Genomic DNA, 144,179 nt, shown 5'->3' on the forward strand with positions numbered 1-144,179 from the left:
GAGGATGCTTAGCTCTGTAATGAACTTAACTGACTGAAGTGAATGTAAACAAACTGCATGGAAATACAAGTGAATGATTTATGTTTAATCTCATTTCTTTAACCCTTATGCCTCACTAAGGACATTTTTGGCTTGTCAGTTGTTAATTTTCTTTATTATTTTGACTGTGTTCATACATATAGAAATATAATAAGGTCAATAGAATATAAAGTATGGCAAATGTGCTGTACATTAACGCCACAAGTAAATGTAACACTTGTGTTTCCAACACTCACACATGCACATTTATTTCTCAATACACATCCCACTCTAATCTAAGGGGAAAAAGAGGCACAAGGGTTAAGTACCATGATGAATATTTGTTTGAGTATTGATGACTCTCCACACGTTTATTTACCTATACATTTTTCTCTTTACAGGTAATCTTGCGACTGATGGCAAGGCAGAGATCACATGTTGTCTGGGCACACCCAAGATCTCGCTACTGGTGGGACACAATTGTTCCTGATTTCACCTCTCACCAGTTCATGCAGAATCTCTGTGTGTCCCGAGAGTCGTTTGAGTATATCTGCAGTCGGGTGAGGCATGTCTTGGGGAGAAGGAACACAAATTACCGTTTGTGTGTCCCAAACCAAAAGCGGGTGGCTATTGCCATCTGGAAGCTGGCCACTGGTGGTGAATACAGGACCATCAGCCATCTTTTTGGAGTAGGCGTGAGCACCGTCTTTAATTGCATTCAGAATTTCTGTAACACAGTCATCAAGGTGCTGCTCCCTGCCCACATTACATGCCCTGATGCTGAGAGGTTAGCGGAAATGGCTGCTCTCTTTCAGAGTCATTGGAGAGTGCCACAGTGTGTTGGTGCAATAGATGGAAGCCACATTCCCATTATAGCACCAGAAGAGTATCCCCGAGACTACTACAACCGGAAGGGATGGCATTCGGTTGTTCTGCAAGCAGTTGTAGATGGCAGAGGTCTTTGCTGGGGTGTGTGTGTTGGCTTTCCAGGGAGTGTGCATGATGCAAGAGTCCTAAAACAGTCACATTTGTGGGAAGTCCTAAGTGACGGGGAATTTCTAGGTCAAAGCAAAGTGACCATCTCTGGCTGTGAGATTGGACATTACCTGATAGGAGATCCAGCCTACCCCATGCAGAATTGGCTGATGAAACCCTTTTCTGACACTGGCAGATTGACCCCTGAACAACACACCTACAATTACAGACTCAGCAGTGCACGATCGGTTGTGGAAATGGCATTTGGGAGATTGAACGGATGGTGGAGGTGCCTACTAAAAAGAAATGACTGCAAGCTGGAACTGTGCAAGAAAATGGCGCTGACCTGCTGTGTCCTTCATAACATCTGTGAGGAACATGGCAACAATTTCACTGAGGAGCACCAAGACAGACATGCCAACATCCAGCCTCCTCTTCAGGCATTACCTGAACATGGCAGTCAAGAAGGGGCTGACATTAGACCCGCTTTAATGGCCTACTTTTTAACAGAGAGAACGAGTAATTTGTTTGGTTATTTTGCTATTTACTTCATGTCAATGTTGTTTAATTGTTCAGTTTGATAAGTTCATAGAAATGAGTCATTTATTTGTAAATAAAGTGACTGACAACATCTGTGTTATAAAAGGTAGCTTGTTGAGTTCTTTCATTACTTTTCACAAGCTCTAACCAGCTTTACTTGTACTTATGTAGTGCCCGTCCCAGGTAGCTATTTATCTAATATGCTTTAAAGCGGTGTTATAGTGCCACGGGCGGGGCCCTGGGTTACTAAACCTGTATTAATTACCAAATGAAATTCTCTTTTTACTTTTAAATAAACTATTTATGATGGTTGGTGCCTCCACTTAGTAGAAATATAGGATAAATTAATAATTTAATCTACTAAGAATTAGTTTTTATGTACTTGTTTTAACCCACGCTTTTAAAACCTTGTTTAAACCCCAAAATATGAATTAACTCAAAACAATATATACACGACCAGACACAACTTTATATAAAAATAGAGGTTTATTATTAAATGAAATGGAGTTTTAAATGGCTTCTCAATAAACATAAATAAAAATTAATTAGGTACAAAGCAAATTCGATATTTAACACAAATGACTTTTTGAATTGCTGTATCTTAAAATAAAATTACTCAATATGTACCCTTAACTTTCTCAAATGATGCTGTATTTATACGCAAGATTAACTGAGGGTGCACTCTTCTCACACACACACACCCTCCAATAAAACAATTTGTCCCTGAAAAGAACTAAAACGTTGCAGGCCTGAGTCGATGCTTGTGAGCACTGAGGTCTGAAACTTAGTGACCCTTTCACTTGCAAAACAAGCAAAAAAAAAAAAAAAAAAAATTATATATATATATATATATATATATACACGTGCAACAGTTTAGTTACTCACAACCTCCTCAGTGACTGGGTTTGCTGAGTGATGAGCTGATGAAGAAAAGGGATCTGGTGCTGGAACACGAGGACACGAACCGCCAACTTCTTGCGGCAACACACACGTGTGAAAAAGAGAGGAATAGCTGCTGACCGGAATCTTCTCTACTTCTCAAAAAGTCCAAGGAATGCCTCCTGGTCTTATCCTTAAGCAAACATAAACAAGTTTCCTAGTCTCTTGTCTCATTTCAAAGCTTCAATAAACTCAGTCCAAGTCCATTATGACTTTAACTTAACTTACAACATCAACACATGGGAACAGTGCAAAGCAATACACACTAATGCATCTATACAACATGTGCTAACATTGCTAGTGGCTAATACGCTAATCATGAATAGCATTTACAATTTTCACACTGTAACATACAGAAACAGCATAACATAAGCACACAGAAGTATTTACCTTCCGCAAGCCTCCTAATGACTTTTACCCGTCGGTAAACTCTGCATCCACCATGGTATTTTCATAATTCTCCGGCTCAGATATTCTGTCTGTATGTCTGCTTATCGTCTCTCTACTTCTCTAAACTCACACACTGCGGGGTCTCTGTGACATCCCGCCACAACAATGATCTGATTAGGCTCCTAGTTTATCACATACAATTAAAGAATTAGCAAGATAGACAGTTTAACATGGAGGTTAGGTAGTAACTGAGCACGTTTTTACCTGTGTACGACAAGCAAGCTATTAGAATTTCAATGAACTTTATTTAACACATGACAAACATTTCATTATTAACTGTTTTTAGAATTATTTTACTTTGAAAATGTATTATAACTTTTTAAATAAACACTGTATATGAACTTAAAATGTTTTAATTGCTTTTAACAGCATTTAACAAACTATTTATTACTTTTAAAATTTATTTATTTTCTATCTATGCCTTTAGTAGGCTGGGCTACACTTATCACAGTTAAAATAATTTTACATCACTAATGAAAACATATACAAGCAGACATGTCTCTTTAGAAAAAAACATTTATTTACATAGTGCATAGAAACACAACATAAAGTGACGTGAACAGTGCAAAGGTGCAAAACAAGAAAAGTGGTGCGATTATTTTCTGCCTTGCACCTCCATTACAGACACCATGCGCCCAATTATTACTGAGGAACGCACTGTTGTCTGCCTCCAGCTTGTGCAGCAAGGCATCGTTCATTTCCTTGATGTGCTGCAGGAACCTCGCTTCCTCTTAGCTGTGTACAAGGACAGAATAATGAGTTTAAAAGTTTTTATTAAGTCATAAGTAGACTAACACAGGTTCAGCAATACAATATAAGAAACATGTCAGCTCAGCAATAAGAGCATTAGTTAACTGTTTACGGTTGGTAGGGGATTTTATATGAATGACTGATCACTTATTACAGCATGTATTTATATTATAAAGTCACACTATTAGGTATATATCCATGTTTGCATAGTATCCGGTGAGACAGACTACTGGATACTCAGCACAACAACTTACCAGGTCTGGTCTGCTGCGATTGTCCTGAGCTGCTGGATGATGCAGGAGAGCTGCAGTGGCGTGGAGACATCAGGTCCTCGTCCCCAATGGTGGACAACTCTATAAACCACATAAAAACAGCCAGTGTTGGGTAAGTTCACTTTCTACATGAACTATTTCAAAGTTCAGTTCACAAATTTTAAAATGAGCTAGTTCAGTTCATAGTTCATAATGAAAAATTTTGAACTAAGTTCACAGTTACAAAAATTAACTAGTGAATGAAACTATGCATCAGATTTCATTATAACATTATACAAACAAACATTAACTGAAGTAACTAGTAACGGTCACCCACTAAAAAACTTTATGCAAGGCGAAAATGTTTGAAAAGAAACTTACCAGGCTTTGATTGCGGCAGTGTGTCTTCCACCATCGCCGTCGCTGAATTTAAGGCTCCGGTGGCGTTATTTGCCGGTCTATTTCCGAGGACCGAGTCCAGAATATTGAAGTGGGGGTTCTTCCTCGGCCACCCGTTGCCGCTTCGACCGAGGTCCTTTTTTTGGTCCCTGTAGTCTTTCTTCAGCTTCTTTAATTTGTTGCTGATCTGCTCGAGAGTACGTTCGTACCCCACCGCAGCCATCTCTTTTTGTATTTGGTGTAATACGGGCTTGGTCCGCGTAGCACCCTCCAGTTTCGCCTGGACTTCATCTGTGGACCATATCGCTTGGAGACAGGTTATCTCCTCCACAGACCACTGCTGCTTTACTGCATCCATGATATCTCATCACTTAAAAATGGCAACCTTTCGCGGTCTTGCTATTGTTGTTGGTCTTAACAACTCTGCCCCCCTGCTGACATAAGCGGTTCTTTCCTCTAGCCCAGCAAAGAGCTGGTGCTACCCTGGAACCAGTTTTTCTGGCCCCAGAGCCAGTTCTTTGTCAGTGGAAACAGAAAACCCGGTTCCAAACTAAGCACTGGCCCCGAACCAGCCCTGGAACTGATTTGGTGGAAAAGGGCCAACAGATGGTGATCTGAGCTCAGGATTGAACTGGGAACATGGAGTCAACTCATTTGGAAACTACACATCACTTTAAGATAGAGATCCCCCAGAGACATGAATATCGAACATTAACTTTTACTTTTTTGTTTTATTTTATTTTTTTTAGGATAAATAGGCAGGAATCTTTAACTTCTACCATTTTGGTAGAAAAACAGGCAAGGAGCCATCTAAGTGCTGGAAGAGTCAGTTCTTATTAGTGAGCTGAGCCAATTGTCTTGTTTAAGTCTTAAGCAGCTCTCAGACATTAAAGGAGTTTGGATAGGCTCCAGCTTGCCTGCAACCCTGTAGAACAGGATAAAGCAGCTAGAGGTAATGAGATGAGATGAGATGAGATAGAAGTTACATTTTCTTGTCTGAATTTACACCTGAGCGTCTTTAAAGCCAAAACCTTGAACCTGTTTGTTTCTTCCACTCCTGTCACAGATGTATTCTTCATACATAATGCCATCTACTCACCTGTTTCACCCTTCACTCCCCTACTACATCTACCCCAGACCTGCAGGGATGGTGATGAACCCACACACTTCTTTCATCCCATCTACCATGGTGAAACTCTGTTTTTATTTTAATCACAAGCAAGTCGAGATATTGGGGTCTATCTCTTTTACCACCCACAAGATATTGGGGTCTATTACTGTGCTGATAAAAGTCAAATTGACTCCATACAGATCCTTAATACAAATAAAATTAATTGAACTCTGCACTTTTTACATGTATCCAAATGAAAGTGCATTAATTTAATGCCTCTTAAAACTACATGCAGTAATTTAACCATGGTTTCAGGAAGAGCAGCTGGTTTAAATACAGAGCAACAAAACAACAGATACGTATTTTCTGCTCTAAATATTATCTTGACAAGTCATCATCTTGGCACATCGTCCCCTGGAAAAAGGCCATTTTTTGAGGATGATTAGTCACAGTCAGCATATAATGTTCATGAGTTGTGGCTAACATTTGCTCCAGTGTTAGCACACTTAGTGTCTCAGCTGACAGAAAAATCTAACAATTTAACACACAGTAACTGAAATATTTGCTGATAATTTTAATGTTTATTTATATAGCACATTTCATACATTTAAATGCAGCTCAAAACGCAATACTAAAAATGAAAACAAAATACATATAAAACACAAAAAACACAATTAGAATTTAAGAAAACATAAGAGGATAAGGATACATGTATATTAAAAGATAAGAATGAACTATAAGCTAAAATGTAAAAAAAGCTTTACAAAAATGCAAGTAAAATACACATAAAACGTACACAAAAATAAGCAATCAGAAATTAAGAGAAGATAAACATATAAGGGGTAAGAATACATATAATATAGGAACTAACTAAAAGCTAAAGTAAAATAGTATGCTTTAGCTGCTAAGCGCAGTAGCCTGACAAATGTCAGTAGCCTGATGAATGTTGAAACACTGGTGAAACGCTGGCAAATAAGGTGCCTCAAGTAATGGACAAATAACTTTTTAAACAAAATAAATTTATAAGCACAGACAGCCTCACTGGGCGGCACGGCGGTGTAGTGGTTAGCGCTGTCGCCTCACAGGAAGAAGGTCCGGGTTCGAGCCCCGTGGCCAGCGAGGGCCTTTCTGTGTGGAGTTTGCATGTTCTCCCCGTGTCCATGTGGGTTTCCCCCAGGTGCTTCGGTTTCCCCCACAGTCCAAAGACATGCAGGTTAGGTTAACCGGTGACTCTAAATTGACTGTAGGTGTGAATGGTTGTCTGTGTCTATGTGTCAGCCCTGTGATGACCTGGCGACTTGTCCAGGGTGTACCCCGCCTTTCGCCCATAGTCAGCTGGGATAGGCTCCAGCTTGCCTGCGACCCTGTAGAACAGGATAAAGCAGCTAGAGATAATGAGATGAGACAGCCTCACTGTTGAATCTGGAAGTGGATGGTGAGTGGGATACATGTGTGTATGTGTGTGTGTGGGGGGGGGGGGTTATGGGCCAACGGTGGGTTTGAGGGCCTCAAATGTGGCCTGGGGCCTCCCAGAGTCCAGGATTACCACTGTTCATCATACATCTGTTGGTGACATTCTGTTTACTGCACTGCTGCTAACTCCTATATAATTGCCCTGATGCAGCTTATTTTGGACGCTCTGCTGATCATATCTACTTTGCTGCATATCACCAAATTTAGACCAATTTCCAACCTTCCTTTTATGAAAGGGCTGTTGCTGATCAATTGACTGCCTACCCACCTGACAACAATATTTTGATCAATTTTAATCTGGCTATTGATCCCACCATTCCACAGAAACTGACTTGACCAGACGAATTAATGTTCTATTAATTACTTTGATTCTGATTTGATTTCATTGTTGCTCCTTCTTGACTTGAGTGGAGCTTCTGACACTGTAGACCATAGCACATAGAACAGGAAGGACTCAACTGCATTCAAATTACTTGCTTGGACTTGCCAAGGACATGACTTTTACCCTGTCCACACTAGGGATTTTGTACCGATATGAAACTACTTTCGTACCGCAACACCTGTCCACACTAGCAACTATACCGATACTGTAGCGGTATAACTGTATCGGTATGAAACCCACAAATGTATGGGTTTCGTACCGGTACAGTATCGGTACTGTAGCGCTTCGCTGTAGTGTGGACAGATGAAGCGGCTCTGTATCGATACAAATGTAATGCACATGCGCAACGAACCATTTCTACTTCTTCCGGGTTATTCATACAATACAATATGCACGTGCTTTCCAGCTGTGGAAAATGGCTCAAAACGACCGCGGAGCTACATGGAGCAAAGATGAAGTTATGTGTTTGTTGGAGCTTTGGGGAGATGAGCGATGCCAGGAACAGTTGAGGGGTACACGTCGAAATATCAACGTGTACAAACAACTGTCGCGTGATCTCTGCCGCTTCATGGGCGAAGATGCGGCCAGTCGCACTCCGGAGCAGTGCCGATCGAAAATAAAAAAAAGTGTTGATACGCGATTATCACAAAGCAAAGAATCACAACAATAGGTCTGGGGCTGGACGTAGTAAGTTTCCATATTATGATATAATGGATCGGGTTTTACAAGATAGGCCCTCGACATTACCGGTATTCTCTCTAGATACAAGCGGTACGGCCGATTCCACTGCCAGTTCGCAGAACGAGGGAAGTGCTCCCGCTGTGAGTCAGCCGACTGAGGAGGGCGATGAGGACGATGGCGTCGATGCTGCATCAAATGATACATGTAAGCGGATACATAACATTACACATTACATTATACATTTATAGTTTTAACTATACACTCTCTCATATATATATATATATATATATATATATATAAAATAATGCACATATTCAATATTGTATCCCGTTTAACTAATTTTTGTTCAACAGTATCTGTGGATGGAAGAATTACCTCGACTATGTTTTAATTATTTCATTTAAGATGATAAGAACTCCAGCCAACCTGATGTAAATGTGCCAAGACCCGTAGAGGTTGAAAATAATACAGCAGGTAAATTGTATAGAGTAAGCCAAAATATATAGAAATTTAAACCACACACCTTCTTTCAATTACATTAAATGCAATATGGTTCAATTTTTGTATTACAGAAGCCGCGACAAGTGTCGGCCTATCAGAAAAACAAAAAAAAGCATCAGGTAAGCACAATATAAATCAAATGATCATCAATATTCAGTTCAAATATGATTTGGATTCTAATAATAATAATAATAATAATAATAATATGATAAACCCAAGAAGTCTAATGGTTATGAATGTGTATATACACACAGGTAAAAAGTCATTCTCGGTGAGAGGGGAGCGCAAGAAGAATGATATGAGTATTATACTGAACCGGCTTTCAGAAATGGAGGAGAGGAGCACAAAAGCTCTCATCGATTTGCATGAGAAACAAACGAAGATGGAGCTCGAGGCCGAGGAAAGACGTAGGGCAAGTGAACAGGTATTTCTCATGCAAATGATGCAAATGTTTACCAACTTATGTAACCCCTACCAAGATAGAAGTAACCAGCAGGGACCTTCCTCCTTGAATTGTATGCAGCCTCCAGCTCCATCCACATCATGGCAACCATCAACTCCATCCACGACATGGCAACAACCTACCACTCCATCCACGTCATGGCAACAACCTACCACTCCATCCACGACATGGCAACAACCTACCACTCCATCCATGTCATGGCAACCATCAACTCCGTCCACATCATGGCAACAGCAAACGCCATCCACATCCAGTTTTTCATACCATGAAACAAGTATCATTCTGAATGATGATGAATCAGGCAATTTTGATTCTCAGTGATATCTTACCTGTTCAATTTTGAGAAATTAAGTCAAAAAGACAGAAAATTTTGTTTGTGCCAAATTTTTTCATTCTGATTTTTTTTGTATTTTTACAAATTAAAAAGTAATGTTAATTATATACACACAATACTTTGGTAAATTATTACATTTTAAATTTTACTACTTTGTATATTTACAGAACATACATAACCTTATGTGCCAAACTATTCATTGAAATTAAATATGATATTGATTACCATTTTCTTTTTATCATTGATGTTCTTCAACCCATGAAACAAGGGCATTTCTTTGTTGAGCATTTATTGAACCAGGGGCCGTATCAGTGTTTCTTTGTGGCTGTTCTACATGTATCTGGTTTGCTGCCTGTTCAATCCAGTCTTCAACAAAGTGTTCCCCATGGCTTTCGCATATGTTGTGGAGTGTACAACATGCACCAATTGTATCGGGTAGTTTAGATATGTGGCAATCATATCTCTTGAGCAAACATCTCCACTGTCCCTTTAAACGTACGAATGCGTTTTCGATGACCATTCTTGCCCTTGAATGTCTATAGTTATAAAGATGCTGGGAGCGTGTCAGGTTACCATGCCGAGGGAAAGGTTTCATCAACCAGGGTAATAATGGGTAGGCAGGGTCACCCAAAAGAAAAATAGGCACCTGGACACCATCAATTAACTTGTGCCATTTCGGGAATAGTTGACCATTTTCCCCTTGTTTGAATAAACCAGAGTTGCTAAAAACTCTGGCATCATGGACACTACCTGGCCAGCCGACTTGAACGTCCATAAACATGTATCTGTGATCGACAACACCCTGCATAATCACCGAATGCCAACCCTTTCTGTTAAAATAATCAGTATGTTGTTCTGCCGGCGCCACTATGGGTATGTGTGAGCCATCTATGGTCCCACCTACCTGCGGAAATCCCCGCCGGTTTTTAAAGCCGTCTACAACTTCACGAAATTCTTCTTCGCAAGGGAATTTAACATGTAATGGCATCAGATGTTTCACAACCATTTTACAAAAATTATTTGTTATTTTACATGCTGTTGAACGTCCAGTTCCAAATAACTGTCTGAGCGTCCGATATTCAATATTCGTGGCCAATCTCCATAAAGCTATCAATACGTGTTTACGTGTTGGTATTGGTTCACGAAGCCGTGTTCACTGTTTCTTTATATATGGCTCCAAAACATCACAGATATAATCGAATGTTTGCTTTGACATTCGTATATTTTCTAACCAGTCTTTACTTCCCCATGAATGTACCACGTTGTACCAGAGATCCGCATGTCGTCGTTTCACCCATATCTGTCAATTACTCATCCGAGTCCGGAGCACGTGCGATGTCAAAGTCACACACCTCAATCGACGTCTTCGCTGAATAAAATGGTGAAGAATGGAGATTCGTTTTCTTTGTTTCTTTCTCAACTGCCTCGCGCGTTTTATACGATTCGACTGAATAAATGACCACCAGAAATACAGACTGTACATTGACAACAAAAAGCGCACACACGTTGTTTCATCCACCATATTCTCGGAAGGAAGTTACTCGGTAACCACGGAAACATTTCACGCACGCGCATTTCAACTTCCGTGAAAGAAAACTGCAAACATTTCTCGTTAGTGTGGACAGATGCACTAAACTGTACCGGTATACTTTGTACCGATACAGTTATACCACTTTCGTACCAGTACAAGTGTGAACACAGCATAACAGCTGCTCTTTCTGCTTTCCACTTGCTTTGTAATGTGGCAGCGGGGGCGTGGTCAAGCGTCGGTCTGTGACCGGAGGGCAGAGTCAGGGAAGGTAAGTGGCAGAATCACGGCACCTGATGTCTGTTAACCTGTGTTTGTGTGTCTTCCCCAGTGACCGCGCCCTATATAAGGAGAGAGAGAGCAGAGGAAGGGAGCTCTCTCCCCAACCAGACAACTGATGTGTGTGTGACTGGGAGAGTGAAAAAAACTGAAAAGCTGAAAAAGAGTTTTTTGGAAACTCAGTTCTGGCCTGCCATACTTCTGTGCTCCACCCACCCGCTCAAAGTCCTACATGTAAGTAGTTGGTTGCAGGTTTAAAGGAACAGTCCACCGTACTTCCATAATGAAATATGCTCTTATCTGAATTGAGACGAGCTGCTCCGTACCTCTCCGAGCTTTGCGCGACCTCCCAGTCAGTCAGACGCGCTGTCACTCCTGTTTACTCCTGTTAGCAATGTAGCTAGGCTCAGCATGGCCAATGGTATTTTTTGGGGGCTGTAGTTAGATGCGACCAAACTCTTCCGCGTTTTTCCTGTTTACATAGGTTTATATGACCAGTGAAATGAAGCAAGTTCAGTTACACAAATTGAAACGTAGCGATTTTCTATGCTATGGAAAGTCCGCACTATAATGACAGGCGTACTAACACCTTCTGCGCGCTTCGACAGCGCATTGATACGGAGCTCCGTATCAATGCGCTGTCGAAGCGCGCAGAAAGTGTTAGTTCCGTATCAATGCGCTGTCGAAGCGCGCAGAAGGTGTTAGTACGCCTGTCATTATAGTGCGGACTTTCCATAGCATAGAAAATCGCTACGTTTCAATTTGTGTAACTGAACTTGTTTCATATCACTGGTCATATAAACCTATGTAAACAGGAAAAACGCGGAAGAGTTTGGTCGCATCTAACTACAGCCCCCAAAAATACCATTGGCCCTGCTGAGCCTAGCTACATTGCTAACAGGAGTAAACAGGAGTGACAGCGCGTCTGACTGACTGGGAGGTCGCGCAAAGCTCGGAGAGGTACGGAGCAGCTCGTCTCAATTCAGATAAGAGCATATTTCATTATGGAAGTACGGTGGACTGTTCCTTTAAATGACATCTTCTAGTTCACCTGGAGAAGCATATTGACATCCAGGGAATGGTACTTTAATATTTTCACCCATTCATCCATCCATCCATCCATCCATCCATCTTCTACCACTTATCCGGATCCGGGTCGCAGGGGTAGCAGCCTAAGCAGAGCAGCCCAGACTTCCCTCTCCCCGGCCACCTCCACCAGCTCTTCCGGGAGAATACTGAGACATTCCCAGGCCAGCCGAGAGATGTAATCTCTCCAGCATGTCCTGGGTCTGCCCCAGGGTCTCCTCCCAGTGGGGCATGCCCAGAAAACCTCCCTTGCGAGGCATCCAGGGGGCATCCTTACAAGGTGCCCGAACCACCTCAACTGACTCCTTTTAATGTGGAGGAGCAGCTTTTCTACTCTCAGTCTCTCCCAAATGACCAAACTTCTCACCCTGTCTCTAAGGGAGAGCCCAGCCACCCTGCGAAGAAAACTAATTTCTACCGCTTGTATCTGCAATCTCATTCTTTTGGTCACTACCGACCATAGGTGAGAGTGGGAACATAGATGGACCAGCAAATTGAGAACTTTGCCTTATTTATCAAATGAAACTTGATGTGTAAGTTATAATAATTCAATCTCTGAGTTCTCTTCAGTAAAGTTTGGGGTACCCCAGGGATCAGGGATTGCCTCTGTACTTTCTTCCATATACTTCTCCTTGGTGACATCATGTGCAAATACGCTGACAACACACCGCTAAATGTACCTGTGAAACCAAATGGCCTTTCCCAACTCCTAAATTTAGAGGCATGCCTCTTAGAATTAAAAAAAAAATGGATGGGTATGAGCTTTCAGCTGTTAAATGCTGATAAAACAGAGCTACTGATTGTTAGAACAGTCAAATATGGATAATCATGTGAGAATTTGAGTGAAAACACTGATGACTACAGTATTTCTGAAAGTTTGCTCCTCAAAGATCTTGGAGTGATGCTGGATTCTCATCTGACTTTCCAGACTCATCTCAAGGCTACTACCAAGCTATCATTTTTTCATGTTCGTAATATTATCAAAATCAGATCAATTCTATATTTGTTTGATGTTGAAATGCTAATACATGCATTTGTATCCTCCAGACTTGATTACTGGAAATTTATTTTTGTCTTTTTAGTGCTCCTGGAAGTCATCAGCTTGTCCAGAATGTTGCAGTAAGAATCCTGACAAAAAGTAAAAAAATCTGATCATATAACACCATCCTAGCCTCTCTTCACTGGTTACCAGTACAAACTAGAGCTGATTTTATTGGATGTTCCAATAACTAGAGCTGATTTTATTGGATGTTCCAATAAGTGCATAAACAAGCTCCAGTTAGTTCAAAATGCCGCAGCAAGAGTCCTTACTAGAACTAGAAAATATGACCACATCACGCCTGTCTTATCCACACTGCATTGGCTCCCAATCAAATTTCGTATTGATTATAAAATACTACTATTGACCTTTAAAGCACTAAATGGTCTCGCACCACAGTACCTGAGTGAACTTCTGCTCCTCTATGACCCGCCACGCCTACTTAGATCAAAAGGTGCAGGCTATCTGCTGGTACCTCGTATAGTGAAGGCTACATCAGGGGGCAGAGCCTTTTCTTACAAAGCCCCACTGTTATGGAACAGCCTTCCAAGTAATGTTCGGGAATCAGACACAGTCTCAGCATTTAAGTCTAGGCTGAAAACATATCTGTTTAGTCAAGCCTTTTGTTAATGGTGTTTATGAGGTAAAGGAGTAGATCTGGAGGGTCCTCAGACATAGAGTGTTTTGGTAAACTGGGATGTATGGATGCTGTCAGTCCCCACTCGCTTGCTCACTCGAGTTTGTTGACGGTGCAGTGGCTGGCTGCTTTATGTCCCGGGGCTCCCTCATGCCTGTGTTACCTTCTGGCTCTCTCCTTTTAGTTATGCTGTCATAGTTAGTTGCCGGAGTCCCTGCTTGTACTCGGTGCAATATGTATACTGTTCCTACTTATTCAGGTGACATTGGGCATACCTAACCACCTGTGTTTTCTTTCTCTCCCCCCCCCCCCCACCCCAAATCTGTCCCTCTGAGTTACATGGAGTCAACAGGAAATCTTTTGGTGCAGACGGTGGGGACCTCGACTGGCTATCGTAGCCTGCAGGGAATCGGCCGTCAGACATTCTGTCGCATGTCCCAGACCCGGTGAAATGTAACTGAATTGTCTTGGCCAGGCCTAAGGGTCCCATCTGCATCTCATCATTGCTGAGGAGTGTGCTCCCATCACCCAATCAAGCATCCAGCCAGAGCAGGTCATGATATATTTTTTACCATATTAACATGCCATTGTGCGTCATGCCTGATGTAAAGACTCTCGTCTCTGCGAGCCTACCACACAGATTTAATACTTGTCATTTTTAGGGCATACCTAACAACGTGTTTTCTTTCTCTCTCTCTCTCTCTCTCCCCCCCCCCCCCCCATCTGTCCCTCTGAGTTACATGTTGATCCTGGGATTGAGATGCTGGCCTCTTCTGCCCCTCGGACCTGCTTGATCCATCCTGGTGCCCTGTGTCTGGTCGGAGTTTTATCGCCCCACTCCTATGAAGGACGGCCCCATGAGGACAGTTGAGGGTTATACCTGTTAAAACTGTTAATATTATAGTCAGGCTGTCTGTTGTTGCCCAAATGAGGATGGGTTCCCTTTTGAGTCTGGTTCCTCTCGAGGTTTCTTCCTCATGTCGTCTGAGGGAGTTTTTCCTTGCCACCGTCGCCACAGGCTTGCTCATTGGGGATAGATTAGGGATAAAATTAGCTCATGTTTTAAGTCGTTCAAATTCTGTAAAGCTGCTTTGCGACAATGTTTATTGTTAAAAGCGCTGTACAAATAAACTTGATTTGATTTGATTTGATTTTAAGGTTCTTCTTTTAACTTATAAGGCTTTGCATGAACTCACACCACCTAACTTAGCTAAGCCAATTACACCATACACACTGGTACATCTCTTCATTCTCTTCATGATGGTCTCTTGGTCATTCAACTAGTTAAGAAAAATCAGCTGGTCACAGATCACCTACCGTTCACCCTATCCCTGTCATGGCCTTCTGTTATTTCTAAGAGAAGCATGCTCAGTGGATAATTTTTAAATCAAGACTTAAAACCCTTCTTTACTCCCTTCACTCCAGCCTACCTGAGAACTCAAGCAGGTTTAATCCCCTTAATGTGGTTGTTTGATTTCAGTGTCCATCCATTAATTTATTTTACTTGATTTTATTTATCGTTTACAACTTACATTCAAAGGTTTACTTACATGATGTTTTAAGGTCCTTGTATTTAGATTGATATTAATTCTACATTAATGTGTTTGCCTTATTTAATTTTTATTTTTACTTGCTGTCCAGGGTGTACCCTGCCTTTCGCCCGTAGTCAGCTGGGATAGGCTCCAGCTTGCCTGCAACCCTGTAGAACAGGATAAAGCGGCTAGAGATAATGAGATGAGATTTTTACTTGCTGGCTGTATGTTTTATTCCACGTATTATTTTATTTTAAAAGTGTATTAGGAGCACGCTGCATGTTGCTCATGCAGTTTAAATCAATAAAATTGAAGCTATTGTTACTGGTTCTGTCACTTACCGTACATTTACTCAGAGGACTGTATTTGTATCTAGCGAGCTACAGTCAGGCCCATAAGTATTTGGACAGTGACAAGTTCCATAATTTTGCTGAGCGTTTTAGAAACAAACAAATCGTGGTTTTCCAGCTGTCTGTTTGATAAATGTAGCTTCATCAGTGTACATGGACACATGGCTCACTGCAGAGAGAAAGAAAGAGATTACAATAAGCACATTAATTAATACATTTCTCCTGATATTGCTGTCACTGATGTTACAAACTAGTTAACATTTTGAATCAGTGACTGCAGCATGAAATCAGGAAGTTATTTGGCGTGTCAGTATTTTGCATGTTCATCGACAACTACGTTAGAACTGTCCAAGTAGAATGACATGATGGAAAGTGAGCTTGACAGCAACCAAACTAACATGGATGAGCTCTTTCAGATTCTGTGAGGTGGGGTTTTGTGTGCTTGAAAGTTTGTGAACTTTTCTAGCCTGATGAGCATCAAGAACGCTTTTTCTGAGGTCCTCAGAAATCTCCTTTGTTCATGCCATGATACACTTCTACAAGCGTGTTGTGAAGATCAGACTTTGATAGATCCCTGTTCTTTAAATAAAACGGTGCCCACTCACACTTGATTGTCGTCCCATTGATTGAAAACACCTGACTCTAATTTCACCTTCAAATTAACTGCTAATCCTAGAGGTAAAATAAAGTACAAGTAAAATTAAAGCCACAAGCGGCCTTGACGGGCCCTCGCGCCAGCGGCCAAGGGGGGCGGGGGCATGCGTCCCCGCGAAATACCTTCCACAGCTTCTTCGGCAAGAGACATTACTCCCACAATGGCGACAAAGCACAGAATTGGACACATGGCAACAATAGGGTCTCGCACTGTACGGTGCTCGGGGCCTAATAATAATAATAATAATAATAATAATAATAATCCTTCAAAAACAATAGGGTCTCGCACTGTACGGTGCTCGGGCCCTAATAATAATAATAATAATAATAACTAGAAACTATATGCCAAGCAGGCACCTTAATGCAAGAGGCAAAAATCACAACACGTTAGGGGGCGCTATAGAGGCCCTGAGGCCCACCTGCGGTGGCAGTCTAAGAAAAAGGAGGCAAATTTCGTGCGTTGTCGACCATGGCAAGCGCCCCAATAAGGGTCTTGTAAAGAGTTTGCTTGCCAAGTTTGACAAATCAGAAGCTGCAATATCATTTTTGCCATAACCAGCACCCCCAGGGGCGAAAGTGCACAAAATTTGGCGTATATGTCAGGTGAGCTATGAAGAGTTTGCGTATGAAGTTTGATGACAATTGAGTAAATAGAAGATGAGATATAGATTTGTGAAGAATAAATTTTTTGGTTTTTCCCATGTCAGTAGGTGGCGCTATGCTGTACATGAGCGATTATGAGTTGGAAAAATAAGTGTCTACAACAGCAACGTACTATCACAAGGTAGTGGTGTGAAGGAAAAGCATTATGGAATTATTTACCAAAAACCCGTGTTGGAGCAATTGCGTCGGCCAAAAACAGCGCCCCCCATGGACGAAAATTCCCAAAATGTGGTATACATGACATGGGAGGTAGTAAGAGGGTGGCCGTGAAGTTTGACCAAATTTGAGGAAAGATTGGATTTTTTGCCCAAAAATAGTAATTTTTGGTGGCGAAAAATCACAGAAATTGGATAACATGTCAGAAGCCCAATGAGTGATATGCGTGTGAAGTATGAGCAGTGTTGAGCAATTAGAAGATTTGTTATTAATTTTTAAGCATGTAAAATTGAGCATTGAAAATTGATTGACGTATAACTTCTGAACGGTTTATCCTACGTGAAACGTATTTAGTAACTTTTGTCAGCCATGTCTGTAGATGATGTGTATCAATTTTGGTGACATTCCTATGAACGGTCTAGGAGGAGTTGCGCCCTCTTCGTGGCCATGCATTTCGCACAAAAGTGAAATTACCTCACTTCCTGTTGGTCGTGGCTAATGCATTGGCATTACATTTTTGTCCGGCTTAGTGAGATACATATGCGTACCAAATGGCATGCCACTACTACAAACTACATGGCAACCAGGCACCTTAATGCGGGAGGCCAAAATCACAACGACTTAGGGGGCGCTATAGAGGCCCTGAGCCCCGGCCAAGTTTGGGCCTCTGGTTCTGAGAAGCGGTGGCAATTCTCGGAACTGGTGCCAAATTTCGTGCGTTTTCGCCCATGGCAAGCGCCCCGAAAATGGCCCAACAGCGGAGAAAAATAAAGAAGAAGAAGAAGAAGAAGAAGAAGAATAGTGAACTCTTACAAGAGCAATAGGGCCTTCGCCCACTCGGGCTCGGGCCCTAATAAAGTGGCCACGAAGTTGAAGTTGATTTGCAATGGCTACCTGCTAGCATGCTATTGGCTAATATGATTGATGTTTATGTGTACGTTTAGAGTAGACTATAAATAGTATAATCTTGCATTAATATTAGCAATAAATTATATTAGTAATATAAACGAATCCACATTCTATTATAGGGATTATGTGTGTGCCCCTGTGCGCATCAGTGGGTAACCCCATTAAATGTCCTGGTATGTTATTATTGAATTGCTGAAAATTAGCCCTGTATGTTTCTCTCCAGCAAAAAAAAAAAAGGATATTTGGAAAGTGGTTAAATAAATGAACCTCCTAAACGTGTGTTCAGTTCGCAAGTAAACACAGAGCTGCTCCCAGTCTCATCTCATCTCATTATCTCTCGCCGCTTTATCCTGTTCTACAGGGTCACAGGCAAGCTGGAGCCTATCCCAGCTGACTACGGGCGAAAGGCGGGGTACACCCTGGACAAGTCACCAGGTCATCATAGGGCTGACACACAGACAACCATTCACACTCACATTCACACCTATGATCAATTTAGAGTCACCAGTTAACCTAACCTGCATGTCTTTGGACTGTGGGGGAAACCGGAGCACCCGGAGGAAACCCACGCGGACACGGGAAGAACATGCAAACTCCGCACAGAAAGGCCCTTGCCAGCCACAGGGCTCGAACCCGGACCTTCTTGCTGTGAGGCGACAGCGCTAACCACTACACCACCGTGCCGCCCCCTGCTCCCAGTCTGTTTGGCTTAAATGACGTCACGACGACCCCCTGGTGGTGAAAGTGCGCATAAGTGACATGTAAATAAATCTTCGGAAATCAGGCAAAACAGTATATTTTAAGCATTTTATTTAATTTTAGGGTGCAAATTAGACACCAGGAAGATTGAATTCACTTTTTGGGTCGTTCTTCTAGACAAAGTTGATATTCTACATTTCACCTCTGACCCTTATGTGGTGATAATCAAAGGCTCTGAATTTTTACCTCCATCATTTAGACAGGGACTGAGGTATGGATAAGGTTTCTCAGTGAAATTCTGACCAGTGAAAGAGTAGATATGAGATTTTGCATCAACATCATAGAAGGAGATCAGACCCTCCTCATAATCCACAAACACCCCCACCTTCTGAGGAGCCTGTTTCAAGGAGAGGGGGACAGAGGGAGAATCACAAGCCTCATATTCAGACTCATTCCTCAGAAATACACACCAGTATCCATTTTCAGGACTGGCTGTAATCTCCCCTTTCCTGTTAATGGACTCTCTGACCACTCCTAAATCCCACTCAGTCTTCCCTCTGACCTGCACCTCATAGTAAAATCTCCCTGAGGAGAATCCCTCCTTTCCCAGCACATCGACACAATGATCAAACCTCTCTGGGTTATCAGGGAGATTCTATGTCTTGCCTCCATCTTTCACTTGTTTCCCATCATCAGACAGGATGAGAGAAGGATGAGCTGTATCAGGATCCAGAGTCACATCCACTGAGAGACAGAAACACAGTGAACATTAGATTTATCATTGCACAGTGTGGAACAGTGAAGAAATATATATATTTAGTCATGTGACCAATAAGAGCTCACAAACCTGCATATTGTTGAATTATCTTCAGGTCTGTTGGGAAAATAATTTTGGACAACGTTATTTGCTGTTACAGTTTTATTTGTTGAGATTAAATGCTTGATTATAAACTACAGAAAAATACTGCAACCATAACACAACAAAGTAGTGATAAAAACGTGTATTTCTGTGATCAGGATCTTTATACGTTTCAGCAAAATTTATTTATTTTTTAGAGTTAATCATCTCAGATCACACAAATGTCTTTCAGATCAGTAAATACTGACCAGTTGCATCAACCTTCTGCATTTCCTCACTGAGAGTTTCCTGAAGCTGAGATAGAGCTCTCCTCAGAGTCTCCATATTCAGATGAGAGTCAATTGTGATGCCAGTCCAGTCCTGGGTGTGTGGAGGGCTGCACAGTGACGGGTAAATCTGCAGTACAGCAGGAGAGAGGAGAAATCCCTCAGCATGGGGACTGCTGTCCTGTCATGTGCTGCATTGCTATTGAGAAACAGAGGGACTCTGACCTGTAGGAGGTGGAGGTGATCCTCAGTGTGTGAGAGTTGCTCCAGCTCAGTGTTTCTCCTCTTCAGCTCAGTGATTTCCTGCTCCAGCTCTTTAATGAACTCTTCAGCCTGCATCTCTGCTGCTTTCTGCTTCTCCTCCATCAGCCTGACCTCTCTCAATGAAGTGCATCAGAGCACTGTAGACCTTCATAGTGTCTGCTTTCTCCTTCTCTGTGTTTTTCTAACAGGATAAAAATGAATTTTCTATCAACTTTTTATACATATGCATTAGATTCAAGGCTGAACAGTCATGAATTATTGTCATGAGGGAGAATTACATTATTGAGTTCGACAGATTGTTTGAGTTCATGAATCTTCCTCAGTCGGTCTTGAATCATCATCTGAAAATCTGCCTGTTTCTTCCCCAAGTGATTCTAACAAAAAAAAAAGAAAGAAAGATCAATGTGAGGTTACAAATTAGAGTAAATTATTTGATTAATTGTTAGCAGCAAAACATAAGTGTTATTAATGTATCTAAATGTCCCTCACTTTCTTGTCTCCACTCTCCTCCTCTATGGACCTCTTGCAGTCACGTGACCGGAATGTAAACAGCCGCCATCTTGTCGGTCAACAACGCAGCTGAATACTGCTGCACTCTGATCCATTTTGTATACATTTCAACCGACGGACTACATGGCTCATTTTTTTTTAATGAACAGATAATTAGATATATGTCTAAAATAAACGACCTACAGATTAGTGCAGGGGTGATAGCGTTCCGGCGCCGCGCCGGATTTCCGGCGTACCGTGGCTGGGGAAAAAAAAAAATCTAGTTCGCCCATTGTCCTGTGTCATTCTGAGATGCGCAGATAGACAGTAAAGGGAATTCGCATGATATGGAACTAGTGGGGAAAAAAGTGCCGTGACGGCACGAATTAGACCCTCTAATTCGTGCCGTGACGGCACGAATTAGAGGGTCTAATTCGTGCCGTCACGGCACTTTTTTCCCCACTAGTTCCATATCATGCGAATTCCCTTTACTGTCTATCTGCGCATCTCAGAATGACACAGGACAATGGGCGAACTAGATTTTTTTTTTTTCCCCAGCCACGGTACGCCGGAAATCCGGCGTGGCGCCGGAACGCTATCACCCGTTAGTGACCCTTATCGCTTACCGGACATAGTTTTCACGACCGTGTCAGTGGATATTGAACTGCCAGAGGTGGAATACCCAGACGTGTATAATTACCTCATTAACTTTCCCTCGCTGTTCAGCGGTGAAGCACTGCGTGCTTATAAATCTCTGGACAGTTATCTTTACAGAAATTCAGGATTTGTCAGCGACTCAGCCCCCCTCAGATGTGGCATCTTGTAAACAAGAAAATAACAATCCTCATTGGATGGGTAAGTCACTTAAGTATTGAGTACTAGTACTGATACTAGATATATCAGTAGTATCTAGTATAGCACTGACCAGCCGATTATAGAATAGAATAGAATAGAATAAGGTAATTCCAGCTGTAATTCCAAATCGTCCGTCTTGTTTACCATGGATCTGGTGTTGGAGAGGTAGAGGCTTGGCAATGGAGGTTTGAGTGACTCTTTTCTGAGCTTAGTCAACAGGCTGGCTCTGCAGCCTCACTTTTGCTTCCTCTCCCGACGCCGCCTCCTTCGCCTGCCAGACCCGATAACAATCCACGGAGACCCCGCTGGTCTCGCTATCTCGTCCGGAATGTTGTGCATGCGATGGAAATCGCTACAAACCGTCATTTTCTGCTGGAAACCAATGTCCAGTAAGTCCATACGGTTGTAGTGGATATTGAAGTCCAGTACAGACGAACAACACGCAAAAATACACACAAAAAACATAAAAAAAACGTGCACAGGTAGGGAATGCTTGTAGCCGCAGCCGTTGTAGTAGAATTGTATATAGTAGGGTTTTCCAGAAGAAAAGGTAGAAGTAGAAGCAGAAGTAGAACCAGAAGTAGAAGTAGAAGGCGGAAATATGGCGTTTGACCGACAAGATGGCGTCTGTTTACAATCTGGATTGGCTGTGACGTCACATGCAAAATCTCTATAGGAACAGTGTTGTGAGTTTTGTGCTCTCCCTCAATACAAAACTGACAGACACACATCTGGTCATCTCTACAGAACAGCTCCAGGGGTCTCTCATGTTTCTGGCAGATGTATTCCTCCAGGTTCTCCACAGGATCCATCAGTTTGTGCTTCATGAGTTTGGGTGTAGTTTTATGAGGAATCAGATGAGTGTTACAGAAAGAAACTCCACAGTGCAGACAGGACTTCAGAGCCTCCAGCTTTTCCTCAGTGCAGGAGTCACACAGAACCACCTTTGTCTTCGAGGGAACCTGATCTGCAGCACTGCTGGATTTCACTTGAACCGACTTCTTAAACTGAGCAGCCAGTCCAGAGATGAACATATTCACACGAAGCTCAGGTCTTTTGGGGAAATCCTCCTTACACACTGGACACTGGCAGTGTGAACTGTTGTCCCAACACTTTGTGAGACACATCTTACAGAAGTTGTGTCCACATGAAGTCGTCACTAAATCAGTGAACACATCCAGACAGATGGAGCACTGGAGCTGGTCTTCAGAAAGGAAACTGCTGGAGGAAGCCATGACTGATACAAGTGACAGAGATGTCATGAGAATAATCTGACACAATAAAACCCCAAAAAACCTATCAGTAAATGTAACACTTTAAAGCTCCATGTAAACATATTTGGTAGAATTTATTTATTTATAACATCACTGAGATCTTCTCCATACGTTCGCTGTATACATGCCAATGTATCTGTCATCATGAGTTACATATTATTTTTCTTTATAAACCATATAAACCACACTAACTAGAGTGCAAACACAAACTACATCGTGTTTTTGTCAAAGTCTGTTTTCTGTCATGAGCATTTCATGCTCATTTTATTCAGGAAAGGTTAATTTAGTTAATTCCTATCACTTGGATTCATGTTACATTTTATACAAAAAAAAAAAAGATACTTGAAAAAAAAACCCTCACTATTCATGCAAATCAGATGCAGGTCATTTGAAGATGCATATATCTGCATGGGGGGGGGGGGGGGGGGATTGTTGGGAAATAATTTCTTTAAACCCCCCCACAGGGGACTTTTAGGACTGTTAGTAAACACACATCGAAAGCTCCGCGAGTTTTTGTGCTAGAAACATTCAAGTAATACCACTAGAAACCTTGAATCTTCTAGTTTTCAAATATATCTTTAAAACAAACTTTATCTTTAGCACTTTGTAAAGAGAATAAAAACAAATCTTCCGAATTTCAGTACTTCAGCCAGCTGCAGTCTCTTAACAACACACCCATCAGCTATTCACATGTTAAAGGGATAGTTCGGGATTTTTGACATGAATCTGTATGGCATCCCCATCAATAGTGTCGTGCAAACACACTGACTTACCCCTGACAGCATCCTGTGAGTCCAGTTCTTGTCCAGTTTTGGTCCAGACGAAAGTAGTCCGGCAAGTTTGTTGGGGTCACGAAAGTAAAACGTTTTTCGTCTCAAAACAGTATGTGTTCAAAAGAGTGATATATTTGCATCACAAAACCATTGCCAAATAAAAAGTCAGACCTCGAAATCGCTTGGCACTATTTTCTCTCCCTCGATATCACTGCGCGCTGCCGCCAGGTGACAGCCACGGCTGTTTCATTCATTGTTTACTAGTGATGGGAATTTCGGCTCTTTTAGCTCTTCTTACTACAAGGAGCCGGCTCTTTCGGAAGATTTTTTATCATTATTTCTCATGACTTGTACATTCACATCGAGTACACATATCAATGCAAATTAACACGAAGGGATTTACTAGACCAATTTATATCTGGAACTATTTTCAGCCACAGCACAGGCAAAGCACTGCTGCAGGCACAAAGACACCGCGCAGCGCCTGAAAACGGGTTTTCAGGCGCTGCGCACCCGTTTTCAGGCGCTGCATGGTGTCTTTGCGCCTGCAGCGGTGCTTTGCTTGTGCTGTGGCTGAAAATAGTTCCAGATATAAATTGGTCTAGTAAATCCCTTCATGTTAATTTGCATTGATATGTGTACTCGATGTGAATGTACAAGTCATGAGAAATAATTATAAAAAAATCTTCCGAAAGAGCCGGCTCCTTATAGTAAGAAGAGCCAAAAGAGCCGAAATTCCCATCACTAGTAAACAATGAATGAAACAGCCGTAGCTGTCACCTGGTGGCAGCGCGCAGTGATACTGAGGGAGAGAAAATAGTGCCAAGCGATTTCGAGGTCTGACTTTTTATTTGGCAACGGTTTTGTGATGCAAATATATCACTCTTTTGAACACATACTGTTTTGAGACAAAAAACCTTTTACTTTCGTGACCCCAACAAACTTGCCGGACTACTTTCGTCTGGACCAAAACTGGACAAGAACTGGACTCACAGGATGCTGTCAGGGGTAAGTCAGTGTGTTTGCACGACACTATTGATGGGGATGCCATACAGATTCATGTCAAAAATCCCGAACTATCCCTTTAAGCACATGGAACATCAGTGTTGTCATTTGCTCGTTGTGTAGCAAGGGGAGGTGAGAACACCGGTATAAACAAGTGCACATGTTCACTTGTTTCCATACCAACTGAGAAACTTTGAGGCCCCAAAGGCTCCTCTGAAGAAAGTTGGCAAGGCTCACAAGCCAGTTTGTGGGATTGAGCTGAACACAAATGGGAACAGGGCCGGTGATGGTCGCAGAGCCTGTGTGTACTGCAGGTTGCAGGGAAGGAAAACAAACCCTGTGGAAGTGCAAAACGTGTGATGTTTTCCTTTGCCTTCAACCTGACAGGAACTGTTATGATGCTTGGCATCCAGATGAGGACTGACAGCAGACAGCCACAATCCAGGGATGATCATTAGCTATTGAACATTTTATTGAAGAGGGCATATTTATAAGATTTAGAAGAAGCCAGAATATAATTTTCCAAGCAGGGAGGTACAGGGGCTAGGGCCTTTGTCTTTGACAAATGGACTATTGACAGTGACAATTACAGGTGAATTACACCTACCTCATCAATATTCATTTGAAAGGCCAACTGACTTTGGAGAAAACAATAGGTAGTCTGAAGTTTCTACAATTAGTATTGAAACTACAGAACATTTCTGAATGCTGTTCTTACTTTTATGCAGCCAACACCTATGTTTACAAGGTTCAGACTTCAAAAGTCTTGTGCAGATATATTTAGTGTTTTTTTTACAAGGTTTGAAGACTCTGAAAATAGTTTTTTGTAAGGTTGTGTTTGCACTTAATTTAAATAAAGGCAAATTTCATTACATTCAGTTTACTCTCATTATTATTGCTGAGGGTGTCCAGAATATAACCATGTGTGTCACTTTTGCATGGATGTTTTTAGTGAGACGAAATACTTTAAAATGTCAAGGTTTATCAGACTGCCACAGAGTGTCCGACAGGCCCAGGACCTCAGAGTGTGAATAAAAAAAATGTGCTGTTTATTTAGAATAAGATCCAAAAATACTTGTAAGCATATCAGTAATAAACTGGCTAAGACTGATTGAGAGTTACTGTTTTAACAAAACGACCCTGTTCACTCGAGAATCTCATTCACCACTAATGGAGGAAATAAAACACTTTACCTGCTTTAATTTTCTCTCTTTTCCTGTTTTTCCAGTTTTCTGCTCCCTTATAATTTACCTGCTGCAGTTTTAGTTCCTTAAATAAACACTGGAGAAGTTTCACAGTGAATAAAAATAGCTTTAGAGAATTTGCAGTGGACTTTCTGAAACGCTTTCACTGAAATTTCGTTTCACCTGAACTACAACAAAGACCCGCTCAGCATTCATGTATGGAGGAAGTGACGTCATCCGTTTTTTTTAAGGGCAGAGTGATCTTCGCAAACGATTCAACGGTTTCATTTCATGAGGTTTAAAATAATATTTGGACAAGTTGAATTATTTTTCCTGTCTTTTGATCATGTGGTGATATATAACTTTAAATCCTGTAGCTCTTCCTGTGTTTTCCTTTTATGGACTACATTTCCGTATCGGGGAACATTTGGACCAATCAGAGAGCGCCTTCACATCCGGGTATCTGTGGTGAAGGCAGAAATCACTGCTCTGAGGTAAAAACAGCTTCTTCAGGTGAGTTAGCCACATAGCTCGGCTGCACAGGGACTTATTCAATCGTTTAGACCGCGCTCGGACTGAAAATAGAGGAATTAACTGTTTATATCACAACATAGATTGTAAAATGTGAATCTTATGTCATTACTAATTTTTAATCTTTGTTCTAGTTTCCTTCAGTTATTTGTTAAAGGTTGTAGACAAAGGTTTTAATTTTATCCCCATTTGAAACTTTATATGTTAAAAAAAAACCTCTGTAATTTTCTTCTGGTCCCAAGAAGTATTGTTAATCAGTAATAATTAAAATAAGTTAGTGCGGATAGTGGCGAATTTCTGTTCGGCTATTTTCGTGAATACTTGGCGCGTGACGTCATTCATGGCAGACAAACCGCTTGAGTTGAGTCCACTTCCGTTTACTTGCATTGCCAGTCGGCTTGAGTGCAGACATGCGTTCGGGAATTTTCAAAGAAAAACCATGCCTTATTGTTGTGCAATGAACTGTAACAACGGGACCAGTTCAGGAAGAAGTTTTTACCTTTTTCCGAGAGAGGAGAAGAGGCAGAGAGAGTGGATTGGCTTTTTCCGAAAGAGGAGAAGAGGCGGAGCGAGAGGATTGGCTTTTTCTGAAAAAGGAGAAGAGGCGGAGCGAGAGGATTGGCTTTTTCTGAAAAAGGAGAAGAGGTGGAGCGAGAGGATTGGCTTTTTCCAGAAGAGGAGAAAAGGCAGAGTGAGAGGGTTGGCTTTTTCCAGAAGAGGAGAAAAGGCAGAGTGAGAAGGTTGGCTTTTTCCAGAAGAGGAGAAAAGGTGGAGCGAGAGGGTTGACTTTTTCCGGAAGAGGCGGAGCGAGTGGGTTGGCTTTTTCCGGAAGAAGAGAAAAGGCAGAGCGAGAGGGTTGACTTTTTCCGAAAAAGGAGAAGAGGTGGAGCAAGTGGATTGGCTTTTTCCAGAAGAAGAGAAAAGGCGGAGCGAGAGGGTTGGCTTTTTCCGGAAGAGGAGAAGAGGCAGAGCGAGTGGGTTGGCTTTTTCCGGAAGAGGAGAAAAGGCGGCGCGATAGGGTTGGCTTTTTCCGAAAAAGGAGAAGAGGTGGAGCGAGAGGATTGGCTTTTTCCGAAAAAGGAGAAGAGGTGGAGCGAGTGGATTGGCTTTTTCCAGAAGAGGAGAAAAGGCGGAGCAAGAGGGTTGGCTTTTTCCAGAAGAGGAGAAGAGGCGGAGCGAGTGGGTTGGCTTTTTCCCGTAGAGGAGAAAAGGCGGATTGAGAGGGTTGGCTTTTTCCGGAAGAGAAGAGGCGGATCGAGTGGGTTGGCTTTTTCCAAAAAAAGGAGAAGAGGCAGAGAGAGAGAATTGGCTTTTTCCAGAAGAGGAGAAAAGGCGGAGCGAGAGGGTTGGCTTTTTCCGAAAAAGGAGAAGAGGCGGAGCAAAAGGATTGGCTTTTTCCGGAAGAGGAGAAAAGGCAGAGCAAGAGGATTGGCTTTTTCCGGAAGAGGCAGAGAGAGTGGATTGTGCGTGGGAAGCGAGAGGGTTGGCAGCCGGGTAAATATGCCACTCTGTGCTCCGATCACTTTTTGAAGAATCCCCATCTTTTGGAGAGTTTAGGTGTCAGTGTCAGACAAAGAAGGCTCAAACCTGACGCTGTTCCAACAAAATTCGAACACAAAATCAAGCAGTCAAAGAAGAATTAGACCAGCAATGCTCAAGCAAAAAGGAGAAGATTGGCGGTAAAAACATTTTTATCTTTGCTTGCAATTGACAAGTCAAGAATCCTGAGGGATCCTGTACAATCATTGTGAAAATGAGACAAAAGGGATATTTCCTCGCTTCGAGTAGGCTATAAATAGTATAATGCTTGTATTATTATTAGCAATATATTATATTAGCAATATAAATGAATCCACGTTGCATTATAGGGATTGTGTGTGTGCCCGTGTGGTTTAATTATTTTTATTTAGTATTACGATGAAAGTAAGAATTTATCATAACTACCAGGATAAATCGTTTGGGCGCAAGTCTTGTTGAGGTCCGGGGTCGCCACGATCAGAGTCGGCCGAGTCGCTGTCCGATTCCGAGGCTGCATGGTTAAACCAGTGAGCCACATTCACCAATTGCTTCGCAACAGCCATAGGTTCATACATATATGGTTTCTCCTCTCGATATTCAATTTGAAGAGTACCTACTTCAAAATCGCTACTTTCAGACATTTTACACAACCTCTCACGATCAAAGTCTGTACACGTGTGCTCGGTTCGCAAGTAAACACAGAACTGCTCCCAGTCTGTTTGCCTTGAATGACATTACGATGACGGTCCCCTGGTGGTAAAAGTGCGCATAAATGAGATGTTAACAAAACTTCGGAACTTGCACAAACCGGTATACAGTGGCGCTTGAAAGTTTGTGAACCCTTTAGAATTTTCTAGATTTCTGCATAAATATGACCTAAAACATCATCAGATTTTCACACAAGTCCTAAAAGTAGATAAAGAGAACCCAGTTAAACAAATGAGACAAAAATATTATACTTGGTCATTTATTTATTGAGAAAAATTATCCAATATTACATATCTGTGAGTGGCAAAAGTATGTGAACCTCTAGGATTAGCAGTTAATTTGAAGGTGAAATTAGAGTCAGGGGTTTTCAATCAATGGGATGACAATCAGGTGTGAGTGGGCATCCTTGTTTTATTTAAAGAACAGAGATCTATCAAAGTCTGATCTTCACCACACATGTTTGTGGAAGTGTATCATGGCACGAACAAAGGAGATTTCTGAGGACCTCAGAAAAAGCGTTGTTGATGCTCATCAGGCTGGAAAAGGTTACAAAACCATCTCTAAAGAGTTTGGACTCCACCAATCCACAATTAGACAGATTGTGTACAAATGGAGGAAATTCAAGACCATTGTTACCCTCCCCAGGAGTGGTTGACCAACAAAGATCACTCCAAGAGCAAGGCGTGTAATAGTTGGCAAGGTCACAAAGGACCGCACGGTAACTTCTAAGCAACTGAAGGCCTCTCTCACATTGGCTAATGTTAATGTTCATGAGTCCACCATCAGGAGGACACTGAACAACAATGGTGTGCATGGCAGGGTTGCAAGGAGAAAGCCACTGCTCTCCAAAAAGAACATTGCTGCTCATCTGGTTTGCTAAAGATCACATGGACAAGCCACAAGGCTATTGGAAAAATGTTTTGTGGATGGATGAGACCAAACTAGAACTTTTTGGTTTAAATGAGGAGTGTTATGTTTGGAGAAAGGAAAACACTGCATTCCAGCATAAGAACCTTATCCCATCTGTGAAACATGGTGGTGGGAGTATCATGGTTTGGACCTGTTTTGCTGCATCTGGGCCAGGGTGGCTTGCCATCATTGATGGAACAATGAATTCTGAATTATACCAGCAAATTCTAAAGGAAAATGTCAGGACATCTGTCCATGAACTGAATCTCAAGAAAAGGTGGGTCATGCAGCAAGACAATGACCCTAAGCACACAAGTCATTCTACCAAAAATGGTTAAAGAAGAATAAAGGTAATGTTTTGGAATGGCCAAGTCAAAGTCCTGACCTTAATCCAATGGAAATGTTGTGGAAGGACCTGAAGCGAGCAGTTCATGTGAGGAAACCCACCAACATCCCAGAGTTGAAGCTGTTCTGTACGGCGGAACGGGCTAAATTTCCTCCAAGCCGGTGTGCAGGACTGATCAACAGTTACCAGAAATGTTTAGTTGCAATTATTGCTGTACAAGGGGGTCACACCAGATATTGAAAGCAAAGGTTCACATACTTTTCCCACTCACAGATATGTAATATTGGATCATTTTCCTCAATAAATAAATGACCAAGTATAATATTTTTGTCTCATTTGTTTAACTGGGTTCTCTGTATCTACTTTTAGGCCTTGTGTGAAAATCTGATGATGTTTTAGGTCATATTTATGCAGAAATATAGAAAATTCTAAAGGGTTCACAAACTTTCAAGCACCACTGTATTTTAACCGTTTTATTCAATTTTAGGGTGCAAATTAGACACCAGGAAGATTGAATTTGCTTTTTCGGTCGTTCTTCTAGAAAATAAATTTGATATTCTACATTTCACCTCCGACCCTTGCCTATGACCTTTAACCCTCCTGTTGTCTTCGTTTTCTGTATACACCCCTTGTTAAACACAGTTTCGGGTCATTTTTGACCCGCATATCAGGTGAAAATTCAACTTCAGTCCAAATTGGTTGAAACTGGTCTCACTGAATTCAGAATTGAATGCAGAACATACTTTTTACAGAATTAAAATATGTTTAACAGTTCTTGAGAAATTACAAATCAAAGATTGAAAAAAAAACAGTTTAATCTTTAGACAGTTGTCGTAATATTATGTACTAGGATCACATGGTCCAAAATGGGCCTCATTAATGAATGAGAGCAAATGTTTTTCTTCATAACTGTATTTTTCAAGAGGGGAAGAATTCCTGATACCTTCCAGCCTTCTAAAAATTTGTTGCTGATATATTTCACAGTTACTTTTCTTTAAGTATTTTGAAACACCATCAGACTGTGAGTATATGTGTAAAATATCAAGTCATTATCATATACCATTTTTGTTCTACATGAAATTTTAATTTAAAGATATTTTATATTAGGGGCGAACTTGTGATTTCCTTGTTTTTGTGGCCTTGTATCTCAGTGAATACTATAGACAAAACAGAGAAACTAAAGAAACCCACTGACTAGCACCCAGAGACCTCCCAAAAATTAAATCAACCCTCTCACATGCACTAGCAGCTTGTATGAGGCATTCAAAAAGTAAAAAAAAAAAAAAAATCATAATTTTACAAACTCTACCAAATTTTCGCCTAAGATTCTGACAACTTTAAAGTGCTCTAAAATAGTCATTTGTGCAACTAGAGCTTTGAAAATGCAGTTATTTATTGTTTGGGTACCAAAGATCATGTGAATATTCTTCACAGTTACATGTACAAATTCATTGGGCAAATATTTGATCCTAAAAATGCCAATTTTACCTAAATTTTCACTCGTGAGTGCTATTTTTGATGCATTTATATGAAAAGTATGAGGCCTGACACCTCCAGTAATAATTTTATTCAATTCAGCATAAAATTCTGTGTTAGTACAAGTCGTATGACGCTTGTGCCTGAGACTGGATAGATATTGAGACCTCAAGTTGGACGTTCATTAAAAATTGCACAAGTTCGCGGCGCGAGAACCCCAAGAGAGTTAGGTACTAGGGGGCTGCAAATTTTTTTTGAAGCAGATCTACGTTAGATCTTTCAGATTATAAAAAATCATGAGGGTTTTTTTCCCCCATTTTATCCCTGTGAAAGTTCAAAGTGAACAGCTGCTAGAAAAAATGTTCTTACCATCAAGCCTTTTAAGAACTAGTCATCCATGGTTAGAAAGTCTTTAAAATTTAATATAGGTAGCTTAGCATTCTTTGGGTAATTAGAAAAATCTACACATACATTTGGATAGTTGTAGCTGGTATATTTGGGTGGCATTATCTCTTGTTAAACTGCTCATACTTCTGCTGAATGTCATTTCTTGATTTGGGGGTCAGTTTGTACTGTCATACTCTTCTTGTGGTAGCTGGTGGTGGTATTTGACACAAAATAAATAGTTCACTAATAAGCAATCAAACTATATATATATATAGTTATAGTTATATATATATATATATATATATATATATATATATATATATATATATATATATATTATATATATATATATATATATATATATATATATATATATATAAACAAACACACAAACAAAAGATTCATTTACCTTCAGCCACAATCTGTGCACAAACTCGTCATCAAAACGTTCCAAGATTCCTAATATTATAATATCACCAAGAATTTTTAGAAAAAATAAATTTCTGACAGTACTGGACCACATGTTTCCACTATGGCTCCCAGAGTCTGAAAATTAACTCCATAATCCTTCAGATTAAATTATTCAGGAGCCTTAATGCTAAAAAATGTTTTTTCCAGCAGGTGATAACTTTGACCTTGCACCAGGAAAAAATTAGACAAAAAAAAAACCCTCATGATTTTTTAGATTCTGAAAGATATAAGATAGATCTGCTTCAAAAAATTTTTGCAGCCCCCTAGTACCTAACCCTCTTGGGGTTCTCGTGCCGTGAACTTGTGCAATTTTTAATGAATGTCCAACTTGAGGTCTCAATATCTATCCAGTCTCAGGCACTACAAGTGTCATACAACTTGTACTAACACAGAATTTTATGCTGAACTGAATAAAATTCTTACTGTAGGTGTCAGGCCTCATACTTTTTCATATAAAAATAGCACTCGCGAGTGAAAATTTAGCTTAAATTGGCATTTTTAAGATAAAATATTTGCCCAGTGAATTTGTACATGTAACTGTGAAGAATATCCACATGATCTTTGGTACCCAAACAATAAATAACCGCATTTTCAAAGCTCTAGTTGCACTAATGACTATTTTAGAACACTCAAATTGTCAAAATCCTAGGTGAAAATTTGGTACAATATGTAAAATTATGATTTTTTTTTTAATTTTTGAATGCTTCATACAAGCTGACAGTGTAAGCTCGAGGGTTGATTTAATTTTTGGGAGGTCTCTGGGTGTTAGTGAGTGGGTTTCTTTAGTTTCTCTGTTCTGTCTATAGTATTCACCGAGATACAAGGCCACAAAAACAAGAAAAATCACAAGTTCGCCACTAAACTTGAATATTGTGAATTTTAAATTCCCTGTAGCTGGAAAACTAGAAGAGGTACAGATCCAATATTTGGCACACATATGCCCCTTTTCCACCAAATCAGTTCCAGGGCTGGTTCAGGGCCAGTACTTAGTTTGGAACCAGGTTTTCTGTTTCCACTGACAAAGAACTGGCTCTGGGGCCAGAAAAAACGGTTCCAGGCTAGCACCAACTCTCTGCTGGGCCAGAGGAAAGAACCGCTTACGTCAGCGGGGGGGCGGAGTTGTTAAGACCAATAACAATAGCAAGACCGCGAAAGGCCGCCATTTTTAAATAAGCTACGAGATATCATGGATGCAGTAAAGCAGCAGTCATCCATTGTTGTTGTTGCTGCTTCTTCTTTTCCTTCTCCGTGGTGTTTTTGCTTCGATGTTCGCACCAAGGTTTATGCAAATGCAGCGACGTAACTGACGTATACAGTGATGTAATGACGTGGCTCCCCTTAGCACCCCAAGCTATGGAAAAGCAAACTGGTTCTCAGCTGGCTCGCAAGTTGAACGAGTTGTGAACCAGTACCAGCACTGGCCCCGAACCAGCCCTGGAACTGATTTGGTGGAAAAGGGGTAATATTGAGGGTTAGACACCCTTTCAGAATTTTGAAAGAGAGAAATGTAGATAAAACATTAGCAACAGCCTCTGGATGAGATCAGGAATTCTTTCCCAAGATATTTACATGGAAATTGGCAGGCACATAGATGGTAGTATACTGAATACCAGAGGTGGACAGTAACGAAGTACATTTACTTAAGTACACTTTTTGAGTATCTGTACTTTGAGTATTAATTTTTTTGGAAACTTATGACTGTAACTCCACTACATTTGAAAGACAAATATCGTCCTTTTTACTCCACTACATTTCTGTCAAGGTCCTCATTACTATGAAGCAGCTTTGAAAGTGGATTTTTTTTGTTTTCTTTTTTAAAACATGATGTTTTTTTCACAGGCGACACTGAGACAGCTGATCAGTAATCACGAGTCACATCACATTCATAGACTGGATAAAATCAAGATCAGTTCCTTAGCAGTATTATTTAAACACGATCAGTTGATGGCAGAATGGAAGGAGGCGGTTCTTCTGGGGAAAGCATGCACTCATGGCTTTACCTCGAACCCATGCTTCAGTTTTCTGAAAGGATTAAAGATTCATTTCGTTTTAAATGCTTGCTTTGTTTGCCTAAAATGGCGCACATCACGGCCTACAAAAACTCGCCGTCCAGCCTGCGGAAGCATACTGGGGTATATAAACTTTTTTTTTTTTAAACCCCCCCCCCAAGAGAAAGCTTGCAAGAAGATTGCACTATGCAATCTGATTAGTCAAATGACTTTCTATGGATTTGCCTGCCAAGTTGCCGTAGCCTTGTCCATGGCTAACGTCAGGGGCGGGCGTCAGAAGCATTTTTAATGTGGGGGGGGGGGGGACACACTGGCGGGAGGTCCTCCGCCAGAAAATTTTTAATTAATTAGATGCCATTTCCTGCATTCTGGTGTATTTTTAACAGGTTGTTAAACACCTAATTTTACCTACAAAAGTCACTTAATTCAATGACTATTTTAGAGACTCAACAATAAATCCTCATTCAACTAGTCCATATATTCATCAGCCTGTTTTTAAACCCACCGCTACGCCTAAGATAATGAGATGAATGTGACACAATTTATCACCAACAATGACTTAATGGGTGCATTTTACTTTTTATTTTGTGTTTTCTATTTAGTTTTAGATGTAACACAACATGCCACTGGGCCAAGCAATAGTGACACTCAACTGTATGTTTAAAAATAAGAATATTCATAATCTCACACAATGAACAGGCATGACATGGCATCATGCGAACTTCATAACACAAAATCACACTGTGTCAAGCAACGGTGACATAAAAAATAACTTCACACAATGAACAGGTGCAATTTTGTTCACCACCAACAGTGACTTTAGTGGGTGCATTTTACTTTTTTCCGATTTAGTGATACTCATAACAAAAATGGCATGGCATCATGCAGTCTTCATAACACAAAATTACACTGGGTCAAGCAATGACACATAAAAGAGAACTTCACACAATGAACAAGTGCAGTTTTGTCAACCTACATGCAATGGTGGTACTACAGTAGCATTTACAGATTAGTATAACAAATAGATTTATAGATATAACTCCTTCTTATATTGGTGCCACCACAATTTCTACCACTTCATAACTTTTATCCCCCTTTCCTTCACAATCCACCTGGAATAACATCCATCTCTCTCCATTACTTTCCTTTCTACTATTCCTTCCCCATACACTGATTTCCCATCTTACTTTCCAGAAAACTGCCAAAGACCAGACAAAACAAGTTCTTCAAATCAAACAAGGAATCAATAAATATCATCAGAGCAGACTTGACCTCATTCTTGGCATTACAGTAAGGCAGGCCTACTGGGTTTGAATTAAATGATAGCTAAGGTTAAGCTAGCTGATACATCTAACATTGACTAGACATTTCCATTGGGACAAAAAAAACCCCTGTCCTTTGACTGACTTTCCGCTTCTTTGTAAAGAATGTCCTCATGTCCATTGTGTCTGGGGGGGGGGGGGGGGAGCAAATACTGCAAACAATTCATCATCAACCAAGAATACCCCATTAGGCTAAGCTTATTTCACTGTTTAGTTGAACATTAATTTAACGTGTCCTAGGATTAATTTTGAGGGCACATAAAAGAATACGGTTTTAGCAAAAGCTAGACATTGTGAGGTTGCAATGTGGCTGACGTCACCTCCTCCACTTTCCAGCAGCTGCACCAACACATCTCTGCTCGCGCTGAGATTCACTTAACTTGCGCGCGGTGAGCTGTTGTAGGGAGCGCCCGGAAAACCCGGAGTGGATTTTCAGTGCTCTGTGTTTTCTCTTATCGATCAAGTGGAATGGATTCTTTCACGAAGCAATAGAAACGGCGCTGGGTGAACTCATATTTTATGTTAAATGTGGGGGGGTCCAAACGAAGAATTATGAAATGTGAGGGGGACATGCCCCCTTCACATTCAATGGTGGCGATGCCCATGGCTAACGTTAACGCATAGCTAGTTAACTTGGACACTGTTAGTTAGCATGTAAAAACGGAGTTACGCTAACATGAATAAAATTAACTTCAGCATAATCTTGCCAAATAAACAGAATGTAGAAATCTTTCTTTCCTAGTAGCGTTAGCTGCCAAATATGATTGAGTTTGAGAAGAGTTTGCTAGCATGTCAGATGGAGCTTCAGCTCTACAGGTTCTACAAACTAGTCAGAAAATCCAGTCGGTTGCTTCAGAGGCATTCGGTAGTACAAGCATTGTAGCAATAATACAACAGTGCATTGACAGAACTTTTAATACTTAAGTATTTTTAAAAGCAAGTACTTCAGTACTTAAGTAAAAATTTGACTGGATAACTTTCGCTTGTATCGGAGTAACATTTGACCAGTGGGATCTGTACTTTGACTTAAGTAATAAACTTGGGTACTTTGTCCACCTCTGCTGAATACAAAGTTTAAACAATTAGTAAAACAAATTATGCAAATTAGTATTGAATTAGAATTAATTATGCTAATCAGGTTTTTAAGTGTTAAATTGGTACACTGAATAAAGTAATAAGATTATTTCAAATCCCCTTTTTGTTCTCTGTAGGCCTTTGTATTTCGCAGTAGGGCCTACTAGTGTTTATATAAAGAATATAAATGATATTCACAGCTTTCAAGGCAAACCTTGAAAAAACCTTGTGAGCCACATCCAATAAACTTGTGTTTTTGACTTCTTTTTTTTAAATCTCATTCTGACCATTAAGATCTAAATATTTATCAAAAACTAGTTATATTCTAAAATAGTAATTTATTTACATGAATCAGTTTGATTTGATTTGGAAAAAAAAAAGTAGGTAAAGCTATGAAAACTCACTTCACAGTCTCCCGTGAATCATATCAAAAGTAGCAGATGAAAAATTTTGCTGAATCCTTCATCAGAAACAGTGAGAGCGAGAGAACATCCCCATAAAAGTTATCTGATTGATATTCACGAGTAATCCAGTCAGAAACCGATCAGAAGAGAGGGATCCTGAGCGCTTTCCCCTGACTCAGAAAGCACCGGCAATTTCTTGACATCCTGTGAGCAGAGTTTTCACTCTGTTGTACCAACTTCAACCTGCTGTTACTCCCAAAGTACTGAACAGATCTTAACCAGATACATTTCTTTGGACAGCAGAGGTTTTTGTTTGTTTGTTTTTTAAATTGATAGAAAATATTCAAGAGTTCAACAATGACAGATTTGGAAACTTAGATGAGTGTCTGCATGCACAGTTTTCACACCACAGCCAGCAAGTGTCTGATACACCTCGTTAAACTGCTCTCTTTCAGTTTGATCATTAGGGATCCTCTAGTGGATTTATTCTCAAACTTATTTTAAGTAGTAGCTAATTTCAAAACTCAAACTTTCATTTTCGAAGACCAAATGGTGTTTGAGAAAAATGAATGTTGTGACTATCCAAAAGAAAAGTTAGTCACATAATGGTGGCCTGAGGATTGATCTTTACTCGATTCCAGGTAAAACAAAGTTCTGTGCAAGATTGTTCTCTTTTGGGTGAGGTTCCCATTTATTGCAACAAAAAAAAAGATAGTTACAAAAACAGACCGTTACCATGAAAGTTGATGTTGACTGGAACTTTATGTAAACTGTCTTTCATCTGGATGTCGGGAAGAACTGTTGTGCTCCACCACACCACCATTTAACTCGCGCTGATTTACACCTTATTTCATACACCTGCTGCTGGGAGGTTACTGGGTGGTTACCAATTAAACAGAAACAGAATTACACTACACCCTTGTGGTCAAAATAAGGTACTTGCACAAAACATAATGAAGAATGGCTCCGACACACCGGCCCCATAATTGTATTGGTGTGCACTTACAATTACATGATTACATGCATTTCAAAAGGAGCCAAAAAGGTGTATGTGCAAGTCTTCTTTCTTCATTGGTCAGAAGTCAATGTTCATATTTAGTCTTTAATACCAGTCCTTAATTACATGCCTCCAGTAACAGCCAGGGCTTTGTGACAGGTCTCTCCAGAAAGCCTGTCTTGGTTTTAAGCTGAACTGACCAGACAACACCTCTTCTGTCTGGAAAGGTTTTAATCACTTTGCCCATCAGCCATGAACTTCGTGGAGCAGAGGGGCCCATGATAATAACAATGTCATTAACAGAGAAGTTCCTTTGTAACTGTCCATTTTTGTCTCTCTTGAAGCAGTGGAAGATACTCCCTTACCCACCAGTTCCAAAATAAATCTGACAGGTACTGTACCTGTCTCCATCTCCGTTTAATGTACAAGTCATTTTCATTAAAAAGTCCAGGAGGAAGAAGTGGTTTGGCCTTCAACAGCAGAATGTGATTTGGTGTAAGTGTTTCCAGATCGTTAGGGTCATCAGACAGTTTAGTGATTGGGTGACTATTAAGAATGGCTTCAACCTCACAGAGAACAGTACAAAAACTCATCATGCACGATTTGCTATTGAGGATGGAATACAACACCTTACTTATGAGGTGAATTGATCCGCTCCCATGCTCCACTATAATGAGATCCAGTAGGGGGGTTAAATATCCATTCTATTCCTCCTTTTGCTAAATCACTTTGTATTTTGCTGTGATCCAAATTTCTGAGAGCTTTTCTTAGCTCTCTTTCTGCTCCAACAAAATTTGTACCAGTGTCTGACCTGAGGTTGGAGACTTGTCCACATTGACACAAACCACTGAATGGCATTTATACATGAATCTGTAGTAGTAAGTGAGTGGGCTACTTCAAGATGTACTGCTCGACTAGTCATGCATGTAAAGACCACTCCATATCTTTTGACCAGGTTACGACCTCTCTTATTTTCAATAGGTCCAAAATAATCCACCCCTCATCTCATCATCTCTAGCCACTTTATCCTGTTCTACAGGGTCGCAGGCAAGCTGGAGCCTATCCCAGTTGACTATGGGCGAAAGGCTGGATACAGTAAATGGTGGCAAGTCTGGCAAGATTCTTTCAACTGGAAGGTCAGACATTTTTTGTTCTCCAACCCTCCCCTGAAGACGACGGCAGATAACACAGTCAGCAATGATTTTTCTGCAGGCTGAGTTTGCATTTGTTTTGTTTTTTTATAATATATTTTATTAATTTCCAGCCATCTTCTACTGCTTATCCGGATCCGGTTCGCGGGGGTAGCAGCCTAAGCAGAGCAGCCCAGACTTCCCTCTCCCCAGCCACCTCCACCAGCTCTTCTGGGGGAATACCAAGGCGTTCCCAGGCCAGCCGAGAGATGTAATCTCTCCAGCATGTCCTGGGTCTGCCCCAGGGTCTCCTCCCAGTGGGGCATGCCCAGAAAACCTCCCTTGGGAGGCATCCAGGGGGCATCCTAACAAGGTGCCCGAACCACCTCAACTGACTCCTTTTGATGTGGAGGAGCAGCTTTTCTACTCTGAGGCTACGTTTACACTAGACCGTATCTGTCTCGTTTTCTTCGCGGATGCACTGTCCGTTTACATTAACCCCCCTGAAAAAGCGGGGAAACGGGAATCCGCCAGCGTCCACGTATTCAATCTAGATCGTATCAGCTCCGGTGCTGTGTAAACATTGAGAATACGCGAATACGCTGTGCTGAGCTCTAGCTGGCGTCTCATTGGACAACGTCACTGTGACATCCACCTTCCTGATTCGCTGGCGTTGGTCATGTGACGCGACTGCTGAAAAACGGCGCAGACTTCCGCCTTGTATCACCTTTCATTAAAGAGTATAAAAGTATGAAAATACTGCAAATACTGATGCAAATACTGCCCATTGTGTAGTTATGATTGTCTTTAGGCTTGCCATCCTTCCACTTGCAAGTAATAAGTGATATGCGCTGGGATCTCACACACAGCGGCTCAGTCCCGAATCGTGGCTTGTTCACTTCACTCGCGCGCTCTGTGAGCTGCGCAGGGCCGGAGTGCACACCCTCCAGAGGGCACTCGCTGTTCAGGGCGGAGTGATTTGGAGCGCAGGATGCCTGCGGAGCCGAGCGTATCCGCGTATTGGTGTTGCTGTGTGCACGGCTAACGGTTTTAGTGTAAACGCGAATCGTTTTAAGAACGTTAATCTGATGATCCGCTGATTCGACGTAATGTAAACGTAGCCTGAGTCTCTCCCGAATGACCAAGCTTCTCACCCTGTCTCTAAGGGAGAGCCCAGCCACCTGCAAAGAAAACTCATTTCTACCGCTTGTATTTGCGATCTCATTCTTTCGGTCACTACCCATAGCTCGTGACCATAGGTGAGAGTGGGAACGTAGATGGACCAGTAAATTGAGAACTTTGCCTTACAGTATTTATCAAATAGAACTCAATGTGTAAGTTATAATAATTCAATCTCTGAGTTCTCTTCAGTAAAGTTTGGGGTACCCCAGGGATCAGGGATTGCCTCTGTACTTTCTTCCATCTGTATACTTCTCCTTGGTGACATCATGTGCAAATACACTGACAACACACAGCTAAATGTACCTGTGAAACCAAATGGCCTTTCCCAACTCCTAAGTTTAGAGGCATGCCTCTTAGAAATTAAAAAGAAATGGATGGGTATGAGCTTTCAGCTGTTAAATGCTGATAAAATAGAGCTACTGATTGTTAGAACAGTCAAATATGGATAATCGTGTGAGAATTTGAGCAACACTGATGACTACAGTATTTCTGAAAGTTTGCTCCTCAAAGATCTTGGAGTGATGCTGGATTCTCATCTGACTTTCCAGACTCATCTCAAGGCTACTACCAAGCAATCATTTTTTCATGTTTGTAATATTATCAAAATCAGATCAATTCTATATTTGTTTGATGTTGAAATGCCAATACATGCATTTGTATCCTCCAGACTTGATTACTGGAAATTTATTTTTGTCTTTTTAGTGCTCCTGGAAGTCATCAGCTTGTCCAGAATGTTGCAGTAAGAATCCTGACAAAAAGTAAAAAATCTGATCATATAACACCATCTGGGCGGCACGGTGGTGTAGTGGTTAGCACTGTCGCCTCACAGCAAGAAGGTCCGGGTTCGAGCCCCGTGGCCGGTGAGGGCCTTTCTGTGCGGAGTTTGCATGTTCTCCCCATGTCCGCGTGGGTTTCCTCCGGGTGGTCCGGTTTCCCTCACAGTCCAAAGACATGCAGGTTAGGTTAACTGGTGACTCTAAATTGACCGTAGGTGTGAATGTGAGTGTGAATGGTTGTCTGTGTCTATGTGTCAGCCCTGTGATGACCTGGCGACTTGTCCAGGGTGTACCCCGCCTTTGGCCCATAGTCAGCTGGGATAGGCTCCAGCTTGCCTGCGACCCTGTAGAACAGGATAAAGCGGCTAGAGATAATGAGATGAGATAACACCATCCTAGCCTCTCTTCACTGGTTACCAGTACAAACTAGAGCTGATTTTTAGGTTCTTCTTTTAACTTATAAGGCTTTGCATGAACTCACACCACCTAACTTAGCTAAGCTAATTACACCATACACACTGGTACATCTCTTCACTCTCTTCATGATGGTCTCTTGGTCATTCAACTAGTTCAGAAAAATCAGCTGGTCACAGATCACCTACCGTTCACCCTATCCCTGTCATGGCCTTCTGTTATTTCTAAGAGAAGCATGCTCAGTGGATAATTTTTAAATCAAGACTTAAAACCCTTCTTTACTCCCTTCACTCCAGCCTACCTGAGAGCTCAAGCAGGTTTAATCCCCTTAATGTGGTTGTTTGCTTTCAGTGTCCATCCATTAATTTATTTTACTTGATTTTATTTATCTTTTACGATTTACATTCAAAGGTTTACTTACATGATGTTTTAAGGTCACTGTATTTAAATTGCTATTAATTCTACATTGATGTGTTTGCCTTGTTTAATTTTTATTTTTACTTGCTGGCTGTATGTTTTATTCCACGTATTATTTTATTTTAAAAGTGTATTAGGAGCACGCTGCATGTTGCTCATGCAGTTTAAATAAATAAAATTGAAGCTGTTGTTACTGGTTCTGTCACTTACATTTACTCAGAGGACTGTATTTGTATCTAGCGAGCTACAGTCAGGCCCATAAGTATTTGGACAGTGACACAAGTCCCATAATTTTGCTGAGCATTTTAGAAACAAACACAGATTGTGGTTTTCCAGCTGTCTGTTTGATAAATGTAGCTTCATCAGTGTACACAGACACATGGCTCACTGCAGAGAGACAGAAAGAGATTACAATAAGCACATTAATTAATACATTTCTCCTGATATTGCTGTCACTGATGTTACAAACTAGTTAACATTTTGAATCAGTGACTGCAGCATGAAATCAGGAAGTTATTTGGCATGTCAGTATTTTGCATGTTCATCGACAACTACGTTAGAACTGTCCAAGTAGAATGACATGATGGAAAGTGATCTAGACAGCAACCAAACTAACATGGATGAGTTCTTTCAGATTCTGTGAGGTGGGGTTTTGTGTGCTTGAAAGTTTGTGAACTTTTCTAGCCTGATGAGCATCAACAACGCTTTTTCTGAGGTCCTCAGAAATCTCCGTTGTTCGTGCCATGATACACTTCCACAAACATATGTTGTGAAGATCAGACTTTGACAGATCCCTGTTCTTTAAATAAAACAGGGTGCCCACTCACACCTGATTGTCGTCCCATTGATTGAAAACGCCTGACTCTAATTTCACCTTCAAATTAACTGCTAATCCTAGAGGTTCACATACTTTTGCCACTCACAGATATGTAATATTGGATCATTTTCCTCAATAAATAAATGACCAAGTATAATATTTTGATCTCATTTGTTTAACTGGGTTCTCTTTATCTACTTTTATGACTTCTGTGAAAATCTGATGATGTTTTAGGTCATATTTATGTAGAAATATAGAAAATTCTAAAGGGTTCACAAACTCAAGCACCATTGTACCGGTACATGGATAGCATAACTGCTAAATGACAAATTCTACCCAATGCACCTTTAAAAATATTTCTGACTTCATGGTGTTTGGTTTGTCTTTTAAGATTTATAGTGTAAATGTGGTGGCACGGTGGTGTAGTGGTTAGCACTGTCGCCTCACAGCAAGAAGGTCCTGGGTTCAAGCCCAGCAGCTGGCGAGGGCACACATCCTTTCTGTGTGGAGTTTGCATGTTCTCCCTGTGTCTGCATGGGTTTCCTCTGGGTGCTCCGGTTTCCCCCACAGTCCAAAGACATGCAGGTTAGGTTAATTGGTGGCTCTAAATTGACTGAGTGTGAATGGTTGTGTGTCTCTGTATGTCAGCCCTGTGATAACCTGGTGACTTGTCCAGGGTGTACCCTGCCTCTCACCCATAGTCAGCTGGGATAGGCTCCAGCTTGCCTGCGACCCTGTAGGACAGGATAAGCGGCTACAGATGATGGATGGCTAGTGTAAATGTCATGAGTCTTACCTCCATGTTGTGCTTCAGATCTGAGTACACAGTGTCATCACCTGCACTGGCTTTTTCTAATGGGGAGAAAGAAATCCTGAATTAATCTCCTGAAAAATTATAACTCATGTCAAGTATTTGATCGAAAATGAACAGGATATTAAATCAGACACTACTAGTTTCTGACTTGGGGAAAGACTTTATGCTTAGTAACCTGACAGATTGTGTGTGGTTTTGTTTTGTTTTTTTGTCTTATTCAGTTTAAGAGACAAGCTGTTAAATGAATGACTGTGTAAACATGCTGCAACACAAGTGATAATAGGAACTAACTTTTACAGACATCCAACAATAATAAATGGATGAAAAATATGACGTGTCATTCTTTAATTAATTAAACAGGGAAGCTGCTGTGGAGAAACCCTCGGTTGTGCTGTTACAGGAAAATAATCATCTTCAAGGTAGGAACTCTGAACCAGTAACTCTGCTTCTTCACACCATACTGTCACTGATTATTTTCCTCAAACAGTACAACAGAGTGGGTTTTTTTTTTTCATTACATGAAACAAGAGTAGGGTGCAGGTGATCTATGACACAAACTTAAATTTCTTTATTTTGATCTACCTTTCATTCTCCTTTCTTTTTTCATTGGACTAAATTCAATCTCAGCATAAGTCACATCAGCATCCGCACCTGCAGTAGCAGAGAACAAAACCATCCCAATGATCTTTATCCAGATTTTGTTTTTTAATTAATCCATGAAGTGTCCCAGCATTAAAAATACTCTACCACTGTTCCTGTTTGCCTTCTTTTCCTTCATGTCCTGTGTATAAATCACTTCACTGCTCTCAGCTGCAGCTTCACCTAAACACAGTGCAGTGTGTTAATCATGACAAGACACTTCTCTACTTTACTGTATCGAAGTAATCTATAGTTGAGTCTCCTAATGCAAGAGGAAATGTCTGATATGAAATAAATCCACTGATCCACAGTGTCATAACTGTATTCACTTCCTACAGAAAAAACAACAAAGATTAACTGAATTTGTGATACAAGCACCATTTCCAGAAAAGTATGGATATTTTTTATGCTTCCGCCACCTTAAGGTGCAGGAGGCATTATGTTTTCAGGTTGTCTGTCTGTCTGTGCGTGCGTCCGTGCGTGCGTCCGTGCGTGTGTCCATCCCGAAACTTTGTGAACACGATATCTCAAAGGCTAATGAAAGGAATTTCACCAAACTTTCACCATTTGTGCACTTTGGGACAAAGATGAACTGATTAGATTTTGAGATCAAAAGGTCTAGGGTCAAGGTCACTGTGAGGTCAAATGTCTGTCCAAAAACCTTGTGAACACAATATCTCCAAGGCTAATACAAGTAATTTCACCAAACTTTCAGCATTTGTGCATTTGGAGACAAAGATGAACTGATTAGATTTTGAGATCAAAAGGGCAAAAGTCAAGATCACTGTGAGGTCAAATGTCTGTTCAAAAACCTTGTGAACACAATATCTCAAAGGCTAATAAAAGGAATTTCACCACACTTTCAGCATTTGTGCACCTGGGGACAAAGATGAAATGATAAGAATATGAAGGCCAAAGGTCAAGGTTACTTTGAGGTCACATGTCTGCCCCAAAACCTTGTGAACGCAATATCTCAATAGCAAATGAAAGGAAAGTCACTTAATATTCAGCACTTGGACAAAGATGAACTTTAGATTTTGAAGTCAAAAGGTGAAGTTACTGTTAGGTCAAATGCTCATCCCAAAGCGTTGTTAACACAATATCTTTCAGCATCTGTGCAGTTGTAGACAAAGATGAACTGCCTAGAGAATAAGGTCACCTACGTGGTAAATGTGAGTAGCTATTTCCGCTTTCGTTAATAACACTAAATACCAAGTTGACATAAACTTAATCACAACTTAATAAGGCGTGTAGTCTACCAGGCGGAGGCATCCCCATCGACGTCGTTGGCATCGATTTCTATCTAGTTCAAAATGCAATAAAAACAAAAATCTGTGATTTGTTAATTTACATGAACTTCTGTGATAGTAGGCATATCAGTTGAAAATTCTAAATCAAATCCAAATCGCTTGAAAATGCCCTCACTGTATTCAGAATTGAATGCTAAATAACATACTCTTTACAGAATTAAAATATGTTTATCCATTCTTGAGATATTACAAATCAAAGATTTAAAAATGGCTTAATATTTAGAAAACTGAGATGAAATGTTTTTTCTTAACTTTTTTGGGTTTTTTTTTCAAGATACTTACATAGAAATTGGCAGGTACATACTGTAGATGGTTGTATACTGAATGCAAAGTTTGAAAAATTAGTAAAAACCAATGATGCAAAGTAGTATTTAAGTAGTATTAATTATGCTAATTAGGTAAAACATCATATTAGGCATAACTAGGCATAATTAGGCATTACATCAAAACTGGCAGATGGAAAATTTTGCTGAATACGTCATCAGAAACAGTGAGAGCTAGAGAACATCCCGATAAAAGTTATTTGATTGATATTCACAAGTAACCCAGTTGGAAACCAATCAGAAGAGAGAGAGCCTCACCGATTTCCTGTGACTCAAAAAGCACTGGCAATTTCCCAATGTCATGCAAGCAGACAGTGTGCTCTGTTGTACCAACTTCAACCCGCCGTTACTCCCAAAGTACTGAACAGATCTTAACAAGATAAATTTCTTTGGAAAGCAGAGATTATAAGCTTTTTAATGATAGTATTCACAACAGAAAATATTTAAGAGTTAAGCAATGATCCATTTGGAAACTCAGATGAGCATCTACATGCACAATTTTCACAGCGCAGCCAGTGAGCATCTGATATGCCTAGTGATAACTGACAAAAATACAAAGAAAAATTTTTTTAGTAGTTTTACTGACCAACTTAATTATATTTTGTAAATATGAATGAAGTTAGAATTTGATGCCTGTAACACACTCAAAAAAAAGTTGGGACAGAAGCATGATTACCATTGTGTTACACCACTGTTCTTTTAATAATGCTTTTTAATCATGGGGATCTGAGGATACTAATTGTTGGAGTTTTGCAATTAGAATGTTTGTCCATTCTTGCTTGATACAAGACTTCAGCTGCTCAGCAATCCATGGTCGCCATTGTCCGATTCTCCTCTTCATGATGTGCCATACATTCTCAATAGAAGACAGATCTGGACTGGCAGCAGGCCAGTCAAGCACACGCACCCTGTATCTATGAAGCCATGCTGTTGTAGCCCATGCAGAATTATGTCTGGCATTGTCCTGCTGAAATAAACATGGACTTCTCAGGAAGAGACGTTGCCTTGATGAATAGGTCACTCTAAAATCCTAATATATGCCCCAATATATTAGTGGTACCTTCACACACATACAAATCCCCCATGACGTGGGCACTGATGCCGCCTATACCATCACAGATGCTGACTTTTGCATCTTTCTCTGATAACAAACTGGATGGCTGTGTTCACCTTTGGCACTGAGAACCTGACATCCAGTTTTCCCAAAAACAAGCTGAAATGTGGACTCATCTAACCACAGCACACATTTCCACTGTCTTCCAGTCCATCTGAAATGAGTTCAGGCCCAGAGAAATTGGCAGCGTTTCTGCATAGAATTGATGAATGGATTCCTCCTTGTGTGATACAGATTCAGGTTGCATTTCTGGATGCAGTGGCAGATAGCATTGAGTGACATCAGTTTTCAGAAGTACTCCCAAGCCCATGTGGCTATTTGTCACATTAGAATGCCAGTTCCTCAGGCAGTGCCACCTGAGGGCTCGAAGGTCATGCACATTCAACAGTGGTTTGCGACTTTGCCCTTTACACACTGAGATGTCTCTGAATTCCCTGAATCGTTTCATAATATTATGTGCTGTAGATTTTGAAAGCCCTAAATTCTTGCATTGAGAAATGTTCTTTTTGAATTGACTAACAAGTCTCTCATGAATTTTAGCACAAAGGAATGAGCCATGACCCATCCTTGCTTGCAAAGACTGAGCCTTTGATGCTGCTCCTTTTATATCCAATCATGATACCAATTAACCTGCTTATTGTGGAGTCTTCCCAAATGGTGGTACTTGAATATCCTATTAACCTTTCAGTCTTATTTTGCCTATGTACCAACTTTTTTAAGTGTGTTGCAGGTATGAAATTCTAACTTTCTTTATATTTACAAAATACAATTAAGTTGGTCAGTAAAACTATTGAAAATCTTTTCTTTGTATTTTTGTCAGTTAAATAAAGGTTCACATGAATTAACACATCACAGATATTTTTATTGCATTTTGGGAAAAAAGTAACTATTTTTTATTATTTTCCTTTAAAGTATCTCCACCTTAACGTGGTGGAGGGATTTGAGTGTCCCGGAGATCCTGGGAGCTGGGTTGTCAAGGGCATTAGCCCCTGGTAGGGTCTCCCAAGGCAAATTGGTTCCAGGGGAGGGGCCAGATTAAGAACAATTCATGGACCCTGATGAAACAATGAAGTAAGAGCTGCAGCACCTTGCCTGAGAGTGGGAAACTGGGGCTTGCTCCTGGAGGCAGACCTGGGAGGGAAGCTTGCCAGGGTTGGATGCATTGTGAGCTGGGTAGCAGGCAAAGGTGGGAACCTGGGTGTGCTGATCCTCGGCAGTGCAGTCTAGTTCTTGAGACATGGAAGGTCACCTGTCTGGCAGGGAAGGAACTGGAGCTGGTGCAGGAGGTGGAGCGGTACCAACTAGGTATAGTTGGGCTCACCTCCACGCATAGCACCTGTTCTGGAACCAAACTCCTGGAGAGGGGTTGGACTCTTCTTTTCCAGAGTTGTCCAGGGTGAGAGGTGTCAGGCAGGTGTGGGGATACTCACGAGCCCCTGGCTAAGCACCACTGTGTTGGAGTTCTCCCCGGAGAACAAGAGGGTTGCCTCTATGCCACTGCAAGTCGCTGAGAGGAAAATTCTGACTGTTGTTTGTGCTTATGCACCAAACAGCAGTGCAGAGTATTCTGCATTCTTGCAGTTGCTGGGTGGTGTCCTGGAAGGGGTGCAACCTGAGGACTCTATAGTTCTCCTGGGGGACTTCAATGCTCACATGGGTAATAATGGAGAAACATGGAAGGAGGTGATTGGAAGGAACGGCCTGCCTGATCTAAACCCAACTGGGGTTTTGTTGTTGTTGGACTTCTGTGCTTGTCCTGGATTGACCATAATAAACACCATGTTCAAGCATAAGGTGGTTCATAAGTGTGCCTGGTATCAGAACACCTTCGGCCAAAGATCAATGATCGACTTTGTGGTCATATCATCAGATCTGCGGCCGTATGTCTTGGACACTTGGGTGAAGAGAGGAGCAGAGCTGTCAACTGAACACCACCTGGTGGTGAGTTGGATCAGATGGTGGGGAGGCTGCCAGACAGACTTGGCAAACCCAAGCATATAGTGAGGGTGAACTGGAAATGTCTGATGGAGTCGTCTTTTCGTAGGATCTTCAATTCCCACCTCTGGAAGAGCCTTTCATGCATCCCAGGGGAGGTTGGCGACATGGAATCTGAATGGACCATATTCAAAGCCTCCATTGTAGAGGCAGCTAGTAGGAGCTGTGGCAAAAAGGTCATCAGTGCCTGTTGTGGCAATAACCTAAGAAACTGCTGGTGGACACTGATGATGAAGGAAGCCGTCAAGTTGAAGAAAGAGGTCTTTCAGGCATGGTTGGCCCAGGGGTCCCTTGATGCAGCAGGCAGGTACCAGGAGGCCAGAAGGACTGCAGCTTCAGCAGTTGCTGAAGCAAAAACCCAGCTGTGGGAAGAGTTCAGGGAGGCCATGGAGAAGGACTTTTGGTTGGCCTCAAGGAAGTTCTAGCAAACCATTTGATGACTCAGGAAGGGGAAGCAGAGCTTGCCTCAGGCTGTGCTCACCCAAACTGGGGATATTGTCAGGTGGTGGAAGGAGCACTTTGAGGAGCTCCTGAACCCATCCTACACATCCTCCATGGAGTAGGCGGAGTCTGAGGACTCGGGGGAAGCTTCACCCATATCTCTGGCAGAGGTCACTGAGGTAGTTAAGAAGCTCCTTGGTGGCAAGGCGCCAGGGATGGATGAGATTCACCCTGAGATGCTGAAGGCTCTGGACATTGTTGGGCTGTCTTGGCTGACATGCCTCTTCAATGTTGCATGGAGGTCAGGTACAATGCCTGTGGAGTGGCAAACCGGGGTGGTGGTTCCTTTTTTTTTTATAAAGGGGGACCAGAGAGTGTGCTCCAATTAAAGGGGTATAACACTGCTCAGTGTCCCCTGGAAAGTTTATTCCAGGGTGCTGGAAATGAGGCTCCAATTGATTGTCAAACCTCAGACTCAGGAGAAGCAATGCGGATTCTGTCCTGGCCATGGAATGGTGGACCAGTTCTTTACCCTGGCATGGTTGTTGGGAGGTTCATGGGAGTATGACCATCCAGTGTACATATGTTTAGTAGATTTGGAAAAGGCTTATGACCATGTCCCCCGGGGGCTCTTATGGGGGGCACTGCGGGAGTATGGGGTATCAGGGTCATTGCTACGAGTCTTCCAGTCCTTGTACAACCAAAGTTTAAGCTGTGTCCATATTCTTGGTATAAATTCAAACACGTTTCTGGTGGGTGTTGGACTCCACCAAGACTGCCCCTTGTCACCGATCTTGTTTGTGATATTCATGGATGGGATCTCAAGGCTCAGCTGGGGTGTGGAGGGTGTCCGGTTTGGGAACCTAAGAACTGCATCTCTGCTCTTTGCAGATGTAGTTCTGTTGTCTTCTTCAGAGCATGACCTTCAGCATGCAGTGGGATGGTTTGCAGCTGGGATGAGAATCAGCACCTCCAAGTCTAAGGCCATGGTTCTCTGCTGGAAAACAGTGGAGTGCTTCCTCAGGGTTGGGAATGAGTTGCTGCCCCAAGTGAAGGAGTTCAAGTATCTTGGGGTCTTGATCACGACTGATGGTAAAATGGATCATGAGATGGACAGGCAGATTGGGGCAGCATCAGCAGTAATGTGGACATTGTACTGGACCATTATGGTGAAGAGAAAGCTGACCCAGAAGGCAAAGCTTTCGATTTACCAGTCAATCTGCATTCCAACCCTCACCTATGGTCATGAGCTTTGGGTAGTGACAGAAATGATGAGCTCGTGGATACAAGTGGCTGAAATGAGTTTTCTCTGTAGGTTGGCTGGGCTCACCCTTAGAGATAGGGTGAGGAGCTCAGACATCTGGAGGGATCTCGCAACAGAGCCACTGTTCCTTCATGTCAAAAGGAGTCAGCTGAGGTGGTTTGGGCATCTCATTAGGATGCCTCCTGAGTGCCTTCCTTTGAAGGTTTTCCAGGCATGTCCAACTGGAAGGAGACCTCAGAGTAGACCCAGAACATGCTGGAGAAATTATAAATCTCACCTGGCCTGGGAGCATCTTGGGATCCCCCAGGAGGAACTGGAAAGCATTGCTGGGGAGAGGGATGCCTGGAATACCCTGCTAAGCCTGCTACCACCGTGGCCCAACCTCAGATAAGTGGAAGAAAATGGATGGATAAATGGATGGATGGATTTTTAAAAATATCCCAACTTTTCTGCACATGGGGTTAATAAACGTGACTGTAGATTCTCGTTCTCATCTCATTATCTCTAGCCGCTTTATCCTGTCCTACAGGGTCGCAGGCAAGCTGGAGCCTATCCCAGCTGACTATGGGCGAAAGGCGGGGTACACCCTGGACAAGTCGCCAGGTCATCACAGGGCTGACACATATGGTGGTGCTTGAAAGTTTGTGAACCCTTTAGAATTTTTTATATTTCTGCATAAATATGACCTCAAACATCATTAGATTTTCACACAAGTCATAAAAGTAGATAAAGAGAACCCAGTTAAACAAACGAGACAAAAATATTATACTTGGTCATTTATTTATTGAGGAAAATAATCCAATATTTTATATCTGTGAGTGGCAAAAGTATGTGAACCTCTAGGATTAGCAGTTAATTTGAAGGTGAAATTAGAGTCAGGTGTTTTCAATCAATGGGATGACAATCAGGTGTGAGTGGACACCCTGTTTCATTTCAAGAACAGAGATCTATCAAAGTCTGATCTTCATAACACCTGTTTGTGGAAGTGTATCATGGCACGAACAAAGGAGATTTCTGAGGACCTCAGAAAAAGCGTTGTTGATGCTCATCAGGCTGGAAAAGGTTACAAAACCATCTCTAAAGAGTTTGGACTCCACCAATCCACAGTCAGACAGATTGTGTACAAATGGAGGAAATTCAAGACTATTATTACCCTCCCCTTGACCAACAAAGATCACTCTGAGAGCAAGGCATGTAATAGTAGGTGAGGTCACAAAAGACCCCAGGGTAACTTCTAAGCGACTGAAGGCCTCTCTCACATTAACATTAGCCAATGTCCATGAGTCCACCATCAGGAGAACACTGAACAACAATGGTGTGCATGGCAGGGTTACAAGGAGAAAGTCACTGCGCCCCAAAAAGAACATTGCTGCTCATCTGTAGTTTGCTAAAGATCATGTGGACAAGCCAGAAGGCTATTGGAAAAATGTTTTGTGGATAGATGAGAGCAAAATAGAACTTTTAGGTTTAAATGAGAAGTATTATGTTTGGAGAAAGGAAAACACTGCATTCCAGCATAAGAACCTTATCCCATCTGTGAAACATGGTGGTGGTAGTATCATGGTTTGGGCCTGTTTTGCTGCATCTGGGCCAGGACGGCTTGCCATCATTGATGGAACAATGAATTCTGAATTATATCAGTGAATTCTAAAGGAAAATGTCAGGACATCAGTCCATGAACTGAATCTCAAGAGAATGTGGGTCATGCAGCAAGACAACGACCCTAAGCACACAAGTCGTTCTACCAAAGAATGGTTAAAGAAGAATAAAGTTAATGTTTTGGAATGGCCAAGTCAAAGTCCTGACCTTAATCCAATCAAATTGTTGTGGAAGGACCTGATGCGAGCAGTTCATGTGAGGAAATCCACCAACATCCCAGAGTTGAAGCTGTTCTGTATGGAGGAATGGGCTAAAATTCCTCCAAGCTGGTGTGCAGGACTGATCAACAGTTACCACTAACATTTAGTTGCAGTTATTGCTGCACGAGGGGGTCACACCAGATACTGACAGCAAAGGTTCACATACTTTTGCCACTCACGGATATGTAATATTGGGTCATTTTCCTCAATAAATAAATGACCAATTCTAATATTTTTGTTTAATTTGTTTAAGTGGGTTCTCTTTATCTACTTTTAGGACGTGTGAAAATCTGATGTTGTTTTAGGGCCTATTTATACAGAAATATAGAAAATTCTAAAGGGTTCACAAATTTTCAAGCACCACTGTAGACACAGACAACCATTCACTCCTACGGTCAATTTAGAGTCACCAGTTAACCTTACCTGCATGTTTTGGACTGTGGGGGAAACCGGAGCACCCGGAGGAAACCCACGTGGACACGGGGAGAACATGCAAACTCCGCACAGAAAGGCCCTCGCCGGCCATGGGGCTCGAAGCCGGACCTTCTTGCTGTGAGGCAACAGCACTAACCACTACACCACCGTGCCGCCTGACTGTAGATTCCAACACATAATAGATTTCAAACAAATTAAATGGATTTCATGAATTTTACATATTAAAGAGATGATAATTTTACAATGAATTTCAAAGAAAGATGTGAGTTTCTATGAATAGATGTAGAAATAAAAAGTCATTAAGACAGTGTCTGACCAGCCTGAAGTGCTGTATATCCTGACTGAGAGTCTTCAGCTCCTGACTGTCTCTGGTTCTGCTCTGATGTCTGATTGTTTTTTTGCTGCTTTTCTATAGAGGGAGACAGATTCTACATCTGAACAAGGTGTAAATAGGAAAAGAAGCAGTTTATTTTACACAGCCCTGATTACAGTGTAAAGAACATAGTCTCTACAAAAGATCAATTACACAATATAAATAGATACAAATAATAACTATGGATATAATTCTCATCACAATATGGAGTTAGATGACTGTAACTACATGTCTGAACTGCACAACCTGCAGTAAAGTAATATTTACAACTTAAATTTACAAACTTAATGATTGAGCAAAAAGTCAGATTCTATTATTAAACTGGGTTCACTATGACTCAACAGATCAAACACCCAAAATAATTCCTGAGAATTTGAAAAAAAGAAAAGAAAAAGAAAAACAATAAAACAATTATGTGATGCATCATTTTTTTTAAATTTTTAAGTAACAACCGTTAAAAAACTGTTACTTTTAATTCTGATTATATTCAACATAAAAGAGATAAAGCAGTTATCAGACCTTTCTTTCTTTTGTAGGACCACAGCAGGATCATTAAGATCAGTAAACTGATGAACAAAAATCCCAAGCCCACAGCCACTCCTACTGTTCCACCACTGGATCTAAATCCTGGGACTGAGGAGAAAAAGAGAGCAGAATTTAACTTTAAAACACTCTACATTTAAACTGTGTTATTCAAAAGAGAATCAAATAAAAAGAAATTCTCACAAGGTTTCTCATGTCTGACTGAGACCCAGCTTTTCAGTGACTCTTCTCCCTCTGGATATTTACAGTGGTAGAAACCTTCATCTGACTTTGAGATATTATGGATTATCATCTCTCCTGTAGTCTGTGTCTGGAGGACTGATTCATCTCTATAGAAATCAGCTCGGAGGTTTGAGGGCTTTGGATTTCGATATAAACAGCGTAGAGTCAGAGGATGTCCCTCAGTCACAGGATGGACAGGACTCTCCAGGATCACAAGAGCATCTAGAACACAGAAAATCACATTTACAATATACAGTGGTGCTTGAAAGTTTGTGAACCCTTTAGAATTTTCTATATTTCTGCATAAATATGACCTAAAACATCATCAGATTTTCACACAAGTCCTAAAAGTAGATAAAGAGAACCCAGTTAAACAAATGAGACAAAAATATTATACTTGGTCATTTATTTATTGAGGAAAATGATCCGATATTACATACAGTGGGGCAAAAAAGTATTTAGTCAGCCACCAATTGTGCAAGTTCACCCACTTAAAAAGATGAGAGAGGCCTGTAATTTTCATCATAGGTACACTTCAACTATGAGAGACAGAATGGGGGGAAAGAATCCAGGAAATCACATTGTAGGATTTTTAATGAATTAATTGGTAAATTCCTCGGTAAAATAAGTATTTGGTCACCTACAAACAAGCAAGATTTCTGGCTCTCACAGACCTGTAACAACTTCTTTAAGAAGCTCCTCTGTCCTCCACTCGTTACCTGTATTAATGGCACCTGTTTGAACTCGTTATCAGTATAAAAGACACCTGTCCACAACCTCAAACAGTCACACTCCAAACTCCACTATGGCCAAGACCAAAGAGCTGTCAAAGGACACCAGAAACAAAATTGTAAAACTGCACCAGGCTGGGAAGACTGAATCTGCAATAGGTAAGCAGCTTGGTGTGAAGAAATCAACTGTGGGAGCAATTATTAGAAAATGGAAGACAGACAAGACCACTGATAATCTCCCTCAATCTCCACGCAAGATCTCACCCCGTGGGGTCAAAATGATCACAAGAACGGTGAGCAAAAATCCCAGAACCACACGGGGGGACCTAGTGAATGACCTGCAGAGAGCTGGGACCAAAGTAACAAAGGCTACCATCAGTAACACACTATGCCGCCAGGGACTCAAATCCTGCAGTGCCAGATGTGTCCCCCTGCTTAAGCCAGTACATGTCCAGGCCCATCTGAAGTTTGCTAGAGCGCATTTGGATGATCCAGAAGAGGGTTGGGAGAATGTCATATGGTCAGATGAAACCAAAATAGAACTTTTTGGTAAAAACTCAACTTGTCGTGTTTGGAGGAGAAAGAATGCTGAGTTGCATCCAAAGAACACCATACCTACTGTGGAGCATGGGGGTGGAAACATCATGCTTTGGGGCTGTTTTTCTGCAAAGGGACCAGGACGACTGATCCGTGTAAAGGAAAGAATGAATGGGGCCATGTATCGTGAGACTTTGAGTGAAAACCTCCTTCCATCAGCAAGGGCATTGAAGATGAAACGTGGCTGGGTCTTTCAGCATGACAATGATCCCAAACACACTGCCCGGGCAACGAAGGAGTGGCTTCGTAAGAAGCATTTCAAGGTCCTGGAGTGGCCTAGCCAGTCTCCAGATCTCAACCCCATAGAAAATCTTTGGAGGGAGTTGAAAGTCCGTGTTGCCCAGTGACAGCCCCAAAACATCACTGCTCTAGAGGAGATCTGCATGGAGGAATGGGCCAAAATACCAGCAACAGTGTGTGAAAACCTTGTGAAGACTTACAGAAAACGTTTGATCTCTGTCATTGCCAACAAAGGGTATATAACAAAGTATTGAGATGAACTTTTGTTATTGACCAAATACTTATTTTCCACCATAATTTGCAAATAAATTCTTTAAAAATCAGACAATGTGATTTTTTGGATTTTTTTTTCTCATTTTGTCTCTCATAGTTGAAGTATACCTATGATGAAAATTACAGGCCTCTCTCATCTTTTTAAGTGGGAGAACTTGCCCAATTGGTGACTGACTAAATACTTTTTTGCCCCACTGTATCTGTGAGTGGCAAAAGTATGTGAACCTTTGCTTTCAGTATCTGGTGTGACCCCCTTGTGCAGCAATAACTGCAACTAAACGTTTCCGGTAACTGTTGATCAGTCCTGCACACCGGCTTGGAGGAATTTTAGCCCATTCCTCTGTACAGAACAGCTTCTACTCTGGGATGTTGGTGGGTTTCCTCACATGAACTGCTCGCTTCAGGTCCTTCCACAACATTTCGATTGGATTAAGGTCAGGACTTTGACTTGGCCATTCCAAAACATTAACTTTATTCTTCTTTAACCATTCTTTGGTAGAACGACTTGTGTGCTTAGGGTCATTGTCTTGCTGCATGACCCACCTTCTCTTGAGATTCAGTTCATGAACAGATGTCCTGACATTTTCCTTTAGAATTCGCTGGCATAATTCAGAATTCATTGTTCCATCAATGATGGCAAGCCGTCCTGGCCCAGATGCAGCAAAACAGGCCCAAACCATGATACTACCACCACCATGTTTCACAGATGGGATAAGGTTCTTATGCTGGAATGCAGTGTTTTCCTTTCTCCAAACATAACGCTTCTCATTTAAACCAAAAAGTTCTATTTTGGTCTCATCCGTCCACAAAACATTTTTCCAATAGCCTTCTGGCTTGTCCACGGGATCTTTAGCAAACTGCAGATGAGCAGCAATGTTCTTTTTGGAGAGCAGTGGCTTTCTCCTTGCAACCCTGCCATGCACACCATTGTTGTTCAGTGTTCTCCTGATGGTGGACTCATGAACATTAACATTAGCCAATGTGAGAGAGGCCTTCAGTTGCTTAGAAGTTACCCTGGGGTGCTTTGTGACCTTGCAGACTATTACACGCCTTGCTCTTGGAGTGATCTTTGTTGGTCGACCACTCCTGGGGAAGGTAACAATGGTCTTGAATTTCCTCCATTTGTATACAATCTGTCTGACTGTGGATTGGTGGAGTCCAAACTCTTTAGAGATGATTTTGTAACCTTTTCCAGCCTGATGAGCATCAACAACGCTTTTTCTGAGGTCCTCAGAAATCTCCTTTGTTCGTGCCATGATACACTTCCACAAACATGTGTTGTGAAGATCAGACTTTGATAGATCCCTGTTCTTTAAATAAAACAGGGTGCCCACTCAAAACCTCATTGTTATCCCATTGATTGAAAACACCTGACTCTAATTTCATATTCAAATTAACTGCTAATCCTAGAGGTTCACATACTTTTGCCACTCACATAAGTAATATTGGATCATTTTCCTCAATAAATAAAATGACCGAGTATAATATTTTTGTCTCATTTGTTTAACTGGGTTCTCTTTATCTACTTTTAGGACTTGTGTGAAAATCTGATGATGTTTTAGGTCATATTTATGCAGAAATATAGAAAATTCTAAAGGGTTCACAAACTTTCAAGCACCACTGTAAATAAATGCTCTCTCTATTTAATCTGTATATAACTTAAACCTGTGGGCTGTGGACTTAAACTGTCTCCACAGCATGAATTACAGCTGCATCAGAATTGGCATCAGGTATCATGTTCATTCTTAGTTAATTTTAATAAAAAATACAACTCTGAGACAAACATGTGATGTGCTCCTATGTCAGATAATCCTTGTGTATGTTGTCACACGAATGAACAGATGACATAAAATGAAAGTGATCTGGAAATATTTCACGATCAATGATCAAAGGAAAGCCGACTTCAAACTGGGTTCTGTGAAAATATCAAGAGGAGAAACTACAGCATCTGTCTACAGTATGAGTAACAGTGTTGTAGCTAGTCGAGTCACTAAACCTCGAGTCTGAGTCCAGTTTCGAGTCCCTAGTGTTCAAGTCTGAGTCAAGTCCAAGTCATTCAAGAAAATTTCAAGTCAAGTCCACTACTGATCCAAGTTGAGTCAGAGTCCAAGACTCCAACCACACCATTTGATGGTGTCTGTTTCAGCGCCATTAACATTAGTTTGTTCCTGAACATGACATATGAACGGGTGAATGTGCATTCTCTTTGTCAGGGAGTGTGAAGTATTCTGTCAGAAATGGTTGGGAGATGGATGCAAGTGCAGAAAGCGTGTTTATTAATACAAGTGAAGACAGGTAAACAATCCAGAACGGCAGGCAAAATCGTAAAACAGTGAGACAGGCAATAGGTTGAATGAGGCACAAACAGGCTATCGTAGACTCTGCAGAATCAAAGATGAGAAACAGGAAATCAGGAAACCAAACAAGGAAATAAGGCTTGGTAATGTGTCAGCAATGCAACTCAATACTTCACAAAATAAGTGTGTTTTCACAGTTTTTATATAGGCGCGCTGATTGCGCTTTAATCCTGTGCAGGTGTGAGCCATTAACGGCACTCACACAAGAGTCCGTCTGGTGCGTGCGCTGTCCAGAGCACACCCAAGAGTCTATCTGATGCATTTGCCAAGGCGCACAGGTGTGACACTCTTGCACGAAATTAGTACAAAATTAATGAAGATATAAATATCTTATGCTAAATTATTATGGCATGTTACAAAAAAATAAAGAAAAAAATCCAAGTCATTGTCTCCAATTTCCGAGTCCTAATGCAGTTAATGCATAAGTCCAAGTCTGAGTCATCAGTGCTCAAGTCCAAGTCAAGTCCGAGTCCTGGACTCGAGTATTACAAGCCTGATGAATAACCTGACAAAACACATTATACTGTTTAAACATGATATTTAACAGAGAGTGTGAGGGTGACCCCCGAGTGCACAGAGCCATACATGTCAACCCCTACGGATTTCCCGTATTCCCTACGGATTTTGGCATTTTAAAAATGGTACGGGCATAGTGGTATTCAACTATGGATTTTTCTACATTTTCACCTTAAAATTATTTTGATTTATTACCATAAAAAAACTCGTCATGAAATACGAAAATGCATGGGAGCCGCCATTTTCTACATTTAGAATTACTCAACCGGTACTTCCGCTAGTACCAACAAGCCATTCCAAATGTCTGAGCATGCGCAATTGTGATTTTCCTGCACACCGAGCAGGAAATAACAGCACATGTAGCGTAACAATAGACAGGTCAAGAGGTCAAGATGTCGTCACCACCGAAGAAAAAACTCAAAACATCTAAAACTGGAGGTCGCTTTCTTCCCGAATGGACAGAAACATTCAATGGAATAATTATCGCTTCCAAAATGGGTGCCGAGCATGTCAACTGCACAATTTGTTGTAGAGACGTGAAAGTGTTTGCTTCTGGAATTTACGACGTGAGGGAACACATGAAATCTCAAATGCATGTGAAGAATGCAAACCAGAAAAAGAGACAGCTGTCAATTAATTTCTTCACGCAAAAGCCAACAAAGGTTGTATCTGACACTATCTTAAAATCAGAAGTGGCATTTTGCAATTTCATTGCTCAACACAACCTCCCGATGTCCGTCGCAGACCATTTCACAGAACTCGTCTCTACACTATTTCCAGATAGTGATCTAGCAAAGAAATTCAGCTGTAAACGGACCAAGGCGACTCAGATTATAAAACGAAGTCTAGCACCAGAGGCCACTTCTCCAGTGATAGATCATTGTAAGACTATGCCCTTTTCTGTAATGATTGATGAAAGAAATGATAAAAAGAGTGACAAGAGACTGGCAGTGCTTGTCCGAATTTTTGACGTGAATGTTGGGGCTCGATCCAGAATTTTGGACATGCCAGTGTATAACATTGGTACAGTGGAGTCAGTTTTCAAAACTTTGGATGAAGTATTACAGTAAGTATGTTATGTCCATTTTAATGAATATAGAATAAATACATTTCTATTTGTATGAATAATTTCTGAAATATAACTTTGTTTTAAAGATGCATGATGATCGTAATACTAATAAATGAGATGATCATTTAAAATCAAGAGATGAGAAAAAAATTAAATGCCTGATGTGATTATGTATTTGTAAATAGGCTTTAATATATGAATAAAAATAAATTCTTTAACTCTAATGTTACACACAATTATCTCCTTTGTATGATTGTCTGAAGTATACATGTTAAAAAGTTGCATATCATTTAAGTATGTTATTTATGAGAAATAAATATTATCCCTTTTGTGTTAATTATGTCTGAAATATTCCTTTTAATATAAGTTGCATGTAATTTGTTTTAAAAACATTTGTAATTATGTGGAATTAATATTTCCTTTCGTATTGATAATGTCTGAAATATGAATGCAGATACTCTAACTGCACTCCTGCAGACCAAGATGAACAGTGACTTATGCTGCAAATTAGAGATAACCCATGAACATGTAAAGTTGGGTAGAAGTGCAACATGTTCATACAATCAGGAACATTGCTGAACAATGTGCCAAGTGAACTCCAAATTATTGGATTATGTGAGAAGAGACACTAAATTTTGTTGAACTGATATAGGGTTAAGAAAACACTGACTGTTGTTTAATTGAGTGTTAACAGTACATATGGATGTACAGAAATAAACCACTGCATATATTAGGTAAGATCTGATACATTTTTATTATGCATGAAATATTACTATGGATTTGGTATGGAAATTATGGATTTCTTTACCAGGGAGTACAGGTGAGAGCCGTGAGGGGTTGACATGTATGTAGAGCAGTATCAGTGAATAGTGAAGAGAGTGTGTAGAGAAACTGTCACACATGACAGCACTGAGCCATACTTCCTTTCCCCTCGCTCCACACCGTCTACACTTTACTTGCGAGTGAAGGTGAAATTCACAGCACATTTCTAATCACTAAACTCACTGATATGACTCAGGTTGCCACCTTGCACTCTCTATTACAAACACTGTTTTAATACCAGAACATATTAATCAGAAACCAAACAATAAATTTGCTGCACACAGCAGCAATCAACATAAACACAGATAAATAAAATGCTTTGTGACATCCCTGATTGATTAATACTCAATAAAATACTCATTTTGTTATCATTATCAGTGTGGGTATCTGGAAGCATGTCCTCATACTCAGTCTGGAAAGTAACAGCATAAACATATCCATACTCAGAAAGAAAGTAAAATCCAGGGTCTGGTTGTTCAAAACATGGATATCTTTTAACCAATGGTTAAATTGCTATTAGCATTATGTTAAATATAATCTACTGTTAAACTGCTGTTCAAAACTCCATTAAAGTTCACCAAATGGTTAAAGTTAACACATCTCCCAGCCTCCATTATCTTTTAACCAAGTGGTTATATAAACATCAAAATGGTGTTCCTCTTACAGGCAAACGCTGCTGGCATGTTCCCGATTGTTAATGCACACCGTCCAAACCAATTCAGACGAGGACCAAACGAGTTATAATGACACAGAACTTCAACATTGGTCCCAATCTGGTAGAGAATCTCTCTGTCATATATTTGATTTGTTGCAAGAAGATTTGGAATGCCCAACATGAAGAAGCCATGCATTGTCCATTGAGGAGCAGGTGCTCATTGTCCTTAGATTTTATGCAAGTGGCAGTTTTTTCCAAGTCATCGGCGATACAATGGCATTGAGAAAGGAACTGTTAGAAGAGTGGTTAATGAAGTGACAAATGTCCTTGTGTCCAAGTCCAATCAGTACATTACATGGCTTCATGATGACATACATAAAGCTGCCCTCTTCTTATTGGTTACGTTGCTGCTGTGTTTAGAGGTGAGGATTTGATGATTCTCCTCCACCATTGTATCAAATTTTCTTCATCTGGAGGAAAGTTGTTTCTCTTCTTTCATTTCTTCATCAAAGAACAGTCAAGTGAAGCAGACGTAAAATCAGCCATGTTGTTGCAATGGTGGGCGTGGTGTTGTGGGATTGATTTTGACACAGTGTGACATCATAACCAAATGGTTAAAGCTAAACCAATTGGTTTGCTAATGGTATGGTTAAATTAGTTTCAATAAATGATTTTTTAATGGCTGGTTAACTAACGGCAGGTTAAAATTTTAACGGATTGTTACAAGTGAACTTGCCGTTAAAATAACCTGTTTTGAACAACCAAACCCAGATATTTTTGTCTTCTTGAACAGTTTTTCCCAGTTGGAAACTCAGAGTTCTGAATATTCTGTAATGAAACATTTCCCTTTTCCTTTAATAATAAACACATGACATGAAGACTCACTCTGCACTGTGATGTTAACAGGATTCCTGTTTTCTCCAGATTCAGAGTGACACCAGTAAACTCCAGTATCTAATGTAGAGAGGGGGCTGATTTCACATGTGGATCCTGTAACTGATCCCCACCATAAACAATCTAACACTCTCTCACTGTGTGCATATCGTCTCACTGTCCATCCAGTAAAGTTACTCTGGTCAGTAGAGTTACAGCTCAATAAGAGAGACTCATAAGTAAAGTGTTGAGTTCTGTTGGGATGGATGATCAAAGAAACTGGAGGAGATTCACCTTAAACAGAGAAGCGAGTCATGTAAATAAGAATAAGTGCAAAATGCAATAAGGATATACAGTAAGTGCTTATGTGTTCAGAGCCTGTTAATTGGTGTTCGTTGTTCGGGGTTAAAGATGACCATGACTTCAATTTGGTGGGTGTTGGTTGTGGGTCTGGCGGTGACTGATGAGGCCAATCTGGGCTTTGAAGGTATGCCCACATGCCAGGCATGCAAGGGTAGATGCGGTAGTGGGAGTGGCTATCTGTTTATTAATGCAATAATCAAAGCCACAGTCCATAGCATGGGTCATAACACAGAAAAGTTTAACCCAGGATAATCCATCCATCCATTATCTGTAGCCGCTTATCCTGTTCTACAGAGTTGCAGGCAAGCTGGAGCCTATCCCAGCTGACTATGGGCAAGAGGTGGGGTACACCCTGGACAAATCACCAGGTTATCTCAGGGCTGACACAGAGACAAACAACCATTCACACCGACGGTCAATTTAGAGCCACCAGTTAACCTAACCTGCATGTCTTTGGACTGTGGGGGAAACCAGAGTACCCAGAGGAAACCCACGCAGACACGGGGAGAACATGAAAACTCCACACAGAAAGGCCCTTGCCAGCCACTGAGCTCGAACCCAGGATTTTCTTGCTGTGAGGCGACAGTGCTAACCACTACACCACCGTGCCGCCTCCCTGTATAATCCATAATCATAAATGCTGCATCAAGGCAAAGGTCAAAACCAAGAAACAAAAACAAAACTGGGACTAGGAGCACAGGAAAGTCTTTCATTTGCTGCAAAGGCACAAAAACATTGGTCCAAGACACAGGACAACAGGGCAATGCCTCCTCACCACTGGAGGACACTATCATCTCAGTATTAGCCAAGCTCCAACACACCGCCTCCAGGTCACTTCCTCATTGTAGATTACATTCAACCAGCACATACATTTACACAGTGCAAAGTTCAGAGCCATGTTTAGTTTGTGATTGCCATTGCTGTGTTTAGACCCTTTGCTTTTGATTACTCTTCTGGATTTTCCCTCGTCTCTCATTTTGCACTTGACTGTGTTGGACTCTTACCTGTTTTACAATCTGCTATTTGTATTGTGTTTAATAACAGTCTAACATCATGACTTCATCTGTATCTGTAACTGTGTGGTCCTCTGAATATCCATATCTGTGTTTGTATTAGTGTTTAAACCTGAAGTAGGTATGGGCTTGTCTTTCTGAAAAGTTTTCTGAAATCAAACAAATAAAACAACCCCAGAATCTTGTGCCTCCTGTTAACATTTTTGTATCTGTTTAGAACACATGATCTGTTCCTCCTCAGTAATATATTTATATTCATTTACATCTCTCGTGTTGACCTGCTCTGGCTTTCTGGATTTTATAATATTTTATCTGCCGGGACTCTTGCAGGCCAGACCTGTTTGCCGCAGAGTTGAGTGAATGGTGCAGCCAAAAGAAGGAGCAACCAAAGCGGCACTGAGGCAAGAGAGTTGGGCTACATGCTAGGCTAAAGGCTAAGGCTAGCAGACCACCTCTCCCCAGCCTTTTGCTCACTAACATCCATTCTCTCGAAAATAAGATGGCTGATTTTCACTGAGACTTGGCTATTGGACAATATCCCAGAATCAGCTATCTGGCTACACACTTACTCCATTCATCGCAGGGGACCGCACAGCAGCATCGGGCAAACTCAAAGGTGAGGGAACATGTATTTGCATTTACAGCCGATGGTGCTCAGACATGCAGACTGTCATTAAACACTGTTTGAGTGACATTGAGTACCGAATGCTGAAATGCAGACCCTCGTACTTGCCAAGGGAGTTTACCTGTCTGTTTACACTCCTTCATATGTAAACCCCATGGCAGCACTGAGGATATTGCATGAGGCTATAAATACACAAGAAAACAAATACCCTGAGGCAGTGTTTATAGTGGCTGGTGACTTTAACCACTGTAACCTACAGACTGTGATGCCAACATATTAACAACATGTCACTCTTCCTGCATGAGAGGAAAACACACTGTATCCAGCAACATGAGGGGGGTGTACAAGGCTGTACCTCACTTTGGACAGTCAGACCATATCTCTGTGTTCCTCTAACCAGCATACAGACAGCTCCTGAAACAAGCACCCACTGCAAGAAAAACTGTTAAAGTATGGACAGAAGAGTCTAAACAGGACCTTTGGGAATGGTTTCAGTGCACTTAGTGGGATGTTTTTAAGACTGCTGCAATGAATGAGGATGGCACTGTCAGCTTGGAGGAATACAATTCAGTAGTCTCCAGCTACATAAGCACCTGCATTGACTTCATTGTGCCCCACAAACACATCTGGTCATATTCAAACACAAAATCTTGGATTAACTCAGAAGTTCGCTCCATGCTTTATGCTTGCTCCAAGGCATATGCTTCAGGCGATGCCAGTGATTACAAAAAGTCCAGATATAATCTATGTAGGGCCATTACGGAAGCCAAGAACAAGTACAGACTGAAACTGGAGGGTCACTACACTACTGCTGATACCTGGCACATGTGGCAGGAACTGGAAAACATCACAGGTGACAGAGACAGAAGTAGAGGGATGTCCACTGACAGCTACTTCTCACCAGATGAGTTCAATGAATTCTATGCCCACTTTGAGACCCACAACACTGAGCCAGTGGGCAGGGAGGGGTCTAATGAGTGTTTATCATCACTGTTCACAATATCATCTGCTGATGTGGAAAAGTCTCTGAGGAGGATAAACCCCTGGAAGGCAGCTGGCCCAGATAACATCGTGGGACAGGCACTCAAAATCTGTGCTCCAGAGCTTGTTGATGTTCTGGCTGACATATTTAATAAAGCTCCCTTACCGACACATCTATTCAAACAGATAATGCCTGGAGTAATTGAACCGCTTCTAAAAATAATAAATTCTTCTCTTATGATTGGCTATGTACCCAAATCCTTTAAACTAGCAGTTATCAAACCCCTGATTAAAAAACCTGACCTTGATCCCTGTCAGCTGTCCAATTATCGGCCAATATCAAACCTCCCCTTTATCTCCAAGATCCTTGAAAAAGCTGTGGCACAGCAGTTATGCTCATATTTACATAGGAATAACATCCATGAAATGTATCAGTCAGGATTTAGACCTCATCATAGCACAGAGACAGCACTGGTTAAAGTAGTAAACGACCTACTGTTGGCGTCTGATCAGGGCTGTGTCTCGCTACTTGTGTTGCTTGACCTTAGTGCAGCATTTGATACCATTGATCATTCCATTCTTCTGGATAGACTAGAAAATGTTGTGGGAGTTAAGGGAATGGCCCTCTCCTGGCTCAGGTCTTATCTAACTGATCGTTATCAGTATGTCGATATAAATGGTGATATTTCTAGACGTACCGAGGTAAAGTTTGGTGTTCCACAAGGTTCTGTCTTGGGTCCACTGCTTTTTTCTCTATATATGTTACCTCTGGGCGATATTATTCATAAACATTGTATTAGTTTCCACTGTTATGCTGATGACACACAGTTGTATGTCTCTGCAAAACCTGATGAGAGACACCAGCTTAATAAAATTGAGGAATGTGTTAAGGACATTAGACACTGGATGCTTATAAATTTCCTTCTGCTTAACTCTGACAAGACTGAAGTACTTGTGCTAGGACCACATACAGCTAGAAGTAAGTTTTCTGATTACACAGTAACTCTGGATGGCCTTTCTGTTTCTTCACGTGCAGCAGTAAAAGACCTCGGAGTGATTATTGACCCCAGTCTTTCATTCGAAACTCACATTGATAACATCACCCGGATAGCTTTCTTTCATCTCAGAAATATTGCAAAGATAAGAAATTTAATGTCATTGCATGATGCAGAAAAACTAGTCCATGCTTTCGTTACCTCCAGGTTGGATTATTGTAATGCCTTACTGTCTGGATGTTCCAATAAGTGCATAAACAAGCTCCAGTTAGTTCAAAATGCCGCAGCAAGAGTCCTTACTAGAACTAGAAAATATGACCACATCACGCCTGTCTTATCCACACTGCATTGGCTCCCAATCAAATTTCGTATTGATTATAAAATACTACTATTGACCTTTAAAGCACTAAATGGTCTCGCACCACAGTACCTGAGTGAACTTCTGCTCCTCTATGACCCGCCACGCCTACTTAGATCAAAAGGTGCAGGCTATCTGCTGGTACCTCGTATAGTGAAGGCTACATCAGGGGGCAGAGCCTTTTCTTACAAAGCCCCACTGTTATGGAACAGCCTTCCAAGTAATGTTCGGGAATCAGACACAGTCTCAGCATTTAAGTCTAGGCTGAAAACATATCTGTTTAGTCAAGCCTTTTGTTAATGGTGTTTATGAGGTAAAGGAGTAGATCTGGAGGGTCCTCAGACATAGAGTGTTTTGGTAAACTGGGATGTATGGATGCTGTCAGTCCCCACTCGCTTGCTCACTCGAGTTTGTTGACGGTGCAGTGGCTGGCTGCTTTATGTCCCGGGGCTCCCTCATGCCTGTGTTACCTTCTGGCTCTCTCCTTTTAGTTATGCTGTCATAGTTAGTTGCCAGAGTCCCTGCTTGTACTCGGTGCAATATGTATACTGTTCCTACTTATTCAGGTGACATTGGGCATACCTAACCACCTGTGTTTTCTTTCTCTCCCCCCCCCACCCCAAATCTGTCCCTCTGAGTTACATGGAGTCAACAGGAAATCTTTTGGTGGAGACGGTGGGGACCTCGACTGGCTATCGTAGCCTGCAGGGAATCGGCCGTCAGACATTCTGTCGCATGTCCCAGACCCGGTGAAATGTAACTGAATTGTCTTGGCCAGGCCTAAGGGTCCCATCTGCATCTCATCATTGCTGAGGAGTGTGCTCCCATCACCCAATCAAGCATCCAGCCAGAGCAGGTCATGATATATTTTTTACCATATTAACATGCCATTGTGCGTCATGCCTGATGTAAAGACTCTCGTCTCTGCGAGCCTACCACACAGATTTAATACTTGTCATTTTTAGGGCATACCTAACAACGTGTTTTCTTTCTCTCTCTCTCTCTCTCTCTCCCCCCCCCCATCTGTCCCTCTGAGTTACATGTTGATCCTGGGATTGAGATGCTGGCCTCTTCTGCCCCTCGGACCTGCTTGATCCATCCTGGTGCCCTGTGTCTGGTCGGAGTTTTATCGCCCCACTCCTGTGAAGGACGGCCCCATGAGGACAGTTGAGGGTTATACCTGTTAAAACTGTTAATATTATAGTCAGGCTGTCTGTTGTTGCCCAAATGAGGATGGGTTCCCTTTTGAGTCTGGTTCCTCTCGAGGTTTCTTCCTCATGTCGTCTGAGGGAGTTTTTCCTTGCCACCGTCGCCACAGGCTTGCTCATTGGGGATAGATTAGGGATAAAATTAGCTCATGTTTTAAGTCGTTCAAATTCTGTAAAGCTGCTTTGCGACAATGTTTATTGTTAAAAGCGCTGTACAAATAAACTTGATTTGATTTTGATTTGATTTGATTTAACTTATCCCTTTCATGAGCCACAATCCCTACCTGCTACAAAAGAACCACCATCATTCCACTGTCGAAAAAGGGCAAAGCTAACTGTCTGAATGATTACCGGCCTGTTGCATTGACTCCCATAGTGATGAAATGCTTTGAGGGATTAGCACCTCTAGGATTGGCAGTTAATTTGAAGGTGAAATTAGAGTCAGGTGTTTTTCAATCAATGGGAGGACAATCAGGTGTGAATGGGCCCTTGTTTTATTTAAAGAACAGGGCTTCATCAAAGTCTGATCTTCATGACATGTTTGTGGAAGTGTATCATGGCACGAACAAAGGAGATTTCTGAGGACCTCAGAAAAAGTGTTGTTGATGCTCATCAGGCTAGAAAAGGTTACAAAATCATCTCTAAAGAGTTTAGACTCCACCAATCCACAGTCAGACAGATTGTGTACAAATGGAGGAAATTCAAGATCATTGTTACCTTCCCCAGGAGTGGCTGATCAACAAAGATCACTCCAAGAGCAAGGCGTGTAATACATAGTTTTCACTGACATCACGGCATTCCGGGGAAAGTCCCCCAGCCGCCATCTTGTGGGGCAAACAAAATGGACCATTGCCATTACCGGCTACGTTATCTCGGACGAATTTATGAAGTTATATAGTCAGTTTTCTAAAATAAAGATCAATGTCGGCAAAATCAAGCAAACGGAAGTATGTAGATACATTGGACGACATCTCACGACAACAGTATGCAGCCAAACTGGCCTTGATTGGGGGAATTGACCCCTACGAAGTGGACAAAGATGCATTTTCAAGTGACTATGCAGGGCTGCCATCCAGATCGTACCCTGATATTGTGAACTATTTCGTGAATAGTAAAAGTGCCTACACACTTGACGACCTCAAAGCATACAAGTCGCTGGAGTCATACAATTATTTTGTCTGTGGCTGGATCCGTGAAGTCCACCATATAAAAACAAGTGACAGTCGTGTCCTAATTACAGACAAGGTATGTAAACATTGGAATTTTAGAGCTCTCAACACTGCATATAAATATATGTGTGTGTATAATATCGAGTTGATTTAAGACAAATTTTACATCCATTAGTGGTATTACAGTACCATGTCAGTGTACAATGTAAACGTACACTCAGCGGTTCCAGTTAGGCATTCTCCAGAGATTGTTTACACGATGTTTTGGTTTCCAAAAACAAACTTAAACACAATTGATTGTTTATTTAAATAACTTACCACTTATAAAATGATCGGAGCAGACTTTGCTGTGTTTGGAAGGCTGATAATCCTTGCGGTTGATTCTCGCAAACCATAGATTTCTCCTTTGTATGCTGAGTTTCTTTGTTTGCTCGCCTTCGTGCTCCCGTACAGTGGGAATTCCATAAAAGCTACGCTTGATGTCATCATCTGACCTATTACGACAGCCGTGAATACAACAGGTGTGCACCATTGCTAGCTTTAAATAGCCTGCTTGGGTTCAGCTTGCCCCACAAGATGGCCGCCACTAGGGAATCCCCGACTCTGTGACATCATGTGAAAACTATGTATAGTCGGCGAGGTCACAAAGGACCCCAGGGTAACTTCTAAGGCCAAGTTTACATTAGACCGTATCTGTCTCGTTTTCTTCGCGGATGCACTGTCCGTTTACATTAAACCGCCGGGAAACGCCAGGAAACGGGAATCCGCCAGGGTCCACGTATTCAATCCAGATCGTGTCAGCTCCGGTGCTGTGTAAACATTGAGATACGCGGATACGCTGTGCTGAGCTCTAGCTGGCGTCGTCATTGGACAACGTCACTGTGACATCCACCTTCCTGATTCACTGGCGTTGGTCATGTGACGCGACTGCTGAAAAACGGCGCGGACTTCCGCCTTGTATCACCTTTCATTAAAGAGTATAAAAGTATGAAAATACTGCAAATACTGATGCAAATACTGCCCATTGTGTACTTATGATTGTCTTTAGGCTTGCCATCCTTCCACTTGCAAGTGGTAAGTGATATGCGCTGGGATCACACACACAGCAGCTCAGTCCCGAATCACTGGTTGTGCACTTCACTCGCGCGCTGTGTGAGCTGCGCAGGGCCGGAGTGCGCACCCTCCAGAGGGCACTCGCTGTTCAGGGCGGAGTGATTTGGAGCGCAGGATGCCTGCGGAGCCGAGCGGAGCCGTGTATTGGTGTTGCTGTGTGCACGCAAATCATGTATTGGTGTTGCTGTGTGCACACTAATCGTTTTAAAAATGTTAATCTGATGATCCGCTGATACGGTCTAATGTAAACATGGGCTAAGCAATTGAAGGCCTCTCTCACATTGGCTAATGTTAATGTTCATGACTCCACCATCAGGAGAACACTGAACAACAATGGTGTGCATGGCAAGGTTGCAAGGAGAAAGCCACTACTCTCCAAAAAGAACATTGCTGCTCGTCTGCAGTTTGCTAAATATCACATGGACAAGCCAGAAGGTTATTAGAAAAATGTTTTGTGAACAGATGAGAACAAAATAGAACTTTTTGGTTTAAATAAGAAACGTTATGTTTGGAGTAAGGAAAACGCTGCATTCCAGCATAAGAACCTTATCCCATCTGTGAAACATGGTGGTGGTAATATCATGGTTTGGGCCTATTTTGCTGCATCTGGGCCAGGACGGCTTGCCATCATTGATGGAACAATGAATTCTGAATTATACCAGTGAATTCTAAAGGAAAATGTCAGGACATCTGTTCATGAACTGAATCTCAAGAGAAGGTGGGTCATGCAGCAAGACAACGACCCTAAGCACACAAGACATTCTCCCAAAGAATGGTTCAAGAAGAATAAGGTTAATGTTTTGGAATGGCCAAGTCAAAGTCCTGACCTTAATCCAATCGAAATGTTGTGGAAGGACCTGAAGCGAGCAGTTCATGTGAGGAAACCCACCAACATCCCAGAGTTGAAGCTGTTCTGTACGGAGGAATGGGCTAAAATTCCTCCAAGCTGGTGTCCAGGACTGATCAATAGTTACTGGAAACGTTTAGTTGCAGTTATTGCTGCACAAGGGGGTCACACCAGATACTGAAAGCAAAGGTTCACATACTTTTGCCATTCACAGATATGTAATATTGGATCATTTTCCTCAATAAATAAATGACCAAGTATAATATTTTTGTCTCATTTGTTTAACTGGGTTCTCTTTATCTACTTTTAGGACTTGTGTGAAAATCTGATGATTTTTTAGGTCATATTTATGCAGAAATATAGAAAACTCTAAAGGATTCACAAATTTTCAAGCACCAGGACGTGACAAGTCTTGTGAAGTGGTGTCAAGACAGCAATCTCTCTCTTAACATCAGCAAAACAAAGATGATCATTGACACATGGAGGAAGAGAGGACAGCACCCACCACTGCATATTGGATAGACTGAGGTAGAGAGAGTTGCCACATTTAAATTCCTAGGCATTAACATTGCTGAGGAGCTGACTTGGACCCACAACATCACAGACCTGATGGGGAAAGTCTGACAGCATCTGTACTTCCTGAGAAGGCTGAGGAAGTTTGGCATGCCAAGCACTACTCTCAGCAACGTCTACAGATTTACAATTGAGAGCATCCTCACCCACTCCATCACAGTCTGGTATGGGAGCAGTACAGCACATGACCGCAAGGCTCTACAGTGGGTGGTAAAATCAGCACCAAGCATCACTGGACAGCACTCCCTGCACTGGAGGACATTTATAATACCAGAGTTCTCAGGAGGGCCCTTAACATTATCAAGGACACCACCCATCAACAACACAAACTGTTCATGCTGCTGCCATCGGGGAAATGTTACAGGAGCATTGCAGCCAGAACAACTAGGCTGAAAGACAGTTTTTTCCACCATGCCATCAGGCTTGTTAACAAAACTCAACCACTGCCTCTCCCCCCAGTCCTGTAGAGTTTGCCCTATACTATGCAGTTATTTGCACTGGCACTTTACACTTTGCTGCATCTTTTTATACTACTTTATGTGCTTGTTTTTAATTACTTTATTTTAATTACTTTATTATTTAATTTTATTTACTTTATATCTCTGGTTTTTAATGTCTTTATTCATGTTTAGGGGTGCACGGTGATGTAGTGGTTAGCACTGTCACCTCACAGCAAGAATGCTCTGAGTTCGAGCCCAGTGGCCAACAGGGGCCTTTGTGTGTGGAGTTTGCATGTTCTCCTGTATCCGCGTGGGTTTTCTCCGAGTGTTCCGGTTTCCCACACAGTCCAAATACATGCAGGTTAGGTAGTTAAGTAGTGGCTCTAAATTGACTGTAGATGCGAACGTGAGCATGAATTGTTGTTTGTCTCTGTGTGTCAGCCCTGTGATGTTTGGCGACTTGTCCAGGGTGTACCCCGCCTCTTGCCCATAGTCAGCTGGCATGGGCTCCAGCTTGCCTGCAACCCTGCACAGGATAAGTGGCTACAGATAATGGCTGGATGGATGAATGGACTCACAGAATAAGAATTTCATTGTACTGTGTGACACTGTCTGTAGTACATGACAATAAAGTTGAATTGAACTGAATTGAATTTACTGCCTAATACATATTAATAAATGTTGCATGAATCTTATGTTACAGTCACACCTCCATATCTATTTAACCCAAAACCATTGTTAATTTTCCTCACCAGTGATCCATAGAGGCTGTGGATTGCTGTACTGTGTGTGAAAGGCTGGTTCTCCTCTCTTTCCTCTGCACATATAAACTCCTGTGTGATTCAGAGCAGCAGGACTGAGAGTGTATTTGCCTCCAGATTCTCTGCTGCTGTCTGGGAGGGGCTCCAGATACATGTTATAACCATGATTATTTCTTATTTGAGTTAATCCATCTCTGTAGGGAACAGTTGTGTACCAGCTGAATATCCAGTCTGTAGAGAAGCCTGTAACCTCACAGCTTAGAGTCACTGAGTTTCCTTCAGTCAGCCAGCTCTGTGGAGATACACTCAGTACTGGCGGTGGTCTCTCTGTTACACAGGAAATACAAAATGGTTAAATACTAGATTTATTTCATGAACAATTATAATCTAAGAATGAACAATTGTACATTTTTAATGTGTCACTAAAGCAAACTCAGACACCCACATCTTCCAGTGTAACAGCATCACTGAAGTGTGCGGAGTATGAGACTCCTCCCTCTGCTCCTCTACAGGTGTAGTTACCTGTGTGGGTCACTTCAACACCACTGACTGTGTACACCTGTTCACTACTGACAGGACTGTGTGAAGGATCTTTATACCAGCTGTACTGCCAGCTAGAGACACTTTCATCCTCTGTGTCACATCTCAGAGTGACAGCGTCTCCACTGAACACCTGTTTATCAGGATTCATGGATGCTATAAGGTTTGAGCTCACTGGAGAAAAATAAAGTATCTAAGCTATCATGATGAATTCATCATTGTTCCTAGATAATGATGATTTAAGAACAGTGGAAAAATATATAATCTAATTTATGAAGAAATTTTTTTATCAGCTACAAAATCTACAATTTTCATCTCAGGGCTTGACATTAATGCTTGTCCGACTGGATGGGACAAGTAAATGTTTGGTCCAGGCAAGTCAAATCTGTATCTGCTTGTCCGACAGGACAAGCTGAATTATTCCCAACTCTCCCAGAAGTTCCGGGAATCTCCCACTGTCAGGATTTGGGACTTTTCACACATTGCAGTTCTCTCTTCCACCACTAGATGTACCCATTTTGCTAATTGTTTACACCTGTGTCTAGTTACCATGGAGATATACCGTATATTGTGTGACTGGCCTTATGCTCCTTGCTGAGTTCTACAGTCTGCTGTGCTCCTGAGTATGTAACCATTTAGTTTGAAGCCTTTGACTGCTATTTTTTGATACTGTGCCTTAGTTTCTTAGTGTTTCTGTTTGCTGCTCTCAGTTTTTTGGAATCTCATTTGTGTCTTTTTTTTTTTGATCATCTGTGTTCTTGCCTTTGGCCTGTTTTTCCTGGATTTTGCTTTTTGGACTGTTCAAAGTGCTGCCTGTTTGGGCATCCTTTTGTGAACTCTGTTACTGAGATCTTGTATGGGACCTGTTTTGTGCAAGACCTGCATTATTTTTAAATTTACCAGATCTAAAGTAAAGTTTTTCAGCTACGTTCTTGTGATTGTGTGTGTCTCTGCAAGTGGGGCCAGTTCATCCATTGTGGTGGCTCAGGGGATCTTGCTCTATCTCTCAATCTGGAACCCTGGGTTCAAGCCCCTGTCTCTCTGACACATGTTGATATCTAACAGGTACTTGTCCTTAGAGGCATGCACACAAGTGAAAGTCTGTTGCACACTAATGCATGTGGGTGTGACAACCACTTTCCTTTAATTGAACTAGTAAATACATAGTAATAAAAAGGTTCTGGTTAGGACAAGTGAAAAATCTTGCTGCTTGTCTGACTGGACAAGTGGATTAAAAAGTTCATGTTGATCTCTGTGGGCGGCACAGTGGTTAGCACTGTTGCCTCACAGCAAGAAGATCCTGGGTTCGAGCCCAGTGGCTAATGAGGGCCTTTCTGTGTGGAGTTTGCATGTTCTCTGGGTGCTTCGGTTTCCCCCCACAGTCCAAAGGCATGCAGGTTAGGCTAACTGGTAGCTCCAAATTGACTGCAGGTGTAAATGTGAGTGTGAATGGTTGTCTGTGTCTGTGTGTCAGCCCTGCGATGACCTGGCGACTTGTCCAGGGTGTACCCTGCGTCTTGCCCATAGTCAGCTGCCTGTGACCCTGTAGAACAGGATAAGCGGCTATAGATAATGGATGGATAGATGTTGATCTCTGCATCTGTTTCCAAACTGAACTGGATAATGCTAGCTGTTGTCTTTATGAACCATATCCTACACTCGTGTTTGTCACTGGTAAAAGGAAGCAGAACTGGGCTGTGAAAAATGGCTAGATAAGCAATAAGTGGTGATCGTGATGTCAGCAGTTCCATTTTGTGTGAATGTGATTAAAGTGATTTGTCAGCAGTTATGGTTTCTTACAGAAATACTTTATTTTACAAAGCCCTGGTTAAAGAGTAACTACAAAAGACCAATTACACAGTCAGGAAAAGTTACAAATAATTACTAATTACACCAAGCTGTCATAAGTGGAACTACACATTTGAGTTTACATGATATTTACAACTAAATAACAATTTGGAAGAGTTTGCAAAAGTTTAAATTAAATATTCTGGTATTATTGATTATTTCTTTATAACAGCATGTACCAAAGTGTTTCATTCCTCTTATACTCCAGCGGTGTGCTAACGATTTTCATTTTTAATTTGTTATTGAATGGCATCCTGCTTTTTAATCATTTGCAGTTACCATTTAATTTTGCACAGCATCTGCAAAACAAGTGCGTCTCTGTTAAAACGTGCATTATAGCAGCTATAAGCAGGCATTTCCTCACCAGCCTTTATTTGTTTCTCTCAAATTTTGCTTTACCTTTCACTGTTACAAAGTGCTGACACTGGAGACTCCTTACATAAATTAAGTTGAATAAATATCTTCTTTGAAAATGTCAGTCCTGCACGCTGTGGCATGTGCACCTGAAGAACTCTCAGGCGTGTCCCAGGCTGCGCGTGCATCGAGCAGACTCTTGTCGTTAACGACGCATACCTGAACATGATTAAGGAGCAATATGTGCACCTATATAAGGACTGTTCAGATGCACTATCAGTGCAAAGTATTATGCTATGTCAGTATGCATTACCAAGCCTTGTTTCTGATTTCCTGGTTTCCTGATTCCTGTGCCTGTTCCTCATTCCCATTTTCTCTTTACCTGTGATATTCTGTTTGTGCCTTGCCTGACCCTTTGCCTGTTTAACGTTTTGGATTTAGCCTGCCGATTTGGACTGTTTGCCTATGTATGTGTTTCCACTAGTATAAATAAATATATTTCTGCACTTACATCTGCCTACCTCGTGCATGACAGAATACTTCGCCAAACAATGGATATAGCGGAGTTATTTCAGCACACGATTCCACACCGCTTCCAGGTGTCCTTATCTCAGCCCCTCACCTCGTATTTCTGGCTGAGTTCTGACTGGAGTCCCCCAGCACCCTACTATGGAATATATCATCCTAGGGGATTCAGTTTACATTGTGACCTTTTCTATGAGGACTTCCAAGAGCCCAAGCCACCAGAACCTATCGGGGTAAGCTTTGTATTCATGTTTATCTCTGTATGAGCATGCCAATGGGTGAAGTACTTGATCAGAGTAGAGTACCCATGCCTCCACAGCTCACAGACCTTTTTTGCCATGCTTGGGTCTATCTATGAATCTTTGGAAAAGGGGGACCGCCATGAAATTTTTTGAGAGGGGGCTATCACTCCAGTGGCTGACACAGCAGCAGTGGAGGAGACCATTGCTCCAGAGCTCCCTCCAGTGGCCTTTGCAGAGACAGCAGAGGAGGCTGTTGTACACTGAAAAAAATGGCCTGTTAAATTAACACAAAAAAATCTTGTACATCGGTTGCACTTATTAAAATCATATCCACTAAGACCAATTAAGTCATGTTCTGTTTGACTGAACATGACTTAATTGGTCTTAGTGGATATGATTTTAATAAGTGCAACCGATGTACAAGATTTTTTTGTGTTAATTTAACAGGCCATTTTTTTCAGTGTAGGTACAGCACAATCTCTGCAACTAATGGCCCTTTTCCACTACCCTTTTTCAGCTCACTTCAGCTCGCTTCAGCTCACTTCAGCCCGACACGGCTCGCGTTTCGACTACCAAAAACCAGCACGACTCAGCTCATTTCAGCCCTGCTTAGCCCCTAAAACTCGCACCGTTTTGGAGTGGGGCTGAAGCGAGCCAAACCGTGCCGACTGAGGTTGGGGGCGTGAGCAGACACTCCCCTGTGCACTGATTGGTGAGGAGGCGTGTCCTCACATGCCCACACACGCCCCGCGAGCGCGCTGGGATCTGTAAACACCGCAAACCCGGAAGGAGAATAATTATGAATTACGAGAATTTCTGAAGCCTTATGCGCCTCGCCTCATCTATACGCTCTTGCCAGTATCTGTTGGCGTTGTCGGTGACAACAAGCCACAGCACCAAGACCAGCAACACTAACGACTCCATGTCCTCCATGTTTATTGTTTACTATCCGGGTCATGAGACTACCGCTGAAAAGATCACTGAATCAGTGACATACAGAGCATCGTGGACGAGTTCGGGGAGCGCAAGGCTCGTCGTATGCCCTTCAAATAATGCGCGCAGTAGGCTATTGATGTTTTATTATGAGCCATGTACAGTATGTCGCCTAATGTTTTTTTGTTTCTGAGTTACATGTTCGTTTGAAGGACTTAATGTACAAAATAACATAGTTGCACCCCGTAGTGCTGAAATTGGTAAACACAGTGCATTCAGTGAGGTTTGCACCGCCCTCCTTTTATTTCTGACTCTTCCTGTCACCGTTGCAACCTCTGAGCGCTCATTCGTATGCCCTTCAAATAATGTGCGCAGTATAGGCTATTGATGTTTTATTATGAGCCATGTACAGTATCCTAATGTTTTTTGTTTCTGAGTTACATGTTCGTTTGAAGGACTTGATGTACTAAATAACATAGTTGCACCCGGTAGTGTTGAAATTGGTAAACACCGCAGTTGCGGACATTTTGTAGCCTAAAATGATGTTATGATAAGCTTTAATAAAGGGCCCGGTCATTTGCCCCGCCCCCGGCCCGGCTCTGACTTGTTCCGCCACTGTCACTGATGTCACTGTTTGCGCTGCTTAACGACATCACGTGACGTCCACCCACTTTCGCTAACTCCACCCAATGTGTCCACCCACTTCCAGCCAGCACGGTTCAGCGCGGTTGTAGTCGAAATGCAACTCCAACAGCCCCGCTCAGCTCGACTCAGCTCGACTCGGCACGGCACGGCTCAGCCGCGTTTGTAGTGGAAAAGCGGCATAAATTTCCCATAATTCCCTCAGTTCCTGCCCTGGATGATATCCACTTCATCTCATCTTTCACTGTGCCACGACTGGCTCATCTCCTCTTTCACTGCACTATGTAGATCATGATGCAAGCTTGCCCATAAAAGGGGGGGACTGAGATGTTCTGCCTCTTTGGCTCTTGGACCAGCATACCCTCTGGCACGCTCTGACCGCCATTCTCTCTGCCTCCGACCTCCCGACACGAGCCTCACATGTCCCACCATGCGAACATCTCACCACGGCCATGCGCAGCAGATGTGCCTCACTGCTCTCTGGCCTCTCCTCTCTGCCTCGCGCTTTCTCTCTGGCCAAAGCGCTGTTGGTATTTTTAAAGGAGACATTGCAGACTGAGGTGAAGAACAAAGGAACAAAACACATGGCTGTAAAGCTACGGTTAAAACTACCTCAGTCATGTTTTGCTTTCATGGTGTTTGAAACTGGCCACTGTTGTTACTACACAGTAATAACATAAATTAGAAGATTAGAGGCGATCAGTTCCCTCCGCATCTTGAACTGACGAACTTCTGACCAAGGACCTTCTGGAGCACGAGATCCCACCTGGGAAGGACTTTTACAATACAGGAAAGCTGATTTAAACTACATTGAAATGGCTCCGCTCTTCAAAAATGTACACCGGAAAGGAGAATCACTGACAAACTACTTCATTGCTGACACGTGAAAGTGGTCCCAAGTAAGGCTGGCATTTTGGGCAATGTTAGTCTTAGTTTAATTAGTTTATGTGAAAAGTGCTACTTAAACCTAAGGTTGTTTCAAGTGTGCGCACAATAATCACACAGTTCGGTTTGATTATGTTACTATTTACTCAGTTTTACTCTGGTAGATAGACTTTGCATGCTTTAACTCTTCTCTTTCTTTCTCTCTCCCTCTAACACTCTATTATACACATCTGAACATTCAGACTTCAATAAACTAAGGGCTGGTTAGCTCAATTGATTAGCTCAGGGCATTTATAACACCAAGATTGCAGGTTTGATCCCTGCATGGGTCAACAATTATTTATTGTCCTTTATCTACTCAGTCTCACAGAACACCTACAGCCCCTTCCACCACCTTTTCACACCTTTTTCATGCGCAAACAATTCTTTGTTAGCCTGCAAACACTTATCTACACAAACACACATACCTTAGTACCTCATCACCATTTTCATGCCTTGATTTGTTAAACTGTTGCTAGTATTAGTGAACGTACCTGATCAGTATTATTCTCATTTGATAATGTTTTTAATAAATTAGATATTTAAAAGAAATGGTATCTTGTCTGCCTTTTGCTGCAATATTCGCTTGAAGCCATTTTCTGCCATCAAAAAATTCATATTGCCTTCAATGATCTAGTGTATCACTCGAGTAATGAATTCATGAATTTAATAATTAATAGAAATATTGATGAACTGATATATTTTATGAGACTGAGATTTTGAGACTGATTTAACAATGTAATTGCACCCACATAATTTTGGTGTGACGGCAGCACGGTGGTGTAGTGGTTAGCGCTGTCGCCTCACAGCAAGAAGGTCCGGGTTCAAGCCCCGTGGCCAGCGAGGGCCTTTCTGTGCAGAGTTTGCATGTTCTCCACGTGGGTTTCCTCTGGGTGCTTCGGTTTCCCCCACAGTCAAAAGACATGCAGGTTAGGTTAAGTGGTGACTCTAAAGTGAGTGTGAATGGTTGTCTGTGTCTATGTGCCAGCCCTGTGATGACCTGGTGACTTGTCCAGGGTGTACCCCGCCTTTTGCCCATAGTCAGCTGGGATGGGCTCCAGCTTGCCTGCGACCCTGTAGAACAGTATAAAGCAGCTAGAGATGATATGAGATAATTTTGGTGCCTCGTGTTAGGACTGGTATTGTGCCTACATAATTTGGTGCCGTGTGAGGCATGGTACTATTGTACCTACACTGTTGTTCCAGAGCTGGTTTCACAGCCAGAACCAGCACCTGAACCAGTGTCTGAACCTAGAACCCACACCTGAACCAGAACCAGTTCCTCAGCCTGCATCAGAGCCAGCACCTGAACCAGAACCAGTGCCAGAGTCGGAGTCAGTTCCAGCATCAGTGCCAGTCTCAGAGCCAGTGCCAGCCCCTGAACCAGTGCTAGTGCCAGAGTCAATCAGTTCCACTGTCACAGCCAGCGCCAGTGTCAGAGCTAGAGCCAGTGTCCACTCCAGAACCAGTGCCAAGGTCGGAGTCAGCTCCAGTGCCAGAGCCGGTGTCAGTGCCTGAGTTAGTGTCTGCTCCAGAACCCGTGTCAGAGTCAGCGCCAGTGTGTGCTCCAGTGCCAGCACCAGAGTCAGTCGGTGCCAGTGCCTGTTCTAGAACCAGCACTGGAGTCAGTCAGTGCCAGTGCCTGTTCCAGAACCAGTGCCAGATCCAGACACTGAGCCTGTTCCGGAACCAGTGTCCAAGGACGATGGTGCTGCCTCAGCTGCACTCAAAAAAATAATTTGCTCAGTGAACGTAATAAAATTATGGAAAGTATTTCCACCCAAGTAAAATGTGTTAACTTAGCCAGAAACAATTTTGTTGAGTGACCTAAATGTCAACCGTTGCATGTTAGACTTAGGTTCATGTAACAGACACCCATGTTGGTTTTTTTGAGTGTGGTAATGAAGACATTGTCATCCCGCCGCTGTCCAGCCAGGAAGGTGTTATTGTCCCGCCACCAGGTCTTGACCAGGACCATAGCAATGCGCTGACAGAGCTCAAGCCCATGCCTGAGTCCAGTTCTGAGTCCAAGTCAAGTCCAGAGTTCAACCTAGAGCCCAGTTCCGAGTCCAAGTCAAGTCTTGAGTTCAAACTAGCATCCAGTCCTGAATCCGAGTCAAGTCCAGAGCCCATGCCTGAGTTCAGGTCTGAGTACATGTCAAGTCCAGAGTTTGAATTAGAGTCCAGTTCAGAGCTCAAGTCATCTCCAGAGCTTGAGTCCAGCCCAGAGCTTGAACACACTACCAGCCCCGAGTCTGAGCCTGATCCAGAGCTCAAGCCTGAGTCTTCTCCTGAGCTGGAGCCAGAGTCCAGCCCAGAGCTCAAGTCATCCCCAGAGCCCAACTCCAATCCAGAGCTCACATCATCTCCAGAGCTCAAGTCCACTTTCAGTCCTGGATCCAAGCCAAGTCCGGGGTCCAAGTCAAGTCCTGAGCCAGAGTTATCTCCAGAGCTCAAGCCCAAGCCATCTCCAGAACCTGAGACCAGTGCAAGTCAGGAGTCCAAGTTTTGGCCTGAGCCTGAACCCAAGCCCCCACCAGAGCCAAGAAGGATGGATTTTCACTCCTGGAGGGAGCTCTTTTAGGTAGGTGGGGGTGGGGGGGTTCTGTCAGTCCTGCGTGCTGTGGTGCATGCACCTGAAGAACTCTCAGGCGGGCCCCGGGCCGTGCGCATCGAGCGGACTCTTGCACGTGCGCCGTTAACGACACACACCTGAATATGATCAAGGAGTAATATGTGCACCTATATAAGGACTGTTCAGACACACTATCAGTGCAAAATATTATGGTATGTCAGTATGCATTACCGAGCCTTGTTTTATGTTTCTGATTTCCTGGTTTCCTGATTGCTGTGCCTGTTCCTCGTCCCCTTTTTCTCTTTGCCTGTGATATTCTGTTTGTGCCTCGCCCGACCCTTTGCCTGTTTAACATTTTGGATTTAGCCTGCTGATTTAGACTGTTTGCCTATGTGTGTTTCCACTAGTATAAATATATTTCTGCACTTATATCTGCCTACCTCGTGCCTGACAGAAAATTAATCTCTGATTACACATTTTTTATTACAGTAAATATAAAGTGTACACACCCCGTTAAAATGATAGTTTTTTCTGATGTAAAAAAATGAGACCACGATAAATAATTTCAAAACTTTTCCCACCTTTTAATGTGACCTATAACCTGTACAATTCAATTGAAAAACATACAAATCTGTTAGGGGGACAAAAATAAAAATGTACCATAAGCTGGTTGCATAAGTGTGCACACCCTTAAACTAATACTTTGTTGAAGTACCTTTTGATGTAATTACAGCATTCAGTCTTTTTGGGTACACACCTGCCATCAATTAAAATGACTCTGATTGATTAACCCCAAATAAAGTTTAGCTGTCCGAGTAGGATTTTCCTGACATTTACTCAGTTGCATCCTCCAGCAAAAGCCATGTTTCGCAGAGAGCTTACAAAGCATCAAAGGGATCTCATTGTTGAAAGGTATCAGTCAGGAGAAGGGTACAAAATATTTCCATGGCATTAGATATACCATGGAGCACAGTGAAGACTGTCATCAAGAAGTGAAGAAAATATGGGACAACAATGACATTACTGAAAACTGGACGTCCCTCCAAAATTGATGAAAAGACAAGATGAAAACTGGTCAGGGAGGCTGCCAAGAGGCCTACAGCACTGAAGGAGCTGCAGGAATTTCTGGCAAGTACTGGTTGTGCATTACATGTGACAACAATCTCCCATATTTTCCATATGTCTGGACTACGGGGTACAGTTGCAAGACGGAAGCCTTTTCATACAAAGAAAAACATCCAGGCCTGGCTAAATTTGCAAAAATATATATATCAACTCTCCCAAAAACATGTGGGAAATGTGTTATGGTCTGATGAAACCAAGGTTGAACTTTTTGGCCACAATTCCAAAAGGTACTTTTGGTGCAAAAACAACACTGCACATCATCAAAAAAACACCATACCCATGGTGAAGCAAGGTGGTGGCAGCATCATGTTGTGGGGTTGTTTTTCTTCAGCTGGAACAGAAGCTTTAGTCAAGGTGGGGGGAATTATGAACAGTTCTAAATACCAGTCAATTTTGGCCCAAAACCTTCAGGTGTCTGTTAGAAAGCCGAAGATGAAGAGGAATTTAATCTTTCAGCACGACAATGACCCAAGCATACATCAAAATCAACAAAAGAATTGCTTCACCAGAAGAAAATTAAAGTTTTGAAATGGCCCAGCCAGAGCTCAGACCTAAATCCAATTGAAAATCTGTGGGGTGACCTGAAGAGGGCTGAGCACAAGAGATGCCCTCGTAATCGGGCAGATTTTTAGCGCTTTTACAAGGAAGAGTGGGCAAATATTGCCATGTCTAGATGTGACAGGCTGACAGACTCCTACCCAAAAAGACTGAATGCTGTAATTAAATAAAAAAAGTGCTTCAACAAAGTCTTAATTTAAGGGTGTGCAGACTTACGCAACCAGCTTATTGTACTTTTTTTATTTTTTATGTTTTTCTCCCTACCAGATTTTTGTTTGTTTGTTTTTCAATTGAATTGTACAGGTTATAGGTCACATTAAAGGTGGTCTCATTTTTTTTACATCAGAAAAACCTACCATTTTAACGGGCTGTGTACACTTTTTATATTCACTGCAAATACCATGTTGTAATATCTGTATTATCAGGCTTAGATTATGTTATGTCATATTAGAATGAGTGCATTATCAGAGCGGTTATTTAACAATTATTCACTGAGCCTGAGGCAGATAATTGTTTTAGTATAAATACACAGGTGATTATTATTATTATTTTTTTTAATTCCAAAAAAAATTATTTCAAACTTCAAAAATGGCATGTGACAGACGCGGGGTAGGTGGATGTAAGTGCACCAGTGTATTTATTTACAAAGGTGAAGATAATTACAATAGTGAAAACAGGCACAGGCAAACAAACCAAATCGGCAGGCTAAATCCAAAATGTTAAACATGCAAAGGGTCGGGCAAGGTGCAAATGGGATATCAGAGGCAGAGCGAAAACGGGAACGAAGAACAAGAAGCAGGAAACCAGGAAATCAAACACATGTAGTAAGGCTCGGTAATGCTTAGCGTAATGATGTAGCATAATACTTTGCACTGATACTGAATCTGAAGAGTCCTTAAATAGGTGCACATATAGCTCATTAATTAAGTTCAGGTGCACATTGTTAATGGTGAGAGTGCTAAAGTCCACTCAAGGCATGCACAGCGCAGGGCGTGCCTGAGAGTTCTCCAGGTGCATGTGCCACAGTGTGCAGGACTGAAGAACCCCATTCCAAAGAGCTCCCTCCGGGAGCAAAAATCCATTCTTCTTGGCTCCAGTGGGGGCTCAGGCTCAGGACAAAACTTGGACTACTGACTTGCACTGGTTTTGGGCTCTGGAGATGGCTCAGGCTTGAGCTTTGGAGATGATTCTGGCTCTGGACTGAACTTGGGCTCTGGGCAGGAAGCAAGCTCAGACTCTGGACTTGACTTGGATCCTGGACTTGACTCAAACCCAGGACTGAAAGTGGACTCAAACTCTGGGCTGGACTCAAGCTCTGGAGCTGACTTGAGCTCTGGACTGGACTCAGGCTCAAGCTCTGGACTGGACTTGAGCTCTGGACTGGACTCGAGCTCTGGACTGGACTCACGCTCTAAGATGTACTCTGGCTCCAGCTTAGAAGACTCAGGCTCCAGTCTGGACTCAGGCTCTGTAGAGGACTCGATCTCTGGCCTGAACTTGAATTCTTGACTGGACTCTGACTCCGGAGATGACTCGAGCTCTAGACTGGACTCAGACTCAAGCTCAGGAGATGACTCAGGCTTGAGCTCTGGACCTGGCTTGGGCTCAGGGCTGGAAGTGTGCTTGAGATCTGGACTTGACTTGGGCTCTGGGCTGGACTCGAGCTCGAGCTCTGGAGATGACTCAGGTTCCAGGCTGTACTCAGGCTCGAGCTCTGGAGATAACTTGGACCAATGACTTGACTTGTTTGAAATCTGGACTTGACTTGGACCTTGGACTAGACTCGGATTCAGGACTGGATGCTAGTTCAAACTCAGGACTTGACTTGGACCCTGGACTTGACTAGTTTGAACTCTGGACTGGACATGGACTCTGGGCTTGACTCTAATTCAAACTCTGGACTTGACTTGGATTCAGAACTGGACTCAGACATGGGCTCGAGCTTTTCAGCACATTGCTATGGTCCTGGCTGGGTGGCAGCGGGACGACGATGCCTTCGAAGCCGGCTGAGGCAGAGGTCGCTCTGACGTCCTTTAACACAGGTTCTGAAACAGGCTCCGATTCTGGCACTGGCCTTGACTCTGGCATAGGCACTGGAGCTGGCACTGGCTCTGATTCTGGTGCTGGCTCTGATGCTCTAGCTGGCACTGGCTCTGGAGTAGACACTGGTGCAGGCTCTGACGCTGGCTCTGGCACTGAAGCTGACTCTGGCACTGGTATGGGTTCTGGAGTTTGACACTGGTGCTGACTCTGACTCCACCTCTGGTGCTCGCACTGGTTCTGGAGCAGACACAGATGCTGGCTCTGGCACTGGAACAGATGCTGGTGCTGGCTCTGACACTGGAGCTGGCACCGGCTCTGGCACTGGTACTGGAGCTGGTTCTGGTTCAGGCATGGGTTCTGATGCAGGCTCTGGTTCAGGCATTGATTTAGGTGCTGGCTCTGGAAAGACAGCCTCCTCCGCTGTCTCTGCATTGGCCACTGGAGGGAGCTCTGGAGTGATGGCCTCCTCCGTTGCAACTGCGTCGGCCATAGGCGTGATAGCCCCCCTCAAAAAAAATTTTTTATTGAATTCCTCCTTCTCGAAAGATTCAATAATAAACTGGAGCATGGCAAAGAAAATCTGTGCACTCCGAAGGCATGGGTGCCCGACCCTTATGAGATACTCCACCCATTGGCGAGCTTGTCCAGCTGTCCACATGAGCAGGAGGCTCACCCAGATAGGTTCTGGAGGCTTGGGTTCTATAAAGTCCTCATAGAACAGATTACACTGCATGATGACTCCCCTAGCATGATATTCCATGGTACATTGCTGGGAGAGCCATTCTGTTCGAGGAGCCAAGATACAAGAACCCAGTAGATGCATGGTATGGCAAACTGGATCACTTCCACGACATCCATTGTTTGGCAAAGTATTCTGTCAGATGCGGGGTAGGTGGATGTAAGTACAGAAGTGTATTTATTTACAAAGGTGAAGATAATTATAATTACAATAGTGAAAACAGACACAGGCAAACAAGCCAAATCGGCAGGCTAAATCCAAAAGGTTAAACATGCAAAGGGTCGGGTGAGGTGCAAACAGGATATCAGAGCCAGAGTGAAAAATGGGAATGAGGAACAGGAACAACAATCAGGAAACCAGGAAATCAGAAACATGGGTAATAAGGCTCGGTAATGCATACTAACATAGCATAATACTTTTGCACTGATACTGAATCTGAACAGTCCTTAAATAGGTGAACATATAGCTCTTTAAGTTCAGATGCGCATTGTTAATGTCGTGTATCATAGAGTCCGCTCGAGGCGCACGCAGCCCAAGGCGCATCTGAGAGTTCTTCAGGTGCATGCGCCACAGCGCACAGGACTGACAGCTTATCTATACCGACTCACATAAAATCCTTTGTTTTGAAATCGATCAAATAAATCACAATTCCACCTTACCTTTGAATAGTTTTAAACCAAACTTCATAGCATCTTTAGTGCTTTTAGGAACAGCATTTTCATTCATTTGTAATTCTTCCTCACTTACGGTGACGAAGCGATTGGCCACCATTTTGCCGAGTCACTCAAGATGAATATTAAGAAATAGTCTGAATTTCTCAACCAATCAGCACTTGCAAATTTCTATAATCACCTGCATATTCAGACTAAAAGTTAATCAACACCTTTTGACCAGTCAGAATCCAGAATTCAACAGTTACATGGAATAATGTTATAGTGAGTATTTCTGCACTTCTCTATTTCCATACAGGTATAAACACCTTTATAAGAGATTAGGAATAGGTTCATTCATTTATTTATTTAGCTAAATAACTTTTATCATCTGTATCCACCAGTCTGTATCTCGCATAGGAGATTGAATCACTCCCTGATAAACACACACTCAACTGTTTTACTGAACTTTGTTAGACCTCACAAGCCACAAATGACAAATACGTTTTTAACCTTATTTCAAGATTAGTTACAACATTATAGAATAACATGGAATTGAAATAATTACGGAATATTTCTATTCACACCCTTATTAACTTCAAACCTGTTGATAAATGTGAAAACTCATGACGTACCTCTTGCTGTAATCCTGACTCTGTTACTGTAATCTGTGTAGTAGTCTGTGTTTGCCCATGTGTTACGCCTATGTGCTCCACACTGATACCCGGTTTCTCCTGCAGTATCAACCATCACACTGAGGTTGCTGGTGTCTGTAGCACCAGTGTTCAGATGTTGCAAATACTGATTATTTTTGTACCAGAGAAACTCCCATCCAGTCCCCTGCTGCAGCTCACAGCTCAGAGTGATGGTGTCTCCAGTGTAGACGGAGCTCTGAGGATTCACTCTCACAGTCGCTTTGGGTCTTTCTGTTGGTATGAAATGATGGTGTCAGAGCTGCTTTTCACTTCACAACATCTCTTGAAACCCTCTGAAAACACCTTCCAATGAATCAAATAATGGCACAGATAAGCCAAGCTGAGATTTACTACCTTCTTCTAATTTCATATAATCATTTGCCTTCATATTATTGTGGTATAAGTCTAATTAACAGTTTGCTGTGTATGCTATTATTCATACTGACTCACCACAATTATACTGTAAACTTAGCATACATCCCAGATAATATTACAAAAGTCATGATGATTCTTGTGAAAGAAATTAGCACCTATTACATAGGGACAGGGGCGCCGCTAGGGGGGAAAGTTAGGACGATTCTAAGGGCCTGGCACTGACAGGGGGGCCTGTGAGGGATATTAATATTATTTTAATAGTATTGCCTTGTGTAAGTTTTTGAAATAAAATATTTCATTTCATCTGTTAACCCTTTGGTGACTGACCCCTTGAAAATGGTTCCTCCAGGAACAATGACGTTTCAGTTGTCAAGACAACGGAAAAACTAAAATACAAAAACAGAAAGATATGTCACAATGCTCTTGTGCACAAAACAAAATGCTCTTGTATTTGTATTTGTATTTTAGTTTTTCCGTTGTCTTGACAACTGAAACGTCATGGTTCCTGGAGGAACCATTTTCAAGGGGTCAGTCACCAAAGGGTTAAAATATGCAAATTATACATGGCTATGATTTGCTATCACATTTTCCTTGAATTATTTATGATATTGTCATTTCACCCCTCCTCCCTTTTTAGTAATGGTACAGTCTGATTGTGGGCGGGGACAGTGAACTGTGTAGCTCCGTGTGTGCACAGCGCCGCTATTAGCGCAGCTCACAGCAGCTGGCAGTTTCTCTCCGCGCGCAACAGAGGTGAACATTCTAGAAGTTGCTAAGCAGGAGCAGGTGTGATGGTGGTGAGATAAATTATGAAGTCCGGATATCAAAAACGGAAGGAGAAGCAGCAGAAAGCTGAAAGGGAGAAAAAGGGTTGACAATTGGTGACTCAGTTTTTCCCAGAGAAAGCTAGCCTATTATTCCCTGACACTCGATGCCATTACAGCATGCTAGCTAATGATAGACTAGCAGATTTCATTTTAACCGAGTTGGAATATCAAGACAACACTTTTCAATAAGCAGTGCAGTGTTATTTTATTTAAATACTTCACGTTTATTGCCATGGAACATCAGATGAATGTAATGTAGAAGTTCTGCACAGAACTAGCTAAACTTGTGCAGTAAACTAGCCTACTGGGCTAATACGTGAGGTAAAATATTAGGCTAGCCTACATGATACTGGTGCTAATAACTGGTTTCAAAACTAATGAGGTGCCCTCAACATCCACAGATTCAGCCTCAGGAATAGGACCCCAGCCCTCAACCCAAATCCTAGGAGAGGGAGGTGAGCAATACAATCCATGAATAAAGGATTTAGGGTTAAAAACTATTTTAATTGCTAGGCTACAGTAAGCAGCATTAGGCTATTAAGACTTACATTAAAATGAAAAGATATTTCTTTCTTTTATGAGCAACTATTTTTAGGTAACTTAGTATGGAGTTCATTCAATCAAAATGTTCGTGTGTTAAATCTCGCTGGGGTACACGCTGCAGGATCAAGTGAGGAAGTGTCAGCTTTTTTTGGCTTCATCAATTGTCTTTACTGTAAGTGCCAGTCCAGAACGATGGGCCATATACAAAGAAACTACCGGCTGCTCTCTCCACAGCTTGTCTGATACTCGCTGGAGTGCAAGAATTGATGCTGTTAAACCGGCAACAGTCTATTCAGTCTAATTCTGACAGTTCTGCATTTAAAATGTTCATATACCAAATAATTGTATCACCTAAACTTGCTCGGCAGCTGATCACGTGGATAGTAAAGTAGAAGTACCAGCCAAAAACAGACTTCAAATTCAGTTGCTTGTGCTTGAAAATTTTACGAGGAGGCCCTAAATTGTAATCTTCCATAGGGCCCAAGATTTCTAGTGGTGCCCCTAAGTTTTTAAGAACAAAAACAAACCCACAGACTTACCTGATACAGTCATTGTAACAGGATCACTGATTTCTGAAAAGGATCCACTGCAGGTGTAGGAACCACGGTCAGAGTATCCAATAGCATATACAACAGAGTCTCTGTACTGATTGAGTCTGGTATTATTTTTAAACCAGCTGTATGGCCACTGAGTGTCTCCTTGTGCATCTATGTTACATCTGAGAGTAACATGCTCTCCAATGAACATGTGTATATCAGGCTTTATGGACACCACAGCTTTAGGACTCCCTAGAAAACATTCTGTTCTTAAACATTGTATATAAAGTAATTCCCAAGCATACAAAGGTGGACAGAGACATACAAGAAATAATACCATGAATAATTTAGACATGAACTAGGGATGCATCAATTCCTTTTGTTAGAAGGTCTGTTACAGCAGAACAGGACATGACTGCTGCAGGTCTGTAAAAAGATTCAGGTGTGTGTTGGAAAGTGTGTGTTCATGAGGCTCAACTGTCATATCCAAAACTGTCAATCACCTCATCAACCATGCTCTTTTTGATCACAAAATAACGCCTACAAAACACGTTTATTGTGAGGAAAGATTTGAGGTAGATATCAGGGTCCACTGAACTTATAAAAATGACAGAACACTAGTCCTGAAAATAACTGAGGTGAGATGTAAGTTAAAATGGAATTGACACATTAACATGGGAATGGGCGGGGTACTGCAGCCAACCACTAGAGGGCCTCAGAGACATTTAGGCTTTACTTTTGAATCCCTGTTACGATGACCACCCATATATACAGTCATTGGTTTTGCTTTCATCATAATGTGTGAAGTACATCCACATTGTTGTTTTGTGTCGTCTATTCATTAGTGCAACATACACTAAGCTTACAGTGGTGCTTGAAAGTGTGTGGACCCTTTAGAATTTTCTATATTTCTGCATAAATATGACCTAAAACAACATCAGATTTTCACACAAGCCCTAAAAGTAGATAAAGAGAACTCAGTTAAACAAATGAGACAAAAATATTTTACTTGGTCATTTATTGAGGAAAATGATCCAATATTATATATCTGTGAGTGGCAAAAGTATGTCAACTTTTGCTTTCAATATCTGGTGTGACCCCCTTGTGCAACAATAACTGCAGCTAAACGTTTCCGGTAATTGTTGATCAGTCCGGCTTGGAGGAATTTTAGCCCATTCTTACGTACAGAACAGCTTCAACTCTGGGATGTTGGTGGGTTTCCTCACATGAACTGCTCGCTTGAGGTCCTTCCACAACATTTCCATTGGATTAAGGTGAGGACTTTGACTTGGCCATTCCAAAACATTATTTTTCTTTAACCATTCTTTGGTAGAACGACTTGTGTGCTTAGGGTCGTTGTCTTGCTGCATGACCCACCTTCTCTTGAAATTCAGTTCATGGACAGATGTCCTGACATTTTTCTTTAGAATTCACTGGTATAATTCAGAATTCATTGCTCCATCAATGATGGCTAGCTGTCCTGGCTCAGATGCAGCAAAACAGGCCTAAACCATGATACTACCACCACCATGTTTCACAGATGGGATAAGGTTCTTATGCTGGAATGCAGCATTTTCCTTACTCCAAACATAACATTTCTTATTTAAACAAAAATGTTATATTTTGTTCTCATCTGCCCACAAAACATTTTTCCAATAGCCTTCTGGCTTGTCCATGTGATCTTTAGGAAACTGCAGACAAGCAGCAATGTTCTTTTTGGAGAGCATTGGCTTTCTCCTTGCAACCCTGCCATGCACACCATTTGTTGTTCAGTGTTCTCCTGATGGTGGACTCATGAACATTAACATTAGCCAATGTGAGAGAGGCCTTCAGTTGCTTAGAAGTTACTCTGGGGTCCTTTGTGACTTCGCCGACTATTACACACCTTGCTCTTGGAGTGATCTTTGTTGATCCACCACTCCTGGGGAGGGTAACAGTGGTCTTGAATTTCCTCCATTTGTACACAATCTGTCTGACTGTGGATTGGTGGAGTCCAAACTCTTTCGAGATGGTTTTGTAACCTTTTCCTGCCTGATGAGCATCAACGACGCTTTTTCTGAGGTCCTCAGAAATCTCCTTTGTTCGTGCCATGATACACTTCCACAAACATGTGTTGTGAAGATCAGACTTTGATAGATCCCTGTTCTTTAAATAAAACAGGGTGCCCACTCACACCTGATTGTCGTCCCATTGATTGAAAACACCTGACTCTAATTTCACCTTCAAATTAACTGCTAATCCTCGAGGTTCACATACTTTTGCCACTCACAGATATGTAATTTTGGATCATTTTCCTCAATAAATAAATGACCAAGTATAATATTTTTGTCTCATTTGTTTAATTGGGTTCTCTTTATCTACTTTTAGGACTTGTGTGAAAATCTGATGTTTTAGGTCATATTTATGCAGAAATATAGAAAATTCTAAAGGGTTCACAAACTTTCAAGCACCACTGTATGTCACATGGTATCACCTGGCTTTGTCTGCTCATACTGGAGCATTTTTATGAGCAGGAGTACATGAGCGCTGTCATGGACTGATAACAAAATACTCATACCAGTATTGACGCATGTCTAAAATGAAGGTTTGTTTTGTTTTTTTTATGTCTGATTAAAGAACCACAGTGAAATTCATGTAAAACTATGTATTCACATCTCAAGATTTGTTGGTAATTCTTTTCTCATTTTATTACCATCATTTATCTTAAATGTGAGTGATTCTTTTGAATTTACCAAGAACACAAAGTGAATGATAATTCATAAACTTGTAATAAATTCTAAACAATCTTCTCAGCCCCAATACAAATATAAAACTTCACACAATATAAAGGATAAATAATAAACAGTATAAATCACCTTGAGCATCAGCCACTGTTGTAAGTGAAACCAGCACTAAAAAGGGAACAGAAACAGAAGCACTGGAACATAAACCCATGTCCTAATGACACAATAAACTCATCACTCAGGACATTCAGACTGCAGATGAAGAACTTTATACCCCACCACTCACTCTAATGAAGACACAAAGAGAACATTTACTCACAGAGCATCACCGGGAGTGGACTGAGCTCCATCCTGTAACTCTAATGACTGACTGTCAGAGCAGCGGTGTGTGCTAAAGCTTTACCACTTCCTGTGATAGAGAGAGAGAGAGAGAGAGAGAGAGAGAGAAAATTTGCATGTATCATTCTCTATTCTAGTTGACACAGAGATGGTAGTTCCCATTCCCTTACTTTTTACATTAAGATTGTTTTAAGACTTGCACTGTAAAACCTATAATGTTTCATTGTGCTGGAGTTAAAATAATTTCTACTAAAGAATAACATACTGAATAGCAGTGCTGTAAATAGGAAAAATATTTAAATTATTATATTCACACTGTCCACTTTATTAGGAACACCTGTACACCTGCTCATTCATGTACTTATCCAATCAGCCAATCACGTGGCAGCAACACAATGCATGAACTCATGCAGTAACTTATATTTCAGAAATGTCCTCGGATTTTCATACACAAAAGTCTGAAGAAATTACACAAGCAAAAAGACAAAAAGAAACACCTTGTTGGTGAGAGAGGTCAGAGGTGAATGACCAGACTGGATCACACTGACAGGAAGGCGACAGTAACTCAGTATGTGGTGGCTAATGATTGAAAGCTGAAAATAAAATACCTTTGATTACATCTAGTGGTAACTGAAGTATAATTTTAATCCTGACCTTATCCATACTTTAATGGATTTAAACAGACCTTTTTTTTAATGTGTGGAAAGAATCTAAATTGAAATGTGTTGATTAAAAAATTAAACAATAAAGTTCACAAGGTAAATAAAATCAAATAATGTGCTGTTGTATTGTTTTGAATGCAATACAGGTCAAAGATTATTTACAAATCATTGGCTTCAGTTTAAATTTTGATTTCAACATACCATCATAATTTTTTTTTCTGATTTGGGGTTGTAATTTTCTTGATGATCTTGGCTCTGGGACATAATTCAACAGATTATTAAATTGTACTGTTCTTCCAGAGAGAGAGAGAGAGAGAGAGGTTTTGATTTGTGTGTAGTGTGTACCTAAAGAGTTTGAATTATAATAATATATAATAATATATATATATATATATATATATATATATATATATATATATATATATATATATATATATATATAATATTTTATATAGGGCACGGTGGTGTAGTGGTTAGCACTGTCGCCTCACAGCAAGAAGGTCTGGGTTCGAGCCCCGTGGCCGGCGAGGGCCTTTCTGTGCGGAGTTTGCATGTTCTCCCTGTGTCTGCGTGGGTTTCCTCCGGGTGCTCCGGTTTCCCCCACAGTCCAAAGACATGCAGGTTAGGTTAACTGGTGACTCTAAATTGACCGTAGGTGTGAATGGTTGTTTGTCTCTGTGTCAGCCCTGTGATGACCTGGCGACTTGTCCAGGGTGTACCCCGCCTTTCACCCATAGTCAGCTGGGATAGGCTCCAGCTTGCCTGCGACCCTGTAGAACAGGATAAAGCGGCTACAGATAATGGATGGATGGATATACAGTGCCTTGCAAAAGTATTCATACCCCTTGAACTTTTTCACATTTTTCCACCTTACAACCACAAACTTAAAAGTTTTTTATTGAGATTTTATGTGACAGACCAACACAGAGTAGCACATAATTGTGAAGTGAAATGAAAATGATAAATGGTCTTCAAAATTTTAAACAAATAAAAATCTGAAAAATGTGGTGTGCAGTAGTATTCAGCCCCCATGCGTCAATACTTTGTAGAGCCACCTTTTGCTGCAATTACAGCTGCAAGTCTTTTGTGGTATGTCTCTACCAGCTTTGCACATCTAGACACTGAAATTTTTGCCCATTCTTCTTTGCAAAATAGCTCAAGCTCAGCCAGATTGGATGGAGAGCGTCTGTGAACAGCAATTTTCAAGTCTTGCCACAGATGCTCAATGGGATTTAGGTCTGGACTTTGACTGGGCCATTCTAACACATGAACATTCTTTGGTCTAAACCAAGGGTTTTCAAAGTGTGGGAGAGTCAGCCCCCCCCCCCCCCCCCCAGAGTGCAAATAAACAACAGCGCCCCCCCCTTACAATTTTTGTTGTTGCTATACTTAATGTTCCATTCGTATTTTTAAAAAATGGTTGTTGTACACATTTTTCTTTTTTTCTTTTTCACATTTTAAACATCTGTGCTTTTTAAAACATCTTGTTTTACACATTTTAAATATCTCATAGCATCGTTAGCTAGCACCTCTTGGCAGACAACACACTATGGCAGTGGAGCATCTTCAGATCCAGTCCATGAAAATCCAAACTTTAAATAATCGTGGTCATACTTCCTTCTTTTTCCAGTCCCCCCAGGATTCCGCGGGCCTTTTTTGTGATTGTTGCGGGCTAAAATGTCTGATGTTGCGGGGGGTTTTCCAAAAAATTGCGATGAAAGTTGCAGTGTTTTTTAGGTTTTTGTTGCGATTACATTGCGGGAGGAAGTGAAAGTTGCGAGAAATTGTTGCGATTTTCTCTTTTTGTGATTTAAAATTGAGTGATATGTTAAATATTAAGTTACTACTGAAAAACTATTGATTAAAAAAGCAAAGACACTGAGAAATGGTCCTATAAACAACTTTACCAATATAAAAGATTACCAGGACTACAAAAATGCAGAAAAATAGGCTTTACTTATCCAAATGCACCTGTTGGTTCAAAAGTTAAAGTGCATAGAACCTCACAGCACAACATGAAGTTACCTTCAAATATCATATAAATGCCTCAGCTTTCATGTAAGAAAAAAAAACTATTAATACTAGTACTGTGTGCAGGCAGTCTCTCCTGAAGACTAAATTAAACAATAATTATAAACTATTAAAATAAATGGCTCAGGCTTCATAGAAGAAAAAAACAATTTTAACAGAATTTCACAGTATGATGCTGAAGCTGCCTAAACAATGGAAAATAAAATACCATTTTGGCAAAAATGTTGGCATCCTTTAATTTCTTGTATTAAGTAAAAATAAATAAATAAATTGCACACAGTCCTTCACTGTAAACATAACACACTTTCAGTAACAGAATTTAAGCCTATATAAACACTGACTCGCACATCATACAATGTTGCCAGATACTGCTGACATTTTCCAGCCCAAAATATGTTCAAAACCCGCCAAAATGCACTTGAAACCACCCAATCTGGCAACACTGCGCACATGCTGCTTCTCTTGAACGTATACACGGAAGTAAGGTGGAAGGTAGTTTGTCGACATCACCTCAAGACGATGCCAACAATTGGTCAAATTTGCGGGAAAGTTGCGGTGATTGGATATAATTGCAACACCACCCTGAATTCGCGGGGATTGGTTGAATTTGCGCTGAAGTTGCAAATTGCAACATCCTGGAGGCTCTGTTTTTTTGCTTGGCCCAGACTTTGTCTCCTCACTCACTGTAGCTTTAGGTACTAAAAATCGATCTATTTTGTCTCTGGTAAAGGCTAGCTGAAGTTCGCTAAATGTCCGCAATAGTAACTTATTCTGGTTTATTTTTCCTCACGTTGCGCCCCCCCTGAAGAACTCTGGTGCCCCCCAGGGGGGGCGCGCCCCACACTTTAAAAAGCCCTGATCTAAACCATTCCATTGTAGCTCTGGCTGTATGTTTAGGGTCATTGTCTTGCAAGAAGGTGAATCTCCTTCCTAGTCTCAAGTCTTTTGCAGCCTCCAACAGGTTTTCTTCCAGGATTGCCCTTTATTTAGCTCCATCCATTTTCCCATCAACTCTGACCAGCTTCCCTGTCCCTGCTGAAGAAAAGCATCCCCATAGCATGATGCTGCCACCACCATGTTTCACAGTGGGGATGGTGTGTGCAGGGTGATGAGCAGCATTAGTTTTCTGCCACACATCGCGCTTTGCATTTAGGCCAAAAATTTCAACTTTGGTCTCATCTGACCAAAGCACCGTCTTCCACATGTTTGCTGTGTCCCCTACATGGCTTCTTATGCCTGTCTTTCAACAATGGCTTTCTTCTTGCCACTCTTCCAAAAAGGCCAGATTTGTGGAGTGTATGACTTATAGTTGTCCTGTGCACAGATTCTCCCACCTGAGCTGTGGATTTCTGCAGCTCCTCCAGAGTGATCATGGGCCTCTTGGCTGCTTCTCTGACCAGTGCTCTCCTTGCTCGCTCTGTCAGTTTAGGTGGACGGCCATGTCTTGGTAGGTTTGCAGTTGTGCCATTCTTTTTCCATTTTTGAATGATGGATTGAACAGTGCTTCTTGAGATGTTCAGAGCTTGGGATTTTTTTTATAACCTAACCCTGCTTTAAACTTCTCCAGAATTTTATCCCTGACCTGTCTGGTGAGTTCTTTGGTCTTCATGATGCTGTTTGTTCTTCAGTGTTCTCTAACAAACCACTGAGGCCTTCACAGAACAAGTGTATTTATGCTGAGAGTAAGTTACACACAGTAGGACTCTATTAACTAATTAGATTACTTCTGAAGGCAATTGATTGCACTGGATTGTATTTAGAGGTATCAGAGTACAGGGGGCTGAATACTAATGCACACCACATTTTTCAGATTTTTATTTGTTTAAAATTTTGAAGACCATTTATCATTTTTGTTTCACTTCACAATTATGTGCTACTCTGTGTTGGTCTATCACATAAAATCTCAATAAAAAACTTTTAAGTTTGTGGTTGTAAGGTGGAAAAATGTGAAAAAGTTCAAGGGGTATGAATACTTTTGCAAGGCACTTTATATACTGTATATATATATATATATATATATATATATATATATATATATATATATATGGGCGGCACAGTGGTGTAGTGGTTAGCACTGTCGCCTCACAGCAAGAAGGTCCGGGTTTGAGCCCTGTGGCCGGCGAGGGCCTTTCTGTGCAGAGTTTGCATGTTCTCCCTGTGTCCGCGTGGGTTTCCTCCGGGTGCTCCGGTTTCCCCCTGTTAGGACTAGGACTGTTTTGGCCTCTAGAGGCCGCTGTTATTTCCTTTTCGTGTCATGTTTATTTTGGACTCTAGAGGCCGCCATTGTTCCTGTGTTTTGTGTTTGTGTTAATTGCCTGTTTAGTCCTGATTATCTTCACCTGTGTCCTTAATTAGTTTGTGTATTTATACCCCTGAGTTCAGTCCTCTTGTGGAGTCTTTGTGCTGTTATGTTTATCTCCAGTTTCCTCTGTACTGTGTTCTTTGTTTTGCACTTTGCTTTTCTTTTGGATTTAGTAGTGACTGTGTTTTTGGATCTTCTGAGCTTTTGCATTTTTGCCTTTTTCTTTTTGGACTTTGAACTTTTGGATATTTTATTTTTCCCTTTGTCTTCCCAGGGTTGGATTATACTTTTTGTTTTTTTTTTTTGTTTTGCCCTGGATTGTATATAGTGTATATAGTATAAATAAACCTTTTGATACTTTTTCTACTTCCGCCTCATGCCTCTGCATTTGAGTCATCCCCCTGGTGGCCTAGTGGGGGTTTGCTGGATTATCACACCAACGAACCAGGTTCGAATCCCAGCAAAACCCTAACAGAAAGACTCCGTCATGACCGACTCAGCAGAGGCTGCTTCAACTGTCTACCCGGCCAACCTTCAGGGAATTACGGCAGCTTTGACACATTTCGGAGCGACCATGGACGTACGCTCACCAGCCAACGTGAGGCCCTTGCTCGCCACGAGGAACTGCTTCAGCAAATCGGGAAAACCCGGCACAGCTGACATCTCTGCCTGCATCTCCTGCTCCTGTGCCTCCTGCCATGCTGCCTTCTTCACCTTGCAAACCCAGCCTTCCTGCACCACAGAGGTATGACGGCAAGCACAGTGAGTGCCGAGAGTTCCTTACCCAGTGTCAACTCACCTTTGAGCTTCAGCCTACCACCTACACGACGGATCGCCGCAAGATTGCCTTTGTGATCACCTTATTAGCTGGTAAGGCGCGAGCCTGGGCTACTGCTATCTGGCAAAGACAGGGACCTGAGTGCCTTGATTTCCAGCTGTTTTCTGAAGAGATGCTTCGGGTCTTCGATCAGGCGGACATCAGTACCGACGCAGCCCGAAAGCTCATGCCCATCCGGCAAGGAGGAAGCGTCGCAGATTACGCCATCTCGTTCCGAACGCTCGCAGCAGTAAGTGGATGGAACGAGACTGCCCTGGTGTCAGCCTTCCACCATGGTCTGTCTGACCCCATCAAGGACGGTCTGGCCTCTATTGGATGCCCAAGTGACCTCGAAGCCCTCATCTCACATGCTATTCATCTGGACAACAGGATGAGAGAATGCCACCAAGCCTTGAGCCCCCCCAGCCTCCCTACCTCTACCTGGAAACCGTCTACCTCCTTCAGTGACTGTCCAGAACCCATGCAAGTGGGTCGTACTCGCCTCTCCGCATCTGAGAGGGAGCGCAGAAGGAGGGACAAGTGCTGCATCTACTGTGGCAAGCCTGGTCACTTCTGAGCATCATGTCCCGAACTCTTGGGAAAAGGACCGCCCCGTCCAGCCGAGGGAGGATTGTGACGGGGCCTACCCTCTCTCCCGGACTCCCTGGCCAAGGAATCTACATCCCGGTCTCCATCTCCTGGGGTGAGTCTGTCCACTCTTGTCAAGCTTTGTTAGACTCAGGGGCGGCTGGGAACTTTATGGATATTCACTTCGCCCAAAGCATCAATATTCTGACTGCACCTCTTGAAGTCCCACTGTCTGTGTCTGCTCTCGATGGCCAAGCGTTAGGTGATGGAAGAGTCACCCAAGTTACTTCTCCAGTCTTCCTCCAGTCTCAAGGTCACAAGGAAGAAATATCCCTGCACCTGATTCCTTCACCTGAGTTCCCAGTTATTCTAGGCCTTCCTTGGCTTACTCGCCACAACCCTCGCATAGACTGGGTAACAAGCCAGGTTGTGGAATGGGGCCCTGCATGCCATGCCTCTTGTCTGCTCTCTAGCTCTCCTGTGTCTCCTGCCGAGCCCCCTGATCTCACCGAGTTATCTCAAGTTCCCACAGAGTACTGGGATCTCAAGGAGGTATTCAGTAAGAGCAGGGCCGCCGTTCTTCCTCCGCACCAGGCCTACGACTGTGCCATCGACTTGCTCCCTGGGACTACCCCTCCTCGTGGCAGACTGTTTTCCCTCTCTCAGCCAGAACGCAAGGCCATGGAGGAATACCTCAAAGACGCCCTGGTCTCTGGGTTCATTCGACCCTCCACCTCACCTGCTGGTGCCGGCTTCTTCTTTGTCGGCAAGAAGGATGGGGGGCTCCGACCATGTATTGACTACAGGGGCCTGAACAAGATCACTGTGCGCAACCGATATCCCCTTCCGCTGATGTCCACTGCTTTCAACCTGCTCCAAGGCGCCACCGTCTTCACCAAGTTGGACCTACGGAACGCATACCACCTCATCCGTATCCGACAGGGAGACGAGTGGAAGACTGCCTTTAACACCCCGTTTGGGCACTACGAATACCAAGTGATGCCCTTTGGACTCACCAACGCACCAGCTGTGTTTCAGGCCCTAATCAACGACGTCTTAAGGGACATGATTAACCTGTACGTCTTTGTCTACCTCGACGACATCCTTATCTTTTCCAAGACCGTGCAGGAGCACCGCCACCATGTCCGCCAGGTTCTCCAGAGGCTGCTACAGAACAATCTGTTCACCAAGGCCCAGAAATGCGAATTTCATGTTCCCGAGGTCTCCTTTCTGGGATTTATTGTACGGACAGGCCAACTACAAATGGACCCTGCCAAGACCCTGGCCTACTCCCAAGTCCGTTAAGGAGGTTCGGCGGTTCTTAGGATTCGCTAACTTCTACCGCAAGTTCATCAGGAACTTCAGTTCTGTAGCAGCACCCATTTCAGACCTCACCAAAGGGACAGGTGGATCTTATGGCTGGTCTCCTCAGGCAGAAAAGGCGTTCAAAGACCTCAAGGACCGCTTCTGCACGGCACCCATTCTGGTCCTCCCGGACACCTCCCAACCATTCATCGTGGAGGTGGATGCCTCGGACAGTGGTGTCGGCGCGGTGCTCTCTCAACGTTCGGAAGGTAAGCTGCACCCCTGCGCTTACTTCTCCCACCGCCTGAGTCCTGCGGAGTCCCGGTACGATGTGGGGGATCGAGAACTGCTAGCGGTCAAACTGGCCCTTGAGGAGTGGAGGCACTGGCTGGAGGGAGCGCAATATCCATTCCTGGTTTGGACTGACCACAAGAACCTGGAGTACCTCCAGCAAGCCAAGAGACTTAACCCTCGACAGGCTAGGTGGGCCCTGTTTTTCAGTCGGTTTGACTTCACCCTCTCGTACCGCCCCGGCTCCAAGAACACCAAACCTGACACACTGTCCAGGCTGTTCTCTGCCACTAACAGGGAGAATGAAGTCGGGCCTATTATCCCTGTGTCCCGGATTGTGGCCCCTGTCCGCTGGGGTATTGAGGAGGCTGTCCGACGAGCCCAACGCCAGGACCCCGGTCCTGGGACGGGGCCACCGGGCCTCTTGTATGTCCCACATCAAGCCTGGGCCAAGGTTCTCCAGTGGGGTCACTCTTCCCCTCTCACCGCCCACCCGGGAGCTCGGAGGACCCTGGACTTCCTGAAAAGATGCTTCTGGTGGCCTAACATGGAGCAGGAAGTAAGGTCATTTGTCCTGTCCTGTGAGGTTTGCACCAGAACCAAGAACCCACGACAGCGTCCCCAGGGTCTCCTGCATCCTCTGACCATTCCCCGGCGTCCCTGGTCCCACGTGGCAGTCGACTTCATCACGGGTCTCCCTGAGTCACAAGGTAACACGGTCATTTTGGTCATAGTTGACAGATTCTCCAAGGCCTGCCGCTTCATACCACTGTGCAAACTCCCCTCTGCTCTTGAAACAGCAAAACTTATGTTTAATCATGTCTTCCGAGTCTTTGGTCTTCCACAGGACATCGTCTCAGACTGAGGGCCCCAGTTCTCCTCCCGAGTGTGGCACAGGTTCTGCAAGGTCATCGGAGCCACTGCCAGCCTCTCCTCTGGGTTTCACCCACAGTCCAATGGTCAGACGGAGAGGCTCAACCAGGACCTGGAAACCACCCTGCGAGGCCTGGCTATGGATAACCCGACATCGTGGAGCACCTGGCTGCCATGGGCGGAATACGCCCACAACACCCCGCAGTCATCGGCCACCAAGCTGTCGCCATTCCAGTGCCAATTCGGGTTCCTGCCACCTCTGTTCCCGGACCAGGAGGAGGACGCGGGGGTGCCCTCAGTCAACCAATATGTGAGATGGTGTCACAAGACCTGGAGCAAGGTCAGGAAGACCCTCATACAGACCTCCAGAACCAACCAGACTCAGGCCAACTGCCATAGAAGACCTGCACACGCTTTCCGCCCTGGGCAGCGGGTTTGACTGTCCACTAAGGACCTTCCGCTGCGGGTGGAGAACCGCAAGCTTGCTCCTCGCTACATTGGCCCCTTCAAGGTGGTGCGCAGGGTGAACCCTGTCTCCTACTGGCTCCAGTTGCCCCGGACTCTGAGGATCAACCCCACTTTCCATGTTTCCCTGTTGCGGCCCGTACTGACGTCTACGTATGCCCCTGCCCCTAGGAACCCCCCACCCCCCCGCATCTTCCAGGGGCAGACTGTGTTCACTGTGCATCGCCTGCTTGACTCCAGCCGGGTCCGCGGCGGGTTGCAATATCTGGTGGACTGGGAGGGCTATGGTCCTGAGGAGCGCTGCTGGGTTCCTGCTCAGGATGTCCTAGATAAAGAACTGTGTCGGGACTTCCATTCGGCCCATCCGGATCGCACTGGGAACGTCAGGAGACGCTCCTAGAGGGGGGGTCCTGTTAGGACTAGGACTGTTTTGGCCTCTAGAGGCCGCTGTTATTTCCTTTTCGTGTCATGTTTATTTTGGCCTCTAGAGGCCGCCACTGTTCCTGTGTTTTGTGTTTGTGTTAATTGCCTGTTTAGTCCTGATTATCTTCACCTGTGTCCTTAATTAGTTTGTGTATTTATACCCCTGAGTTCAGTCTTCTTGTCACGGAGTCTTTGTGCTGTTATGTTTATCTCCAGTTTCCTCTGTACTGTGTTCTTTGTTTTGCACTTTGCTTTTCTTTTGGATTTAGTAGTGACTGTGTTTTTGGATCTTCTGAGCTTTTGCATTTTTGCCTTTTTCTTTTTGGACTTTGAACTGTTGGATATTTTATTTTTCCCTTTGTCTTCCCAGGGTTGGATTATACTCTTTGTTTTTGTTTTTTTTGTTTTGCCCTGGATTGTATATAGTGTATATAGTATAAGTAAACCTTTTGATACTTTTTCTACTTCCGCCTCACGCCTCTGCATTTGAGTCATCCCCCTGGTGGCCTAGTGGGGGTTTGCTGGATTATCACACCAACGAACCAGGTTTGAATCCCAGCAAAACCCTAACACCCCCACAGTCCAAAGACATGCAGTTAGGTTAACTGGTGACTCTAAATTGACTGTAGGTGTGAATGGTTGTCTGTGTTAGCCCTGTGATGACTTGTCCAGGGTGTATTTCGCCTGTAGTCAGCTGGGATAGGCTCCAGCTTGCCTGTGACTCTGTAGAACAGGATAAAGCGGCTAGAGATAATGAGATTTTATGTTAGAAGAAGAATGCCTTTATTGTCACTGCACAAATGTATAACAAAATTTATTGCATCATAGGAGAGCAAAGCCGCTGCATATGTGTGTGCCACCACTCTCGGGCACTTCAGCCCAAGGCCATCCCATGTTAACCTAACTGCATGTCTTTGGATTGTGGGGGAAACCGGAGCACCTGGAAGAAACCCACACAGACATGGGAACATAGTTAAAATTACGGGGGGTACTGTGGGGTACTATACCCCCCAATGAAGACCCAGTACCCCCCAAAGAGACAAAAATATAAGTTTTGGGCGGGTCGGATATTTTTTCTGATATTGTGAAAAGGAATATATAATTCAAACCAACTCCCATTCGGCATTCTTATTGTAGGAACATTTTAATGTAAATCAATTTCAGACAGACACCCCTATTGTGGATCGTACCATTTTTAGTCACCGCAGCGCTAGAACGCGCTAGAAGCAACAGCTTCTAGTCCACACCGTATTCAGTTGATTCATCAGATACAGTCCATGGGTTTGCAGCAATTTATACAGTCTGTGGTTTGCAGCAGAAGACGTGCATTGGTAATGTTAGTTGCTAACCAACTTTTAGCCTGTTAAAAATGTGTTATTTTACAAATTTCATTTATTAAAGTGATTTTGCTCTTCTTTCAGCTCATGTCACATCTTTATACGTTAAATTACTTACCCACTGAGGTCAGTAGGCTACAGTGGACGGACGTTAACGTTAGTTACCAACGTTAGTTAGCAAGATAAGCTAAGTCTCTATTTAAATCAAGCTTATTACAGTGTGGTATAGAAACGATTCTCATTTCAAAGAAGAACTCCATATGTTTCCATTCTCATTTTATCATGAATAAATTGTGCCCTTCTGAAATTCATTTGGCACATAGGCCCATCCTGTGTGTGTGATTAGGCACAAGAAGTTTTGATGTAGGCCTAGCTAAGCCTATGTAAAATTACAATCAGAACCTCTGGGGGCAACATAAATAGAGCCAGGTAGTAGGCTAGCCTAGGCAAAATAGCCTAGTACATATGCTAGTATTTGAATTTGTTTTCTATTGTTTTTACTTACATTCCTTTTGTATTATTTTTAAGATATTCATAGTTTCATCTGAGTACCCTGTTTGATTTTATTCACAGAGACAGTAGGCCAAACACGAGGAAAAGAAAAAGGCCAGACATCAGGCATTTTTTTTGGTGCTAAAAGAGTAAGTAGTAAATATTAGCACTAAGATCTACAGACAATTACAGTACAAGTGTAGGTGCAGTTAGGTTTTATACACTGTTCATGTGAATAAAGAAAATGGGTTCCCAGCAGACAGGAGAGGCACAGCAGGACGAAAGAGAGCAAGACATTCAGCAGGACTGTTCTGCATGTGTGTATACTGTATGTGACTCATTTGTAGTGTTGATACCCAGTTTGTTCTGACAAAGAAGGTTATCAGGTTGTACTGCTGTTTTTCTTCTGTGGTACAGTAGTACTGTATGGTTTGTCATGCTTCTTAATGACATTAAAAATTATTGTTCAGAGTTATTGTGTTGAGTTACTGACACCGACTTCCATAGACAAGACGGGACGGGACCGGGGGGATTGATATGATAGTGGACCATGATGGTACCCCCCAATTATGGTGGGGTAATTCACACGCTGCATGGGAAGAACATGCAAACTCCACACAGAAAGGCCCCTGTCAGCTGCTGGGCTTGAACCCAGAACCTTCTTGCTGTGAGGCGACAGTGCTAACCACTGACACCACTGCCTTTTTTTTTAAAAATAATTATTCTATTACTATATTCAATGATTTATTATAGTATAGTATTTAAACATTTACAGCACTGCAGTCCTAAATAATATCTTTTTTTTTAACTAAATTAAGTACAGGCTAATTTAGTTATCTTACGCTTGCACTGTGGTGTTAATGAGTCAGTATTAGCTCATGTTAGTGGCTCATGGAAATTGTACAGTTGAAGAAAGGAAAAAGGATGCCTGGTCTGGTCACTAAAAAGGATTTAGTGTCAACAGCATGAATCCATGACCTCCACCTGCTTTTTGTGAACAGTTCAGGCTGTTTGTGGTGGTCTAGGAATGTTTTCTTGGCATATTGCGACTCTTAATACCACTCAAACATTGTTTGAAGTTTGATCCCTTTATGGACACAATTTACCAATTGCTAATTGAGCTGTTAACATTTACCAGATCGCAAAGCACAAATTATCTCAACCTCATCTCATGAACAAGACAATAAGTTCAGTATACTTCAGTGACCTCCCTAATTACCAGATCTGAATCTCACAGAGCACCTTGGGGACGTTGTAAAATGGGAAATTCTCAGTATGAATACGCAGCTAAAACAATCTGCAGCGTTTATATAAGGAAGGGGGTTAATATGGTAATAGAATAGTAATTCTTGTATAATATACCTAATAATAGTACAGTGTTCCTAATAAAGTGTCCAGTGAGAGTGTATTCAGAAATCTTATCACTCTGAATAGTTGTTTTTGTCTCAAACTGGCACTGCTGTGGAGACTCTGACTTCAAATGGTGATTTTCAGCTTGGCTAAATTGCTGGCTTTAAAACAGCTCAATGAGTGTCAGTGGAGTTAAATTTACCCTTAACATAAATAAATAAAACTTAAAAGTTAGTTACTGCTTTCACACGTCCACCTTCACACCTCCTCCTCTTCCTCACAGCTGAATCTGTACCACTACATTCAAATAGAAAATAAACCACATCCGCAAACTGGTCTCTGCTCTCAGGCCTCTCATACTGCTGCTGTGTGTGTGTGTGTGTGTGTGTGTGTGTGTGTGTGTGTGTGTGTGTGTGTGTGTGTGTGTGAATGATATGTTTGTTTTTGCACATTTTTCTTGTTTTTATTTTTAAAATAGATGAGCATTTATTTGTGGTTATTAAAAAAATAATAAGTTTTGAGCATTAGTTTGGTATTAGTGTTTATTACTGTGAACTTCCTGTACTGAGATGTTTCCCTACATAGACCATAATCGTAACAAAAATGGAAATCGAGGTTCTAAGGCATTTTCTCAGAAAGTCTAATTAATGCTAACATGGTTTTGTTAGAACCTTTCTGTGCACAAGAAAGACCACCAGAGTCTCGCCACAGCAGCTAAAGACATTTCAGTTCATCACAACCATGACTTCCACTGATGAAAGTACAAACACCATCCAGTCATTTTCTTTTCACAGATCAAATGATCGGGCGGCACGGTGGTGTAGTGGTTAGCGCTGTCGCCTCACAGCAAGAAGGTCCTGGGTTCGAGCCCCGGGGCCGGCGAGGGCCTTTCTGTGTGGAGTTTGCATGTTCTCCCCGTGTCCGCGTGGGTTTCCTCCGGGTGCTCCGGTTTCCCCCACAGTCCAAAGACATGCAGGTTAGGTTAACTGGTGACTTTAAATTGACCGTAGGTGTGAATGTGAGTGTGAATGGTTGTCTGTGTCTATGTGTCAGCCCTGTGATGACCTGGCGACTTGTCCAGGGTGTACCCCGCCTTTCGCCCGTAGTCAGCTGGGATAGGCTCCAGCTTGCCTGCGACCCTGTAGAACAGGATAAAGCGGCTAGAGATAATGAGATGAGATGAGATCAAATGATCATGAGAGGTTGTCACTGAGCAGCAGATGACAGCAGGACACAGAAGATCAGGAACAGATTCCAACAATACAGAGTCATTTACACTCATGAGATTATTTAAACCCTGTGTTTTAAACTTGCTCTACTTGTACTCTTACCTGTTGATCTATCATCGTTACTGAGAGTCGTTACACATCAAACTAAACCCTTCTCATAAGAGATATGGATACACTGATCCACCTGAACAGTCATGCAAGGCAAGGCAAGTTTATTTATATAGCACATTTCATACACAGTGGCAGTTCAATGTGCTTTACAGAAGTAAAAGCAAAACTGAAGTACACACAATGTCCTAATGACACAATAAACTCATCACTCAGGACATTCAGACTGCAGAATAACAACTTTTTACCCCACCACTCACTCGAATGAAGACACAAAGAGAACATTTACTCACAGAGCATCACAGGGAGTGGACTGAGCTCCATCCTGTAACTCTAATGACTTACTGACTGACTGACAGAGCAGTGGTGTGTGTTAAAGCCTTACCACTTCCTGTAACAGAGAGAGGGAGGGTCTATGTATGTCAGTTTTATATTTTAGTTGATACAGTCATGGTCGCTCCTGTCTCATTATTTTTGACATTAAGCGTGTTTTAAGACTCACACTGTAAAATCTATAATGTTTCACTTTACTGGAATTAAAATAATTTGTGCTCAAGAATAACACACTGAATAGCAGTGCTGTAAATAGGCAAAATATTAAGTGTTCATCATATTCACACTGTCCACTTTATTAGGAACACCTATGCACCTGCTCATTCATGCAGTTATCCAATCAGCCAATCATGTGGCAGCAACACAAGGCATTAACTCATGCAGTAACTTGTACTTCAGAATGTCCTTGGATTTTCACACACAACAGTGTGTATAGACTACACAAAAAAAAGACAAAAAGAAACACCTTGTTGTGAGAGAGGTCAGAGGTGAATGACCAGACTGGATCACACTGACAGAAAGGCTACAGTAACTCAGTATGTGGTGGCCAGTGATTGAAAAGTGAAAATAAATTGCCTTTGACTCCCTTTAGTCGTAACTGTAGTATAATTTTAATCCTGACCTCCTTCAGACTGTAATGGGTTTAACCAGAGGCCAGTAAATGGGATTTCTGCCTGTTTTGGGGTGCCTGGGTTCAGTATTGAATATATTTGTCATGTCACACTCCACAGTAGTGGTTCTGAGTGGAAACTCTGAGCTTGAAGAATCTACAGTGTATCATAAGATTTTTTTTCTTTTTTGATTTTTTTTTAAGTAAATGGTGATCGTCACATTTCAGCTCCTTGGGATGCCCAAAGTACTTGTCCATCTGAATCTCAAATTTGATGGAGTTCTGTTCAACTCCTAAAATTCTGTGTAAGTTTCTCCAAACACAGGCAAAAACATTTCCAAATGGCACCAAATCTCTTCACCTGAAGGCAGGACCATGAAGGAGAAAGATGAGAGTTTCCTCAGAAATTTCCTGGAAAAGGAAATCCCTGTAAATATTTTATAAAAGCTGAACCTATCAGGCAATATGTTGTATAATAGATCTAAATATTTAGAGCACTGCAGTTTTAACTGATAGCATCATTTGCTTGCTTATTTATTTATTGTTGATTGATTAATTGTAATGAATGCCATCTTGGGTAATGTCATTATTTTCCACCAGCACTGTGTTGTAAAATGTAGGGGAGCTGCTTTAACAACAATGCATTGTGGGTAATGTTGTCCTGGAGAAATAAGGGAAAAGGGGGGGGGGGGGGGGGGAGTGCTGTAAAGCAGAGTTTTCAACTGCATTTGTTTCATGGCAATAAAGCCACTCAAAACAAAGTATTAGCTTTGGCTACCTGCACACAGATGCTCCCATGTATCTCTTGACCACAGTTGGGGGAAGAACATGGGAAAGGTATCAACTGTGGTGTTAATGGTTCAATATTAGCTTGTGTTTGTGACTTTAGCAGTGTTGCTAATGCAGTGAGCCATGAGGATATAATAATCGTTGATTATCCCATTCAAGTTTATTTTTTTAAAATAACGTTTAACTTCATAACAAAAGGCCTTTCCCACGATAGAGTCAAAAATGCAGTGTGCTATGTTGATGATATTTAAGAGTTTTGTTCAACATCACTGGATTTAACACAACTAAAATGACCTTGTGTGATGAGAGATGAAAAATAATATATTCTATCTATTAAATGCTAATGCTTATTTTATTTACATTATTATTTCCAGGTAAGTACAATAACTTTTCACATGTGTCGTCATCTCCAGTAATAAACAGTAGTTTTCCTGATGTCACATTGAACATTGTTTAGGTACAAAAATGCATGAGTGACAGTGAATCTGAACTGGCTTTTAATGGTGTATTCCAGATTAAGGTAAGCAGCTAATGGCTCACTACATTTTCCACCTTACGCTAACTAGTGTGTTTAAGGCCAAGTTTACATTAGACCGTATCTGTCTCGTTTTCTTCGCGGATGCACTGTCCGTTTACATTAAAATGCCTGGAAACGCCGGGAAACGGGAATCCGCCAGGGTCCACGTATTCAATCTAGATCGTGTCTGGTCCGGTGCTGTGTAAACATTGAGAATACGCGGATACGCTGTGCTGAGCTCTAGCTGGCGTCGTCATTGGACAAATTCACTGTGACATCCACCTTCCTGATTCGCTGGCGTTGGTCATGTGACGCGACTGCTGAAAAACAGCGTGGACTTCCGCCTTGTATCACTTTTCATTAAAGAGTATAAAAGTATGAAAATACTGCAAATACTGATGCAAATACTGCCCATTGTGTAGTTATGATTGTCTTTAGGCTTGCCATCCTTCCACTTGCAAGTGGTAAGTGATGTGCACTGAGATCACACACACAGCGGCTCAGTCCCGAATCACATCTTGTGCGCTCCACTCGCGCGCTCTGTGAGCTGCGCAGGGCCGGAGTGCGCACCCTCCAGAGAGGGCACTCGCTGTTCGGGGCGGAGTGATTTGGAGCGCAGGATGCCTGCGGAGCCGAGCGTATCCGTGTATTGGTGTTGCTGTGTGCACGCGAATCGTGTATTGGTGTTGCTGTGTGCACACTAATCATTTTAAAAACGTTAATCTGATGATTCGCTGATACGGTCTAATGTAAACCCCCACCTAAGTTGCATTTGCTAATCAGCACAATACTGATAAACTAGTTAGATAGTGATGGTGACAATCAGGGTATGTTCAGGGTTCAGTGAACATGGTCATTTTATTCAAGTATATCTAAATTATCCCACTTACTTCAAGCAGATACAGCTATGTAGGTCAGATCTGTAACAGGAGCAGATTCCATTCTCGGGTAACAGAACCCCTGTTTGTAGTTGCACATGAGCACATTCAGCTGTTAGTGAAGATTAGCACTGCTCTTACACTACTGTCCTGTGTACAATTTTATAAACAGCCACCTACTCAGATGAAGGCACACAGAGAAATTTTACTCACAGAGCATCACAGAGCTAATAACAATGACTCGGTCAATGTCCAAATATTGATGTGCTTGGCCTTGTTTTAAATTGCATATAAATAAATAATGTATGGTTAATTTTCTTTTTATTTATTTATCTGTTGCTCATTTACAGTACATTGTGCATGCCAAATAGTGAACAAGAAATAAAAAGGGCCTAGATTACACATTAAGGTGTGAATATAATATTTTTGTGTTTCTAGTTATAATCCATGTGTGCAGTGCGCACAGCAGAGCAAAAGCACATTGTCTTTTATGCCTGCTATTGCACACAGGGTCTAAAGAAGGGATCCAAAAGGGACTCATGATACTTTGTCAGTAAATGCCAGTATGAAGCCATCTGTAGCCACTTATCCTGTTCCACAGGGTCACAGGCAAGCTGGAGCCTATCCCAGCTGACTATGGGTGAGAGTCAGGGAACACCCTGGACAAGTCGCCAGGTCATTGCAGGGCCAACAAATAGACACAAACAAACATTCACACTCATGGGCAATTTAGAGCCACCAATTAGCCTAACCTACATGCCTTTGGACTGTGGGGGGAAACTGGAGCACCTGGACGAAACCCATGCAGACATGGGGAGAGCATGCAAACTCCACACAGAAAGGCTCTCTTTGGCCACTGGGCTCGAACCCAGGACCTTCTTGCTGTGAGGTGATAGTGCTAACCACTACACCACCATGTCATCCAATGTGAAGCCATGTTACTGAATCAATTTTTTTCCCATAAGAGATATGGATACACTGATCCACCTGAGCAGTCATGTTGAAGTACACACAATGTCCTAATGACTAACTGACAGAGGAGTTGTGTGTTTTGTTGTCTTTACACTTCCTGTGGTCTTACACACAGAGAGAGAGAAAAAAGATAGAGAGAGAGATATTCACAGCATGAACGTGCAACTGAAATAATCTGCAGCAATTATATGATGCAATCATGTAAGCATGGACCAGAATCTCAAGTATACTTGACATATATACAAGTAACAGCATCACTCAACTCTGAGTTCCGAGAGTCACATCTCTGTCCTCTGCAGCTGTAGTTACCACTGTCAGAGTCTCTCATACCCCTTTTCCACCAAATCAGTTCCAGGGCTGGTTCGGGGCCAGTGCTGGTGCTGGTTCACAACTCGTTCAACTTGCAAGCCAGCTGAGAACCAGTTTGCTTTTCCATAGCTCACGGTGCTAAGGGAAGACACGTCATTACGTCACTGTATACGTCAGTTACATCATTGTATACGTCATTACGTCGCTGTATACATCAGTTACGTCACTATGTTTGCATAAACCTTGGCGCGAATATCGAAGCAAAAACAACACGGAAGAAGCAGCAGCAGCAGCAGCAGCAGCAACAATAATAATAATAATGGATGACTTCATGTTTGTACAGCTGCTGCTTCTCGTCGCTTAAAAATGGTGATCTTTCGCGGTCTTGTTATTGTTGTTGGTCTTAACAACTCCCCCCCCCCCCCCCCCCCCCCCCCCCGCTGACATAAGCGGTTCTTTCCTCTGGCCCAGCAGAGAGTTGGTGCTAGCCTGGAACCGGTTTTTCTGGCCCCAGAGCCAGTTCTTTGTCAGTGGAAACAGAAAACCCAGTTCCAAACTAAGCACTGGCCCTGAACCAGCCCTGGAACTGCTTTGGTGGAAAAGGGGCATCACAGGACTGAATCTGAGTTTGTGCATTGTGCTGTCTGAACAGACTCTGTAATTTATATCTGGGTAAAGTCTGTTAGTCTGTAAATGGCTGTGTGATGTGCCTAGTGTGTAGGCGAGGCGTCTGCATGCTTGTCACCTCTCGTTTTTAGCCCTCACCACTGGCTAGCACCACTGTCTTGCAGCACTGCAAAAAGAGAGCCGAGTGCATACATCTCTCCTGCCAGTATATAGCCTCTCCACAGCAAGTCCTATGCAGTGCCTCCTCATGCCTACAGATGGAAACTGGGCACCACAAGGCCCCAGGCTAAACTGCAGGGAGCTCAGAGGAGGTCTGGCCCCAAGACATGTGGCATGCATGGCCCACCAGCGTGTGGACATGCCCTGATATCCATGAACCAGACCCCCAGCTATGGGTAAATAGCATAGGTAGACGGAGCTCGTCAGCCTGGGAAGGCAGTCCGTCTAGGGGAAGGCAACCCCAAAATCAAACCTGCAGCCAAACTGGTGCCAAACGTCATGCTCCGCACTCCTTTGGATCGCTGCCAGCAAGGCTGAGAGGGAGGTCCTGACAATTGGGCAACCCAGGATTTCCATACTTACACCATCTTCTGCCCAGGCTTCGAGCCCTGGAGAGGAAACTCCAGCTTCACTTTCCAGAGTGAGGACACAACGCAGGAGCTGGCAGACTATGGGTGATAAGCCCATCCTGATTGGCGTAGGGTACGGGCGCCACGATGGTGGTGAGAGAAAGTCTGTTATTATTCTTATATAAGCTATATATCCAATATATCCTCCCTGCATGTCACATATGAAAGTAACAGTCTCTCTACTGTACACATGCGTATCAGGTGTTACGGACACCACAGCTTTAGGACTCGCTATAAAACATTTTGTTGTTAATAAACTATAGATATAGTATATTGTAAACAGTTGGACAGTCATATCACAAGCAAACACTGCCCCCAAAACAATATAGTTGCACTGAGGTCTAATGAACCTGACGTAAAATGATTTATTCATATCTGAAATATAGATTTGTTGATGATTCTTTTCTCATTTTATAACACATCATCTTAAGGCACAGTACTTCTTTTCAAACAGGAAATAGAAAACCAAAGCCCACGCAGTGGGGGTGAATTACCAAAGCGTACATAGTCAACATAACATGAGATCAAATGATAAGCAAACAAAGACACAAAACTGAGCTAAAGTGACTTCCTTTCTTTGCAGCTATTAAATATAAGGTACTGATGCAACCTTTAACAAACTGACAAAATCTACATGGTAGTGTACAAACACAACCTTTTCTGTTTCAATTACAATCAAATATGTACACAATACACACAATATAATGAGCTGATTATGTACTGTATATAAATCACCTTGAGTATGTACTAGTGTCAGTGAAATCATCCCTAAAAGAGGAGACAAACAGACAACATGATAAACATGGAAATGAATCAGTGTATAACTGACAATTGCACATTTAGCAAGAACATTTAAAAGAAAAATAAAAAACAAACATATTCTTCGCTGCATCAGTGATAAAGTACTAACCCCATGTACAGAAAAGTTGGGATATTTCCAAAATGCAATAAAGACAAAAATCTGTGATTTGTTAAATCAAGTGAACCTTTGTTTAACTGATAAAAGTGAAAAAAAAGATTTTCAACAGTTTTACTGACCAACTTAGTTGTATTTTGTAAATAGAAGTATGAAAATGTAAATAAATATAAATATGAGTTTGATACCTGCAACACACTCAAAAAAAGTTGGGACAGAGGCAAAATGAGACTGAAAAATTGATAGGCTATTCAAGGAATACCATTTTGGAAAATTCCACAATAAACAGGTTAATTGGTAGCATGATTGGGTATAAAGGGAGCATGCATCAAAGGATCAGTTTTTGCAAGCAAGGATAGGGCGTGGCTCATTCCTTTGTGCCAAAATTCATGAGAGAATTGTGAGTCAGTTCAAAAAGAGCAGACAGGAGAAAAGTGGAGCAGAAGCTGAAGGAGAACAGCATGAGGGAGGTCTGGGAAGGTGTGAAAACCATCACAGGCCACAATACAAAGACCAGAGTCGTTGAGGGGACAGTGGAGAGGGCGAACAAGTTGAATGACTTCTTCAATCAGTTCAACCAGCCCACGTCCCCACCCACCCTCTCCCTCACTGCAGCCATCTCTCCTTCTTCCCTCAACACACCTCCCCCCAGTCATCACAGCAGCCCCCTCCTCCCCCACCTCAACACAGACTCCTCTATGCATTACTGCAGACCAGGTCAGAGGTCAACTGAGGAAGCTTCACCCCAGGAAAGCAGCAGGCCCGGACAAGGTGTGTCTACGACTACTGAAGACCTGTGCTGCTGAACTGGGTGAACCACTCCAACGCATCTTCAACTTCAGCCTGCAGCTGGGGAGAGTGCCAACCCTCTGGAAGACATCATGTATCGTTCCAGTTCCCAAAAAGAATCGGCCCAGCAAGCTGAATGATTTCCGACCGGTGGCGCTCACTTCACATCTGATGAAGACATTGGAGCAGCTCTTCCTCAGCCTCCTCAGACCCCAGGTACAACATGCCCAGGACTGTCTGCAGTTTGTGTACTGGGCAGGTGTTGGTGTGGAAGACACCATCCTCTACCTGCTACACCAAGCCCACTCGCATCTGGATAAGGGAAATGGCACAGTGAGGATCCACTTCTTGGACTTCTTGAGTGCCTTCAACACCATCCAGCCCCTATTGCTTCAGGACAAACTGAACAGGATGCGAGTGGTCCCCTGCCTGGTCACCTGGATCTCCAGCTACCTCACTGACAGGCCACAGTACGTCAGGCTGAAGGACATCATGTCTGACACTGTAATTAGCAGCACTGGCACACCCCAGGGCACGGTGCTGGCCCCTCTTCTCTTCACCCTGTACACTGCGGGTTTCTGCTACAACTCGGAGCTGTGTCACATTCAGAAGTTTGCCGATGACACAGCCATCGTTGGGTGTATCAGTGACAACAGAGAGGAGGAGTATAGGAGCCTGGTGAGGGACTTTGCTGTGTGGTGCAACAGGAACCATCTGCAGCTCAACACCTTGAAGACCAAGGAGCTGGTCATTGACTTTGGGAGGTCCAGACCAAGGTCACGACCAGTTCTGATCGAGGGAGTCGAGGTGGAGGCTGTGGATTCCTACAAGTACCTCGGGCTGTGGCTGGACAGCAAGCTGAACTGGACTTGCAACACCAATCACTTATACAGGAAGGGACAGAGCAGGCTATACTTCCTTAGGAGGTTGCGGTCCTTTAACATCTGCAGGAAACTCCTGTTGATATTCTATCAGTCTGTGGTTGCCAGTGTCCTGTTTTATACCGTGGTGTGCTGGGGGGGGCAGCACATCCAAGAAGGACACATCCAGGCTGGACAAACTGATCAGGCGAGCTGGCTCTGTGGTTGGCATGAAACTGGACTCTCTGGTGGCGGTGGCAGAGAATAGGTCTATGGACAAACTATTGAACATCATGGATGATGCTAGTCACCCTCTGCACACCGTCATCAGCAACTAAAGGAGCCTGTTCAGTGACAGAATGCTCCTTCCCAAGTGCAGGACGAACAGACTCAAAAACTCCTTTGTCCCTCACGCCATCAGACTGTACAACTCCTCTCTGGGGGGAGGAGGGGTAACAGGAGGACAGAGGACGGGAAGGAGCAGTAGCCTAGCCTAGCCTAACAATAAGCAATACCAGACAATGTGCAATATAAAGTGCAATATCTTTCCTGCTCCCCCCCACACACACACACACACTTATCCTAACCCCACTTCTCCCCCCTTTCCCCCCTCCTCCCTTCCTCTCTTCCCCATATCTTATTCTTTTATATTTGTATATGTAAATACTTAATTTATTTTAATTTATCTAGCAGTTTTTCTCTATTTCTTTTGTCTGTTTATCTGTAATGATGCTGCTGGAATCTTAATTTCCCTGAGGGAACCCTTCCAAAGGGATCAATAAAGTTTTATCTAATCTAATTTCTCAATGAAAGATTTTAGGTCTGCCAAAATCTACAGTACATAATATCATAAAAAGATTCATGGAATTTGGAGACATCTCATTGCGCGAAGAGCGAGGTCAGAAACCACTGCTGAATGTGCATGACCTTCAAGCCCTCACTCAGTGCATTTACATGCACATTCAAATCGAGCTACTGTCGGTAATCGAGCTAAGGGTCCCAGCAGGGGTGACAGAGAAATCCAATCCTACATGCACACAAGGAAATCGAGCTACTGTGTCAGGTACATTGTGCACCCGAGCCACAGGTGGCGCTACACGCCCCATCGTGTTGGTACACTTCTGGTTGTCGTCATGAAGAAGAGCTATTCAAGAGTATAAACAAAGTTATCAGTTCTGTGTTCACAAGAAGAACGACGACGAGGACAGCAACATCGAGAGATGTTGTTCCTCCTGACCTCTTCTGCTGCTCGCTACTACTACTGTTGTCATGCCGACCGAGGCTGTTGTGTTTCCCGCTTGTGGTCTCGTCACTCGTCACTTCCGGAAGGGGCAGTGCTGAAGTAAGTAGCTCGACTACGTAGCTCAATAGGGTTTACATGCACTAAGTAGCTCGGCTACAATCGCATAATCTAGGTCGCGTAGCTCGATTACGAGAAATCCAGTTCGGTTCGATTTCAGCCGAGCTAAGGTGTTTCCATGGCATTTAGAACTTCGATTTCAGTCAAGCTACGGCAGAAATTCGATTTTCTCTATGTGCATGTAAACGCACTGACTGATTGACAAATTGTTATGCTAATGTAACAAATATAGAGGGCCACATGAGCTCGAGAGAACTTTGTAAAACCGTTGTCACTTAGCAGAGTCTGCTACTACATCCAGAAATGCAGCCTGAATCTGTATTCTACAAGGAGGAAGCTGTTTATGAATTCTATGGAGAAATGCCAATTTCTCTGGGCACAAACTCATCTCAGATGGACCAGAAGACAGTGAAAACGTATGCTGTAGTCATGAGTCCACATTTCAGCTTGTTTTTGGGAAAATCAAACATCAAGTTCTCAGTGCCAAAGCCAAACATGATCATCCAGTTTGTTATCAGAGAAAGGTGTAAAAGTCAGCATTTGTGATGGTATGGGGGGCATCAGTGCCCATGGCATGGGGGAGTTGCATGTGTGTGAAGGTACCATTGATATGTTGGGGCATATATTGGGATTTTAGACAGACATATTCATCAAAGCAAGATCTCTTTCAGGGAAGTCCATGCTTATTTGAGCAGGACAATGCCAGGCCTCATTCTGGACAGGCTACAACAGAGTAGCTTCATAGATACAGGGTGCGTGTGCTTGACTGGCCGACTGCCAGTCCAGATCTGTCTCCTATTGAGAATGTATGGTGCATCATGAAGAGGAGAATCGGACAATGGCAACCATGGACTGTTGAGCAGCTGAAGTCTTGTATCAGGCAAGAATGGGTAAAATTCCAATTGCAAAACTGCAACAATTAGTATCCTCAGATCCCGTACGATTAAAAAGTGTTATTAAAAAAAGGTGATGTAATACAATGGTAATAATGCCTCTGTCCCAACCTTTTTTGAGTGCAGGCATCAAATTCTAACTTCATTTATATTTACAAAATACAATCAAGTTGATCAGTAAAACTATTACATTTTTTCTTTGTATTTTTGTAAGTTAAATAAAGGTTCATGTGAATTAACAAATCATAGATTTTTGTTCTTATTGCACTTTGGAAAATATCCCAACTTTTCTGGAAATGGGGTTAGTACAAAAAGACAGCCGTCTGCATACATGCCACTATTCTGCTTATTTTTCATATGAAACTGTGGTAATCTTAGCATTTGGACATAAAGACAAAGGACTGTCACACTGTAACATTCAGCAAATTACACAATAAGATCATCACTCAGCATTTGAACTGCAGATGAACAACTTTATATCCCACCACTCACTCTAATGAGGATAACAAGAAATCACTTACTCACAGAGCATCACAGGGAGTGGACTGAGCTCCATCGTGTAACTCTAATGACTGACTGACAGAGCAGAGGTGTGTGTGTGCATGCAAGTCTTGATGCTTGTTGTTGCTTTCAGATCATATCTCTGTCGGGGGGAGAGGTGGGGGATGAGTGTAAGATCTTTAATGTATCTTAGTAGATAGAGACTTTGTATCTGCTCTTCCTCTTCGCTTTATCTCAAACACTTGTTGTTTGTCTTGAACAAAAGGCAACGGGGTGTAGCACAAAATTCTGGATGGTCTCTGTGGGTCTCCTTCCTCTCGATCCATGTGTCTCATGCATCTTTTGATTTTTTTTCTTTTTTTATAAATAATTGAGCCAACAACTGTACACATGAATCTGTTCATACCATATTTAATATTTAACATAATAATAATCTGTGATGGGCAAGACAGTGGTGTAGTGGTTAGCACTGTCGCCTCATAGCAAGAAGGTCCTGCGTTCAAGCCCAGCAGCCAGTTTGCATGTTCTCCCCGTATCTGCGTGGGTTTCCTCCGGGTGCTCCGGTTTCCCCCATAGTCCAAAGACATGCAGGTTAGGTTAACTGGTGACTCTAAATTGACTGTAGGTGTGAATGTGAGTGTTAATGGTTGTTTGTCTCTGTGTGTCAGCCCTGCAATAACCTGGCGACTTGTCCAGGGTGTACCCCACCTCTCACCCATAGTCAGCTGGTATAGGCTCCAGCTTGCCCACGACCCTGTGGAACAGGATAAGCGGCTACAGATTTGCTGGGTAATCGTGGCAGTGAGGGTGTGGTCAAACATCAGCTGTGAATGGCGAGGAGTCAGTTTGAACCAGCAGGTGACATGTTATGCGTTACACCTATGTCTAATTACTGGCTGTCTAGTAACATGTCTCTGTATGTCTTTCAGATGGCCAGTAACAAGAAATAGAGCTGTGTTCCCCAACATGTGTTTGTGTATATTGCATAGTAGTCACTGAAATGGGAAAATAATAAAAGTGCACCTTAAATTGTAGCACCTGTTTCCATGTTCCTTATTGCCCCAACATAAAGATGCATTATACTGGTGTCAAAACCCAGGACTGAGGAACAGAACACAGCCATGGAGTCCAAACCAGTCATGGAGCTCCTCCAGACACTCGGCAATGACCTCGAGTGCCAGCAACAAGAACTTGTTACACTGTCTGTCAAGCAGGGGAAGTGCTTTTGGGCTTTATTCAAGGTCCAGACAAAGGACCAGCAAGTGATCCAGAGCTTGGTCCAGTCAATGGGTGCTCCAGCGGTTGCTCCTGCAGCCAGCATGCTCATCCAGCTGGTCAAGATGGGGCCACAGGATGACCCTGAAGCCTTCATTGAGTTGTTCAAGCATGTCATGGAGGCAAGCTCATGGCCAACCTGACAATGGGCAGCTCGCCTATTACCGCTCCTGTCAGGAGAAACTCAGCTCACGGCTTGGCGCCTCCCAGCCACCAGCATGCTGTTGTATCCTGACCTGAAGCAGGCTATATTGCAGCGGGTTGGCTGTGGCCCACACTATGGTGAAGTCAGCCGCATGTTTAAGTTTGCGCATCAGCTCCTGGAGACCTGCCGACAGTGGCTGCTGGCAGGTAAGTGCGACATCGAGGCCATTTTCGATCAAGTGACACTGGAGCAGTTCATCGCACAACTACCAAGCGAGACCTCGACATGGATCCAGTGTCACCATGCAGCATTGCTGAAGGAGGCAGCCCAACTGGCAGAGGACCACCTGACTATATTTCTGGAAGCAGGTGCTCCAGCAGCTTCCCTTTTACTCTGTCCTTCTCCTTGCCCCTCCCCTACCCCAGCCCCATGGAGCCCAGGACCAATTTCCACAATACCTGCTCTCTGCACTCGTGTCTGTCCTCGTGTCTCCTCATCCCTTTCTCCTTCCATATCTGTGCTGCTGCTAACCCCTTCTCTCTCTCCACAAATGAACCCATCCATGCCCACCAAAATTGGGAGAAAGTCTGGGCAGGTCTGCTGGTGCAGAATCCCCTCTGGGGATTTGCCACTGGAGCAAATGCATGACGAGTCTCTGAGGCACGCTTTTGACCAAGTCAAAGTAATTGATGGCCAGAAACTCCAGCCTAATTTTGTGCTTTCCTTTCCATACCTTTCCATTATTAAGGATAGGCTATATCAAGTGACACAGGGCACTCAGACTAAGGAAGAGACAACACAGTTGTTGGTCCCGAAGTGCCATAGGGAACTTTTATTCCATGCAGCTCATCATAATCCAGTGACTGGGCATCTAGGTCAGGACAAAACACTAAATTGTCTCATGGCCCATTTCTATTGGTCAGGGATTTGCACTGATATTCACAGGTGGCTTGCAGCTTGTCACAAATGCCAACTGGTAAACCCAGCAGCCATGCCAAAAATGCCATTGCATCCATTACCATTAATTGAGATCCCCTTCAAAAGAATTGGCATGGATCTTCTTGGGCCATGAGATTGATCTGCACATGGGTATCACTTTGTGTTAGTCATAGTGGATTATGCAATGCCATACCTGGAAGCAGTGCCTCTCTGCAATATCTCTGCACATAGTGTTGCAGAAGCACTCTTCTGTATTATCTCCTGAGTCAGGATTCCAAAAGAGATCCTGACTGATCAAGGCACTACTTCTGTGTCACGCACACTATGTGAATTTATGAATTACTGGGGATTAATTTGATTCGTACTATTGTTTATCATCCACAAATGGATGAGCTGGTCAAATGACTTAATCAAAAACTTAAAAATATGATTTGTAAGTTTGTTTATGGGAGTACTAGAAACTGGGGTAACTGATAAGACCATCTGTTGTTTGTAGTGAGGTCCCACAAGCCTCCACTGGGTTTTCCCCATTTGAATTGCTGTATGGGTGCAAGCCCCATGGCATCTGAGATGCCATCAAACAAAATTGCAAAGAGGGTCCTTCACAAAGCAAAAAGTGCGATTTTGACCTGAGAGCAAAACTCCATGCACTCTGTCACATAACCCAGAAGAATTTTCTCCAGGCACAAGAATGTCAATCCCGGCTGTACAACAGAGGGAAATGGCTAAGAGAATTTGCACCAGGAGATAGTTCTCATTTTACTGCCTACATTGAGCTCAAAATTACTCGCTAAGTGGCAAGGGCCCTTTGAGGTTACAGGTTGAATTGGGGAAGTTGACTATGAGATCAGGCACACAGATAGAGTTGATGCATGTCAAATTTACCACCTCAATCTCCTGAAACCGTGGAGAGAGGAGGTTCCTGTGGTTCTGGCAATGGTAGTTCCAGAGAGGGCAGAGCTGGGACCGGAGGCAAGTCTAAAAGGTGTGACCCAATTCAACCCAGTCCCCTGTGGAGACCACCTCTCACCATCCCAGAGAGCACAGGTTATTACAGTGGTGCTTGAAAGTTTGTGAACCTTTTAGAATTTTCTATATTTCTGCATAAATATGACCTAAAACATCATCAGATTTTAACACAAGTGCTAAAAGTAGATAAAGAAAACCCAGTTAAACAAATAAGACAAAAATATTATACTTGGTCATTTATGCATTGAGGAAAATGATCCAATATTACATATCTGTGAGTGGCAAAAGTATGTGAAGCTCTAGGATTAGCAGTTAATTTGAAGGTGAAATTAGAGTCAGGTGTTTTCAATCAATGGGATGACAATCAGGTATGAGTGGGCACCCTGTTTTATTTAAAGAACAGGGATCTATCAAAGTCTGATCTTCACAACACATGTTTGTGGACGTGTATCCTGGCATGAACAAAGGGGTTTTCTGAGGACCTCAGAAAAAGCATTGTTGATGCTCTTCAGGCTGGAAAAGGTTACAGAACCATCTCTAAAGAGTTTGGACTCCACCAATCCACAGTCAGACAGACTGTGTACAAATGGAAGAAATTCAAGACCATTGTTACCCTCCCCAGGAGTGGTCGACCAACAAAGATCACTCCAAGAGCAAGGCAAGGTCACAAAGGACCCCAGGGTAACTTCTAAGCCAGTGTTTCCCAACCTTTCTTGAGCCAAGGCACATATTTTACATTCGAAAAATCCCACGGCACACCACCAAACAAAAATGTCACAAAAAGTATATATAATTAAATATAATGATCATCTAGTCTCAATTTACTCACAATTTACTTAGTGTGAAACCTGGGCCTGTTTAGTTGAACACAAAGCTGATATACTTGCAGGCAGGGCCGTAACCAGGATTTTTCAAATACCGAGGTCAAACATGGCTGACAGCACCAAAGCCCCCGGCACAACTTAAATAAATAAATAAATAAATAAATAAGGATAGATTTGGTAGAGGACACATTTATTTTAACAATTCTAAAACTGTGGCACCAGAACTGTGGTGTTTTATCTGACATAAAAGTAGAAAAGTAGTGAACTCTTGAACTGAGTATACATACCTAAAGTACCAGTTACCTAAAGTATTGGCATTATTTACATTGCAGCATACACATGACAGAAAGGGTGTGAACTGCTGAATTGTAAGCTTTAGTATTACACCTTATAATAATAGTGTGAGTGAGTGTGTGTGTGAGAGAGAGTGAGAGAGTTTGTGTGTTATTTGTGGGTGTCTGTATGTGTAGAGACATTCTGAGCAGTAATGTAAAGGCATCAGTCTATCTGGCTGTCTTGAATTGAGATCCATTTGCATGCATTCTCTGAAACACAGTGTTCTCACCATTGCCTGTAATGTAAGTTTGGCTCACAACACATTTACTTTAACAATTCTAAAACTGTGCCATCATAACTGTGGAGTTTTGTCTGACATAAAAGTCAAAACTGAACTGAGTGTATTGCTCAGCTACCTGAAGTATTGGCATTATTTACATTTCATTATCTTAAATTACATTAGAATGTAGAGCTATTAGTTCTGTGTGAAGACTACTGTATGTATTAGAGAGAGTGTGTGAGAGTGTATTATTTGTGTGTGTGTGTGTGTGTGTGTGTGTGTGTGTGTGTGTGTGTGTGTGTATTTGTGTGTCTGTGTGTGTGTGAGTGAGTGAGAGAGAGAGAGTTATGAGAGAGAGAGAGAGAGTTAGGCTAGGCTGACACTTGCACGATTCCGTGGCACGCATTGGCACAACTCGAGTCATGCCAGTGTGCAAACTAGTCGTAAACTGGCGTGAAGTGTGCGTAAACCCGTCGTGACTGCGTGCCATGTCGGGACAAGAATTTTGAAATGTTCAAAATTTTAGTCACGACAAAATTTCGTGACCGGGTCGTGAACTATGCGCAAACTGTTCGTGATCTCGTCGTGAACTCGTCGAGACGATGCGGGAGGATGCGTGCCAGTGCATGGAAGTGCGCGCCATGCCACGACTGTCACGAACTGCCACGAATAGTTCACAAACAGCTCACGTCGAGTTCACGAGTAGTTCACGACATGTTCACGAATTGGTGCGCGTCACAGCATGGCCGTGCCTTCCCACTGACATGGTCACTCATTGATGGAACGAGCAGTTCACGACTAGTTTACGCACTTCACGAACAGTTTGCGCATGGCACGAGCAGTTCACGACGAGTTCATGAGCAGTTCACGAGCAGTTCACGACTACTGCGCAACAGTGGCGCTCGCGTCAGTGCGGGGGTATATATAGGGCTTCCCGGACACTTCTCGCCATTCGCAATTTTTTTTCTTGCTTTTTTCTTTAATGTCTTTTATTTTCTATTCCTTCATGACTTTTTTTTTTGGGGGGGGAGTTTCGTTTCTTTTATTTCAAAAATGGAACAACTGTGGATGCAGCTCATGAAGCTACTACCATTCTTTCTTGCCAAGGGACAGCACCAGCAGGGGACATGTAGTAATGTGACAGGTAGTCTCACTGATCCTTTGCATCCTTCTGGGTATGATGGCCGGTTAGAGGCAGCAGCCCCTGCAGGTGTCGGTCAGTCCTCCATCCACCAGGGATCAGATCATGTGTGTCCGGATCTTCGCGGTCCACTTCTGAAATTGCGTGTGGGTATCTGATGAGGATGAGGTTGTGCATGACACAGGCGTGCCCAAGTCGGCACGACACCGTCCGAATTGCGCAAACTCGTCGTGCCAATGCGGGAAGTGCGTAAACTATGCGCAAACTATGCGTGAACTCGTCGTGCCAGTTCGTGAATGTGGACGGGCACGCATTCGTGAACTTGTCATGAACTATGCGTGAACTAGTCGTGAACAGTGCAGGAGCCTCCCAGTTCGTGCCCCAAAATGGCACGACTTGCCACGACAAAATCGTGGCCAAAAGTCGTGCAAGTGTCAGCCTAGGGTTACTCGAACAAGCCCATTTACTCAGCCCTGCACACAGGGCTGCCTGTGACAACGTAGTTTTGAATGTTTCTCGAAATGCTAACTAAAATGTAATAGGCAATGACAATGAAACGTTTCCCCTTGGAAAGTTGGCATGACACCGCTGAACAGTCTGCCACTGCACTGACAATATTTTCTCACCTTCCCTCCTTCTCTTTCCCTGCTCTTCTGTTGGCTGTCCAAACCTTAATTTAGTTTGTTGCAACTTTTTCATTTTGCACTCGGGTAAAGCCCTATAATGCTATGTGACTATTAGCCTACATTAGGTTAGGTAGGCATATGTGATAGAGCGTAGACTACACCCTGCCTGTTTTATCCAAAACCCAACTTCCCCGGCTGACACTAGTATAGGCTACGTCGCATGACGCTGCGTTAGACACGGCAACGATAGAGATAGAGGCTGAGAGATTTCAGATGACATTAGACAAATGTGAATTTTATTGGGGGGAAATACAGATGACATGTGGATGCGGACGCTGCGTTTTACATTGATCACTGCTCGAATTCATCTCATCTCATCTCATTATCTCTAGCCGCTTTATCCTTCTACAGGGTCGCAGGCAAGCTGGAGCCTATCCCAGCTGACTACGGGCGAAAGGCAGGGCACACCCTGGACAAGTCGCCAGGTCATCACAGGGCTGACACATAGACACAGACAACCATTCACACTCACATTCACACCTACGGTCAATTTAGAGTCACCAGTTAACCTAACCTGCATGTCTTTGGACTGTGGGGGAAACCGGAGCACCCGGAGGAAACCCACGCGGACACGGGGAGAACATGCAAACTCCACACAGAAAGGCCCTCGCCGGCCATGGGGCTCGAACCCAGGACCTTCTTGCTGTGAGGCGACAGCGCTAACCACTGCACCACCGTGCCGCCCTGCTCGAATTCAGTGTAGACCAATTTGAAATTTCTGAAAAAAATACCGAGGACATGACCTCGGTGTCCTCAATGGTAGTTACGGCCATGCTCGCAGGAATTAAAGAAAGACACACACAAAGATCTTCAACAGCTCTGAGTCACTCTCCTTTTTTAGTTTTTATAGCAGTCATGCTTGAAAAGCCCAGCTTGCATAGATAGGTTGTGGAAAATCACCTTTTTTGCTTTCTTCTGACCTCTACTCATACTAGGACCTTCATCTGGGTCAGAATTTTCTCCAGGACACAGTTTGTATTGTGTACTTTTTCTTTTCAAATATTTATCCATCGCGATCACCGCTGTCACACCCGAAGCATTACTAATTCTATTGTTTGAATGGCAACAGGTAGATACACAGGTTAATTAGCTACCTGCTGCCATCTAGTGGAAGAGTATTTAATTGTTCTGCCTGTCACTATATGTCACTGGCATAGACGAATGAAGACAAATTATTTGCAGTAAATAAATAATAATTTTCGGAACAATTAAGTGAAATTGGATAATTTCCCATGGTACACCTGATGATCTCTCATGGCACACTAATGTGCCACGGCACAGTGGTTGGGAATCACTGTTCTAAGCAACTGATGGCCTCTCTCACATTGGCTAGAAAAGGTTACAAAATCATCTCTAAAGAGTTTAGACTCCACCAATCCACAGTCAGACAGATTATGTACAAATGGAGGAAATTCAAGATCATTGTTACCTTCCACAGGAGTGGTTGATCAACAAAGATCACTCCAAGAGCAAGGCATGTAATAGTTGGCGAGGTCACAAAGGACCCCAGGGTAACTTCTAAGCAATTGAAGGCCTCTCTCACATTGGCTAATGTTAATGTTCATGACTCCACCATCAGAAGAACACTGAACAACAATGGTGTGCATGGCAAGGTTGCAAGGAGAAAGCCACTGCTCTCCAAAAAGAACATTGCTGCTCGTCTGCAGTTTGCTAAAGATCACATGGACAAGCCAGAAGGTTATTAGAAAAATGTTTTGTGAACAGATGAGACAAAAATAGAACTTTTTGGTTTAAATAAGAAACGTTATGTTTGGAGTAAGGAAAATGCTGCATTCCAGCATAAGAACCTTATCCCATCTGTGAAACATGGTGGTGGTAGTATCATGGTTTGGGCCTGTTTTGCTGCATCTGAGCCAGGACAGCTTGCCATCATTGATGGAACAATGAATTCTGAATTATACCAGCGAATTCTAAAGGAAAATGTCAGGACATCTGTCCATGAACTGAATCTCAGGAGAAGGTGGGTCATGCAGCAAGACAACGACCCTGAGCACACAAGTCTTTCTGCCAAAGAATGGTTAAAGAAGAATAAAGTTAATGTTTTGGAATGGCCAAGTCAAAGTCCTGACCTTAATCCAATCTAAATGTTGTGGAAGGATCTGAAGCGAGCAGTTCATGTGAGGAAATCTACCAACATCCCAGAGTTGAAGTTGTTCTGTATGGAGGAATGGGCTAAAATTCCTCCAAGCCAGTGTGCAGGACTGATCAACAGTTACCGCAAATGTTTAGTTGCAGTTATTGCTGCACAAGGGGGTCACACCAGATACTGAAAGCAAAGTTTCACATACTTTTGCCACTCACAGATATGTAATATTGGATCATTTTCCTCAATAAATAAATGACCAATTATAGTATTTTTGTCTCATTTGTTTAACTGGGTTCTCTTTATCTACTTTTAGGACTTGTGTGAAAATCTGATGATTTAGTTCATATTTATGCAGAAATATAGCAAATTCTAAAGGATTCATAAACTTTCATGTACCACTGTAGGTTGCTGGAGGAATTCTGTGATGTGTTCTTGCCCCTCCCTGGTTGCACTGAACTCATAAAGCACTACAATGAGACTCCCCCCAGGCATGGTTGTGCGCAGCCACCCATATCAGCCCCCCGAGCACAAGAAAAATGTGGTTCAGAATTAACTCAAGGCGATGCTTGATATGGGAAAAATTGAGGAGGCGCACAGCGACTGGAGCAGCCTGGTGGTCTTCATTCCCAAGACCGATATGACAGTCCAGTTCTGTGTGGACTATAGAAAAGTCAATGCGGTGTCTGAATTTGATGCATATCCAATGCCTTGCATTGATGAACTGCTCGATCGGTTAGGCGCAGCTCGCTTTTATTCAACACTGGATTTGACAAAGAAATATTGACCAATCCCCTTGACTCCATTATCCCGTGACAAAACAGCCTTTTCCACTCTCTTTGGTTTACACCAATTTGTCACCCTTCCTTTTGGGTTCTTTGGGGCCCCAGCAACATTTCAGTTTCTCATAGACTGAATGCGTATGCCACTGCATCCCCACAATGTGTATGCCACTGCCAAATTTAGATGACATTATTTAGAGTAATAATTGGCAGCAGCATTAGCAACATCTAAGGGCTGTCCTGAGGTCAGTGAGGTGTGTGGGGCTCACAGCAAACCTGAAAAAGCGTGCAATTGGATGGGTGGAACTACAGTATCTGGGCTTTCCTTTGGGTCATGGGCAAGTATGTCCCCAGATTTATAATTCTGGAGCAATTGCGGCCAGCCCAAGACCTAAGACCAAAATGGGGGTGAGGCAGTTCCTGGGGCTGGCTGGTTATTATAGGCGGTTTGTGCCTAATTTTAAGGATGTCACCAGCCTGCTGACTGACCTCACTAAAAAGGTGGCACCAGATCCGATCCAGTGGACAGACCCATGTGAATGGGCTTTTGTGCAGGTTAAAGCGGGTTTGTGTGGGGGCCCCACTGTTGCATTCTCCTGACTTTTCTCTCCCTTTTGTTTTACAGACCAACACGTTGGACAGAGGGCTGGGAGCAGTTTTGTCCCAGGTAGTGGAGGGGGAGGAGCACCTGGTACTGTACATCAGATGCAAGCTCTCCATATGAGAGTCAACGTACATCACCTTCAAGAAGGAGTGTTTGGCCATCAAGTGGGTGGTCCTCACTCTTTGGTATTACCTGCTCGGATGCCCTTTGACCCTCTGTTCTGACTATGTCCCGCTCCAGTGGCTCTGCCACATGAAGGATGCCAACACACAGACCACTCTTTGGTATCTGGCCCTTCAGCCCTTTAAATTTGATTTGGTCCACAGGCCACAGTGAATGAAGTTGTATATATATATATATATATATATATATATATATATATATATAAAATGTGTGTGTGTATGTATATGTGTATATATATATGGATATGGTATGTAGTATATATTTATTTTTGTAATTATATATTTATATGGATATTCATGAAGTGTATATATGGTATATATTTTTATAGGTGTATTAATGTAGTTTGGATTTTGGGGTAGTTAAAAAGGGGTGGGAAATTAAAAAAAAGTATTGTACTTCTTCCCACTCCTTTTTCGAACAATGTGCGGTGTATTGTAATGTATTAGCTCTTGGTTATTTTATTTATTCTTTTTTTGTCACTTTTTTCATTTTCTTTCTTTTGTATGTACAAATAGTTACATACATTTTTATACATGTTCGAAATAAAAATAAAATAAATTCAAAAAATAAATTCAAAAAATTCAGGTACAGATGGTGGTGCTGGACTACCTCTACCGCCAGGGGAGGGGGAGTCAGCTGCAGGCCAGATGGCTCCCTGGCCTGAGTCAGGTGGTGGGGGTATGTGGCAGCAAGGGTGTGGTTGAGCGTCGGCTGTGAACAGTGAGGAGTCAAGTTGAAACAGCAGGTAACATGTCATGAGTTACACCTGTCTAATTCCTGCCTGTCTATTAACGTGTCTTCATGTGTCTTTCACATGGCCAGGCATGAGAGAGAGAGAGAGAGAGAGAGAAACTGAGTTCCCCAACATGTGTGTTTGTGCTAGTGTTCACTGAAAGGTGAGAGTAAAAATAAAGTGCATATTGTACTGTCACATCTGTCTCTGTGTTCGTCATTGTCCCAACATAAAGATCCATTACAGTAATATTGGTAAATATAATGTCATATGACATTGTAGCTATGATACTGATTAATTTACTATACGGATTAATTGAATGCAAATATGCTCCTAGCTGACTGCCTTCAGTCTAAACAACTGCTAATATTAGCTTAAATCATTTTTAAACTGTTAGTTGTGCTCACCTTTCTTTTGAAAGAAATTAACAAGCAGTTGCTTTCACTCAGTTTGCTTTCTTTCTCTTTCCTTTCTTTTTTTCTTTTTTTTGGTATCCCAATTTCCCTGTCTTGGGGAAGGACCTGACTCTATCACAGTGCATATTGGTGCTCCAGCACCAGTAGTCATTCAGCTCAATTAGCTGCATTTAGAGATTAACTGCAGTGCAGGGGCAGACCAAACCATTGTGTATCATTTGTAAGGGGTGAGAGGGGCCTTTCTCAGATAACCAATCCCAGCTGACTCCAGGCGAGGGCTAGGGTACACCCTGGATAGGTCTATCTATCGCAGATAATCTATCTATCGCAGGGCTAACATGGACAAACAGTCATTCACACTCACATTCACACCTGTGGGCAGTTTAGAGTAGCCAGTTGACCTGTGCCTGTCTATGGACTGTGGGAGGAAACCAGAGCACCCAGAGGAAACTCATGCAGGTACAAGGAGAACATAGGCACAAGGCAAACTACCCACAGAAACCAGTCCCCCCAATGGGGCCCTGGGTATTCAGTTCCACTTTAACCCCCCCCCAATGAAACTCCAGCCCAGCAGTAAGCCCTCAGACCTGGTTTGACCTGTTTCACAAAAGTTGAGCATCTCTGGACCTCATACATATCAAGTTATACGGTTTCCCCGTATTTTGTACGGGAAAATGCAATTTTTTTGGCTAATACGGCATACACTGATTTTCATACGGGAAAATTACGTTTTGTATCAGAGATTTTCTCTTTTACGCCGAGAATTTTCTTAGCAGCCACCATTTATTTTTTCAAACACGCATGCCCAATGAAACGGAACTATTTTCAATTTATGTGGTTTTATAGTTGCATGTGGTTTTCTCAGTCATTTAAGTACATCGGCTTGGACTGCCCAGACTTCTGTGATGGCTGCAGAAGTTATGTTCTGCCAATTTCTCATGGAACACAACATCCCCCCAACTGTGGCAGACCATTTTTTGCAACTAGCAAAAAAAATGTTTCCCGATTCAAAGACTGCACAGGTAAACATTTGTGGGTTTTTTTTTTTAAGTTTTACTGGAAAGCTTCCTCCATTATGATGATAATTTAGGGAGGCAATACTGGGAGTTGCCATTTATACAACGGCAACTGTACTTACCTGGCGATTTCTGGTTTTGCTTCCCTAAACATCTTAATTGCTGATAGACATTATATGTAGACACAGATGACCAACACTCGTTACTACCATCAGTCATCAGTAAACTGGAAAAGTATTGAATGAAGAGTAATGGTGGTAACGATCGTTGGTAACCTGTCTCTAAAATGTGTAGTAGGGGATGGAAGCAATTTAACACCATCTACATGTTTGCCGTGCTCTGATTTTCTTTTATTGACCAGGAAAATAATAGATGTATATTGGGGAAAGGTCTTCGATGTAAAAACTGCTCTGGGTGTTGCCAGGTTTCCAATGCTGAAACAACTTTTTACTGCTTTGCTGTGCCTCCCACAGAGCAATGCAGATAGTGAGAGGGCTTTTCCATTGGTTAGGAAAATTCATCCTGAGTACAGAAAAAATATGGCTACAGACACATTAACTGTATATCTGCAAATTAAAACGAAGTGTGATGAGGAGCTACAACTGCGACCCAAGCAGTGATATTATAGCTAGTGCCAAATCTGCAACATCTTTGTACAACAAAGAACACTCCAAAAAAGGAATAAGATTTAAATTCTTGTTATAAATTACTAGGAAGATTTTCAATTTAACTTCATAATTTATTAATATTTTCACTTATCCTTGTTTACATAATATACCTGATGTGGTTCAGTCATCTTTAGTTGGATCGAACACTGCTTGTGGTGTCAACATTTTTTTCTCAAATGGAACTTTTGCTAACCTTCATTTACTGTTTGACATGATTATATATAATTTATTACATGTAACCTACTATTTTAATTAACATGCCTACTTAGTACTGCTGTTATATTTCAAGTAATTTTCTTTGGTGGAATGTAATATTGTAGGTGATGTCAATGCTTGTCAAATAGAGCTTTGTGTAATTTTTATGAACTATTTAATATTAATACATTTTATTTGCAAAATTTACATCAATAATTCTGGTATTACTGATACAATGTATATTAAATAAGTAAGTTTATAGTTCAGTCATTCTCTTTAGTAGATAATTCTTTACTTGACTGTACATATAGTCCTTTTTAATTCAGTTGTTTTCTCTGGGATCTAATTTTTTTTTTTATTCAGTACATGCTTATTTGATCCCTTTAACTTGATGCAGTGTAAATATGCCTGTGGCAGCGGGGGCGTGGTCAAGCGCCGGTCTGTGACAGGAGGGTGGAGCCGGGGAAGGTGAGTGGCAGAATCGCGACACCTGAGGATAATTAACCTGTGTTTGTGTGTGTGTTTTCCCAGTAACCGCTCCCTATTTAAGGAGGCAGAGAGAGAGGAGAGGGAGCGCAACCCGGGACCAGACAAGTGTGTGCGTGTGAATGAGTGAATGCGATTTTACTGAAAAGTTAAAATAAATCGCCTGCCTGCCTCCAAACGCTGTCCTGCCGTCCTCTGTGCTCCACCCACACTCGATACGCGCTACAGTGGTGCCGAAACCCGGGACAAGGTGGAGCACCAACCCAGCAGCCCCATGGAATCCTCCCCGTTCGCGGACTTGGTCCACGCCCTCGCCACGGCTCAGCAGAGCCAGCACCAGGCACTCGTCACGCTCCGAAAGGAGCAGGAGCGCCGCTTTGAAGCCCTGGTGCTGGCCCAGCAGGAAGATCGAGAGGCGTTCCGGCGTCTCCTCGCGTCGGCGGGGTCCACCAGCGCCCCGGCCGCGGGCCCGTCTCCCCTCACCATGACCAAGATGGGCCCGCAGGACGACCCCGAGGCTTTCATCACATTGTTCGAGCAGGTCGCCGAAGCCTCGGGGTGGCCGATGGAGCAGCGCGCGGTGCGCCTCCTCCCCCTCCTGACGGGAGAGGCGCAGCTGGCCGCACTACAGCTCCCCGCCGACCGCAGGCTGGCCTACGCCGACCTCCGCCGGGCTGTCCTCCAGCGCGTGGGGCGCACGCCGGAGCAGCAGCGCCAGCGCTTCCGCGCGCTGCGGATGGAGAAAGTGGGCAGCCCGTTCGCGTTCGGCCAGCAGCTCCGGGACGCCTGCTGGCGGTGGCTGAGGGCCGAAGATCGCGACGCCGAGGGAATCATCGACCAGGTGGCGCTGGAACAGTTCATCGCCCGCTTACCAGCTGGAACCGCGGAGTGGGTCCAGTGCCACCGCCCGGCGTCGCTGGATCAGGCCGTGGGACTGGCGGAGGATCATCTGGCGGCTGTTCCGGCAGCAGGACAGCGGACGGCAGCATCTTCTTTCTCCTCTCCTCTCTCTCTTTCTCCCCCCCCTCCTCCCGTGTCCCGTCCTCGCCCCATTCCCCCACCGCGGAGGCGGGGGCCGGCTCCACCCCAGCCGGCCCGCCGCACCCGTGGTGCCCTCCCGTTTCTCCCTTCTGTGTCTGTCTCTCCCCCCCCTCAGGTGAGTGAGCCCCAGAGCACAGCTGCAGACGGAAGGCCCGGGCCGGTTTGCTGGCGCTGCGGGGAACCGGGCCACCTGCAGCAACAGTGTGTAGCGATGGAAGTGGGGGCGGTGGTGCGGATCCCCGACGCGCCAGAGGCTGCCCTCGATCGGGCCGGAGCGTATCGCATACCGGTAAGTGTACAAGGGGCTACATATCAGGCGTTGGTGGATTCAGGTTGCAATCAGACCTCAATCCGCCAAAGCCTGGTGCAAGGCGAGGCATTGGGGGGAGCACAAGGGGTGAAGGTGTTGTGTGTGCACGGGGATATTCACAGCTACCCGTTGGTGTCGGTCCACATACATTTCAGAGGGGAGAAATCGATAGTGAAGGCGGCGGTTAATCCTCGCCTTACCCACTCTTTGATTTTGGGGACTGATTGGCCGGGATTTCGGGGTTTAATGGCCCGCCTAATAAAGAGTGGGTCCTGCCGGTTAACAGGGGAGGGTCCCGGTGTCGCTTTGGCTGGAGCTGCGGTCGCAGAGCTGTCTACGTCATCTCCGCGACAGAGTGAGGAGCCACCGGCCCCTCCTCTTTCTATTGGGGAATCCCTCGCGGATTTCCCACTGGAACAATCGCGAGACAAGACTCTGCGACACGCATTTGACCAAGTGAGAGTAATCGATGGTCAGACGCTCCCGCCGGGCGCCACCCCGTCCTTCCCCTATTTTTCCATTTTGAAGGATAGGTTATACCGAGTGATGCAGGACACTCAGACGAAAGAGCGAGTCACCCAATTGCTAATTCCAAAGAGCCGCCGGGAATTGGTATTTCAGGCGGCTCACTTTAATCCCATGGCTGGACACCTCGGGCAGGATAAGACACTCACCCGGATAATGGCCCGATTCTATTGGCCGGGGATTCGCGGCGACGTCCGTAAGTGGTGTACGGCGTGCCGCGAATGCCAGTTAGTAAATCCAGCGGCCATTCCAAAAGCGCCCTTGCGCCCCCTACCATTAATCGAGACCCCGTTCGAAAGAATTGGGATGGATCTCGTCGGGCCATTAGATCGGTCAACACGAGGGTACCGCTTTATATTAGTTCTGGTGGACTATGCAACGCGATACCCGGAAGCGGTGCCTCTTCGCAATATCTCAGCACGCAGTATTGCGGAGGCCCTCTTCCACGTCATCTCCCGGGTTGGAATCCCGAAAGAGATTCTGACTGACCAAGGCACCTCGTTTATGTCACGAACACTGAGCGAACTGTATGGGCTACTGGGTATTAAGCCGATCCGCACCAGCATTTATCACCCACAGACGGACGGTTTAGTTGAACGGTTCAACCGCACCCTCAAGAATATTATCAAAAAATTCGTAAGTGAGGACGCACGTAACTGGGATAAGTGGCTCGAACCCTTGTTGTTTGCAGTGCGAGAGGTCCCCCAAGCCTCCACGGGGTTCTCCCCGTTTGAATTATTATATGGGTGTAAGCCGCGCGGCATCTTAGATGTACTGCGGGAAAATTGGGAGGAGGGACCTTCACCAAGCAAAAACGAAATTCAGTACGTTATGGATCTGCGCGCAAAACTCCACACACTCACCCACCTAACTCAGGAGAATTTGCGGCAGGCCCAGGAACGGCAAGCCCGCCTGTACAACAAGGGCACGCACCTTAGAGAGTTCACTCCGGGAGATAAGGTACTCGTCCTGTTGCCCACGTCGAGCTCCAAATTAATCGCCAAGTGGCAAGGACCCTTTGAGGTCACACGGCGAGTCGGGGACGTCGACTATGAGGTTAGGCGAACGGACAGGGAGGGGGCGCTACAGATCTACCACCTCAATCTGCTGAAACTTTGGAACGAGGAGGTCCCCGTGGCGTTGGTGTCGGTAGTTCCGGAGAAGGCGGAGCTGGGGCCGGAGGTCCAAAAAGGGTCATTGGCATCGCGTACCTCTCCGGTCCCCTGTGGAGACCACCTCTCCCCGACCCAACTCACGGAGGTCGCCCAGTTGCAGGCCGAATTTTCGGATGTGTTCTCGCCCCTGCCCGGTCGCACTAACCTCATAGAACACCACATAGAGACGCCCCCGGGGGTGGTAGTGCGGAGCCGTCCTTATAGATTACCTGAACACAAAAAAAAGGTGGTTCGGGAAGAACTTCAGGCCATGCTCGAAATGGGCATCGTCGAGGAGTCCCACAGTGACTGGAGCAGCCCGGTGGTCTTGGTTCCCAAGGCCGACGGCTCGGTCCGGTTCTGTGTGGACTATAGAAAAGTCAACGCGGTGTCTAAATTTGATGCGTACCCAATGCCTCGTATTGATGAGCTGCTCGATTGACTAGGCACGGCTCGCTTTTACTCGACACTGGATTTGACGAAGGGATATTGGCAGATCCCCTTGACTCCATTATCCCGGGAAAAAACGGCCTTTTCCACACCGTTCGGCTTACACCAGTTCGTCACACTTCCTTTTGGGCTGTTTGGGGTGCCCGCTACATTTCAGCAGCTGATGGACAGGGTCCTCCGGCCCCACGCCACCTATGCTGCCGCTTACCTAGATGATATCATCATTTATAGTAATGATTGGCAGCGGCACCTACAACACCTGAGGGCCGTCCTTAGGTCGCTGAGGCGGGCGGGACTCACAGCCAACCCGAAGAAGTGTGCGATTGGGCGGGTGGAAGTACGGTATCTGGGCTTCCACTTGGGCAACGGGCAGGTGCGTCCCCAAATTAATAAGACGGCAGTGATTGCGGCCTGCCCGAGGCCCAAGACCAAAAAGGGGGTGAGGCAGTTCCTGGGGCTGGCTGGCTACTATCGTAGGTTTATACCTAATTATTCGGACGTCACCAGCCCGCTGACTGACCTCACTAAAAAGGGGGCGCCAGATCCGGTCCAGTGGACGGAGCAGTGCCAGCGGGCTTTCTCTGAGGTAAAGGCTGCACTGTGTGGGGGGCCACTTTTACACTCCCCTGACTTCTCTCTCCCTTTTGTGTTGCAGACCGATGCATCGGACAGAGGGCTGGGGGCCGTTTTGTCCCAGCAGGTGGAGGGGGAGGACCGCCCGGTCCTGTATATCAGCCGGAAGCTGTCGGTGCATGAGGGGCGCTACAGCACCATTGAAAAAGAGTGCCTGGCGATTAAGTGGGCGGTCCTCACCCTCCGTTACTACCTGCTGGGGCGCTCTTTCACTCTCTGTTCGGACCACGCGCCCCTCCAGTGGCTCCACCGCATGAAGGATGCCAACGCGCGGATCACCCGTTGGTATCTGGCACTCCAACCCTTCAACTTCAAGGTGGTCCACAGGCCGGGGGCGCAGATGGTCGTGGCGGACTTCCTCTCCCGTCAAGGGTGGGGAGTCGGCTGCGGGCCGGACGAGCGCCCGGCCTGAGTCGGGCGGTGGGGGTATGTGGCAGCGGGGGTGTGGTCAAGCGCTGGTCTGTGACAGGAGGGTGGAGCCGGGGAAGGTGAGTGGCAGAATCGCGACACCTGAGGATAATTAACCTGTGTTTGTGTGTGTGTTTTCCCAGTAACCGCTCCCTATTTAAGGAGGCAGAGAGAGAGGAGAGGGAGCGCAACCCGGGACCAGACAAGTGTGTGCGTGTGAATGAGTGAATGCGATTTTACTGAAAAGTTAAAATAAATCGCCTGCCTGCCTCCAAACGCTGTCCTGCCGTCCTCTGTGCTCCACCCACACTCGATACGCGCTACAATGCCTATTACAATAGGAGTGTATAATGTGGAATAAAACAGTCGGTGCTTTGGATTATATATTGGAATTTTTTCTCGTGTATAAGGGCTCATGGGTGTATGTAAGGGAAAAGTACAGATTTTGTAAGGGCATGGGTAACTAAAAGTTGACATGTATAGGACCTGAGTGAGCACATGGTGTGTATGGGCAAAGAAGCAAAGATTCCAGTGATTCAAGCAAAAAACAGAATGAGTTCTGTTTATTATAATAGGGATACATACAATAGGCTTATGCTTGGTCATGGTTTAGGTCAAATCACCTTGCAACTCATCTGTGTACTGTCTGTAAATATTGCTAGAAGAACAATATTATGTGTGTTGGTGAGGTCTGAGTGTTACACTGGTGTGAAAAAAAATAAATTGTGGTAAGTTATTATTTATAAATAATAAACGTGATTTGTTAGTAACTCTGATACCTTCTCTCAATAATCATTCATGAATTAACAGTAGGGGGTTGCATGGTGGTGTAGTGGTTAGCACTGTCGCCTCACAGCAAGAAGGTCCTGGGTTCAAGCCCAGTGCCTGACGAGGGCCTTTCTGTGTGGAGTTTGCATGTTCTCCCCATGTCCGTGTGGGTTTCCTCCGGGTGCTCCAGTTTCCCTCACAGTCCAAAGGCATGCAGGTTAGGTTAACTGGTGACTCTAAATTGACCGTAGGTGTGAGTGTGAATGGTTGTTTGTCTCTATGTGTCAGCCCTGCGATGACCTGGCGACTTGTCCAGGGTGTACCCTGCCTCTCACCCATAGTCAGCTGGGATAGGCTCCAGCTTGCCTGCGACCCTGTAGAACAGGATAAGCAGCTACAAATAATGGATGGATGGAATTAACAGTAGGATTCTACCCCAGATTCTAAACAAAGTTGGTCACAAGCCAATTAGAAGTTATGATATCAAATCATATTGTATCATAGCAGATTCCATGGTACCATCAAATATCAAACTATTGCTTTATGAATTTAAATAATATCATATCGCATGGAAGTTTAAAATGTATACCCCTAGTGGCCAGCGCAATGGATATCAATATTTAGATACCGCAGGTTTTGCATTACCACCATATTGGTGCAGTATACAGTGGACTTTACAGACATGTCAGCAAGGCATTACATTTCACAAGTCAGTGTTGTATTTCAGTAATTTTTACCTGTAAGTATTGACAATGTAGAGCACTTTGTTTTTCCAGCACCGAATATGTCACAAAATGACAGATGTCTCTGGATCACTGCCATGTCTCATCAACAACTATCAACAGCAAATGTGACATCCATCCATTATCTGTAGCCGCTTATCCTGTACAGGGCTGCGGGCAAGCTGGAGCCTATCCCAGCTGACTATGGGCAAGAGGTGGGGTACACCCTGGACAAGTCGCCAGGTCATTGTAGGGCCGACACAGAGACAAACAACCATTCACACCTACGGTCAATTTAGAGCCACCAATTAGTCTAACCTGTATGTCTTTGGACTGTGGGGGAAACCGGAGCACCCGGAGGAAACCCACGCGGACATGGGAAGATCATGCAAACTCCACACAGAAAGGACCCCATCGACCGCTGGGCTTGAACCCAGGACCTTCTTGCTGTGAGGTGACAGTGCTAACCACTGCAAATGTGACATCTAGGTAGGTATTTTGTCATGTCTGCCCTCTCTCTCTCAAAATGGTAAAACCTGGAGTTCATGGCAGCCTTCAAACATGGCTGCTGTGGACAACAAACATCTACCGGTATGCAGATAACTATAAGTATGACTACTTTTCAAATTTGTATATTTTAGATTCTTTTTATTTTTTTATTCTATTTAGATCACTACTTTTGTCTTTTTTTATTATTTTATCTTAACTGTTCAAGAACTCGCGGCATGGTGGTGTAGTGGTTAGCCCTGTCGCCTCACAGCAAGAAGGTTCTGGGTTTGAGCCCAGTGGCTGACATGGGCCTTTCTGTGTGGAGTTTGCATGTTCTCCCCGTGTCTGTGTAGGTTTCCTCCAGGTGCTTCAGTTTCTCCCACAATCCAAAGACATGCAGGTTAGGCTAATTGGTGGCTCTAAAGTGAGTGTGAATGGTTGTTTGTCTCTATGTGTCAGCCCTGTGATGATCTGGTGACTTATCCAGGGTGTACCCCTACTTCTGAAACTACTTCTGAAACTGAGCGCCATATGTTTCATGTTATTAAACTTTGCTAGGTAATGTTGATAGATAAAATGTTATATGACATTGTAGCTATGATGCTGAGTAATTTATGACAGTGATTAATTGAATGCAAATATCCTCCTAGCTGACTGCCTCCAGTCTAAACAACTGCTAATATTAGCTTAAATGAATGAACCCTTTATTATCACTGTTACCAGCGAAATTGACCATCAACCTGTCCTTACATACACACATACACACAATTGACAGAGGGGGAGGAGAAAGGACAGGAAGACAGGGATAAAAGAAAAAAATACAGAGTAACATGAGGAGAGGGGAGGAGGGGAAAAAAGCAACCCCCACACTATGCTCCTGTGAGGAGTACACTGTGGGAACATTAAAAAAAAACCTCAGCACATAAGCACAAAAAATAACACAAGTACACTTTACAACATGAAAACTCAGGACTTGAGGGGGGGCAAAGGGGGGGTAGGGGAGGAGGTAGAGGTAACCCAGTGCAAGCAAGCAGCCGTCCGCTCCTGCAGCCATGATGGTGCTGGTCACGCACCCGCTTGTCACACTGGGGATGAAGCAGCGACTGTGGAAAGAGGGGGGAGGAATACGAGAGAGTCTAACAGCAGTGTTCTCCAGGGGAATTGTTGTCCCAGCAACAGCCTTGGCCAAGGCCAGTGCTGGCTAAGGGAGCCGAAAAGTAGATAAGATTGGAATTTGTTTGGTCTTGGCGAGCAGACGCATTCTTTTTGCACGCCTACTCCCTATGTCCATTTTGTCCATTTTGGTCTCCAAATCGATCCAATTTCCATTGCAAAGCCGAAAGCTTCTTCATGATGTCATCCACGTTGCGGTTCAAGTTCTGAATAGCCACAGTCTGAGTGCTTACAGCTCTGCCCACCGCTTCAATCATGTCGGGCAGCTTTATGGGGCTTTGAACAGCTGTCACCATTTTCTGATTTCCTCAATAAACCAGGGCAATGCCTAATCCAATCAGCAAAAGTCCTGTAATCATGGTTCTGAATAGGTAGGTAAACCGTTCTTAAACTGTGTTAGTTGTGTTCACCTTTCTTTTCAAAGAAATTAGTGAGCAGTTGTTTTCCCTCAGTTTGCTTTCTTTCTCTTTCCTTTCTTTCTTTTCTTTTTTGGAACCCTGATTTCCCTTGCTTGGAGAAAGACTTGATTCTATCACAGTGCATATTGTTGCACCTGGACTTCGCTACTGGATCACGATTTGGATTTGTTTTGCCAGTTTGCTTAATAAACTCTCTCACTTTTCCATCCCTCTGCTGCCTGCTCATCTGACATATTTCTACAACAATATAAAAAGGACATTTAGTATGTTTACATGCACAAAATATTCTGGTTTTTGCCCTCATTCCATAAAAGACTCTATTCCTACTAAGCTGTTCATATGGCTAATGAAAATTAATGTTCCAGTCATATTCCTGTTTATGAATATTATGACCATAAACAGGCAAGAGGCCTGTTACATGTCCAAAGAATGCTCCTAAAACCCAAATGATATCCCAATCGGAAAATGTTAAATTTGGAATAAGGTCAAATTCAGAATGTGCAAATTCCGAATACTGTCATATTCTGAATAATAGTGGAATATTACTTTTGGAAGCTTGATGAGGACTGCTCATTTTGTCAACTTGTTCCAGAAGATCTATATCATTTATTTTGGTCTTGTCGTCATGCTTGTACTTTTTGACAAGATGTCTGTGCATTTTATTTCCCAATACAGTATATTGATTCTGAATTTCCTCTTTCCTATGATAATGTGTTGTTTGGCTTACAAATCAATACTGTATCATCAGTTTGCTTTTATTACTTGCAAAATCATATATTACAATCATAAAGCTAAGTCTCCAATCATACTCCTTCCTTAAATCAATCCTATTGCCTAAACCTTGACTTTATGTTCCCTGTTTAATATTTTTGTGGGCTGATTTATGATTTGTCAATCTTCTGATCTTCTGGCATTATATGCTTATGTATATTGTATATGTTTACCATGCTGTTTGCTAATAAAAGTTAAAAGTTAGTGGGCGGTACAGTGGTGTAGTGGTTAGCACTGTCACCTCACAGCAAGAAGGTTCTGGGTTTGAGCCCAGCGGCTGACAAGGACCTTTCTGTGTGGAGTTTGCATGTTCTCCTCATGTTTGCATGGGTTTCCCCTGGGTGTTCTGGTTTCCCCCACAGTCCAAAGGCATGTGGTTCGGTTAACAGGGAGCAGCATTGGGCTGAAGTGCCCTTGAGCAAGGCACCTAACCCACACCTGTTCCCTGGGAGCTGCCCACTGCTCTGGGTATGTGTGTGTGCTCATTGCTCACTTGTGCTTGTGCATGTGTGTGTTGACTGCTTCAGATGGGTTAAATGCAGAGTTTGAATTTCACTGTGCTTGAGTGTGCATGTGACAAAGTCTTCTAATAAAAGTTAAACTGAAAAGAAAATGCAGCACTGAGGTATTTCTTTGAATGGCCAGTTTAAGAGGTTGGCTTTTTAAAATTTGTTTTATTATTATTATTATTATTATTGTCTGTTTACTTGTTTTCCTTTTTGTCTTTCTATCCATGTGCATCTTTAACAACAGCACTTCCTACATAATTTTTCAATTTAGTATTATAAGTTGTTTGTAGGGCGGCACGGTGATGTAGTGGTTAGCGCTGTCGCCTCACAGCAAGGGTGACAAAGTCTTCTAATAAAAGTTAAACTGAAAAGAAAATGCAGCACTGAGGTATTTCTTTCGATGGCCAGTTTAAGAGGTTGGCTTTTTAAAATTTGTTTTTATTATTATTATTATTATTATTGTCTGTTTACTTGTTTTCCTTTTTGTCTTTCTATCCATGTGCATCTTTAACAACAGCACTTCCTACATAATTTTTCAAGCCCAGTGCCCGACGAGGGCCTTTCTGTGCGGAGTTTGCATGTTCTCCCCGTGTCCGTGTGGGTTTCCTCTGGGTGCTCCGGTTCCCCTCACAGTCCAAAGGCATGCAGGTTAGGTTAACTGGTGACTCTAAATTGACCACAGGTGTGAGTGTGAATGGTTGTTTGTCTCTATGTGTCAGCCCTGCGATGACCTGGCGACTTAACCTGCGATGACCTGGCGCCATGACCGTGGCCGACGAGGGCCTTTCTGTGCAGAGTTTGCATGTTGTCTGCGTAGGTTTCCTCCGGGTGCTCCGTTTCTCCCAAAGACATGCAGGTTAGGTTAACTGGTGACTCTAAATTGACCGTAGGTGTGAATGTGAGTGTGAATGGTTGTCTGTGTCTATGTGTCAGCCCTGTGATGACCTGGCGACTTGTCCAGGGTGTACCCCGCCTTTCGTCCGTAGTCAGCTGGGATAGGCTCCAGCTTGCCTGCAATTCTGTAGAACAGGATAAAGCGGCTACAGATAATGAGATAAGATGAAGTTGTTTGTACTAGACTTATACCAGATTGTTCCTATTGATAATTTCTTTGTTCTTCCTGATATTTTATAGGATGATAACATGATGTTGCCATATTGATTTTGTACATTTGTACTTTTCCAATAAAGTGTTTAAAAAAAAAAGTTGAAGAGGTTTGAAAGTAGCTCTCTGGTGTTCTAGTGGTTAGCATACGATGCCCTCACCACTGTGACCCGGGTTCAATTCCCAGTAAGGGAAACTATTTGGGTGGCGTAGTGGTTAGCATGGTCGCCTCACAGCAAGAAGGTTCCAGGTTTGAACCCAGCGGCTGGTGAGGGCCTTCCTGTGTAGAGTTTGCATGTTCTCCCCGTGTCTGTGTGGGTTTCCTCTGGGTGCTCCATTTTCCCCCACAATCCAAAGACATGCAGTTAGGTTGACGTGGGGCGGCTTTGGGCTGAGGTGCCCTTGAGCGAGGTACCTGACCCCTGACTCCTCCCCGGATGCTCTGGTGTGGCTGTTCACTGCTCTGAGTGTGTGCATGTGTTCACTGCTTCAGATGGGTTAAATGCAAAGGATGAATTTCACTGTGCTTGAAGTGTGCATGTGACAAATAAAGGTTTCTTCTTCTAAAAGTAAACCCAAAATGTAATTTCTGCCCTCTAGTGGTAGAGTTTTGAACTGTATTTTAATGAGGTTAAACAGAATGCTTTCATGCATGTACATTTCAGTCTGCTCATTTGTACTGAGAACAGTTTGTGTTTTCATGAAGTCAGAAAAGAAATCAGTGAATTTAATTTTTAACGGACGAAGTGATTTAAAAGATTGTTTTATTAAAGTGATGTTTCACTTGGGGGCGGTACGGTGGCGTAGTGGTTAGTGCTGTCATTTCACAGCAAGAAGGTTCTGGGTTAAAGCCCAGTGGCCGACAGGGGCCTTTCTGTGTGGAGTTTGCATGTTCTCCCCGTGTCTGCGTGGGTTTCCTCAGGGTGCTCCGGTTTCCCCCACAGTCCAAAGACCTGCAGGTTAGGTTAATTGGTGGCTCTAAATTGACCGTAGTTGTGAGTGTGAATGGTTGTTTGTCTCTATGTATCAGCCCTGTGATGATTTGGTGACTTGTCCAGGGTGCAGGGGCGGTCCTGGGGGCGGTCCGACAGGGCAGCCGCTCGAGGCGGCATCACGGGGGGGGGCACGAGCGTGGGCGCGAAAAAAAAAAAAACGGTCTGAAAAAAAAGGTCCCCCCAAAAAAAACCCGAAAAAAAAAAAAGACGGGCGGGGGGGGGGGGGGGGGGGGGGACATTTTGGATGGGGAAGCCCAAGACCAAAGTTGCGCAGGTGACGTCATCAGTGTGTGTGTGTGCCTAACTTGTCGTAGCCCCATAATATGCACAATCCCGCCAGCGGAACGTTTTACTAGTCATCACCAGGTACACTTAGTCTTAGACTTAGGCTAACATCTGCATGTATACGGGCAATACATTATCACACAGAGAAAGTGGACATTGAAGTTGCTGTGAATTTTGCTGTAGTGGATGACCTACCCAAAAGACTTTACTACCATAGTACTACACTACTATGACATTACACAGAGTCTTAAGTAATACATTGACTTGATCATTGCCATCATTGGCAATGCCATACATTGCCATCATTGTATACGGGCAATACATTATCACACAGAGAAAGTGGACATTGAAGTTGCTGTGAATTTCGCTGTAGTGGATGACATACCCAAAATACAACAACACAATCAATCAAAATTATGTGCTGCTGCTTCATTTTCACACAACTTTTACTATTTTCACACATTTGAAACATCACGTGCTTCCTTTTGAGTTACTGCAATTTCAGAATCTGGAAGTATGGGTGGTAGAAGTGTGAAGAGTTTTGGTGGTTGTAGTGCATTTTGCAAAAATGTTTATTCATTAAGTTGAAAGGGTTAAGTGACAATTGTTTCACATTTTTACATTTTCACATTTTATTGCAGAGGTTACATACATACGCATATACACATGCATATATACATATGCATATACATGCAAACAATGAGGAAGAAAAAAGTAAATATAAGTAAACATTTAGCATTACCTACAAGCATTTATTAGTGTGTGTGTGTGTGTGTGTGTGTGTGTGTGTGTGTGTGAGTGAGTGAGAGAGATTGCAAACAGAAACTCCTTGCTGTGACAGTAAATATAAGTAAACATTTAGCATTACCTACAAGCATTTATTAGTGTGTGTGTGTGTGTGTGTGTGAGAGAGAGAGAGAGAGAGAGATTGCAAACAGAAACTTCTTGCTGTTACAGGATCATATGACAAAAGGTGTTTTTGCCTTCTGAGGCAGAAGCTAAACAATTGGAGTCGAGCGCTTGGCAGAAGAAACCGTCACTGTCTGAAGAGGTTCTCTAACAAGGCTATTTTGTTTTGAATCGCTTACCGTTGACTGGGTAAAATAATGTCTTATGTCCTCCTTACGTTTTCTTTTATTGCC

The 144,179-nt window shown here is 43.0% G+C and overlaps 1 protein-coding gene, 1 long non-coding RNA gene and 1 pseudogene across 2 annotated transcripts; all 3 read right to left on the minus strand.

Annotated features, from left to right (window-relative positions):
- Window positions 1-18,577: 18,577 nt before the first annotated feature.
- Window positions 18,578-22,767, minus strand: LOC132889553 (E3 ubiquitin-protein ligase TRIM39-like; annotated as a pseudogene).
- A 20,685-nt stretch (window positions 22,768-43,452) lies between these two features.
- LOC132882421 (uncharacterized) lies at window positions 43,453-44,274 on the minus strand. The gene is made up of 3 exons (XR_009654211.1): window positions 44,218-44,274; window positions 44,053-44,121; window positions 43,453-43,508 (listed from the first exon to the last, which is right to left on the minus strand). It is a non-coding gene; the product is annotated as an uncharacterized LOC132882421 (long non-coding RNA).
- Window positions 44,275-53,149: 8,875 nt separating this feature from the next.
- Window positions 53,150-92,304, minus strand: LOC132886076 (carcinoembryonic antigen-related cell adhesion molecule 5-like). The gene is made up of 10 exons (XM_060920630.1): window positions 92,284-92,304; window positions 92,097-92,132; window positions 89,245-89,493; window positions 86,901-87,191; window positions 72,559-72,894; window positions 70,028-70,030; window positions 62,134-62,415; window positions 53,950-54,210; window positions 53,743-53,856; window positions 53,150-53,259 (listed from the first exon to the last, which is right to left on the minus strand). The coding sequence occupies exons 1-10, from the start codon at window positions 92,288-92,290 to the stop codon at window positions 53,150-53,152; spliced, it is 1,689 nt and encodes a 562-aa protein (XP_060776613.1). The 5' UTR covers window positions 92,291-92,304.
- Between the last annotated feature and the right edge of the window lie 51,875 nt (window positions 92,305-144,179).

Source organism: Neoarius graeffei, chromosome 1 (assembly GCF_027579695.1).
Source record: "Neoarius graeffei isolate fNeoGra1 chromosome 1, fNeoGra1.pri, whole genome shotgun sequence".
Taxonomy (NCBI): domain Eukaryota; kingdom Metazoa; phylum Chordata; class Actinopteri; order Siluriformes; family Ariidae; genus Neoarius; species Neoarius graeffei.

Coding starts and splice junctions, on each gene's coding strand:
- LOC132886076 (XM_060920630.1), bottom strand. Junction 72,895..86,900: donor AGTCAGGATTACAGCAAGAG/GTACGTCATGAG, acceptor CCTGTGTAACAG/AGAGACCACCGCCAGTACTG. Junction 54,211..62,133: donor TGTTAACATCACAGTGCAGA/GTGAGTCTTCAT, acceptor TCTGTGTTCTAG/ATGCTCTTGTGATCCTGGAG.